The 119,401-nt window shown below is 44.3% G+C and overlaps 1 protein-coding gene across 2 annotated transcripts; it reads left to right on the top strand.

Annotated features, from left to right (window-relative positions):
• Window positions 1-32,604: 32,604 nt before the first annotated feature.
• On the top strand, window positions 32,605-105,510 carry LOC122946193 (cytochrome P450 2C16-like). Of its 2 annotated transcripts, none has more exons than XM_044305630.1 (9): window positions 32,605-32,816; window positions 80,106-80,271; window positions 80,921-81,070; window positions 94,076-94,236; window positions 94,329-94,505; window positions 94,861-95,002; window positions 97,230-97,417; window positions 98,021-98,162; window positions 105,129-105,510. In XM_044305630.1, exons 1-9 carry the CDS (start codon window positions 32,634-32,636, stop codon window positions 105,308-105,310), a joined length of 1,491 nt encoding a protein of 496 aa, XP_044161565.1. In that variant the 5' UTR covers window positions 32,605-32,633; the 3' UTR covers window positions 105,311-105,510. The 2 variants fall into 2 exon arrangements, with proteins under 2 accessions (XP_044161565.1, XP_044161564.1); XM_044305629.1 differs by lacking the exon at window positions 32,605-32,816 and adding an exon at window positions 36,627-36,824.
• Window positions 105,511-119,401: the final 13,891 nt, after the last annotated feature.

The raw sequence follows: 119,401 nt of genomic DNA, 5'->3' as shown, positions 1-119,401 counted from the left end.
AAACGGAACGGAAACGGAACCACAACAGAAGCAAAAAAACGGAACAACGGATCCGTGAAAAACGGACCGCAAAACACTGAAATGGACATACTGTAGTGTGAAAGAGGCCTTAGTCAGGGAGAGCTGCAGGAGAAGGGACAGATAGTGTAGGGACAGGAATTGTTTAGTGTTGAAAGGTTTTAGAGACCCAAATGTCCTTTTAAGGACTATTGTTTATCTGGCTGCAATATGTTTTATTAGCGCAACCTGGGCTAAATTGCGTGCAATTGTTTGGCCGCTGCTGACAGCAACTGACATTTCTTCGCCGCTGGTGAAAGCAACATTACCTGTGCTACATCTCCTATATAACATTTGTGCATCCTAAATATCTGACTTTCAGGCCTCTTTCACACTACCATTTTTTTTTTCCGTTTTGCGGTCCGTTTTTTGCGTTCCGTATACGGTCCGTATACGGAACCATTCATTTCAATGGTTCCGCAAAAAAAACGGAATGTGTTCCGTATGCATTCCGTTTCCGTATTTCCGTTTTTCCGTTCCGTTGAAAGATAGAACATGTCCTATTATTGCCCGCAAATCACGGTCCGTGGCTCCATTCAAGTCAATGGGTCCGCCAAAAAAACGGAACACATACGGAAATGCATCCGTATGTCTTCCGTATCCGTTCCGTTTTTTGCGGAACCATCTATTGAAAATGTTATGCCCAGCCCAATATTTTCAATGTAATTACTGTATACTGTATATGCCATACGGAAAAACGGAACGGAACAACGGAACGGAAACGGAACCACAACGGAAGCAAAAAAACGGAACGGATCCGTTAAAAACGGAACGCAAAATACTGAATTCAACATACTGTAGTGTGAAAGAGGCCTCAGTCAAATTTTTTTGCCCCTGGTGACAGCAACATTACCTGCACTACATCTCCTGTATAACAAATATCCAGCCAACCACCCACAGGCCATAACACTGAATGCGCACCTTTCCAAATTACTGGCCCTGGAAATGTTGTCATTCAGGCTTGAGAACACTGAGGCTTTCCGCCGCCTGATGGCGGCAGCTGTCCCTTGTTACTCAGTCCCCAGCAGCTATAATTTTTCTCGGTGTGCCGTCCAAGCCTTACACCAGCATGTGTCCCGTAACATCACCTGTGCCCTGACCAACGCAGTTATTGGGAAGATCCACTTAACAACTGACACATGGACAAGTGCTTTTGGCCAGGGACGCTACATTTCCCTGATGGATCCAAAAATAGTTATTATTTTACATTCCCCATATGTCTACTTCATGTTTGGATCATTTTGGGAATGTCTTTTTATTTTTTGGGGACATTATACGGCTTCGAAGTTTAGAAGCAAATCTTGAAATTTTTCCGAAAATTTCTAAAACCCACTTTTTCAGGACCAGTCTGAAGTCACTTTGTGATGCTTACATAATAGAAACTGTAACGGACTGTTTCAGCAGACAAGGGGTTAAACTCCGTTTAGGCGATATGCCCCTTTCTGAGATGCAGGCACAGCTACTGCAGAACACCAACCTCCCGAACTGGATGCAAAATAGCACTCCAAACTGGAACCTCGCAAATAGCTGTCAGTCAGACGAACAGGAAAAGCGTACAGTCAGCTTACACTCCTGGCAATCAGTCTCTAACAGCATACAGGGAATCCCCCCAATAACGAGACAAGGCTCCGTCTTGAGGGTCAGCAGTGGTCTCACGTGCTGGCACACTCAGCCTGGTTTTTATTACAGTTTTGCAAATACAGAACAGATACAACACATCCCCACAATGCATCATGGTTTCCTCCTCTCTGCCTGGGAGACAACCGAGGGCAATCCAATTATCTCTCAGGACAAAGGGAGATCACCAATACACATGTGGAGACAACAGGACAGACATCACCATTTAAACACACAATGGGACAATAGAAACACACCCACACAAAATCCTCCCCTCTGCCGATGATGATTATTTGAACACAAGGGCGAATATAATTATCAAAGGCAGAGAAATACAGTTTTATAAAACATATCACAGGAACCCCAAAACATGCAATAACCCCATAACCAATATATCCTCGGAACCGGGGGATCTGGGTGAACCACATATCCAAAATTCACCCACATCCGTTCAGTAGTTTGGAAGATACAGTTACACTGAAAATATACAAGTTATACCGAAAACAGTCACTAATAAATGTGTCCCCTGTTTGGTAGTTTCAAACTACTGAATGATGTCTCTGTGCACCAAATACAGGCAAGATAGCACCGTGTTGAAAAGTCAGAACAGTGTCTGTGAGTTAAAATGGCCGCTATCTATTGTTCTCACCATGTGCTTCATCCAAGCAAGTAAGGCAAAGGATGCAATCCAGGGACAGAGGGCTCCGTCCCAAGTGCCTTAAGACCCAATAACTTAAGGGACCATAAACCCAGGGCAGGAGGCTGGTAAACAGCCCCCTCCAAAACACCGTGGCGAGGTTGGTTTCGCCACAGAAACCACCCACAAATGACCCCATTTTACAAATTACACCCCTCAAGGTATTCAAAACTGATTTTTACTAACTTTGTTAACTCTTTAGGTGTTCCACAAGAATTAATGGAAAATAGAGATGAAATTTTAAAATTTAAAATTTTTGGCAGATTTTCCATTTGAATCCACTCGAACAAAACTCAATATTTATGGCCCTGATTGTGTAATTTACAGAAACACCCCATATGTGGTTGCAAACTGCTGTACGGGCACATGGCAGGGGCGCAGAAGGAAAGGTATACCATACGGTTTTTGGAAGGCAGATTTTTCTGGACTGTTTTTTTGACACCATGTCCCATTTGAAGCCCCCCTGATGCACCCCTACAGTAGAAACTCCCAAAAAGTGACCCCATTTTGGAAACTACACCCCTCAAGGTATTTATTAAGGGAAATATTAATTATTGAAATGTATGCAAATCTTAATAATTAATATTCATATATAGGTGTGAGTCGTCTAGTGATGACTCTGCCTATTTATGCCTAAATGATAAACTAACTCTATGTTAGCTAACTGATTAACTAGTTAACTATGTTAATAATGTTAAAGGGAATATTAATTATGGATATGTATGCAAATCTCAATAATTATTATTTATAAATAGGCGTGAGTCATCTAGTGATGACTCCGCTTATTTATGCCTAAATTATATATATAGCTATACTCTCTAGCTAACTAACTAGCTACCTCTGATTGCATATACATTACACTGAACTACACTACATGAGACTTACTATCACTATACTAGGGTGGCGACTACTAAAAACACTACACGCTGTATTATGAACAATAAAGTATTTATTACACAATACAACTATACAATTCCAATAATTTGCTATATCTATATATATTTATAGATCAATGGATATAAATATATATGCCTATAGACGCACACACCATAGCAAAGTAACAGTACTACAATAAACAATATTATTAAACACAATACAAACCTAACTACACTACACAATACACAATTCCCATTCCACCCCACACACACTATCTATACTTTACACTCACATTAGCAGCCCACCCAACCTGGCTCTAAGCTATCCCTATGGGAGAAACAAAGGGTTAACACACACTCAGCTGCTGCTGGGGTAGGCAGGGCAGCAGTGAAGGGGTAAAGGATTACAGGGCAGCTACAGGGGTAACTGGGGCTGCCTCAAGGGTCAATGGGCAGAGGCAGACAGGGCTGAGGTAATGCTGCAGGAGCTCAGCAGCAGGGGCAAATACTGACTGCAGGAGTTCAGCAGCCGGGGTTAGGGGATGGTTGGTGGAGCAGAGGTTAATGCAGGGGTTATGCAGCAGGAGTTATCGGTGGTATAGGGAAAAAGGGGTTAAATGCAGGAGTTAGGGTTAACCCAATGCAGGCCAGGGCAGAGGTATTAGGGGTACTGAAATTTTGGAGGGAAAGGGTTACTCAGCCATCTCCAGGGGCATGTGGGACTCTGCCTCTCTTCCTTCAGGGAGCTGTTCGGTCCATCTTTCTTCATGGAGCTGCTCCCATGTGTGTCTGTTTGAGGCCATCCCAAGAGAGAGAGCCTTTGTCCTGGCTTGGGCTAATATAATCCCAAAAGCAGCCCACCTCCCACCTCTTCAACAGGAGGGTGATGACATCAACGTGGGCGTGTGATGGAATTCTTGAACTGCCAGTTGGCCCCCTGTGGCAAGCTCAGGATCTATACAGAAAAAGGAATCAAAGGACTTTCCCTAGATGCCACATCTTGGCATCACACGCCCATGTCATAACAGAACTAGGCTGATATATATAATATATTAGACATATTTACAAATATATATATATATATATATATATATATATATATTCAAATATCACCCTTCCCTCTACAGTATTCAAAACTGATTTTACAAACTTTGTTAACCCTTTAGGTATTCCACAAGAATTAATGGAAAATGTAGATTACATTTTAGAATTTCACTTTTTTGGGGCAGATTTTCCATTGTAATAATTTTTTTCCAGTTACAAAGCAAGGGTTAACACCGAAACAAAACTCAAGATTTATGGCCATGATTCTGTAGTTCACAGAAACACCCCATATATGGTCATAAATTGCTGTACGGGCACACGTTATTGTGCAGAGGAAAAGGAACGCCATATGTTTTTTGGGAAAACATATTTCACTGGGATCATTTTAAGCTGCCATGTCCCATTTGAAGCCCCCATGATGCACCCCCAGAGTAGAAACTTCACAAATGTTATCCCATTTTTGAAAGTACACCCCTCAAGGTCTTCAAAAATAATTTAAAAAACTTTGGTAATCCTTTAGGTGTTCCACAAGAATTAATGGAAAATAGAGATGAAATTTCAGAATTTCACTTTTTTGGCAGATTTTCCATTTTAATCATTTTTTTCCAGTTACAAAGCAAGGGTTAACAGCCAAACAAAACTCAATATTTATGGCCCGGATTCTGTAGTTTACAGAAACACCCCATATGTGGTTGTAAACTGGTGTACGGACACACGGCATTGCGCAGAAGGAAAGGAATGCCATGTGTTTTTTTGGGAAAGCAGATTTCACTGCGATAATTTTAAGCTGCCATATCCCATTTGATGCCCCCCTGATGCACCCCTAGTGTAGAAACTCTAGAAAAGTGACCCCATTTTAAAAACTACACCCCTCAAAGTATTCAAAACTGATTTTACAAACTTTGTTAACCCTTTAGTTGTTCCACAAGAATTAATGGAATATAGAGATGAAATTTCAGAATTTCACTTTTTGGGCAGATTTTTCATTTAATTTTTTTCCAGTTACAAAGCAAGGGTTAACAGCCAAACAAAACTCTGTATTTATGGCCCTGATTCTGTAGTTTACAGAAACACCCCATATGTGGTTGTAAACTGCTGTACGGGCACACGGCAGGGCACAATAAGGAAGAAATGCCATACGATTTTTGGAAGGCAAATTTTGCCCCCCTGATGCACCCCTAGAGTAGAAACTCCAAAAAAGTGATCCCATTTTGGAAACTACAGGATAGGGTGTCAGTTTTGTTGGTACTTTTTTTAGGGTACATATGATTTTTCGTTGCGCTATATTACACTTTTTGTGAGGCAAGTTAACAAGAAATAGCTTTTTTGGAATCCTTTTTATTTTTTGTTATTTACAACATTCATCTGACAGGTTAGATCATGTGGTACTTTTATAGAGCAGGTTGTCACGGACGTGACAATACCAAATATGACTACTTTTTTTGGTTATTTGTTTCAGTTTTACATAACAAAGCATTTAAAAAAAGGATTCTTTAGTCTCTCCACATAGTTTTATTTATTTTTTGGGCGATGGTCTTGTGTAGTGGCTCAATTTTTTCGGGATGAGATGACGGTTTGATTGGCATTATTTTGGGGTGTGTATAACTTTTTGATCGCTATTACACTTTTTGTGATGTAAGGTGACAAAAATAGCTTTTTTTTCACTGTTTTTAATTTACAATTTTTTTACGGTATTCACCTGAGAGGTTAGGTCATATGATATTTTTATAAAGCAGGTTATTATGGATGCGGTTATACCTAATTATGTTTTAGCATCTCAATAGTCTGAGAGCCATAGTTTTTTCACTTTTTGGGTGATTATCTTAGGTAGAATATTATTTTCGCGGGATGAGATGATGGTTTGATTGGTACTATTTTGGGGGGCCTATGCTTTTTTGATCACTTGGTGTTGCACTTTTAGTGAAGTAAGGAAACAAAGAAATGCATTTTTTTTAAAACAGTTTTTATTTTAATTTTTTTGACGGTGTTCACCTGAGGGGTTAGGTAATGTGGTATTTTTATAGAGCCGGTCGTTACGGACGTGGCAATACCTAATATGTTAACTTTTTTTATTTATTTAAGTTTTACACAATAATATCATTTTTTAAACAAAAAAATAAATCAGGTCTTAGCGTCTCCATATTCTAAGAGCCATAGTTTTTTTCAGTTTTGGGGCGATTATCTTAGGTAGGGTCTCATTTCTTTGCAGGATGAGATTACGGTTTAATTGGCACTATTTTGGGGTGCATATGACTTTTTAATCGCTTGCTATTACACTTTTTGTGATGTAAGGTGACAAAAAATGGCTTTTTTACACCGTTTTTATTTAATTTTTTAATGGTGTTAACCTGAGGTGTTAGGTCATGTGATATTTTTATAGAGCAAGTTCTTACAGACGCGGCAATACCTAATATGTATACTTTTTTATTTATTTAAGTTCTACACAATACCAGCGTTTTTTAAACAAAAAAAATGATGTTTTAGTGTCTCCGTATTCTTAGCCATAGTTTTTTGGGGAAATTGTCTTAGGTAGGGGCTCATTTTTTGTGGGATGAGGTGACGGTTAGATTGGCACTACTTTGGGGGACATACACCTTTTTGATCACTTGGTGTTGCACTTTTTGCGATTTAAGGTGCCAAAAATGGCTTTTTTTACACCATTTTTTATTTTATTTTTTATGGTATTTATCGGACAGGGTGGATCATGTGATATATTTATAGAGCCGGTCATTACGGACGCGGCGATACCTAATATATGTGTTTTTTCTGTTTTTTTATTATAAAATAAGTGGCCTTTTTTTCTTTTTTTACTTTATTATATTTATTACTTTATTAATTTTATTAAAAACTTTTTTTTTCTTTACTTTATTTCTGATTTTAACTTTTGGGGTTCTGATCCCCTCTGCAATGCATTACAATACTTTGTAATGCATTGCCTATTCGTGTACTACAGTGAGTAGTACACAAACAGGTTGACGAGGAGACCCAGCCTGAGGCAAGGCATTGTGCAGCCACTGCACGGCATCGGGCTGCCTTCTGAGACATCGAGTCCCCGCCACAGCAGCGCGGGGATCCGATGCGCTTACCCTTCACAAGCAGTTCTCGATGCCGTGCAAAGCATTGTGCAGCCACTGCACGGCATCGGGCTGCCTTCTGAGACATCGAGTCCCCGCCACAGCAGCGCGGGGATCCGATGCGCTTACCCTTCACAAACCCCTTCTATGCCGCGGTCAGTGGCATAGAAGGGGTTAATCAGTAGCGATCGCCGATACGGGGGAGTCACAGGACCCCCCTTGGCATTGACCCAGGGTGGCACTGATCGGAAATACACATGACGTACCGGTTTGTCATGTGTCCCCAAGAGGTTAAGTACTCTATATTGGCAGGGAGTGTTCCACAGGATCGGTGCTTAGCAAATGTGGTGCCAATATACAACAAAGGGTCAAAAACAGAATCTGGAAACTATAGGCCGGTAAGTATAACATCTGTTATCCTTGTTTAAGAACACAGACCCAAAAGTGTATTTTCTATTCACTGCTATGGGACTTCCAAAAATAGCTGAGGGGGTGCACTCAGATATAAATTGAAATTCAATTTTGAACTTTGTATTATCTGATACTTTAAACCCTCTGTACATGGTTGTGATGATTATGATTATAATTATTTATTTTTTTACAATAAAAATGTCTACAAAGTTAATTGTTTTATTTTTGCAGCAAAGAGAAAAAAAGAGCCCAAGTTACCGTTGGTGGATCAGTAACTTCTATTATGTATCTCTAGAAGGTCACTTTTAAAGAACATTACTAAAGAACTCTGATCACCCTGCTCTCCAGTTTCCACTTGTGTAGGCTACTTTGCATATAATAAAAGTTAAAATTGCACAAAAACGGGGGCATACTTAAAGGGAACCTGTCACCGGGATTTTGTGTATAGAGCTGAGGACATGGGTTGCTAGATCACCGCTAGCACATCCGCAATACCCAGTGCCCATAGCTCTGTGAAAACTATTTGATACATATGCAAATTAACCTGAGATGAGTCCTGTATGTCAGATGAATCAGGGACAGGACTCATCTCAGGTTAATTTGCATATGTATCAAATAGTTTTTTTTTTACACAATAAAAGCACACAGGGCTATGGGGACTGGGTATTGCAGACGTGCTAGCGGCCATCTAGCAACCCATGTCCTCAGCTCTATACACAAAATCTCGGTGACAGGTTCCCTTTAAGTATGCCCCCGTTTTTGTGCAATTTTAACTTTTATTATATGCAAAGTAGCCTTTAGAACAAGGGGGGGCTTTGCACCTGCAGAGGCTCCGTTCGCCCACCTCATTTCCACGCCCTTTTGTCTTGATTGAAAGGGCCAGGCCAGTGTTGGTTTTCTTGCTGGCCCTGTCTGATGTGTAAATCTCGCGCCTGGGCCGTCCTGTTCAGTATTCGGCGCAGGTGCAGTGAGGAAGCCGGCAGTATACTGAATGGGACACCCACAAGTGCTCATTGTCAGAAGAAAGAGTGGCTGGTTCGAAACAAGACTGGAAAAATGATCCCTTTAATTGGACACAGCAGCAGTAAACATGGACTGGAAAAATTATCCCTTTAATTGGACACAGCAGCAGTAAACATGGAAACAGTGGGGTTGTAGTGGCGTGTGTCCGCAATAGTAGTGGCAGCAGTAGTAAAGCATGGAACAGACAAGGTGGTAAATATGTGTGTGGCTGTTTTGCCACACACAATACCGCAGGACCTTCATCTGCGGTATTATCTGCTCAGACGAATGTGGGTGAGTAGGGCATCCAGCGCCCCACTCACCCACATTCGTCTGAGCAGATAATACCGCAGATGAAGGTCCTGCGCGACCGAAACGTACAGTTTCTGCCAATATGTGTATAATCTGAAACAGATTGGGCCTATGGATGACAGCATTACATGCAAATGAATAAATGCCCTATTTGCAAATCGTGAAAACAGTGTGCCTCAATTTTGCTTTTAGCGAACAGACATCTGCCACCAGCGTGTCTGAAAGGGAGACCTGTCTTTGTCCCCCACAGAGTCACCCACCTCCCACCTTATCTGCTGCCACAAGCAGCAGAAGCCACAGCAGCCAGTTTTGTCCCCTCAATATGAAGGAACTGTTTTTTCATATGCCAGTCCAGGCGAAAGCAAATCAGCAACTGGAGACCTATGACCTCAACTCCCAGGTTCAGGACTATCTGGTTTCTGCCCTGTCTCTGGAGCATACTCTGTTCCCTGACCCCATGGATTTCTGGGCTGGAAGACTAGAACAGTGGCCGAAACTGGCCCAGTATGTTCTCTGTCTTCTTTCTTGCCTAGCCTTCTGTGTCACCTCAGAAAGAGTTTTCAGTGCGGTGAAGGGCATTGTGACACCCAAACAGAACAAGTTAACCTCCACCAGTGTCCAAAACATCACTATTGTCAAGCCTTTCACTCCCTGAAAGCTTTCCCTGATAAAATTCCCTAAAATCTATACAATTATATGTTCCTATTATTTCCCTGTACTTTTCCTATAGTGTACCTATCACACTAGTTGCTTGGGACTCTGTATAATCTGTAATTGTTTTTTGGCAGAAACTGTCACAAACATTCCTTCCAGGTCAGAAGCTTTACACACTATGGCACTTCTGCTAGTTTTGCATAGGCTTCTCCCTGCCTACTGCGCTCTTGATTGGCTGATCCAGGCTGTCTGTCAGCCTCTGAAGTAATCAGAACAAGCCCTTTCCCCCCAATTTCCTCCCAGTGTCATGTGATCATCCTTCTTCTTCCTCTCTCTTGGTTTTCCTTATGTCTACTTTATGTTGGCAACATTTTGGTAATGTTATTTTATTTTTTAGGACAGTAGAAATTTCCAAAATCAACTTTTTAAGGACCGATTCAGTTCTGCCTCACTTTGAGGAGCTTACATAAGAGAAAACAACAAAAAAATTACATTTTAGAAACTAAACCCCCCCAAACTATTCTAAATCGATTTTTAGAAATTTTATTAACCCTTTAAGTATTCCTCAGAAATTAAAGCAATATTAAGGAGAAATGTAAGAATTTCACTTTTTTGCAGATTTTCCATTTCAATCCATTTTTCCTGTAACACATCAAGTGTTAACAACAAAACAAAACCCAATATGCATTTCACTGATTCTACAGTTTACTGAAACATGTCCTATGTGGTTGTAAACTGGTTTATGGGCACACTGCAGTGCTCCGAAGGGAAGGAGCACCATTTGTTTTTTGGAGGGCAGATTTTGCTGGAATGTTCTTTGGGTGCTGTGTTGAATTTGAAGAGACCCTGAGGTAACCCTACAGTGAAAACCTTCTATTTTTTTTTACAGGTTAATACATTTATGGCGATACCAAATAAATATACTGTGTATATACACTCACTCACACACACTCACCTAAAGAATTATTAGGAACACCTGTTCTATTTCTCATTAATGCGATTATCTAGTCAACCAATCACATGGCAGTTGCTTCAATGCATGTAGGGTTGTGGTCCTGGTCAAGACAATCTCCTGAACTCCAAACTGAATGTCAGAATGGGAAGGAAAGGTGGGCTACAACAGCAGAAGACCCCACCGGGTACCACTCATCTCCACTACAAATGGGAAAAAGAGGCTACAATTTGCACGAGCTCACCAAAATTGGACTGGAAAAATGTTGCCTGGTCTGATGAGTCTCGATTTCTGTTGAGACATTCAAATGGTAGAGTCCGAATTTGGCGTAAACAGAATGAGAACATGTATCCATCGTGCCTTGTTACCACTGTGCAGGCTGGTGGCGGTGGTGTAATGGTGTGGGGGATGTTTTCTGGGCACACTTTAGGCCCCTTAGTGCCAATTGGCCATCGTTTAAACGCCACGGGCTACCTGAGCATTGTTTCTGACCATGTCCATACCTTCATGACCATCATGTACCCATCCTCTGATGGCTACTTCCAGCAGGATAATGCACCATGTCACAAAGCTCGAATCATTTCAAATTGGTTTCTTGAACATGACAATGAGTTCACTGTACTAAAATGGCCCCCACAGTCACCAGATCTCAACCCAATAGAGCATCTTTGGGATGTGGTGGAACGGGAGCTTTATGCCCTGGATGTGCATCCCTCAAATCTCCATCATCTGCAAGATGCTATCCTATCAATATGGGCCAACATTTCTAAAGAATGCTATCAGCACCTTGTTGAATCAATGCCACGTAGAATTAAGGCAGTTCTGAAGCCAAAAGTGGGTCCAACACCGTATTAGTATGGTGTTCCTAATAATTCTTTAGGTGAGTGTGTATATATATATATATATATATATATATATATATATAATATATATGTAATTTGTTCATGTTTTACTACTTTTGCATATTTTTCATTACCATTATAGGAAAGTGCAAGGGATGTTATTGATGGAAGATATGTGTCACCGAGGTTCCTGGCTTCGGTGAGGTAAAAGCCGGTAATTCTAAGTGTCAGCAGCAGCTAGTGCTGACTGACACTATTGGTTATTTAGTGTGGCTGGCTGTAAAGCCGATCCGGACCAGCTCTTACTGGGAGCAGCCAAAGTGCAGGGTGGGTGGCTGTTCCCCACGGTCCAGGCTGGGTTTTGGTTAGGGATATAAAACCCAGCCAGCAGTTTCAGCTGGGTGTGGATTATTCTTCATTTCACAGTGAATCTGTGGTTTGAGATCTGCATGTTGTGTGCCGTACTAAAGGGCTGAGAGCCGCATTGCTGGGAAGAAGGCCCTAAAGCCTGTTGGGAACTGCTATTGCTAAAACCGCTGACAAGGTGAATGCTTTTTGCTCTGTGGACTTGCCATGGTGTGAATGAACACCAAGACAATTAACTGTCATTTTTGTTTAAGTTAAAGACTTTGTTTTTGCCTCTGTACTGCGTCCGCTAATCTGCCTACCAGAGCGAATCCCCACACCATATACTGACATCTATGACATTTTTATTTTTCTGCCAATTTGGAAAGTCAGAATGTACTTTTATTGGTATATTTTTTGGGTACATAAGTCTTTTTAATACTTGATATTATGTTAATGGCCAGGTGACAAAAAAGTAATTTTATTTTTATTTTTTTACAGTACTTACATGATGCGGTAGATCATGTGATATTTTTATATAAATGATAGTTACCGATGTGGCGATACCAAATATGTCTATTTTTTTAAGGTTTACACAATAAGAGTATTTTTTGAGAGGTAAGGTGTAAGATCCTCACCTGTCTCGCACTCCGGTGTGACCAAAAAGGGTCCTTGTGGAGCTGCGGGAGAGGTTACGCGTGTCTCCATTAATACACCAGCTCCGACCCCTTAGCGAACTGATGCGAGGATGTGTTCGCATGTGCGCTGGAGGGGAAGAGCGCATGGCTTTCGTGGGACAGCTTGGCCGGGCTAGTGGCAGTACGCTGCGGCCGAGCTTGTTTCCGGTGCCTATTGCGGATTCCATTCCGGTGTCCATGTCGACACGCTCGTGCACTCTCGCACTCTCGTAGAGCCTGTCATGCATCCGCATTTACGTTCTAAAATGGGTTTGCAAGGGGATAAGCGGTCGCACGTACGCACTTTGCCGACCAGCGAAGGAAATAGCACCTGGCCGCAAGTTCAAAGCAAATTAGGGGGCCGGCATTGGTCTAATTGACTAATAACCGACCAAAGCCTTGTACACAGGTGTAGGGCAGGATCATGACCTGTGGGGAGTGGACACTTGGCGCCCTGGGATTTGTTAGCAGGCACATAAAAGGTGGCCTCCCAGGTCGGTCAGTGCCCACTGTTATCCCTCCTTATCCAGGTGCAGGTCAGTACTGCTAGCTACTGACTGAAGTTTGCTGGGACTCTCTCCGTTCCAGTGGACTTTCCATGACGCATCCGTTTACCTGGCAAGTTGCATAGAGACTTATGCACAGATCAGGACTACTCCTGGCTTTCCTTCATTTTTTGTCTGCCTGATGTTTGCCCAGTGAAGTTTACCTGGACTTTGTTTATTTTGTTAATAAACCCCTTTGACTTCATCCTCACTGGTCTGTTTCGTTGGTGCCTTGCATTACACAAGGTGACAAATAAAGCTATTTTTACAATGTTTACCTGATGAGGTAAATCATGTGATATATTTAAAGAGCTGGTCGTAACAGATGTGGTGATATCAAATACCGTATTGTTCGCCCTATAAGACGCATCGGCCCCTAAGAGGCACCTAGGTTTTAGAGGAGGACAATAAGAAAAAATATTTTTCCTTACACCTCAGGTCAGACCACCAATCAGACCAAGAATATTAATCAGACCTTAGCTCACAGTCCTCCATGCCTCATATCAGCTTCCAACCATATGTGATAAGCCCTCAGCCATATGTAATCTGCCCCCAGCCATATGTAACCAGCCCCCAGTCAAATAACCAGCCCCCAGTCATATATAATCAGCCCCCAGCCATTATTCAGCAGCCCTCAGCCACTAAACCACTTACATCTCCTGCTCCTGGACGCCGCAGCTCCTCTCCTCCAGCGTAATCCCCTTCCTGCTGCTGTCAGCTGTGCTGTGACCAGGTCACAGAGTGCCCTCACGCTGCATAGCCTGCATAGCCGACAGACAAGGACCAGGAAGCAATGAGTGCAGAGCCTTCACTACTTCCTGGTCCTCCGGTACTAATGCGCGCTTCCATAATGGAAGCGCTCATTAGTATTCATCGCATAAGATGCAGGGGCATTTTCCCCCCAGTTTGGTGCATCTTATGGGGCGAAAAATACGGTATTTTTTTTGTATTACACAATAAGAGCATTTTTGGAGAAAAAAAATCATAGTATTGTGTTGCCATTTTCTTAGAGCCATTATTTTTTTTCTTTGGGATGGTCTTGAGTGAAGGCTTATTTTTGCTCGGATAAGGAGACATTTTTTTTATTGGTACTATTTTGGGGTACATACAACTTTTTGATCGCTTGATATTATGGGATCATTTATCAAACAGAAATACTTTCTGATGCAGATTGCGGTAAAAAGTTCATTTGTGCCATAATTATTGCTTTTCCTCGCTCGGGCCAGGTCTAAAAGAGGGTGTGTGACATAGGCGAGGAAGGGAAGGAGCCCGCAGGCCATTGTCATTTACTATTTTCTACACCTTTTTTAGACATAGAAAATGGTCTAAATGTAAGACAGCTAAGAATAATTTTGGCATAATTGTGATATTTGTATTGAGCTGGTCTTTAAAGACACGGTGGTACCAAATATGTTTCTTTATTTTAATTTTTTTTTAACCACTTCCAGCCGGGCCATTTGCCCCCTTCCTGACCAGGCCTAATTTTGCAAATCTGACATGTGTCACTTTATGTGGCAATAACTTTGGAACGCTTTTACTTATCCAAGCCATTCAGATATTGTTTTCTCGTGACACAATGTACTTCATGTTAATGGTAAATTTGAGTCAATATGTTTTACCTTTATTTATAAAAAATATCCAAAAGTTAACAAAAATTTGAAAAAATTCACAGGTTTTTTTTAAGCCATTTGAAGCCCCTCCGATGCAACTCCCAAAAGTTTACCCCATTTGGGAAACTAGGGGATAAGGTGCCAGTTTTATTGGTACTATATTGGGGTACATATGACTTTTAATAGCTCTATATTACATTTTTGTGAGACAAGGTAACTAAAAAATGGCTTTTAGCACAGTTTTTTTTTTTTTTTTTACAACATTCATCTGACAGGGTAGATCATGTTCTATTTTTATAGAGCATTTTGTTACGGATGCAATAATATCAAATATGTCTACTTTCTTTGTTTGTTTGCTTCAGTTTTACATAATAAAGCATTTTTTTATTATGTTTTTGTGTTTTCACTTTCTGAACGCCATATATTTTTTTATTTTTCTGCCAATCGTCTTGTGCAGGGGCTTCTTTTTTGCAGGAAGAGTTTTTATTGGTACCATTTTTGGGTACATATGATTTTTTGATCACTCATCATTACACTTTATGGCGCAAGGTGACCAAAAAACTGGTTGTTTTAGCACAAATTTATTTATTTTTACAGCGTTCACCTGAGGGGTTAGGTCATGTGACATTTTTATAGAGCAGATTGTTTCGGATGTGGCAATACCTAATATACTTTTTCTTTGCCAATTTTCTGTTTATTCAGTCGAATAACAAAAGCTCACAGATACAATCACAGGCAAGTATAGCGAGTATAACAAATACACTGTAAACTTTACAATACAGGATCCTTTTTGATATACTTAGAAAACATCCAAGACTGTGCTTAGTACAGAGTATGATTGTTAGCTTTATTGCTGGATTTCAAACAAAATGACATACACACAAAGACATGGACAGACAAAGGAAGGCCCTGAATAACATGGCGTGTGTTCAAGGTCTAATAGGGGCAACATACAAAAAGAAGGTGGATGGAGGGGAAAGGGAAAAGGTTCCGATTGTAGAGCTGGAGAGTTAGAGTGGAAAGTTAGAGTGAAGGGGGGTCAAGCCAAGCTACGAAACAGTCTCCAAGGCTGTCATAGATCAAGAAATTTCTGTCGATTTCCCCCTTCCCAGGCTGCCAATTCCTCCAAGCGGTAGATTTGGTTAGTTTTTTCCCACCATTTTTTTAGTGAGGGAGGTCCATCTTGCTTCCATTTCAGGGGAACAAGTAGCCTGGCTGCTGCGAGCAACAGTATAGGTAGTTTTGTTTTTGCTGGAGAAAAAGTGTGGTTTGGACACCAGAGCATCAAAAGCTTAGGATCCAATACTATGGGACATCTTGAAGGGCATATCTAATTAATGGTGGACTCAACTTGACGCCAGAAGGGACGTATTTTAATACACCCCCACCAGATGTGGGACAAAGTTCCTGTTTCGGAGTTGCATCTCCAACAGACCTCAGGGGTAGCTGGGTTTACCCTATGAAGAAACTGAGGTGTTTTGTACTATCTGGTCATGAGTAGGGATGAGCGAACCCGAACTGTATAGTTCGGGTTCGTACCGAATTTTGGGGTGTCCGTGACACGGACCCGAACCCGAACATTTTCGTAAAAGTCCGGGTTCGGGTTCGGTGTTCGTCGCTTTCTTGGCGCTTTCTGAAAGGCTGCAAAGCAGCCAATCAACAAGCGTCATACTACTTGCCCCAAGAGGCCGTCACAGCCATGCCTACTATTGGCATGGCTGTGATTGGCCAGTGCAGCATGTGACCCAGCCTCTATTTAAGCTGGAGTCACGTAGCGCCGCACGTCACTCTGCTCTGATCAGTGTAGGGAGAGGTTGCAGCTGCGACGTTAGGGCGAGATTAGGCAGTGATCAACTCCTCCAAAATACTTAATTCAGTGATCGATCTACAGCTGTGGATCATTGAACTGCTGCTATTCAATTGCTCACTGTTTTTAGGCTGCCCAGAGCGTTTTTCAGTCACTTTTTTCTGGGGTGATAGGCGGCCATTTTGTGTCTTGTGGTGCGCCAGCACAAGCTGCCATCAAGAACATTTAACCATCAATAGTGTGGTTATTTTTTGGCTATGTCCTACATCAGGGGCAAGCTGTCACCAAGTGCATTTAACCATCATTAGTGTGGTTATTTTTTGGCTATATCCTACATCAGGGGCAAGCTGTCACCAAGTGCATTTAACCATCAATAGTGAGGTTATTTTTTGGCTATATCCTACATCAGGGACTTGGCTGTGCTTGCTATTTTATTGAGGGGTGAAATACAATTGCCAAAATAGCAGTACCCTAAATCTGGTGTTTCAGCTGTGGCCAGCCAATTGTAATACTGTCTGCTGTCTGGCAAAGGATATATTTTTGTTCAGGGTTGAAATACAATTCCCAACTTAGCAATTTCCTAAATTAGTGGTTTCTGCTGTATCAGGGCTACTTTAAATCTATTCATTAAAAGGGTATATTAGATTCAAGGTGCAGATAGGGTCATTCTCAATAACTTCACACACACGCTACTGTGCAATTCCAAGTCTAATTCTGTGTGTAAACGTATACCTGTCACCCAGCGCCTAAATAATAGGCCTCAAATTTATATTCATCTAAATCTGTGGTTATTGCTGTGGCTGGTCAAGTTATTTAGTGTCCGTCAAAGCACAGATTTTGTTCTGGGTTGAAATACAATTCCCAATTTAGCAATTCTCTAATTTAGTGGTTTCTGCTGTATAAGGCCTACTTTAAATTTATCCCTAAAAGGGTATATAAGATTCAAGGTGCACATAGGGTCATTCTCAATAACTTCACACACACGCTACTGTGCAATTCCAAGTCTAATTCTGTCTGTAAACGTATACCTGTCACCCAGCGCCTAAATAATAGGCCTCAAATTTATATTCAGCTAAATCTGTCGTTATTGCTGTGCCTTTATTAGTGTAATACGGTACCTAAATAGATAGCCAGATAGTGTTAGGTGTCTGTAAAAAAAGGCCTGAATTTGAATTCAATACATTGGGCCAAATAATATTTTTCTTATTGTGGTGAACGGTAACAGTGAGGAAAACATCTAGTAAGGGACGCGGACATGGTCGTGGTGGTGTTAGTGGACCCTCTGGTGCTGGGAGAGGACGTGGCCGTTCTGCCACAGCCACACGTCCTAGTGTACCAACTAACTCAGGTCCCAGTAGCCGCCAAAATTTACAGCGATATTTGGTGGGGCCCAATGCCGTTCTAAGGATGGTAAGGCCTGAGCAGGTACAGGCATTAGTCAATTGGGTGGCCGACAGTGGACCCAGCACGTTCACATTATCTCCCACCCAGTCTTCTGCAGAAAGCGCACAGATGGCACCTGAAAACCAAGCCCATCAGTCTGTCACATCACCCCCATGCATACCAGAGAAACTGTCTGAGCCTCAAGTTATGCAGCAGTCTCTTATGCTGTTTGAAGACTCCGCTGGCAGGGTTTCCCAAGGGCATCCACCTAGCCCTTCCCCAGCGGTGGAAGACATAGAATGCACTGACGCACAACCACTTATGTTTCCTGATGATGAGGACATGGGAATACCACCTCAGCACGTCTCTGATGATGACGAAACACAGGTGCCAACTGCTGCGTCTTTCTGCAGTGTGCAGACTGAACAGGAGGTCAGGGATCAAGACTGGGTGGAAGACGATGCAGGGGACGATGAGGTCCTAGACCCTACATGGAATGAAGGTCGTTCCACTGACTTTCACAGTTCGGAGGAAGAGGCAGTGGTGAGACCGAGCCAACAGCGTAGCAAAAGAGGGAGTAGTGGGCAAAAGCAGAACACCCGCCGCCAAGAGACTCCGTCTGCTACTGACCGCCGCCATCTGGGACCGAGCACCCCAAAGGCAGCTTCAAGGAGTTCCCTGGCATGGCACTTCTTCAAACAATGTGCTGACGACAAGACCCGAGTGGTTTGCACGCTGTGCCATCAGAGTCTGAAGCGAGGCATTAACGTTCTGAACCTGAGCACAACCTGCATGACCAGGCACATGCACGCAAAGCATGAACTGCAGTGGAGTAAACACCTTAATAACAAGGAAGCCACTCAGGCTCCCCCTGCTACCTCTCCTGCTGCTGCCGCCTCGGCCTCTTCTGCTGCTGCCGCCTCGGCCTCTTCCTCCGCCTCTGGAAGAACGTTGGCACCTGCCGCCCAGCAAACAGGGGATGTACCACCAACACCACCACCTCAGTCACCAAGCATCTCAACCATGTCACACGGCAGCGTTCAGCTCTTCATCTCACAAACATTTGAGAGAAATCGTAAATTCCCACCTAGCCACCCTCGATCCCTGGCCCTGAATGCCAGCATTTCTAAACTACTGGCCTATGAAATGCTGTCATTTAGGCTGGTGGACACAGACAGCTTCAAACAGCTCATGTCGCTTGCTGTCCCACCGTATGTTGTTCCCAGCCGGCACTACTTCTCCAAGAGAGCCGTGCCTTCCCTGCACAACCAAGTATCCGATAAAATCAAGTGTGCACTGCACAACGCCATCTGTGGCAAGGTCCACCTAACCACAGATACGTGGACCATTAAGCACGGCCAGGGACGCTATATCTCCCTAACGGCACACTGGGTAAATGTAGTGGCGGCTGGGCCCCAGGCGGAGAGCTGTTTGGCGGACGTCCTTCCGCCGCCAAGGATCGCAGGGCAACATTCTTTACCTCCTGTTGCCTCCTCCTCCTACTCAGCTTCCTCCTCCTCTTCTTCCACCTGCTCATCCAGTCAGCCACACACCTTCACCACCAACTTCAGCACAGCTCAGAGTAAACGTCAGCAGGCCATTCTGAAACTCATATGTTTGGGGGACAGGCCCCACACCGCACAGGAGTTGTGGCGGGGTATAGAACAACAGACCGACGAGTGGTTGCTGCCGGTGAGCCTCAAGCCCGGCCTGGTGGTGTGCGATAATGGGCGAAATCTCGTTGCAGCTCTGGGACTAGCCGGTTTGACGCACATCCCTTGCCTGGCGCATGTGCTGAATTTGGTGGTGCAGAAGTTCAGTCACAACTACCCCGACATGTCAGAGCTGCTGCATAAAGTGCGGGCCGTCTGTTCGCGCTTCCGGCGTTCACATCCTGCCGCTGCTTGCCTGTCTGCGCTACAGCGTAACTTCGGCCTTCCCACTCACCGCCTCATATGCGACGTATCCACCTGGTTGAACTCCATCTTGCACATGCTGGACAGACTGTGTGAGCAGCAGCAGGCCATAGTGGAGTTTCAGCTGCAGCACGCACGGGTCAGTCGCACTGCGAAACAGCACCACTTCACCACCAATGACTGGGACTCCATGCGAGACCTGTGTGCCCTGTTGCTTGTCCTTACCTCTGGGCAGCCTGGCACACATGAGCGACTACATGCTGCAGTGCCTGCGCAACGACAGCAGAGTTGCCCACATTTTAACATGTGCGGACTACTGGGTTGCCACCCTGCTGGATCCACGGTACAAAGACAATGTGCCCACCTTACTTCCTGCACTGGAGCGTGATTGGAAGATGCGCGAGTACAAGCGCACATTGGTAGACGCGCTACTGAGAGCATTCCCAAATGTCACAGGGGAACAAGTGGAAGCCCAAGACCAAGGCAGAGGAGGAGCAAGAGGTCGCCAACGCAGCTGTGTCACGGCCAGCTCCTCTGAGGGCAGGGTTAGCATGGCATAGATGTGGAAAAGTTTTGTCAACACGCCACAGCTAACTGCACCGCCACGTGATATGGAACGTGTTATCAGGAGGCAACATTTCACTAACATGGTGGAACAGTACGTGTGCACACCCCTCCACGTACAGACTGATGGTTCGGCCCCATTCAACTTCTGGGTCTCCAAATTGTCCAAGTGGCCAGAGCTAGCCTTTTATGCCTTGGAGGTGCTGGCCTGCCCGGCGGCCAGCGTTTTGTCTGAACGTGTATTCAGCACGGCAGGGGGCGTCATTACAGACAAACGCAGCCACCTGTCTACAGCCAATGTGGACAAGCTGACGTTCATAAAAATGAACCAGGCATGGATCCCACAGGACCTGTCCATCCCTTGTGCAGATTAGACATTTATAACTACCTCCCCTTAACCATATATCATTCAATCCTATTTTTATTTTCATTTTACCATTATATTGCTGGGCAACCCAAAGTTGAATGAACCTCTCCTCTGTCTGGGTGCCGGGGCCTAAAAATATCTGACAATGGCCTGTTCCAGTGGTGGGTGACATGAAGCCTGATTCTCTGCTATGACATGAAGCCTGATTCTCTGCTATGGGACCTCTCTCCTCTGTCTGGGTGCCGGGGCCTAAAAATATCTGACAATGGCCTGTTCCAGTGGTGGGTGACATGAAGCCTGATTCTCTGCTATGACATGAAGCCTGATTCTCTGCTATGGGACCTCTCTCCTCTGTCTGGGTGCCGGGGCCTAAAAATATCTGACAGTGGCCTGTTCCAGTGTTGGGTGACATAAAGCCTGATTCTCTGCTATGACATGAAGCCTGATTCTCTGCTATGACATTAAGCATGATTCTCTGCTATGACATGAAGCCTGATTCTCTGCTATGGGACCTCTCTCCTCTGTCTGGGTGCCGGGACCTAAAAATATCTGACAATGGCCTGTTCCAGTGGTGGGTGACATGAAGCCTGATTCTCTGCTATGACATGAAGCCTGATTCTCTGCTATGGGACCTCTCTCCTCTGTCTGGGTGCCGGTGTCTAAATATCTGACAGTGGCCTGTTCCAGTGGTGGGTGACATGAAGCCTGATTCTCTGCTATGAAACCTCTCTCCAATTGATATTGGTTAATTTTTATTTATTTTATTTTTATTCATTTCCCTATACACATTTGTTTGCAGGGGATTTAACTACATGTTGCTGCCTTTTTCAGCCCTCTAGCCCTTTCCTGGGTAGTTTTACAGCCTTTTTAGTGCCGAAAAGTTCGGGTCCCCATTGCCTTCAATGGGGTTCGGGCTCGGGGCGAAGTTCGGGTCGGGTTCGCATCCCGAACTCGAACATTTCCGGGAAGTTTGGCCGAACTTCTCGAACCCGAACATCCAGATGTTCGCTCAACTCTAAACCTGTCACCAAAAAAACGGATACTAAACTGTTAATAGTACCTTATAGTGCTGCAGAGTAGTTTCTAATGCACTCTTTGATTGTTTAGCCGCATCTAGCCTCCTGGAGAATTAGTTGTTTTATTCAGCCGCTGCCCCCTGCTTCAAGTCAGGTTTAAAGTCAAGGGGGCAGCCGCCTAGGCGTCTCGAATGCTGCTCTCCCCACCTGCCGCCGCCTTTATTGACACGCCGGATCTCAGTGCCGGGACCGCACTCCCAGACCGCATGCACAGTAAAGGGCTGCTGTAGCTCGATCCTGACTCTGGCTCGTACACTCAGCCGGCTTCAGTTTCTACTGCGCATGCGCCCGGCATGTTCTGTAACTGCGCTACTATGTAAAGCTGGCGGGCATATGCGCAGTAGAAACTGAAGCCGGCTGAGTGTACGAGCCGGAGCCGGGATCACGCTGCAGCAGCCCTTTACTGCGCATGCGGTCTGAGAGCGCGGTCCCGGCACTGATATCCGGCGAGTCAATAAAGGCGGCGGGAGGCGGGGAGAGCAGCATTCGAGACGCCTAGGTGGCTGCCCCCTTGACTTCAAACCTGACTTGAAGCAGGGGGCAGAGGCTGAATAAAACAACGATTTCTCCAGGAGGCTAGATGCGGCTAAACAATCAAAGAGTGCATTAGGAAACTACTCTGCAGCACTATAAGGTACTATTAACAGTTTAGTATCCGTTTTTTTGGTGACAGGTTCCCTTTAACCACCTCCGGACCGCCTAACGCACATGTGCGTTCCGGAGGTGGCAGCGCTGCGCACAGTCACGCATATACGCGTCATCTCGCGAGACGCGAGATGACGCGACTATGCGCGCGCGCATGCGCAGTTCGCGCCGGCATTTCGCACAGAAGTATTTAGTCAGCAACCTGCCAGCCAATGATCGTGGCTGGCAGGTTGCTGATTTTTAAAAAATCCAATCAAAGTGCCAGATAGCAGATCATATTAGTAAATATGATCTGTTATATGGCTGCCTGCTCCTCTGCTGGTTCTTTTCGTCGGTTGGATCCAGCAGAGGAGCAGGCTTCACAGTGAGTACACCAAACACTACACTATAGCCCCTGATCACCCCCCTGAACCCCAATTAACCCTTTGATCACCCCTTTGATCACCCCTGTCAATCACAAGTGAAAAGAAAAAAGTGATCAGTGCAAACTGTCACTTTTTTTTTTCACTGTTATTGACCGTTAGGTTTTAGGTATAGTTTAGGTCCCTTGGTTAGGTAGTTAGCGATCAGTTAGCACCCAGCCCACCGCACCGCAGTCCGTTATTCGCTGATTAGCGTATCGCTAATCAGCATTTGTACTTTTATAGTATCTGGAAGTGATCAAAACTGATCACGGTCAGATCTATAATTGTATTAGTGTCACTTTAGTTCGCCCTCCACCCAAAACGCAGTGTTTGCCCGATCAGGCCTGATCGGTCGCCCACACGTGCGTTCGCCCACACCCGCCCCACCGCAGTGACAAAAAAAAAATTTTTTTTGATCACTGCACATTCACTGTACACGCACTGCGGCGATAAAAAAAATCAGTTTTGATATTTTTTATCAACCGCAGCGGCCTCCGGTACTTCGATAGCCTCCCCTTTGTAAGACAGGCTTGCTTTTTTTTTCTTGGGTAGTCTCAGGGAATACCCCTAAATTTAGTTGCCCACATGTCTAACAGGGGGTATTCCTCTGAAGAGGCCTACAGGCTTCTGACCCAGTCGGATGAGGAGTGGGAACCCTCATCTGATGAATCCAGCGGGTCAGAATACGAACCTGTAGAAAGCAGTGGCTCTCTGACCCAAAGTTCGGACGAGGAGGCTGAGGTCCCTGATACCACCAGGCGTACCCGGCCCCGTGTCGCTAGACCGCAGGTTGCGCAGGATCCGCTTCAAGAGCAGCAGAGTGGGGCTGGTGCTGTCGGATTACGTGGTGAGGCATACACCAGCAGCCCAGCCCTCCCTGGACCTAGTAGCAGCACTGCCGTACAACCTGGTGAAGTAGCGAGCACCAGAAGGGCAGTTGAAGCTGGTACGGTGGCACGTGCAGTAGTGACCCCGTCGCAGCCACCGCAAAGACGTGCCCGTAGAGCCCCTAGAATCCCAGAGGTGCTGGCAAACCCTGATTGGCAGTCCCCAACTTCAGCCGCACCTGTAGTTTTCCCTTTCACTGCCCAGTCTGGAGTTCGGGTTGAGACGGCTCAGATCGGTTCGGCCCTGGGATTTTTTGAGCTGTTCTTGACTGCGGAGCTTTTAGACATAGTTGTGGCCGAAACAAACAGGTATGCCACACAATTTATCACCGCTAACCCGGGAAGCTTTTATGCCCAGCCTTTCCGGTGGAAACCAGTCCAAGTTTCCGAACTTAAAACTTTTCTGGGCCTCCTCCTCAACATGGGCCTGACAAAAAAGCATGAATTGCGGTCATATTGGTCCACGAACCCGATTCATCACATGCCCATGTTCTCTGCTGCCATGTCCAGGGCACGTTTTGAGGCCATCCTGCGGTTCCTGCACTTTAGTGACAACACCGCCTCCCGTCCCAGGGGCCACCCTGCTTTTGACCGGCTCCACAAAATTCGGCCCCTCATAGACCATTTCAACCAGAAATTTGCAGATATTTATACCCCAGAGCAAAACATCTGCATAGACGAGTCCCTGATACATTTTACCGGGCGCCTTGGCTTCAAACAATACATCCCAAGCAAGCGCGCCCGGTATGGGGTCAAATTGTATAAGCTCTGTGAAAGGGCCACAGGCTATACCCACAAATTTCGGGTCTATGAGGGAAAAGATCAGACCCTGGAGCCGGTCGGTTGCCCTGACTACCTGGGGAGCAGTGGGAAGACAGTTTGGGACTTGGTGTCACCCTTATTCGGCAAGGGGTACCATCTTTATGTGGACAATTTTTACACAAGTGTGGCCCTCTTTAGGCATTTGTTTCTAGAACGGATTGGCGCCTGTGGTACCGCGCGAACTAGTCGCGCGGGCTTCCCCCAACGGCTCGTTACCACCCGTCTTGCAAGGGGCCGCACTGTGTAACGAAGAACTGCTCGCGGTGAAATGGAGAGACAAGCGTGAACTTTACATGCTCTCCTCCAATCACGCAGACACGACAATACAAATTGAGCGAGCAACCCGTGTCATTGAAAAGCCCCTCTCAGTCCACGACTATAACCTCCACATGGGAGGGGTCGACTTCAATGACCAGATGTTGTCTCCGTATTTAGTTTCCCGACGCACCAGACGCTGGTATAAGAAGGTGTCTGTATATTTAATTCAATTGGCTCTGTACAATAGTTTTGTTCTCTACAGTAAGGCTGGGAGAACTGGATCCTTCCTCAAATTTCAGGAAGAGATCATCGAGAACCTCCTGTATCCAGGAGGTTCCGTGGCCCCAACCACCAGTGTAGTTAGCCGTCTACACGAGCGACATTTCCCCAATGTCGTTCCTGGTACCTCAACCCAACAGTCACCCCGAAAAAGATGTTGTGTCTGTAGCAGGAGTGGAATAAGGCGTGACACCCGCTATTTCTGTCCTGACTGTCCGGACCACCCTGCCCTATGCTTTGGAGAGTGTTTCCGGAAGTACCACTCACAGGTACACTATTAGCATAGGGATCATCTCACCAGGATAGGCACACAGGGCTATTAGGGCCCATTCACTCACTGCTGCTGCAAACGTCTCCTTTCACATGGGACAAAGTGCATAACGCACTTCGCCACATCTTTGGGCGATTTGCGCTTTGCACATTGACCCATGGGGAAGGAGAGGTTTGTTCTATAAAGGTAAAAAAAAACAAAAAACACACCAGTAAGCAAAAAGGTTAATGTTCAGTTAAAAAAGTTAAAGTTTATATGTTCTGTTGCAAAGTTAATAAAATTATTGCGTTGCGGCCTGGTTTTTTCTTTTCTTTTTTTTTTTCTTTTTTTACCTTCCAGGTGGACCAACCGATTGACTAGCTGCAGCACAGATGTGCATTCTGACAGAAGCATTGCGCTGCTGTCAGATTACACGCAAGTCGGTGTATGCGGTGCTGCAAGACGGGATTTTCTCCTCTGCAGTGACAGATACGTTTGCCAAGGCATACGAGCTGAGGAGGAGGCGGCGTTCCTATGCTTTGGCAAGCACTTTGTATATATATATTTAAAAAAAAAATTAAAAAAAATCCCAGCAATGATTTATTCATCCACATCGATTGATGTGAATGGAGAAATCTGGTTGGCCAGGGCATACGAGCTAAGTGGGTATGGATGTAGGGCGGAGCTCCTATGTCCTGGCAGATGCCTTTCCCCTCCATTTTTTTTTTTTGGCAGAGATTTTTTCATCCACATTGATCGATGCGAATGAAGAAATCTGTGCCGTTCATTTTTTTCTTTCAGCCCAGAGGCTGAACGGAAAAAAAAATCTCATTACCTGTATGCTCAATATAAGGAGAATAGCAGAAACTCCTAATGCTGGCCATACATGTAATGATTGCGGAGACCCTCAAATGCCAGGGCAGTACAAACACCCCACAACTGACCCCATATTGGAAAGAAGACACCCCAAGGTATTTGCTGAGGGGCATATTGAGTCCATGAAAGATTTAAATTTTTGTCCTAAGTTAGCGGAAAGTGAGACTTTGTGAGAAAAAAAAAAAAATCAATTTCCGCTAACTTATGCAAAAAAAAAAAAAATTCTATGAACTTGCCAGGCCCCTCATTGGATACCTTGGGGTGTCTTCTTTCCAAAGTGGGGTCACATGTGGGGTATTTATACTGCCCTGGCTTTTTAGGGGCCCTAAAGCATGAGAAGAAGTCTGGGATCCAAATGTCTAAAAATGCCCTCCTAAAAGGAATTTGGGCCCCTTTGCGCATCTAGGCTGCAAAAAAGTGTCACACATCTGGTATCGCCGTACTCAGGAGAAGTTGAGGAATGTGTTTCAGGGTGTCATTTTACATATACCCATGCTGGGTGAGAAAAATATCTTGGTCAAATGCCAACTTTGTATAAAAAAATGGGAAAAGTTGTCTTTTGCCAAGATATTTCTCTCACCCAGCATGGGTATATGTAAAATGACACCCCAATACACATTCCCCAACTTCTCCTGAGTACGGCGATACCAGATGTGTGACACTTTTTTGATGCCAAGGTGGGCAAAGGGGCACATATTCCAAAGTGCACCTTTCGGATTTCACCGGTCATTTTTTACAGATTTTGATTGCAAAGTACTTCTCACACATATGGGCCCCTAAATTGCCAGGGCAGTATAACTACGCCACATGTGCCCCCATTTTGGAAAGAAGACACCCCAAGGTATTCCGTGAGGGGCATGGCGAGTTCCTAGAATTTTTTATTTTTTGTCGCAAGTTAGTGGAATATGAGACTTTGTAAGGAAAAAAGAGAAAAAAAAAAATCATCATTTTCCGCTAACTTGTGACAAAAAATAAAAAATTAGAGGAACTCGCCATGCCCCTCACGAAATACCTTGGGGTGTCTTCTTTCCAAAATGGGGTCACTTGTGGCGTAGTTATACTGCCCTGGCAATTTAGGGGCCCAAATGTGTGAGAAGTACCTTGCAATCAAAATGTGTAAAAAATGGCCTGCAAAATCTGAAAGGTGCACTTTGGAATATGTGCCCCTTTGCCCACCTTGGCAGCAAAAAAGTGTGACACATCTGGTATCGCCGTACTCAGGAGAAGTTGGGGAATGTGTTTTGTGGTGTCATTTTACATATACCCATGCTGGGCGAGAAAAATATCTTGGTCAAATGCCAACTTTGTATAAAAAAATGGGAAAAGTTGTCTTTTGCCAAGATATTTCTCTCATCCAGCATGGGTATATGTAAAATGACACCCCAAAACACATTCCCCAACTTCTCCTGAGTACGGCGATACCAGATGTGTCACACTTTTTTGCTGCCAAGGTGGGCAAAGGGGCACATATTCCAAAGTGCACCTTTTGGATTTCACGGGTCATTTTTTACACATTTTGATTGCAAAGTTCTTCTCACACATTTGGGCCCCTAAATTGCCAGGGCAGTATAACTACCCCACAAGTGACCCCATTTTGGAAAGAAGACACCCCAAGGTATTCCGTGAGGGGCATGGCGAGTTCCTAGAATTTTTTATTTTTTGTCGCAAGTTAGTGGAATATGAGACTTTGTAAGAAAAAATAAAAAAAATAAAATCATCATCATTTTCCGCTAACTTGTGACAAAAAATAAAAAGTTCTATGAACTCACTATGCCCATCAGCGAATACCTTAGGGTGTCTACTTTCCGAAATGGGGTCATTTGTGGGGGTTTTCTACTGTTTGGGCATTGTAGAACCTCAGGAATCATGACAGGTGCTCAGAAAGTCAGAGCTGTTTCAAAAAGCGGAAATTCACATTTTTGTACCATAGTTTGTAAATGCTTTAACTTTTACCCAAACCATTTTTTTTTGCCCAAACATTTTTTTTTTATCAAAGACATGTAGAACAATAAATTTGGCGAAAAATTTATATATGGATGTCGTTTTTTTTGCAAAATTTTACAGCTGAAAGTGAAAAATGTCATTTTTTTGCAAAAAAATCATTACATTTTGATTAATAACAAAAAAAGTAAAAATGCCAGCAGCAATGAAATACCACCAAATGAAAGCTCTATTAGTGAGAAGAAAATTCATTTGTATGGTAAGTTGCATGACCGAGCGATAAACGGTGAAAGTAGTGTAGTGCCGAAGTGTAAAAAGTGCTCTGGTCATGAAGGGGGTTTCACCTAGGGGGGGTGAAGTGGTTAAGAGAAGAGAGGCTAGGCTGTATAGGTTCCAGAGTTCTCATGGATGAAGAATTTAAGAAAGAAGTCAGAAGGGTGAAGCCTTCCCCAATGATTCAGAGAGAGAGAGTAGACCTTGATTCATCACCAGGGAATCAGTTATGTACTGTATGATCCAGGCTCATATTGCTTTAACTACTTTGCACAGACAGGAGGCATTGCGAGCCAATTGGTCATTCAATTCACATATATCGATGGCTAACAGATTGATAACAATGTGCACAGTGGAGATTTTTAATGTGTGACAAATAGTGAAGATTAAAAAAAAGGTGGAACACCAATTTCCTTTGCTTTGCTCCTGTGTGTTAGAGTAGTCTAGTGTAGTATAAATAGTCTCTGCAGCTCATATGCAGAACTGCCTGTCTAAATGATAGCAGACAATAAACTAACCATTTATAGTGTGACACCACAAGTAATATTTTGCAATTTTTCTGTCTTTACTCTTGTTAATCTACCAATTTTAACCACCTCAGCTCTACTAGCTTAAACCCCCTTAATGACCAGACCACTTTTTACAATTCTGCACTACACTACTTTCACCGTTTATTGCTCGGTCATGCAACTTACCACTCAAATTAATTTTACCTCCTTTTCTTTTCACTAATAGAGCTTTCATTTGGTGGTATTTCATTGCTGCTGACATTTTTACTTTTTTTTGTTATTAATCGAATTTTACCAAAATTTTTGCAAAAAAATGAAATTTTTCACTTTCAGTTGTAATTTTTTTATTTTACGGCATCTATATATAAATTTTTCTCTAAATTTATTGTTCTACATGTCTTTGATAAAAAAAAATGTTTGGGTAAAAGTTATACCGTTTACAAACTACGGTACAAAAATGTGAATTTCCGCATTTTGAAGCAGCTCTGACTTTCTGAGCACCTGTCATGTTTCCTGAGGTTCTACAATGCCCAATCAGTAGAAACCCCCCACAAATGACCCCATTTTGGAAAGTAGACACCCTAAGGTATTCACTGATGGGCATAGTGAGTTCATGGAAATTTTTATTTTTTGTCACAAGTTAGCGGAAAATGATGATTTTTTATTTTTTTCCTTACAAAGTCTCATATTCCACTAACTTGTGACAAAATATAAAAACTTCCATGAACTCACTATGCCAATCACGAAATACCTTGGAGTGTCTTCTTTCCAAAATGGGGTCACTTGTGGGGTAGTTATACTGCCCTGGCATTTTAGGGGCCCTAATGCGTGAGAAGAAGTCTGGAATCCAAATGTGTAAAAAATGCCCTGTAAAATTCTAAAAGTACTCATTGGAATTTGGGCCCCTTTGCCCACCTAGGCTGCAAAAAAGTGTCACACATGTGGTATCGCCGTACTCAGGAGAAGTTGGGCAATGTGTTTTGGGGTGTATTTTTACATATACCCATGCTGGGTGAGAGAAATATCTCTCTAAAAGTCAACTTTTCCCATTTTTTTATACAAAGTTGTCATTATATTGCCCAACTTCTCCTGAGTACGGCGATACCACATGTGTGACACTTTTTTGCAGCCAAGGTGCGCAAAGGGGCCCAAATTCCAATGAGTATCTTTTAGGAGGGCATTTCGATTCCAGACTTCTTCTCACGCTTTGGTGCCCCTAAAATGCCAGGGCAGTATAAATACCCCACATGTGACCCCATTTTGGAAAGAAGACACCCCAAGGTATACCGTGAGGGGCATGGCAAGTTTATAGAAGTTGTTTTTTTTTTTGCCACAAGTCTCCCTTTCCGCTAACTTGTGACAAAATTTTTTATTTTACATGAACTCGCCATGCCCCTCACAAAATACCTTGGGGTGTTTTCTTTCCAAAATGGGGTCACATGTGGGGTATTTATACTGCCCTGGCATTTTAGGGGCCCTAAAGTGTGAGAAGAAGTCTGGAATATAAATGTCTAAAAAAGTTTACGCATTTGTATTCCGTGAGGGGTATGGTGAGTTCATGTGAGATTTTAATTTTTTTTTGTCACAAGTTAGTGGAATATAAGACTTTGTAAGAAAAAAATAAAATAAAAATCAATATCTGCTAACTTGTGCCAAAAAAATGTCTGAATGGAGCCTTAGAGGGGGGTGATCAATGACAGGGGGGTGATCAGGGAGTCTATATGGTGTGATCACCCCCCTGTCATTGATCACCCCCCTGTCATTGATCACCCCCCTGTAAGGCTCCATTCAGAGTTCCATATGTGTTTTGCGGATCCACAGATCCATGGATCGGATCCACAAAACACATACGGACGTCTGAATGGAGCCTTACAGGGGGGTGATCAATGGCAGAGGGGTGATCAGGGAGTCTATATGGGGTGATCACCCCCCTTTCATTGATCACCCCCCTGTAAGGATCCATTCAGATGTCCGTATGTGTTTTGCGGATCCGATCCATGGATCCGTGGATCCGCAAAACACATACGGACCTCTGAATGGAGCCAGCATTACAGGGGGGTGATCAATGACAGGGGGTGATCAGGGAGTCTATATGGGCTATATGTCATTGATCACCCCCCTGTAAGGCTCCATTCAGACGTCTGTATGTGTTTTGCGGATCCGATCCATAGATCCGTGCATCAGCAAAACACATATGGACGTCTGAATGGAGCCAGCCTTACAGTGGGGTGATCAATGACAGGGGGGTGATCAGGGAGTCTATATGGGGTGATCACCCCCCTGTAAGGCTCCATTCAGACTTCCGTATGTGTTTTGCGGATCCGATCCATGGATCCGTGCATCCGCAGAACACATACGGACCTCTGAATGGAGCCAGCTTTACAGGGGGGTGATCAATGACAGGGGGGTGATCAGGGAGTCTATATGGGCTATATGTCATTGATCACCCCCCTGTAAGGCTCCATTCAGACGTCCGTATGTGTTTTGCGGATCCGCGGATCCATGGATCGGATCCGCAAAACACATACGGATGTCTGAATGGAGCCTTACAGGGGGGTGATCAATGACAATGGGGTGATCAATGACAAGGGGGTGATCAGGGAATCTAATATGTGGTGATCAGGGGTTAATAAGGGGTTAATAAGTGACGGGGGGTGTAGTGTAGTGTAGTGGTGTTTGGTGCTACTTGTTACAGAGCTGCCTGTGTCCTCTGGTGGTCGATTCAAGCCAAAGGGACCTCCAGAGGACCAGGTAGCAGGTATATTAGACGCTGTTATCAAAACAGCGTCTAATATACCTTTTAGGGGTTAAAAAAATCACATCTACAGCCTGCCAGCGAACGATCACCACTGGCAGGCTGTAGATCAGCTAGTTTACCTCCGGTTCCTGTGAACGCGCGTGCCTGTGTGTGCGCGTTCACAGGAAATCTCGCGTCTCGCGAGATGACGCCCCGGCGCGTCCACTCGGAATAACAGGGCCGCCGCAAAGACGCAATCCTGCGTACAGCGGTCCTGTAGTGGTTAAGTTAGAAACATGAGGTACAGATTAATGAAGTCTGACTGCAAGATCAGATGATATAGAGTTTGTTTGTAGTCTGTTACCATGGAGATACGTACATACGCCTTTCGTAATTTTCATAAAAACAAACAAAAGAAAATATTTTAACAAGACTTTTGCAAAGTGGATTGATTTTTCATTTTATATACAATGCCAATAGAAGGTGTTCATAGCCTTTAAGCCTAATTATAAAATAAAAAATAAATAATACATCTACCTTACAAAAAGTTATTTAGCACACTTTGAATGTTTTACCACAGAAGCACAAATTATAATGATAACATCATTTGTGAGCTGATGAACAATACATTTATGTTTATTTCTCCTCTGCAAAGTCCTATGCTACATGCTTTCAGAAATGTATGGATTATTACATTTTTCTAAATCTTTGTACTTACAGTGCAATGATGAGTCATGCTCCTGCCTCACAGTCAGTGTGGTTGGATCCTACACAAAGAGTTGAGTTTACCTGCAGAAAAGTAAACATCCACAGTCGATGCCTATTAACTATCAGGTTTGCCAAACACAACCCTCTTTTTGGATCCTACATATAAATAGTCCTGTTTCACCTAGTGCTGCATTGAATTCAGAAGAGCACTGTAAAAATGGAGTTCATAGGAGCAACTACTTTGCTACTACTAGCATGCATAGTCTTCGTGTTTCTAAGCAAAAAGCAAGCCATAAAAGGGAAGAGCAAAGGCAAAATGCCACCGGGGCCAACACCATTGCCCATCTTGGGAAACATTCTTCAACTCAATAGCAAAGAAGTGTTTAAGTCACTCAAAAAGGTATGTTTCTTTAATTTTAGACTACTTCTTAAAAATGAACTTAGAGATAAAAAAAATTCAGGAATTTTGAAAATTTTGAAGTTAAACAATTATAGATATACTTATATGCTAAAGACACATGATATGAATGAATGATCTTCTGCAGAGTGCATCCAGGTTATAGCAGCAGATTTGTTTCTCTAAACTTTACAGAATAATACTAAGCTGGAAGAAATTTCATGACACAGATGTCAAAAAGCCAATCTTCCCCATGTTTGCTGATTTCTTGAAAATTGAATATGAGTAAAATAAGAGCTAATGAACCTCATTACTCGCTCCATCATTGTAATACAGCTTAGCCTGGAGAAGAGAAGCTGCATCAACAATAATTAGTAGAATATTACTATTATTATTATTATTATTATTATTTTATTTCACAATTTCAACTAGTGCAATCATAAAAAAAAAAAAAACACAACCTCAAAAAACAAATGGGACCAAGGCATCTGCGATGTAAAAACTGGGAGCGCAAGGATTGGGGGAGCTAGAGTGTGTGTACAGCAGCCCCTGCCCCCCTGAGTGACAGGAGGCTGCTGCACATTAGTTCCTATAGAGACCTTGCCGGTGTAATATTCTCATAGACTCCAATGCTAATGCATTGGAGTCTATGAGAGAAGCAATCTAATAATTGCTTGTTATAGTTTTTTAGGGGAACTATAAAAAAGTGTAAGAAAAAAGAAAAAAGTATTTTAAAAAATTAAAAAATATAAACATTCAAATCACCCCCTTTTCTTAAAATTAAAATAAAAGTACATAAAAAATTAAAAATGGATATTGCTGCAAGCAAAAACGCTTGTATTATTAAAATCTATTATTATCCTATACGGCAAACAGTAAAACAGAATAAAATGTCAAACTTGCCAACTTCACCTCTTAAAAAATGATCAAGAAGTCATACTCATCCCAAAATGATATAATTGTATTATTGAAAAATACAGATTGCACCGCAAAAAATAAGCCCTCACACAGCTCTCTACACATAAAAATAAAAATGTTATGGGTGTAAGAATATGGTGATGCAAATAAACAATTTGTTTTTCCAAAGTTTTTAATTTTTTCAGCAATAAAACACAAGAAAAACTATACATATGTGGCATTTTTTGTCACAAGTTAGCGGAAAATGATGATTTTTTTTTTTTCCTTACAAAGTCTCATATTCCACTAACTTGTGACAAAAAATAAAAACTTCCATGAACTCACTATGCCCATCCCGAAATACCTTGGAGTGTCTTCTTTCCAAAATCTGGTCACTTGTGGGGTAGTTATACTGCCCTGGCATTTTAGGGGCCCTAATGCGTAAGAAGAAGTCTGGAATCCAAATGTGTAAAAAATGCCCTGTAAAATCCTAAAAGTACTCATTGGAATTTGGGCCCCTTTGCCCACCTAGGCTGCAAAAAAGTGTCACACATGTGGTATCGCCGTACTCAGGAGAAGTTGGGCAATGTGTTTTGGGGTGTATTTTTACATATACCCATGCTGGGTGAGAGAAATATCTCTCTAAAAGTCAACTTTTCCCATTTTTTTTATACAAAGTTGTCATTATATTGCCCAACTTCTCCTGAGTACGGCGATACCACATGTGTGACACTTTTTTTGCAGCCTAGGTGCGCAAAGGGGCCCAAATTCCAATGAGTATCTTTTAGGAGGGCATTTGGATCCCAGACTTCTTCTCACGCTTTAGGGCCCCTAAAATGCCAGGGCAGTATAAATACCCCACATGTGACCCCATTTTGGAAAGAAGACACCCAAGGTATTCCGTGAGGGGCATGGCAAGTTCATAAGTTTTATTTTTGCCACAAGTTAGTGGAAATTGATTTTTTTTTTTGTTTTTTCTCACAAAGTCTCCCTTTCCGCTAACTTGTGACAAAAAATTAAATTTTACATGAACTCGCCATGCCCCTCACAAAATACCTTGGGGTGTTTTCTTTCCAAAATGGGGTCACATGTGGGGTATTTATACTGCCCTGGCATTTTAGGGGCCCTAAAGTGTGAGAAGAAGTCTGGAATATAAATGTCTAAAAAAGTTTACACATTTGTATTCCGTGAGGGGTATGGTGAGTTCATGTGAGATTTTATTTTTTTGTCACAAGTTAGTGGAATATAAGACTTTGTAAGAAGAAAATAAAATAAAAATCTATATCCGGTAACTTGTGCCCAAAAAATGTCTGAATGGAGCCTTACAGGGGGGTGATCAGAGAGTCTATATGGGGTGATCACCACTCTGTCATTGATCACCCCCTGTCATTGATCACCCCCCTGTAAGGCTCCATTCAGAGGTCCATATGTGTTTTGCGGATCCGATCCATAGATCCGTGTATCCGCAAAACACATACGGACGTCTGAATGGAGCCAGCCTTACAGGGGGGTGATCAATGACAGGGGGGTGATCAGGGAGTCTATATGGGGTGATCACTCCCCTGTAATGCTCCATTCAGACGTCCGTATGTGTTTTGCGGAACCGATCCATGGATCCGTGGATCCGAAAAACACAAACGGACCTCTGAATGGAGCCAGCCTTACAGGGGGGTGATCAATGACAGGGGGTGATCAGGGATTCTATATGGGCTATATGTCATTGATCACCCCTCTGTAAGGCTCCATTCAGACGTCCGTATGTGTTTTGCGGATCAGCGGATCCATGGATCGGATCCGCAAAAAAACACATACGGACGTCTGAATGGAGCCTTACAGGGGGGTGATCAATGACAGGGGGGGTGATCAGGGAATCTAATATGTGGTGATCAGGGGTTAATAAAGGGTTAATAAGTGACGGGGGGGGGGGTGTAGTGTAGTGGTGTTTGGTGCTACTTATTACAAAGCTACCTGTGTCCTTTGGTGGTCGATTCAAGCAAAAGGGACCTCCAGAGGACCAGGTAGCAGGTATATTAGACGCTGTTATCAAAACAGCGTCTAATATACCTTTAAGGGGTTAAAAAAATCACATCTACAGCCTGCCAGCGAACGATGACCACTGGCAGGCTGTAGATCAGCTAGTTTACCTCCGGTTCCTGTGAACGCGCGCGTGCCTGTGTGCGCGCGTTTACAGGAAATCTCGTGTCTCGCGAGATGACGCCCTGGCGCGTCCACTCGGAATAACAGGGCCGCCGCAAAGACGCAATCCTGCGTACAGCGGTCCTGTAGTGGTTAAGTTAGAAACATGAGGTACAGATTAATGAAGTCTGACTGCAAGATCAGATGATATAGAATTTGTTTGTAGTCTGTTACCATGGAGATACGTACATACGCCTTCGTAGTTTTCTTAAAAACAAACAAAAGAAAATATTTTAAAAAGACTTTTGCAAAGTGGATTGATTTTTCATTTTATATACAATGCCAATACAAGGTGTTCATAGCCTTTAAGCCTAATTATAAAATAAAAAATAAAATAATACATCTACCTTACAAAAAGTTATTTAGCACACTTCGAATGTTTTACCACAGAAGCACAAATTATAATGATAATATCATTTGTGAGCTGATGAACAATGCATGTATGTTTATTTCTCCTCTGCAAAGTCCTATGCTACATGCTTTCAGAAATGTATGGATTATTACATTTTTCTTAATCTTTGTACTTCAAGTGCAATGATGAGTCATGCTCCAGCCTCACAGTCAGTGTGGTTGGATCCTACACAAAGAGTTAAGTTTACCTGCAGAAAAGTAAACATCCACAGTCGATGCCTATTAACTATCAGGTTTGCCAAACACAACCCTCTTTTTGGATCCTACATATAAATAGTCCTGTTTCACCTAGTGCTGCATTGAATTCAGAAGAGCACAGTAAAAATGGAGTTCATAGGAACAACTACTTTGCTACTACTAGCATGCATAGTCTTCGTGTTTCTAAGCAAAAAGCAAGCCATAAAAGGGAAGAGCAAAGGTAAAATGCCACCGGGGCCAACACCATTGCCCATCTTGGGAAACATTCTTCAACTCAATAGCAAAGAAGTGTTTAAGTCACTCAAAAAGGTATGGTTCTTTAATTTTAGACTACTTCTTAAAAATGAACTTAGAGATAAAAAAAAATGTCAGGAATTTTGAAGTTAAACAATTATAGATATACTTATATGCTAAAGACACATGATATGAATGAATGATCTTCTGCAGAGTGCATCCAGGTTATAGCAGCAGATTTGTTTCTCTAAACTTTACAGAATAATACTAAGCTGGAAGAAATTTCATGACACAGATGTCAAAAAGCCAATCTTCCCTATGTTTGCTGATTTTTTGAAAATTGAATATGAGTAAAATAAGAGCTAATCAACCTCATTACTCGCTCCATCATTGTAATACAGCTTAGCCTGGAGAAGAGAAGCTGCATCAACAATAATTAGTAGAATATTAATATTATTATTATTTTATTTCACAATTTCAACTAGTGCAATCATAAAAAAAAAAAAACACAACCTCAAAAAACAAATGGGACCACGGCATCTGCGATGTAAAAACTGGGAGCGCAAGGATTGGGGGAGCTAGAGTGTGTGTGCAGCAGCCCCTGCCCCCCTGAGTGACAGGAGGCTGCTGCACATTAGTTCCTATAGAGACCTTGCGGGTGTAATATTCTCATAGACTCCAATGCTAATGCATTGGAGTCTATGAGAGAAGCAATCTAATAATTGCTTGTTATAGTTTCTTAGAGGAACTATAAAAAAGTGTAAGAAAAAAGAAAAAAGTATTTAAAAAAATTAAAAAATATGAACATTCAAATCACCCCCCTTTCCTTAAAATTAAAATAAAAGTACATAAAAAATTAAAAATGGATATTGCTGCAAGCAAAAACACCTGTATTATTAAAATCTATTATTATCCTATACGGCAAACGGTATACGATAAAACAGAATAAAATGTCAAACTTGCCAACTTCACCTCTTAAAAAATGATCAAGAAGTCATACACATCCCAAAATGATATAATTGTATGATTGAAAAATACAGATTGCGCCGCAAAAAATAAGCCCTCACACAGCTCTCTACACATAAAAATAAAAATGTTATGGGTGTAAGAATATGGTGATGCAAATAAACAATTTGTTTTTCCAAAGTTTTTAATTTTTCCAGCAATAAAACACAAGAAAAACTATACATATGTGGCATTGTTGTAATCATACTGACCCATAGAAAAAAACGGTGTCAAAATGTTGTAGTTTTATTATTCCACCACATTTTGTATTTTTTTTCCTGCTTCCCACTACATTGTATGCAACCGTAAATGGTGCCATTTAAAAGTACAACAAAAAACAAGCCCTCATACAGCTATGATTATGGAAAAAAAAAAAATAAAGGTTATGGTTTTGGGAAAGCTGGAGTTAAAAAACAAAAATGGAAAAATTGAAAATTTCCCAGTCATTAAAGAGTTAAAAAAAGCACAGGAATCCAATGCAGCCTATATTTAATAATAATAAAAAAAAAAAGCAATGTCACCCTGTCTGATATTCTTAAGGGATTAACACTCTCCATCGACAAAATTTTATACAATTCACAATTTCTTCTTCTATATCTGATTCCCAACCCCTTTTCTGTCTCCCTATATCTTTTACTCAGAACTAACATCAATCCACCATACACCCGTGGTAAAAAACTAAATAAAACTTTATCCCTATTATTGTTCAACAAACTTTCTAGTGATTCCTTCTGTGTATTTTTGTGGTTTACCTGTACTTTACTACATATAATAATATAATCAGAATAAATGTTTAACTGCAAATTTTAGTTTAGTGCACTCATTAAGAGAAACAAAAAAAAATAATACGTAAGAGTCTTGCAGGTCTGATGCCTTTTAATGGACGCAATGATGTCACATAGCAAGCTTCTGACAAAAAGAGCAGAGACATGGTGTAATTAAAAGACATTTGAAAAACAATAGAATATCAAAATTCTTGAGAATATGTTATCATTTGTCTTACAGATAAGTCGTGTGAAAGTTGCATGGTCTCTAAATTTATGTTATCTTTGAGACCTGCAGCCTCCACTATCTGTATAGAAGATTATTTAACTCTTGTAAAGTGCCATAAATCCCTTATACAAATTCAGTCCACAATTTTTTAAACCCTTAAAGACTGGGCCTATTTTTTATTTTGACGTTTTTGACTTTTCCTCCTGACGTACCAATAGGCACAACTTTTTTATTTTTCCATTCACATAGCCATGTGAGGGCTTACTTTTTGTGGGACAATACACATTTTTTATGTCACCAATTAATTTTCAAATTCTTGTATTGGAAAACAGGAAAAAAAAATATTTGTGAGGTAAATTAAAAAAAATATATATAATAATTCTGGTAAGTTTTGGGGGTTTTGAAATGGCATTCACCGTGCGCTAAAAATGACACAATGTCCTTATTTTGCTCGTCAATATCAATGCAGCGATAACAAACATATAGTTTTTATTCTGTTTAATTACTTTTTTTTAAATAAAAATCTTTGAAAAAGATCAAAATTTTCTTTGCATCGCTATATTCAGACAGCCATAACTTTTTATATTTCGGTCTACAGAGCTGTATGAGGGCTTGTTTGCATAACAAACTGCAGTTTTATTGGTGCAAATTTTTGATCACTGTTAATTTATTTTTTTAAGGGGGACAAGATGACTAAAAAAGGTGAATCACATGTTTTAATTTTTTTTTTCCATTACAGCATTCACCGCAAAGGAATTTTGATAGTTCAGACAATTGGTTTATTTTATATTGTTTATATATTTTTATATGTAAAATTGGGAAACGGGGATGATTTAAACTTTTAATATTTTGGTGTTTGTTGGGGATCCGGATCTTATCTGTTGTCATTATATGAGAACAGGTTTTAGATCTTTTTATTTTAAAGGGGATATATTCCTTTTTGAACTTCTAAACAGAATATTTATCAGATTTGGAGGTGGTCAGTAACATAGCAAGAAGGAAAGATCTTGGAAAATTGCTTTTACCTAGCCAAACTTTTGTAGGACATGATGTAATTTTTTGACAATTTTCCTCAGTACCTCTAATTGCAGGTTGTAGGTCACTACCAGAATTACATGCTTGTTCTGTTTCTTTTCCTTGTATTGGAGAAGATGACTTCTGGGTATCCTGGTGGATCTTGTGATCTTATCTTCAATTGAAGCAGGATGATGTAAAAATGTCCTTTTTAGATGTTGCAAATGCTCATCCCTGTATGATGGGCTGAAACAGATTTGATTATATCTGATAGTCTGACTGTAGATGATAGACTTTTTAATGTGTTTTGGGTGGAAGCTGTCCCATTTGAGGTATGTAGGCCGGGTAATAGGTTTATAATACAGGGATGTCTGTAATGAGCTGTTTTGCATTTTCATGGTGGTGTCCAGAAAGCTGTTTTTTGGTTTGGAATAGTGGAGGATCAGGATTTAAGTGGGATGAAATTTATTAAATCATTCAGGGAATTTTATCAGGCCATGTTCAGAGTCAGTCTATTATCAATGAAACTGACGTAGTCCAAGGGTTTGATGGGACAGGATAACAAAGACATTACTTTCCAGTTTTGCCATGAAAAGATTTGCATATTGTGGTGCAATTTTGATGCCAATAGCTGTTCCATTGCATTGCAAATATATCTCCTTGCCAAAAGAGAAATACTATATTTTTCGTTCCATAAGATACAGGGTTTTTCCCGACAAAGTGGGGTGAAAATATTAGTGCATCTTATGGGGCATATACTAATGATCGCTTCCATTATGGAAGCGAGTGCTCATTAGTACAGGAGGACCGGAAAGAGGAGAATGCAGCACTCTCCTGGCTCTGTACTCTCCACTTCCCGGTCTTCCTCAGCCTCTCGCTGTGTTGTGATGTCTGATCTGAGGTCTGAATGGGGGACTTATTGAGATCTGATCTGAAGTCTGATTGGGGGTACTCACATGGATGTCTGATCTGAGGTCTGATTGAGGGACTTATTAATTTGTAGGTCTGATCTGAGGTCTAATGGGGAACTTATTAATATGTAGGTCTCATGTGAGGTCTGATTGGGGGACTTATTAATATGGAGGTCTAATATGAGGTCTGACTGGGGAACTTATTAACATTGGGGGTCTGTTCTGAGGTCTAAATAGGGTTTAAAGCTGAGGTCTGATTAACATTGTTGAGCTGATTGGGGATCTGACCTAAGATCTAATGAAAAAAAAAAGTTTTTCTTATTTTGTTCTTCTAAAACCTACGTGCATCTTATGGGCAGGAAAATACGTTAATTGTGGGTGAGAATAAATTTGGAGAGTTGCAGAACAGTTGGCCATCAGTTACTCCATGATTGTGTGGGATATTTGAATATAAACATTCCACATCCACAGTGGCCAAGATGGTGTCTTTAGGGAGAGGACCTATGATTGAAAGATTGTTTAATAAGTCGGTAGTGTCCTGTAGATAACTTACTGTGTTCCTCACTAATGATTTGAGGATGCCCTCTATCCACCCTGAGATTTTTTTTCAGTGAGGGTTCCCACACCTGAAATGATTGGGCTCCCTGGATTACCAAGTTTATATATGCATTTTGGGAAGCATGTAGAATTCTGTGATCCTGAGATTCTCAGGTACCACGTCTAAAAGTTTTGTGGATCCTACAAGAAGACCTCAGATGACCTTTTTCAACTCTCTCAAATATTTTTGAGTTAGTTCTTTCTCCGTTGATTTAGTACTGTGTGTTTGTATATTGTCAGCATGCCTCTAAAATTTTCTATAAATGAGACCACTAAACTAGTTTTCTACTAGCTAAAACGGTACTGGACTTCTTTTTTCTTTTGACTGCAAATTTTAATACATTTATGTTGTTGAATGTTGTGTAAGAATCAGTATATCATATCTAGGACACTAAAAAGATGTAATGTGACTTTAACATTCTGGTAATATAAGTAAAAGTGCTTTATCATCTTTGGGCAACAGAGCCATATGCACCCTAGCCTTGACATGATGATGATAAAGCACTTTTACTTAGATTTCCTGGCTGCAGAGAGCCTGTAAAGTGGTGTAGAACAACAAGCCTTACATAAACAAGCATAGTGAGTCTGCTATGGTAGTGAAACAATACTGCGAGTCAGTATGAAATGCAGATGACAGGCGTCACTCTTAGGATGACTGCACACTTCATGGGGTCAAAACTGACCAAATAAGTTATTTAACTCAAGTTGGAACTCATCTTCACAGGTCAATGTTAGCGCCAGATATAAAGAATCGGGCAGAGGCCCAAGATCCTAATATAGCGTGAAAGAGCGCATTCCTTTTACACTGCCTTCAGCTGATTCCACATAGATTTCTACAGAACCTGTTCTATTCAACGCTTATACAAGTAGAGCCCCCCCCCCCCCCCCCGACAGAGTGGAGAGGATGTCAGCAGAAAGTTTGTGTTGACATCGCTGATTATTTTGCCCTTCCTCTCATCCATCAAAACAAACCCCCCCCAAAAAGGATCCTGTCTGTTGAGCATCCACCTTCACTCGGTCAGCATTTGGTCAATAATCCATCCGTATTGCTAAAGCCAAAACAGAGATGACACGTGAATGGAATATTTTTATGTCTTCTGTGTTTTGTACCCACTCCTGCTTTTGGCTGGGCCAGCACTTCCATATAGGAAAGGGGGCAATTGCCCCTGGGCCCCCAAGCCCCCACCCGATACCGGCGCCGGCCCACAACTAACGGCAGGTCACAGGCAGATGAAAGCTTCCATTGAAGAAGCGTTCATCTCCATATTAATCTGTACCGCTGTCCCCAGGACAGTGCTGTGGGACAGGAGAGGGAGAGGCGTTTCCCTTCCCTGTTCCACTGGTTTTTGGTTTACATTTTATTTTTATTTTTTTTCAATTAGGGTACACCCCAATAGAGTGGGAAATATTAAAAATACAACAATGAGCAATTGAGCTGTAGTATAACAAAGGCTGAGTAAGGCCGAGATACATGTCTATTCTGTACAAGGTACGGACAAGTCCTGTGGGATCCATGCCTGGTTTATTGTAATGAACGTGAGCTTGTCCACATTGGCTGTGGACAGTTGGCTGCGCTTGTCTGTGATAACACCCCCTGCCGTCCTAAACACATGTTAAGATAATCAGGTCAGGCCAGCACCTCCAAGGCATAAACGGCAAGCTCAGGCCATGTGCCCAATTTGGAGACCCAGAAGTTGAAGGGTGCAGACCCGTCATTCAGTACGTGTAGGCGTGTGCACACATACTGCTCCACCATGTTGCTGAAATGCTGACTCCTGCTAAGACATTCCATATCAGCTGGTGGTGCTGGTTGTTGTGGCGTGCTGAAAAAGCTTTTCCACATTTCGGCCATGCTAACCCTGCCTTCTGAGGTGCTGGTGTTTCCCCAGCTGCATTGGCGACCTCTTCCTCATCATCTGCCTTCGCCTTGTGCTTCCACTGTGTCCCCGCAGTCAGGTGGGAATGCCACCAGCAGCGCGTCTACCAGCGTGTGCTTGTACTCGCGCATCTTACAATCACGCTCCAGTGATGGAATTAAGGATGGTATGTTGTCCTTATAACGGGGATCCAGCAGCGTGGCCACCCACGGTCATTGTGGAGACACTGCAGCATGTAATTGCTCATGTGTGCCAGGCTGCCCAGAGGCAACGACAAGCTGTCCTCTGTGGGAGGTGTATCGTCTGTGTCCTCTGCATCCCCCCAGCTACGCACCAGTGATGGCCATGAGCTGGTTTGGGTGCCACCCTGCTGTGAACACAGTTCCTCCTCCTCCATCTCCTCCTCCTCATCCTCCACCTCGTCATCCTCCAAAACTATGCCCTGGCTGGACAATTGTGTACCTGGCCTTTGTGGGTGCAGGAACCCACCCTCGGAGCCACTTGTGAATGGCTGGCCGGAAACCCTATGAAATGATCCCTCTTCCTCCTTCTCCTCCTGTGCCACATCCTCTTCCATCATCACCAGAAGCGTTTTTTCAATGAGGCATAGAAGTAGAGTAGTAACGCTGAGAACGGCGTTATCGGCACTGGCCATGTTGGTGGAGCACTCAAAACAGCTCAACAAGGAACACAGGTCTCGCATGGAGGCCCAGTTATTATTGGTGAAATGGTGCTTTTCCGCAGAGCGACTCACCCGTGCATGCTGCAGCTGAAACTCTACTATCGCCTGCTGCTGCTTTCACAGTCTGGCCAGCATGTGCAAGGTGGAGTTCCACCTTGTGGACACATCGCATATGAGGCGGTGAGCGGGAAGGCTGAAGTTACGCTGCAGCGCTGACAGGCGAGCAGCAGCAGGGTGAGGATGTCGAAAGCGCGCACAGACAGCACGCACTTTCTGCAGCAGCTCTGACATATCGGGGGTAATTTTTAAGGAACCTCTGCACCACCAAATTCAGCAAATGCGCCAGGCAAGGGATGTGTATCAAACCTTCTAGTCCCAGAGCTGCTACGAGATTTTGCCCATTATCGCACACCACCAGGCCGGGCTTGAGGCTCAATGTTGTTCAAAGCCCGTCCACAGCTCCTGCGCGGTGTGGGGTTTGTCCCCCAAACAGATACGTTTTAAAACTGCCTACTGTCGTTTACCCCTGGCTGTGCTGAAGTTGGTGGTAAAGGTGTTACGCTGACCGGATGAGGAGTCGGTAGATTATGAGGAAGAGGAGTAGGAGGAGGAAGCAACAGGAGGCAAACTGAGGTGCCCTGCAATCCTCGGTGGTGGAAGGACATGCACCAAACTGCTATCCGCCTCAGGCCCAGCCGCCACTGCATTTACCCAGTGTGCTGTTAGGGAGATATAACGTCCCGTCTGTGCTTACTGGTCCACGTATCCGTAGTTAGGTGGACCTTACCACAGATGGCGCTGCGCAGTGCACACCTGATTTTGTCCCCCACTTGGTTGTGCAGGGAAGGGATGGCTCGCCTGGAAAAGTAGTGGCAGCTGGGCACGACGTACTGTGGGACAGTCACTGCCATAAGGCTTTTAAAACTCTCCGTCTTCACCAGACAGAATGACAGCATTTCAAAGTCCAGTAATTTGGAAATGCTGGCATTCAGGGCCAGGGATCCTGGGTGGGTAGAAGGGTACTTCCTCTTCTGCTCCAGTGTTTGGGAGATGGAGAGCTGAACGATTCTGTGGGACATTGTAGAGATGCTTGGTGACCCAGGTGATGGTATTGCTGGCAGATCCTCTGTTTGTGGGGTCGAAGGTGCAACTGTCACTCCAGAGGGGGATGAAGAGGCCAATACTGCAGCAGAAGAGGAAGCAGTAGGAGTCAGAGACCTTTCTTGGTTTTTGAGGTGCCTACTCCACTGCAGCTCGTGCTTTGCACTTAAATGCCTGGTCATGCAGGTTGTTATCAGGTTGAGAATGTTCATGATTCACTTCAGGCTCTGATTGCACAGCGTGCAAACCACTTGTGTCTTGTTGTCAGCACATTGTCTGAAGAACTGCCACGCCAGGGTACACCTTGGAGCTGGCTTTGGTGTGCTCAGTCCTTTGCTGCATTGGGCAATAGCAGGCGTACTGTCTAGGGGACGGCTGCTCCACTTTTGCACCCTGCTCCCTCTTCTGCCGTGCTGGTGGCTCTGTGCGACCACCGCCTCTTCCTTCGAACTACATAGGTCACTTGCATGACCTTGATTCCATGTGGGGTCGAGGACCTCATCGTCCTCCACATCATTTTCCTCTCAGTCTTCACACCTGCCCTCCTGCACACTGCAGAAAGCCACAGCAGTTGGCACTAGAGATGTCCCGAACTATTCGCCGGCGAATAGTTCCCGGCGAACATAGTTTGTTAGCGTTTGCCGCCTCCTATACGTCATTATTGAGCAAACTTTGACCCTGTACCTCACAGTCAGCAGACACATTCCAGCCAATCAGCATACCCTCCCTCCCAGACCCTCCCACCGCCTATCAAAAAGCAAGGACAGCATCCATCTTAGATTAATTCTGAAGCTGCAGTGTCACAAAGTTGTAATCGCAATGCGATTAATACAGGTTATATTAATCGCATTGCGATTACAACTTAGAGCTGGGTTCCTAATGGCTATATTGATAGAATATAACGAAGATTTAGAATATAGTGCTATATTCGTTGTCAATTCTAGCAATACAACCATTAGGAACTCAGATCTAAGTTGTAATCGCAATGTGAAAAATGCAGGTTATATTAATCACATTGCGAATGCAAGCTAAGTTCCTAATGGTTGTATTGCTAGAATTGACGAATATAACGAATATAGAACCATATTCTTAATCTTCGTTATATTCTAGCAATACAACCATTAGGAACCCAGCAGCTCTAAGATGAATTCGCAGTGTGATTAATATAACCTGCATTAATCGCATTGAGATTACAACTTTCTCAAATCCGACAGTACATTCTAGCATGGAGCCGTTCCCATGGTGATGGGGACGCTCCATGAGCACGGAAGTCGGCAGAAGCTCTAAGTTGAAATCGCAATGCGATTAATTCAAGTTCTATAAATCGCATTGCGATTTCAACAGAACTTCTGCTGACTTCCGTGCTCATGGAGCGTCCCTATCACCATGGGAACGACTCCATGCTAGAATGTACTGTCGGATTTGAGAAAGTTGAAATCGCAATGCGATTAATTCAAGTTCTATAAATCGCATTGCGATTTCAACTTACCACACTCTGCGTCAACCACGTAATTTTCCATGGGTGTTTTGCCATGGATCCCCCTCCGGCATGCCACAGTCCAGGTGTTAGTCCCCTTGAAACAACTTTTCCATCACTATTGTGGCCACAAAGAGTACCTGTGGGTTTTCAAATTCGCCTTCCTATTGATGTCTATTGCGGTTCGCCCGGTTCGCGAACATTTGCGGAAATTCACGTTCACCGTTCGCAAACGGAAAATTTTATGTTCGCGACATCACTAGTTGGCACCTGTGTTTCGTCATCATCCATGACGTGCTGCGGTGGTCCTCCCATGTACTCATCTTGAAACATAAGTGGTTGGGCATCGGTGCACTCAATCTCTTCCACTTCTGGGGCAGGGCTATGCGGATGGCCCTGGGAAACCCTGCTAGCAGAGTCATCAAAAATCAGAAGAGACTGCTGCATGACTTTGGGCTCAGACTGCTTGGCTGATTTGCAAGGGGTTGAGGTGAAAGACTGATGGACATCGGCTGAAGGTGCCAACTCTGATCTTTCAGCAGGAAACTGGGTGGGAGACAATGTGAAGGAACTAGAGGCACTGTCAGCAACCCAATCTACTATCGCCTGTACTTGTTCTGGCCTCACCATTCATAGAGCCGCATAAGGCCCGACCAAATAACGCTAAATAAAGGTTCTGTCGCCTACTCGTACCTGAGGAAGGTGTTTCACTTGTGCGTGTAGCTGGCACAGATCGACCACATCCTCTCCCTGCAACAGGAGCTCCATCAGCGGCACCACGACTGGGGTCACGTCCCTTATTTGACGCTCTTCTCTTTCTCCGCAAATGTAGGATCTTGCCCAAAATGGGTGTTTTTTTTTTATAACAGAATATAACAACAGTATCTAACGCATGTATTTCACACTGACAGATTCAGCAAAGGCTGCAAATTTAGTATTTTGCCAAAAATGGTTGTTTTTTTTCTAAATAACAGAAGATAACAGCAGTATCTAATGCAGCAGTTCTCAACCTAGGGGTCGCGACCCCTTTGGGGGTCGATCGGCCCTTTCCGGGGGGTCGCCTGAGGCTTCCTATTAGGGCTGCACGATTGTAGCGTTACATTACCCTACTTTGTGAGATTTCCCTACCTCCTGACTTCCCGTCACACTGCTAATGACGTGAGGAGGCGTTCCTGAGTTTTGACGATCTGCGCATGCGCAAACCGACAGTTTATGGAAAATCTCAGCGGAGTTCAGCTTCACACCGGGACACTGAGCATGCGCAGGCCAGAGTTAGCCGCGCTTGCGCACTGGGCCGTAATATTTCCCTACTAAGGCTCTCCTGCGCATGCGCAGTGTCCCGGTGTAAAGCTGAACTCCGCTGAGATTTTCCATAAACTGTCGGTTTGCGCATGCGCAGATCGTCAAAACTCAGGAACGCCTCCTCACGTCATTAGCAGTGCGACAGGAAGTCAGGAGGTAGGGAAATCTCACTAGGAGAGAGATTGTTTCACACAGGAGTAACATACTTTACACGCAAAGACAGTTATGTGCGCAGTTTAGGACACATGAGGGGACACATAGGGCCATGAGGGGGACCAGCATAAGATGCTATATGTCTTATGCTGGCCCCCCTCATGGCCCTATGTGTCATAGCACACATCCCCTATAACAGCGTACTCCACAGATCCACTCCATAACAGTGCCATCCACAGGTCCCCCATAAGTGTCCTCCACAGATCCCCCATAACACTGTCCTCCACAGATCCCCCATAACAGCGTCCTCCACAGATCCCCCATAACAGCGTCCTCCACAGATCCCCCATAGCAGCGTCCTCCACAGATCCCCCATAGCAGCGTCCTCCACAGATCCCCCATAGCAGAGTCCTCCACAGATCCCCCATAGCAGCGTCCTCCACAGATCCCCCATAACAGCGTCCTCCACAGATCCCCCATAACAGCATCCTCCACAGATCCCCCATAACAGCGTCCTCTACAGATCCCCCATATAACAGCGTCCTCCACAGATCCCCCATATAACAGCGTCCTCCACAGATCCCCCATATAACAGCGTCCTCCACAGATCCCCCACAACACAGCGCCCTCCACAGATCCCCCACAACACAGCACCCTCCACAGATCCCCCACAACACAGCGCCCTACACAGATCCCCCACAACACAGCGCCAATTACAGAACTACCTAACACCTTGTAATAGACGGGCATACATCCTGCATATCAGATATTTACATTACAATTCATAACAGTAGCAAAATTAGTTATGACGTAGCAAGGAAAAAAATGTAATGGTTGGGGGTCACCACAACATGAGGAACTGTATTAAGGGGTCACGGCTTTAGAAAGGTTGAGAACCACTGATCTAACGTGTATATTTCACACTGACAGATGCAGCAAAGGCTGCAAATTTTGTATTTTGCCCAAAAAGGGTGTTTTTCAACACCCAGAAAATTATTGCAGTATTTCAAGCTTAAATTTCACACTGACAAATGCTGCATAGGCCCCAGATGTAGGGTATTGCAAAAAAGGGGGTGCTTTTTTAAACCCAGAAAATTATTGCAGTATTTCAAGCTTGTATTTAACAATGACAGATGCAGCAAACGCCGCAAAATCAGGATTTTGGACAAAATAGGTGGTTTTTTTTAATAACAAAATAGGACAGCAGTATCTAACGCTTGTATTTCACACTGACAGATGCAGAAAGGGCTTTAGTATTTTGCCCAAAAGGATGTTTTTTAAAATCCATAAAATGATTGCAGTATTTCAAGCTTAAATTTCACACTGACAAATGCTGCATAGGCCCTAGATGGAGGGTATAGCCAAAATGGGTGATTTTTTTTTAAACCCAGAATATAATTGCAGTATTTTAAGCTTCTATTTAACTATCACAAATGCACATATGCTGTGCTGGTGCACTGAACTTGCATAAAATGGCCGCCGCCGCCTACCTAACTAACAGACCGATAAAAGTTATTTTTCTGTGTCACTGGGCTCAGGGCAGGGTAAAAAGACTGTGCACTGCACCCACAAAACTAAATCTAGCTAGATTGCTGTGTTAACAAGCACTTCAGATTAAAGATTCTTTCCTATTATCTCCCTCACAACAGCAGCATCCTATCCCTGTACTAATTAGAGCAGAGTGGCGTGCAGCGCTATGTGACTCCAGCTTATATAGAGGCTGGGTCATATGCTGAACTGGCCAATCACAGCCATGCCATTAGTAGGCATGGCTGTGATGGCTTCTAAAGGCACACAAATTAAACGCTTGTTAATTGGCTGCTCTGCAGCCTTTCAAAAAGCACCATTAACTCGCCGAACACTGAACCTGAACCCGAACTTTTACTGAAAGGTTCGGGTTCGGGCCCGGGGTTAAAAAATTCTAAAGTTCGGTACGAACCCAAACTTTACAGTTCGGGTTCGCTCAACCCTAGTCACTGGATGTAAGAGGTATGGGGCGCTGCATTTCTGTAGTTATGGGGGGGGCGTTAAAGTCAGCAAGAGTCATGTGGGTGGGCCCTATTTCACCTAGAACCGTCCCTGGCTTTTGGTTACCAAATCATAAGCCAATTCTGATGCCAAATAGGGACCATGTCATGCAGACCTTACAGCTGATACATAGATAGGATCCCTTGTGCGTCTCATTTTTCTTTCCTTCTGACAGATCAGAAGAAGGGTCAAATAAATGGTGATGCCATCCAGGCCAAAAAAGCAAAATAGTGGCCCAGTCATGGAGTGGGGAGGGTGGGAACAACATGAGAAGTCCAAAAAGTGGCCCAGTGAAAGAGTTGTGAGGTAGCAGCAGCATGAGGTGACCACAGAGTGTTGAGGTGGTAACAGCATGAGTAGACCACAGAGTGGCCCAGAGACATAGTAGTGAGCTGGCAGCAGCATGAGGAGACCACAGAGTGGCCTTGTGACATAGTGGTGTGCTGGGCGATGGCACACATACAGTAGGCAGAGGCCAACTGATTAGAAAGGAGGTCTCAATAGTAGTTCAGTTTGTCCTCCCTGGCTGCTCAGTAGTCCAGCAGATCTTCAATGTGGGGTCGCAGTGTAAGCTGTGTACCGGGGTGAGCTCTCCAGGATACAGAGAAGTCACAAACGAGGAAAGCAACACTGACACCATCTTATGCAAAACAGAACTTTCTTTACTGAAAGATTTAGCAATAAACACAATTCCAAATATGGAGACAAAGAAATTTAAGTTACATACACTCAGCCACTGCTGAGAACCCCTGTGCTGCACAGCAAGATGCCCCTGGTGGATACCGAGGAAATTTGCTATGATTTGCCTACTGGTGGGCACACAAAAACTACCCCACCATACCTGTTATTACCCTATTGACGACAAACGATTGAGTGCTTAGTACGGGGTTATCTGTGGTGCAGCACAGCAGCTTACAATCTTATCAACTCTAGAACACCTCCCCTCCCATAACTAGTCCAGGAACCTGTATCAGAGTATTGATCCTGAGCAATGCGCTGAACTGAATTGAAGTAGTGGGCCAGTTGTCAGCTCTCACTTGGGCAATGGCCCTTTTAGTTATGGAGTTCTTGGAGTAAACGTGGAAAACACTTTTGGCCTTATAAAACACAGAGTCCCTATCTAACTAACTAACAGGCCTAGTCACAGTCTCTTAGGCGCAAACCTGCAATTTGGTGCGTGCACGCTTTTAATGACCCGGGTCTTGTTCTGTATCTGATGATGTCTTTAAACTGAACTGCAACAAGTCTCTTCAGCAACCATGAGGTCCTGCAGGCTAGCTCTGTTCCAAAGCTCCTAAGAGCCTTCTTAGAAACAATCCTTTGATCAGTCCCTCTCTGCTGCGACTTTGGCCACTCCAGAACTTCATGACGCCTGCATGCGACCAGATTCTGTTCACACACACACACACACAGTCCTTCTCTGTTCCTCACAAGATGGAGACAGCAGCAACTTCCTGGACTGTGAATAAGTCTCCTCCTCCTATAAATATTCAAATACTTGCAATCTACTTAGCTGTGTGGAGAAACAGCGGCATCTAGTGGTCAAAAATGCAGAATAGGAAGAAAAAAGGGAAAAAAAGGGAAGTTTATTCAACCACTCAAGGATCTGGCAAAATCCCCAGAGTGTGTGAAAGTAGGCGCCGACAGTGGTTGTACAGGGTGGTACAGGGTGGTACAGTAGGTCCGAGTAGCGCAAGGAAGGCAGCTAAAGAAGTGTCCAATAAAGGCACTCTATGTAAAAATGAGATACACAAGGGGAGGAGGTCAATTGAACAGAGTTCAACTGACCAAGGGATAATGAGAAACGCACAAAAGTGCCAAACCAATCTGAGAGTGGGTGGAGAATGTAATGTCTCAGTGGTACAGTAGTACACAATATAAAAATACAAGGTAGATAAAAACAGACAGACAGACAAAGGTCACTTCCCGCAATGGTATCAGCAGGAGATTAAAAACAAGAGGTTAAAAACAAGAAATATGAGATAAAATGGATGAGAAACATCCAGTTAGGCACTTACTTCAAAGGGGGGGTCGTGAGCAGGATAAGCACATGACACCTCTGACGGTTCCCCCCTGGCCAGGATCATGTGTAGAATATCCCCTTCATCAGGAGCAAGAAGGATACAGTGGTACTATTGGCAGGTCAGGTCTATAAATACACAGATCAATTAAGGATTTGGCGCAAAAAAGAAGACCAAAACCGGAAGTGGTGGGGTGTCACTTCCAGTCGGTGGAACGCAAACTGCGTTCCAAAAAGCGGAAATAGAGTGATCAAATGATACAAGGGATAATAAAGAAATAATAAAGCGCAGTCAAATAAGTTGGTATAATTTAGTGGAGCGCTTAAAGTTGAAAGTGCGGGCTATGGGGACGTGGCACAGGACAAGTATTATTGCGGAGGGATGTAGCGATCCAATGCACTTCCTCCCCGTGGAACGCTTGGGGGGACGCACGTTCGGGGGGCGGGGTTTACTGGTGGTTCCTTGCGCATGTCTCTATTTGGCAGCACGCAGGGGACGGTGGGTGTGTAAGGCACTGTCTGTGTGATCATGTGATATTGATCACATGACCGGGATAGGTGCCGAGTGTACTTACGGGAAACTGGTGTGTGAATCATTTAGCATACTGTGGATGGTGGCAAGTAATAGATATACATAAAAATACATAGAAATGATCGGTATAATGAAACATCAGGGGTGGTAAGATACCTGATCTGAAACCCTTATATACAGATAGAATGGACAATAGAATGGACAAGAATCGAAAAATATATAGAGGGAATATGTAAATAATATATGCAATGAGGAATGATGAATAAATATAAAATATAAAATTAGAAGTAGAAATAAAAAAAAAAAATATATATATATATAATTAAAAATATAAATATATATGCATATATATATATATATATATATATATATATATATATATATACACTTGTGGTCGGGGTTAATGATGGCGAGAAGGAACTGACCCCATCTGTGGCCCCCTCAACTCTTAAGCGGCTAGAATTATGCCGTAACCGCGGCGATGTAGGGACGCCTGAATAGAGGGCATCCCCTTAAGAGTGCTAATATGAAAGGGAAGGTGGGAGGGGGAAACAAGACGAGACGTTCATTGAGGGAGGGGTGTATGCCGGATATAAAGGCAGCTACACCCCTCCCACAAATGAAGGCCAATAAATCGGCCTTTACACTTGTGGTCGGGGTTAATGATGGCGAGAAGGAACTGACCCCATCTGTGGCCCCCTCAACTCTTAAGCGGCTAGAATTATGCCGTAACCGCGGCGATGTAGGGACGCCTGAATAGAGGGCAAAAACAGCAAACTTAAAAGGCAGGATTTTCCTTTATTACAACACAAAATTACAGAACCAGATTCTGAAAAGCAAGCGACATTTCGACCTTAGGATGAGGAATATACCTGCTAAAACACGATGACCGCCAGCGACCTAACTTCTGGATGACGTGCGTCGGCACCTGATTTTTTGAAGCTGCGGATGCAGCCCCGATGCGGAATGAATGACCCGACACCGAAGCTGGATCCACACCTAAGCTGGCCAACAGAGGGCGTATATGGGACACAAATTGGTGGGTTGTGAGAGGCGATTGGCCAAAAGGCAATAATGGACTACTCGGCCCAAGGCCATCTAATGCTGCCAGTAATAGTGTTGATCACGAATATTCGAATTTCGAATTTTTATCGCGAATATAGCCACTTCGAAAATTCGCGAATATTTCGAATATAGTTATATATATTCGTAATTTCGAATATTCGTTTTTTCCGATTTTTTTTTTTTTTTTTTTATCAGTACACATGATCCCTTCCTGCTTCTAGCTTGTGGGCCAATAAGAAGGCTGCAATATACTTGACTTTAGGAGTAGTGATGAGCGGCAGGGGTCATATTCGAAAATGCACGATTTTTTTTTCTTGAAAAAATCGGCAAGGTAATTATTGTGTAATATGCGAGTTTTCGTAATTAGAATTTTCGGATTCGATTTTTTATTGCGAATTTTTCAACTTTAAGACAAAGAAGATTATAGCACTATGTTAGCTAAATTGCTCTATATTCGTTTTTTTCGAATATTCGCTATATTGCTATATATTCTTGTTTTAGAATATTACAAATATTCGAAAAAACGAAGTTATAGCAATATAGCGAAAAATTCGAAAAAAACTAATATAGAGCAATTTAGCTAATATAGTGCTATAATCTTCTTTGTCTAATAGTTGTAATTTTTTTCTCATCTGAAGTTCAGATTGGAAAAAAATTACAACTATAAAAAAAAAAGATTATAGCACTATATTAGCTAAATTGCTCTATATTCGTTTTTTTCGAATATTCGCTATATTGCTATATATTACGAATATTCGAAAAAACTGTTATAGCAATATAGCGAATATTCAAAAAATCGAAAATAGAGCAATTTAGCTAATATAGTGCTATAATCTTTTGTTTTTTTTTCTTGAAAAAATCGGCAAGGTAATGATTGTATAATATGCGAATTTTTGGATTCGAATTTTTATTGCGAATTTTTTAACTTACAACTATTAGACAAAGAAGATTATAGCACTATGTTAGCTAAATTGCTCTATATTCGTTTTTTTCGAATATTCGCTATATTGCTATATATTCTTGTTTTAGAATATTACAAATATTCGAAAAAACGAAGTTATAGCAATATAGCGAAAAATTCGAAAAAAACGAATATAGAGCAATTTAGCTAATATAGTGCTATAATCTTCTTTGTCTAATAGTTGTAATTTTTTTCTCATCTGAAGTTCAGATTGGAAAAAAATTACAACTATAAAAAAAAAGATTATAGCACTATATTAGCTAAATTGCTCTATATTCGTTTTTTTCGAATATTCGCTATATTGCTATATATTACGAATATTCGAAAAAACTGTTATAGCAATATAGCGAATATTCAAAAAATCGAAAATAGAGCAATTTAGCTAATATAGTGCTATAATCTTTTGTTTTTTTTTCTTGAAAAAATCGGCAAGGTAATGATTGTATAATATGCGAATTTTTGGATTCGAATTTTTATTGCGAATTTTTTAACTTACAACTATTAGACAAAGAAGATTATAGCACTATATTAGCTTAATTGCTCTATATTCGTTTTTTTCGAATTTTCGAAATATTGCTATAACTTTGTTTTTTCGAATATTCGTAATTATAGCAATATAGCGAATATTCGAAAAAAACGAATATAGAGCAATTTAGCTAATATAGTGCTATAATCTTCTTTTTATAGTTGTAATTTTTTTCCAATCTGAACTTCAGATGAGAAAAAAATTACAACTATTAGACAAAGAAGATTATAGCACTATATTAGCTAAATTGCTCTATATTCGTTTTTTCGAATTTTCGCTATATTGCTATAACTTTGTTTTTTCGAATATTTGTAATATTCTAAATCAAGAATATATAGCAATATAGCGAATATTCGAAAAAAACGAATATAGAGCAATTTAGCTAACATAGTGCTATAATCTTCTTTGTCTTAAAGTTGAAAAATTCGCAATAAAAATTCGAATCCGAAAATTCGAATTACGAAAATTCGAATTTTCGAATATTCGACGAATATTCTAAAAAAATATTCGCGAAATATCGCGAATTCGAATATGACCCCTGCCGCTCATCACTAGCCAGTAACTGATTGAGTACACGGACGGGGCACCAACGGTGTTCTGTGGGGAAGAATGACACCTGAGCCGGAGGACCCACCTGTGACGTTTCGACGCTGGCAACAGAAAAGAGACACTCAACACTCGGAACCAGTTGGCTAATCGCTACGAACTTACTGCTGTTGGAGGAGCTCGTGAACTCACCAGGTCTCAAAACACATAAAAAGCTAAATAAATAGCAGCTTTGAGCACTAGGCTAAGGAGGAAACCATAAGGACCCTTGTCTGAGACGTCAGAGAGATCACGGAAAACCTGACCTGAAATAGCTTGTCTACAGACCCGTCCTTTCACGCTACATTTACCCAGACCCCTCAAAGCGGCCTTAACAGCGTGGACAGAGAATAAGGAACCCCGATCCGGGTAGCTCACAGCCAGAAAGTGCTGAACCCCTGCTAGGTAGGACCTAACCGTATTATGGGATAACTTCAACTCGGAGTGACAAAACCCTATGAAAGCAAGAACATATTCTATAAAGCTGGACTGCCCCTGAGGGAACCGCTCCTGGAACCTACAATATGTGTTCCACCCTGTGTGGTAAGCTCTGGCCGTATTAGGTGAGAGAGATTTAGCAAGCGACATGTGCGCAGTAGCTAGGTGTTCAGTTAGACCAGGACTAGTGACTCGTGTGGAGGAATCATGGCACCTGTGATGTCCGCTTCTGGCATGATCTGAAAGAAAAGGGAGGTATTAGCTCGTGACAAGGCATCCGCTGCCATGTTTTGTGTACCAGGCAAGTGTGCACAACTGAAATGGAAATGATGCATTAATGAAAGTTGTACTAGACGCCTCAGGAGACTCATAATATGTAAGGACTTAGACAAACCGCTGGTTAAAATATCGATAACAGCTACGTTATCTGTTACAAACAAAACTGAGCAATTAGACCAATAGCTACTCCAAACACGGGCGGCCGCGACCATGGGATACAACTCAAATAGTGCTGAGGTCTGCAAGAAACCCGGGATTCGTCTGACTCCAACTGGCCACTCGCCTGCCAACCAATGGGTGCCAAAAATGGCTGCAAACCCTGAACTTGCAGCTGCGACAGAAAAAATTACAGGAGAACTACTACATATTGCGGGAATGAAAAGGGAAATTCCATTCCACTGGTGGAGAAAGTGATCCCACATGTGAAGATCCGCTAGAGCCAGACTGTCTAAGTGACCCAGGCTGTCCTGACAAGGTGCTGAGGGGAGGAGGGTCAGCAGACGAGAAATGGAGGACCTGCCTTGTGGGATTATACGCATGGCAAAGTTCAGCATGCCCAACAGTGATTGTAACTCGGCCTTAGTGGTCACAGTAGTAACCGTGGACCTGTGTATCACTTCCCTGATCCTGACCAGTTTATCTGTGGGTAACTTCACTAGCATGTTTTGCGAGTCTAAAACAATGCCCAGGAAAGTGATGACAGTGGACGGACCCTCAACCTTCTTAGGGGACACTGGGACGTCTAACCGAGAGAAACAATTCAGAAGCTTCTTGAGACCTACTGGGGCAACTCCTGGCCTCTCTATCAGCAAGAAGTCGTCTAAATAATGGATGACATGCTCACACTGTACCTTGTTCTCTAACACCCAGTGGAGGGCCTGTGCCAACTGATCGAATAGCCACGGGCTGCTTTTAGAGCCAAACGTGAGCTTCGAAGAGAAGTAATACTGGTCTCTCCACTTAATGCCATGCCACTGCCAGAGGGCCGGCATGATCGGGAGAAGCTTAAAGGCGTCGGATATATCCGCCTTAGACAACGCTGCTCCAGGACCTAAGTGCATGATGATAGCTATGGCTTGGTCAATGGAGGAATACTTCATGCTAACCTCCTCCGATGGGATGAGGGAGTCGAGACTAGCTACATGGGACCCATGCGGGGCTGACAAATCAATGATTTTTTTATTTTATTTTTTTCTTATATATTTTTTTTTTTTTCCTTTTTTTAAGAAAAACTCTGGCCATACTCGAGAAAAGGGAAGCACGGACCTAGAAAAGAAACATCAAATCATGAAACACCAGTGTACAAGCGTAAACAGGAATTAAAACGAAACAATAGTAATGCGGAAACCAAAAGTAACTACGGTAAACTGAGTGGAACAAACGCGCTGCATGTACGACTGAGCCTAGTGCAAAGAATCATACGGCGTAAGACCATGCTGTGTAGCAGTACTATAATATAGTACCAAACTGAGAATAAATCCTGATTAACCTACACAAACAGCCTCAGCCTCTTTTTTTTTTTTTTTTTTTTTTTTTTAATATGACACAATGTGCTGCAACTTAAAGAGAAGCCTGCTGAGAAACTACAAAAGGGTGGTTAACAATATTGCCTAAACCACATATGAACCCCCCCCCCCCTTATATATACTAAATATTTTATTTTAACTCCTTAGTGACCATTAATACGCCTTTTACTGACTTAAACAACGGAGGATTTAGCTAAAACAGCTTGCTTAATCAATCAGTACATGTACTTAAAATGGTGCATTCAAAACTATAACTTGTCCTGCAAAAAACAAGACCCCATACAAGTACATTGATGAAAAAACACTTGGTCACTAAGAGGTTAATCTTCACCAGCAAGCAGGGTTCTGACCTGTGCACTGAGCTGGAGCAGGCAGACCTGACTAATAGACCACCGAGCCTGCTGCAGCTCAGGCTCCCTACCTTCCTATCTAACTGCACGGCGGCCCGTGCAAGACTTTACGGCTGCGCCGAAGTTGGGAACACGCTGTCCCCTGAAACCCTACAATGAATGGCCGCGTGGGGAGCCGCACGTAGCTCCCTTGCCGATCGTTCCGGTGCGGTGGTGCTCCCCCTCACCTTGGGGAGCCGAAACACCGCCGGCCGGACTACGTGGACATGGCTGCTGGATGAGGCAGCATACTCACCTTTGACCGCAGACTCGTGAGCCCAGGAACGCTGCCGACACCTGCCTGCATGTGTGGTAGGTAGAAACAAGACGAGACGTTCATTGAGGGAGGGGTATATGCCGGATATAAAGGCAGCTACACCCCTCCCACAAATGCAGGCCAATAAATCGGCCTTTACACATATATGTATACGATGAATAGAAATATACAATAGACAATAATATTGGGAATTATATATATATATATATATATATATATATATTTGTGGTCAGGGCGACGGTCCCTGGATGCGGAAGCTAGTGCCAACCTCTGGCTGGTGAATGCCGGAAGCCTGTAACGAGGATAAGCCTAAAAGGGGGCCTATCCCAAGGGAAGAGCTAATAAAAGGGGAAGGGAGGGAGGGGTACCTGGCTGCACGTCCCGTCCCTCTGCACTCCTCCTCCTCAAATAGCCAGGAGGCGGGGCCTATGCCCCTCCCACAAATACAGGCTGCACGGCAGCCTTAACTACTTGTGGTCAGGGCGACGGTCCCTGGATGCGGAAGCTAGTGCCAACCTCTGGCTGGTGAATGCCGGAAGCCTGTAACGAGGATAAGCCTAAAAGGGGCCAAAAAGGAGACACAATCGAACCATGAAAAATTTATTATCTCATTACAAGGCAAGGGAACAGAAGGCATCACGGATTTCGGATTGGGGGTTCGGGACGTACCTGGCGAAACACGATGACCTCCAGCGCCCCATGCACCTTATGACATGAGGGGGTATCTGGTGCCTGGATGCCGCCGAGGCTGCCCCAATACGAAAAGAATGCCCCGAGATGCCCTTAGGGTCGTGACCTAAACCGGTCACCAAAGCACGTACATGTGACATGAATTGAGGTGTGGACAATGGCCCTCCATTGAAAGAGAGTAGGGGGCTGTCCGCTGCCGCCGCCTGCAGGGCCACAGATAACTGATGCAGTACCTTGACCGGGCACCAGGCGTTGTGCGAGGGGTAGAAAGACACCAGGGTTGGAGGCCCTGTCTGGGAGGTCTTGGTAGATGGAATGCTCAGCACAAACAGATCGCGGTGCCAGGACAAGTGCTGCTTCTGGAGATGACGGCCATTGCGGACAGAGGTGGTGAATTCCCCTGGACGAAGGAACCCGTAAAACCCTAGATAAAGGGCGGCCTTGATGATAGTGCTGATTAATGGCCCAAAAGGATCACCATCCAGAGCCAGGGACAATTGCCTAAATAAGGATCCAGACATGGGTTGTCGGACCACCGGCCTGCTTGCCCCAGTTTTCTCAATGCCCCGGAGCGTGGCCTTGATGGCTTGTGATGTGAAGAATGAAATCCGGCCCGGATTGTCCAATGTAAACTGGTGTTGCACTCCCGCCAGATACAGGCGGATGGTATTGTGAGCGAGTCCGAGGTTGGTATGGCAATGAGCGATGAAGGCCATGATGAATGATACGTCATCCACATCGCCCTGTGGGTGACTGTCGGCAAATTTCTTAAACAGATTACAGCCCGTACGGTAGTTCCTGATTGTATTGTCAGACAAGCTCCGGTGCAACAGATCCTTCGCCTTGCTGATCAGCGATGTCAGTCCCACACCAGGTCGCTGTATGCCGGAACCTCCGCCCCTGTTCCATCCGCGAGTGGCATGTTCTGAAAGAAGATATCGATGTTAAACCTGGATAGCGCATCAGCAGCCGTATTCTTGGAACCCTGAATGTGCGAGCACTCGAAGCAAAAGTTGTGTACCATGGACAACCACACCAGCCTACGCATAAGGGACATGATCTTTGGGGATTTGGCTCTGCCATTGCGGACAATGTCGACCAGGTCCTGACTATCGGTAATGAATAGAACCCTCGAATTTGCCCAAACGTGACCCCATACATGAGCTGCTGCCACTACTGGATACATCTCCAACAAGGGAGAAGACCGAAGGGCATGCACGTCCAGCATAATCTGGGACGGCCAGGCCCCGGCTAGCCAGTGATTACCAAATATGGCCGCAAAGCCCTTGGATGCAGCCGCGTCAGAATAAACCGTGGGCGAGGACGGGTCCAGGGGGGGAATAAATAACCTGATGCCGTTCCATGAGGACATGAACGTGCTCCACATGGACAGGTCTGCCATGGCTTGTTGGTCCAACCGGACAACACTGTCCTGTTCCGGGGCTGATGGTAGGAGCAACAAGAGCCGAGACACAAAGGTGCGCCCCTGGGGCATGACCCTCATGGCAAAGTTCAGCCGGCCCAGCAATGATTGGAGACTTGATTTGGTCAGGAAGCAGGATCTTGCCGCCTCCTGGATGGCCAACCGGATCTGTTGCAATTTTTCCTCAGGGAGCCTTGCTTCCAACTTCACTGAATCCAGAATGACCCCCAGGAAGGTGATTGTTGAGGAAGGACCGACAGTCTTCCCTGCGGCGACCGGAACCTGCAGCGCCAAAAACAACTCCAGCAGGGAGGATAACCCGGAGGGCTGACAGGAGGGGTATTCCACCAGCAGGAAATCATCCAAGTAGTGGATACACATAGGAGCCTGGCCATGCTCCACCAGGATCCAGTGCAGGGCCTGGGCCAGCCGGTCAAAAAGCCAAGGACTGCTTTTCGAGCCAAACGTAAGACGATTGGCAAAGTAGTATTTGCCTGCCCATTTGATGCCATAATATTGCCACAGTTGTGGGAGGATCGGGAGCAACTTGAAGGCATCAGCAATATCAGTTTTTGACAACCAGGCCCCCCTGCCGGCTTTGAGGATGAACTGAATGGCCTCATCGATAGAGGAGTATGTCATGCTGAACTCTTCTGAAGGTATGAGAGAGTTGATACTAGGGATATGCGAGGAATGAGGAGCCGAGAGATCGTAGATTAGCCTCTTTTTATTTGAGCCTTTCTTGGCCACCACTCCAATCGGGTTGACCCTCCATACTTCAAAAGGGATCGAGTCGAATGGGCCGATGATGAACCCTTTATCCAACTCCAGGGATAACGCCGCTTGCACCGCCTCAGGATTTTGTCTGGCAGAGAGAAGGTTCTCACATTCCCAATTTGCATGTGGCAGGGCCACCAATCCCGTGTGGAACCCTAGAGACAGTCCAGAGATCAAATGACGCACGAACTGCCGATCGTCATGACCTTCCAGGAGCACCTCCAGGAGCTCCACATTGACGTCGGTCAGTCATGCTTGCTTGGCAGTTTTCTTGGGACAGGTGGACCTGGGATGTGCCCGAAAGCAGATCGTGCATACGTGCAGGGCCCTGCACCCACTGAACATGCAATGACCGAAGTTGAAATTATTGCATATCTGGCTCTTGCCCAGATATACAATAGGCCTGCCAAATTTGTCCATGAGGGCCGGGCCCCTGGGAACACCCGATGTTCCCGGCAGGGCTCTGTCCGGACGCGCTGACGCCTCGTTGGGGCACCATTCTGTCGCATGAAAAATCGACTGACATGCGCCACAAGTGGGGGCTCGGAGACCAGCAAAATGCCTGCAGAAAAGCTCCATATCCAGCACAGCCCAATTGGTCATGAACTGGAACTGTGCTAGGGAGGCTGCGGCCTTTGCCGCGAAGGACCGGTGGTAGTCATAAAACGCCGAGCCCCCATACTTGTGACCCAAATCAGTGACTTGGTATAAATAGGCGTCGAGCTCCTCCCTCCTACTCGGCTGCGCCGAGCAGATGACGTCTCGGAACAAGCTGAATGCAAGAACAAATTCTGGTATGGATAATTTGCGGTTCAACCTGGCATCTTTGGACCTCATGACCACAGACACTTCCCCGCAATCAATTGTTCTGTGCTCGTTGGCATCGTGTGATGCTATGAGGATAGATGCCAGGTTCACCTCTTTGCCCGCCAGTATGTCTTTCCTAATGTTCTCGGCCACAAAGTGAGCTGGGACAATGGCCGGCGGGTTAGAGGACATACCTGAGGAACCCGCCACTGGCCCCGATACCGCAGTCACGGGTGCCACCGCCTGTGAAGTGGAGGCGGCCCTGGACTCCAGCTCCATGACCCTGTGCTGGATGTCCGCTACTGAGGTCGCCAGACTCCCCATCGTGGCATTTAACTGGGCCAGAGATGCCTGTATGGTAGGCACTGCCAGCTGCTCACTGGGTGAAACCGGGCTAGACACCAGTAGCCTGTAAAGTTCGGCTTTCCTGGCCGAAGCCGGGTGACTGATGCCCCTTCTATTTAGCTCTGCCACGAGCTTCGGAATGGTCCAGCTCCTTAGGGATCCATGACCTGCCAGACTGGAAACCACGGACCCGGAGATGGACGAGGCGTCATCGATGTCTGAAGCCTGGGACATGTTGACCGTGTTGTGATAAAGCCCTGGATATCACCTGAGGACAAAACCCTTGTTACTCGTGTGAATACCAGGCGTGCCTAGAACATCTCGGTGGTCCGCCCCTTTAATACCCCTACCAGTGCGACTGCCCCTGGACTAAGGCCGGCCTAACGGACCAGAATTGCTACTTACCTGGTTATGGAATTTGATGACAAAAAGGGGGTACCGAAACCGTACTGGAGGCTCGTACCACTGACCGAGGTGGAGGCCTTTTTTTTAAAGGAAGCCGAAGGCACTGAGACCCCAACGTGCTGCCGTAAAAATAAAGCAAATATGAAAACCAAATGTGCCGGTACATTACCAACCTGGTTGCGACCGGCTGTACCATCTACCTCTGAGGGAACACACAAAACAACAACATGGCCTTTTTTTTTTTTTTTTTTTTTTTTTTTTTTTTAAAGGCTGCAGACTGAAGTGCCGTCAACCAGTTAAGCAGGCCGCTAAGGGAGGATGCGAGCCCACCCTGGCGAAAAGACCCTGTGGATGTGCTAGACAGGACACCATGCCACCGAGGTGGCTGACGTGACATTGTCTGAACGCTTCAGACAGACGTGCAACGAGACGAGGCAGACAACCTGGACGTACCAGGCATGACCACGTGCCACCGGGGTAGCGGACGTACATTTGACCAACGTTTAAAAGCACCCGTGCCACAGGAGACAAATAAGACAACCTGGACGTTCCAGGCAGGACCACGAGCCACCGGTGTGGCAGACATACTTTGCCTGAACGTTTCAAGCAGACATGTAACAAGAGACGAGTATGGATCCTGGACGTTCCAGGCGGGCCCCCGCTGTCCCGGAGTGATCACCACAATAACACTTGAACGCTTCAAGCGGACGTACCACATAAGATGACAGACACCCTGGAGCTCCAGGCAGGACATGGAGTGGAGGACGTATTACTGCCCGACTGCCACCAGCAGACGTACCATGATAACCAAGTAACCAGCCTGGGCTCCAAGCAGGACCACATGCCACTGGAGTGGCGGACGCACCGATGCCTGAACGTTTCAAGCAGATGACCACGATTAACAAGGTGACAACGTGGGGTCCCAGGCAGGACCACATGCCACCGGCGTAGCGGACGCAACGATGCCTGAACGTTTCAAGCTGACGCACCACAATAAACAGGTGACCCACAATGAACGACGAGACACCCTGGAGGTTCAGGCATGACACGGATTAGAGGACGTACCATAGCCTGAACGCTTCAGGCAGACGTACCACAATAAACAGAGCGACAACCTGGGGTTCCAGGCTGGACCCCATGCCACCGGAGTGGCGGACGCAAGGATGCCTGAACGTTTCAAGCTGACGCACCACAATGAACATGCGACTTACAATGAACAAGTGACACCCTGGAGTTCCCTGCCACTAGTAGAAAAGCAACATTTCAAGCAGACGAGCAACAAGAGAGACGGGTATGACAACCTGGACATGCCAAGAGGGCCCAAATGTCACTGGTGCGGCGGACATCACATATGGGAGACGTGTGAACGTGCCTGCGGCCAAACCCCCGTGACATGTACCATACCCGTGTAGCAATCATGACGTACCACCTACTGCAAGTAAGGAATCCTTGGAATGGCGTGGAGCGTCAGATAACCGACCAGAATCAGATACTGGTTGTGACTGTGGAGCGTCGGATAACGAGCCGGGAGAACCCACTGCAACATGACGCATGACAACCAGTTAAATGCACAAAAATTTTTTTTTTTTTATTATTTTTTTTTTTTTTTACTGCAGGGCCTTCCCGCTGGAGCCATAGGCCCGCCAGAACGCAGGCAACTGCTGCTCCAGCCCGGAGAGCCCCCAGCGACACAGACCGGCTGCCTAACAGCCATCAATACATCAACATGCATGAATATATATATGAGCGTGGGATAACACAATGGAACACGCTGTAACTTCAGAACCCGGGGTGATGCATGGGGACCACCGCCACTTCTCAGGTGAACCAGTTGCGTGCCTGATGCTGTGCACGAAAACCAACAGCCTAACCATATTCAACAGTATACATTTTTACAATATTTGGGCTCATGCTTTATTGGCCCGGGAAACACGTTCCGTGTGTCTGCCAGATCTCCTGTGCAGACCGTATCTTCCCTGAACTGAACTGCCTGTATCACAGTGGTTTATGATGCAGTCAGTTCATATGTGATTGCGGATCTCTTGTACCGAACCGCGACCATCGTCGTGTGCATGAGCCCTTAATAACATCTTAACTTACACCTGCCATTTCCCAAACACCACTTGGGGGCATCCAAGTTTAGATTGCACAGTACAATGTGCAGCACAATCCCTTCTTACCTTACTCAGTAATACAGTAGCTATATTATAAATCATATTTTAAGATGGGAACCACATGATGAGCAGTAAACACATGATACATCTGTTTTCCAACCACAGAAAGACCCAGCTATGGCCCAGCACGCACGCCCGTAATTGATCACACGCCCCCGGCCGGCTCGTCACGAGGAAGGCCGCAGCGCCTCCGTCCCCCCCCCACCCCCAGCGTGCCCGCGTTATCCCTCGTGCAGCGAGGTCCCGATCAGACGTGCGCCGCCCCTGGCCCGAGGTAAGGACCCGGCCGGACCCGGGTACCTTGCTTACCTGAGCCACCGTACCGAGCCGAGGCAGGTCCCATACTCACCCAGACCGAGGCTTGCGGGAACGGGACGTGCAGGAGCCAGACGAAAACCGGAAGTACCAGGTACCTGGCTGCACGTCCCGTCCCTCTGCACTCCTCCTCCTCAAATAGCCAGGAGGCGGGGCCTATGCCCCTCCCACAAATACAGGCTGCACGGCAGCCTTAACTACATATATGCTCACCTAAAGAATTATTAGGAACACCTGTTCTTTTTCTCATTAATGCAATTATCTAGTCAACCAATCACATGGCAGTTGCTTCAATGCATGTAGGGTTGTGGTCATGGTCAAGACAATCTCCTGAACTCCAAACTGATGTCAGAATGGGAAAGAAAGGTGATTTAAGCAATTTTGAGTGTGGCATGGTTGTTGGTGCCGGTCTGAGTATTTCATAATCTGCTCAGTTACTGGGATTTTCACGCACAACCATTTCTAGGGTTTACAAAGAATGGTGTGAAAAGGGAAAAACATCCAGTATGCGGCAGTCCTGTGGGCGAAAATGCCTTGTTGATGCTAGAGGTCAGAGGAGAATGGGCCGACTGATTTAAGCTGATAGAAGAGCAACGTTGACTAAAATAACCACTCGTTACAACCGAGGTATGCAGCAAAGCATTTGTGGAGCCACAACACGCACAACCTTGAGGTGGATGGGCTACAACAGCAGAAGACCCCACCGGGTACCACTCATCTCCACTACAAATAGGAAAAAAAGAGGCTACAATTTGCACGAGCTCACCAAAATTGGATTGTTGAAGACTGGAAAAATGTTGCCTGGTCTGATGAGTCTCGATTTCTGTTGAGACATTCAAATGGTAGAGTCCAAATTTGGCGTAAACAGAATGAGAACATGTATCCATCATGCCTTGTTACCACTGTGCAGGCTGGTGGTGGTGGTGTAATGGTGTGGGGGATGTTTTCTGGGCACGCTTTAGGCCCCTTAGTGCCAAATGGCCATTGTTTAAATGCCACGGGCTACCTGAGCATTGTTTCTGACCATGTCCATCCCTTCATGACCACCATGTAACCATCCTCTGATGGCTACTTCCAGCAGGATAATGCACCATGTCACAAAGCTCGAATCATTTCAAATTGGTTTCTTGAACATGACAATGAGTTCACTGTACTAAAATGGCCCCACAGTCACCAGATCTCCACCCAATAGAGCATCTTTGGGATGTGGTGCAACGGGAGCTTCGTGCCCTGGATGTGCATCCCTCAAATCTCCATCAACTGCAAGATGCTATCCTATCAATATGGGCCAACATTTCTAAAGAATGCTATCAGCACCTTGTTGAATCAATGCCACGTAGAATTAAGGCAGTTCTGAAGGCAAAAGGGGGTCCAACACCGTATTAGTATGGTGTTCCTAATAATTCTTTAGGTGTCCCATAGAGGGACGATCATTAATTCATTGCTGCTGGGAATGGAATACTGTCCGGTTTGTAGTTCCTGTGTAATAGAGGAATAGTAAAAAAGGACTAGTAAAAGTATAGTAAAACTAGGGTGTGGGGTGGGTAGGTTAGTAATTGACATATTCTAGGTATTCATAGAGTCCGAACGGGGTTAGGGTGTTCAATTTGTAGATCCAGAACATCTCCTTGCGGCACAATGTCTGGTTAGAGTCAGGGACCCACTCCAAAGGGATAACACGTAGTGAGGTGGGGTCACCGTCATGACAATTGGAAAAGTGACGGGATACGCTATGAGTGACTATTCTACGAGAGATGTTGGATCGGTGGTCATTCATACGTTCTCGTAGTGATTGGGTAGTACGCCCTATGTAGTAGATGTTACAGGAAGAGTAGAGATGGTGCGGCCAATGATTGGGTCCTTGAGTAATATTGGCCAATGTTTTGTGAGCATTTTTCTAATAGTGGTATGTTGGATGTTGTAGCGGGTAATTAGATTTAGTGGGAAATTGGGTTTAATCCCCCATATTTGATGTCCCGTTCTGTTGTTAGAATTCTTTTATTTTTTTTGAATCTGTGACTAGTTTTTTTGGGATAGCCTTTTTCATAAAATCTCTTTCCTAAGAACTCTAGTTGTTCGATTAATGTTTCCTTGTCTGAGCAGTTTCTTTGTAGTCTGCATATTTGGCTGTAGGGGATGTTATTGTTCCAGCGGGAATGGTGACAGCTCTTATAGTCCAAATAACTATTTGTGTCTACTTGTTTAAAATGTAAAAAAATAACAATCAAAGGGAACCCGCGCTGCATTACTTAGCTAAAACAAAATGTAATATAGGATACACTGAATAACACTCCAAGGAGTGTGCCGCTGCAGGTCTATAATAGGGAATAAATTGCCTAAACCCTAAAGAGAGTGAGTCAAGTAAAAAAACTGTGTAATGAATAGACCGCACTGACTGTCCAGTGTTTAATCGTAATTAGTAATAAATATCACAATACGTGGCACAAAAGGTGGTATCCGCTGCTGTGTCCACCGTAACTAATTAAAGTAGTGTCCACAGTTACTGCCAGTAGGTTATCCCAATTTCAATTTCTATAGATAAAAAGGAGTACCAGTATATGTATATATACAGGGAGTGCAGAATTATTAGGCAAGTTGTATTTTTGAGGATTAATTTTATTATTGAACAACAACCATGTTCTCAATGAACCCAAAAAACTCATTAATATCAAAGCTGAATATTTTTGGAAGTAGTTTTTAGTTTTAGCTATTTTAGGGGGATATCTGTGTGTGCAGGTGACTATTACTGTGCATAATTATTAGGCAACTTAACAAAAAACTAATATATACCCATTTCAATTATTTATTTTTACCAGTGAAACCAATATAACATCTCAACATTCACAAATATACATTTCTGACATTCAAAAACAAAACAAAAACAAATCAGTGACCAATATAGCCACCTTTCTTTGCAAGGACACTCAAAAGCCTGCCATCCATGGATTCTGTCAGTGTTTTGATCTGTTCACCATCAACATTGCGTGCATCAGCAACCACAGCCTCCCAGACACTGTTCAGAGAGGTGTACTGTTTTCCCTCCTTGTAAATCTCACATTTGATGATGGACAACAGGTTCTCAATGGGGTTCAGATCAGGTGAACAAGGAGGCCATGTCATTAGACTTTCTACTTTTATACCCTTTCTTGCCAGCCACGCTGTGGAGTACTTGGACGCGTGTGATTGAGCATTGTCCTGCATGAAAATCATGTTTTTCTTGAAGGATGCAGACTTCTTCCTGTACCACTGCTTGAAGAAGGTGTCTTCCAGAAACTGGCAGTAGGACTGGGAGTTGAGCTTTACTCCATCCTCAACCCGAAAAGGCCCCACAAGCTCATCTTTGATGATACCAGCCCAAACCAGTACTCCACCTCCACCTTGCTGGCGTCTGAGTCGGACTGGAGCTCTCTGCCCTTTACCAATCCAGCCACGGGCCCAACCATCTGGCCCATCAAGACTCACTCTCATTTCATCAGTCCATAAAACCTTATAAAAATCAGTCTTGAGATATTTCTTGGCCCAGTCTTGACGTTTCAGCTTGTGTGTCTTGTTCAGTGGTGGTCGTCTTTCAGCCTTTCTTACCTTGGCCATGTCTCTGAGTATTGCACACCTTGTGCTTTTGGGCACTCCAGTGATGTTGCAGCTCTGAAATATGGCCAAACTGGTGGCAAGTGGCATCTTGGCAGCTGCACGCTTGACTTTTCTCAGTTCATGGGCAGTTATTTTGCGCCTTGGTTTTTCCACACGCTTCTTGCGACCCTGTTGACTATTTTGAATGAAACGCTTGATTGTTCGATGATCACGCTTCAGAAGCTTTGCAATTTTAAGAGTGCTGCATCCCTCTGCAAGATATCTCACTATTTTTGACTTTTCTGAGCCTGTCAAGTCCTTCTTTTGACCCATTTTGCCAAAGGAAAGGAAGTTGCCTAATAATTATGCACACCTGATATAGGGTGTTGATGTCATTAGACCACACCCCTTCTCATTACAGAGATGCACATCACCTAATATGCTTAATTGGTAGTAGGCTTTTGAGCCTATACAGCTTGGAGTAAGACAACATGCATAAAGAAGATGATGTGGTCAAAATACTCATTTGCCTAATAATTCTGCACTCCCTGTATAGTCACTTGCCTATATTGCGCTGGCTTTCAGACTCCTTCCTGATCTTCCTGGTGCTTGTGTTGGAGGGTGGTTGTATCTTCAGGTTTCCTCTTGCAAACGCGTGCGGTCCCGGCCGGTGACTCGTGCACGTGAGGGAAACCCAGGCTGATGATCCACGAGGATGCTGCTTTTGTGTGACGTCACACAAATGATGGATGCTCTCTCGGACCAAAACACTACCAACGCATTTCGAAATTACCAAATTTCTTCATCAGGGATGAGTACTGGTTGTTCTCTCAGCGAGTAAATAGGCGTCCCCACATCAGTGTACCAGCACATACCAAATCTTCCATTTTAACATTTCTACTATTAGAGTGGATTGGAGGCTTCAAAGAAACCAAGTCTCAGAGGGGATGTATTATAAAGCATAAGATAATATACTGTACTGTAAATAAAGATGCAATTTCAGATAAATATAGATTCTGTTACCCCTATAATTATCATAATAGATTATTATATATATTTTTCAATGATTTTATAATCGTAGATACTATGGGAAAGCGAACAATTCAATCTCTTGATTGAGTCCCACTGGTGCGAGGGTGTTCAAATTGAAAATCCACTTAGTTTCGTTTCTGGACATTGCTCTAATGTAGTCTCCACCTCGTTGATCAGGATTAGGCTACTTTCACACTAGCGTTCAGAGCGGATCCGCTCATATAATGCAGACGGTGGCTCTGTTCAGAACGGATCCGTCTGCATTATATTGTTAAAAAATGTCTAAGTGTGAAAGTAGCCTGAACGGATCCGTCCAGACTTTTACATTGAAAGTCAATGGGGGACGGATCCGTTTGAAGATTGAGCCATAGTGTGTCATCTTCAAACGGATCCGTCCCCATTGACTTACATTGTAAGTCTGGACGGATCCGCACGCCTCCGCACGGCCAGGCGGACACCCGAACGCTGCAAGCAGCGTTCAGGTGTCCGCCTGCTGAGCGGAGCCCAAACGCTGCCAGACTGATGCATTCTGAGCGGATCCGCGTCCACTCAGAATGCATTGGTGCTGGACGGATGCGTTCGGGGACACTTGTGAGCCCCTTCAAGCGGAGCTCACAAGCGGAGCCCCGAACGCAAGTGTGAAAGTAGCCTTAATGTGTTCCAACGCACCAAACGTGGCGGGTGAACATATGCGATGTTCGGTTCGCCCCCTATACATCATCATTGAGCAATCTTTGACCCTGTACCTCACAGTCAGCAGACACATTCCAGCCAATCAGCAGCAGACCCTCCCTCCCAGACACTCCCACCTCCTGGACAGCATGCATTTTAGATTCATTTGGAATCTGCATTCGTAGTGAGAGGAGGGACAGTGCTGCTGCTGCTAATTTAATAGGGAAATCAATAGCTAGGGCATTGTTCTGTGTCCACAGACTCATCTGCTGTAAGGACAGCATCCTGACAGCACCCCAAAAAGCCCATTTTAGGGCTGGTACATCAGTCTGCTTTTTATATATATATATCTATATATTGCAGTTGCCTGCCCGTGTGTGAGAGGCTGCACCCACAGACTGTACTGTGTGCACACCACTCATATAGGGTGTCACAGTACCTTGCAGATACATTTTTTTAATTATTATTATTTTTTTAACTATAATCGCAGTTGCCAGACAGTGAGAGGCTGCAGCTCACAGACTGTACTGTGTGCACACCATTCATACAGGGTGTCACAATACCTTGCAGATAAAACTAAAGTAAAAAAAAAAATTCTCTGTAATAAATATAATCGCAGTTGCAAGCCAGTGAGTGTCTGGCCCACAGACTGTACTGTGGCCACTGGCCAGGCCATCACTCATACCGTTACAGGGTGTCACAATGCCTTGCAGATAAAACTAAAGTAAATACATTTTTTCTCTGTAATAAATATAATCGCAGTTGCAAGCCAGTGAGTGTCTGGCCCACACAGACTGTACTGTGGCCACTGGCGGTTGTTTGCGGTGCATTAAAAGGGGAGTTTGGTCTGTCAATGTCTGTGAAGCGGGTGTAACCCTTACACTACCTGATCGATACCTGATCGTATACACACACTGGATGTTTTAAACCACGTTGTTCAAAAAAATGTAGGATTGTTAGGTGATTTATGCCCTTTATGGATTAAAACCCAACTCTGCCTCAACTATGTAATTTTCCATGGGCGTTTTGCCATGGATCCCCCTCCGGCATGCCACAGTCCAGGTGTTAGTCCTCTTGAAACAACTTTTCCATCACTACTGTGGCTAGAAAGAGTCCCTGTGGGTTTTAAAATTTGCCTGCCTATTGAAGTCTTTGGCGGTTCACCCGGTTCGCGCACATTTGCGGAAATCTGCGTTCGACGTTCGCGAACAGAAAATTTTATGTTCGCGACTTCTCTACTCTTCTTTGTTCTTGTTGGGGTGGAATCTTCACTGGGGTCCTTCGCGGCACCTTCACGTCTCCAATGGGCTGACGGGACATGTTGCTCTTTTGCAAACTACAACCCCTGACCATCAAGTTTAACGTCGGCTCAAACTCCGCCTGCTCTGGGCACTCTCTGGACACATGACCGTACTGCCGACAAGCCCAACAGCAAGGCCCTCTCTCCTGGGTCATCTGGGTGAAGAAGCTCGAGGTGTTGGGGATATTTCCGGAGACCGGAGTGGTGATCCTGCCTTCATCTGGGACACTTCCAACTGAAGTTCTTTCAATTCTGTCTGCAGGGCTTGGACTAGATGCTTTAAAGATTTGAATTCTTCAGACCCTGGCCGATCCCTTGTAGCGTTAGTGCTTCTCACTACTCTTTCCGCCACAGGTATGTGCTCTTCCTCCCTCTCAACGACAGCTTGGTAGACACTGTAGAATGTCATGTCGGCCGCCGTCCGGCTCATCTCTTGCAGCTTGTCCTGTAGGAACTTGTTGGAGAGCCCCACTATGAACTGGTCTCTTAGTAGCCAGTCCACCTCCCTGAAGGCTCCCATGGCCTCTGGGCCCTGCCGCTGTATCTCATTGAGCCTCTTCTGTAGGGCATTGGAGTACTGCATCAGGGTCTCACCCTCTTGCTGTCGTCGGTCGAAGAAGTGAGCCTGCAACTGCACTACTTTGGCATGCCCCTCTGCACTCTCTCTAGCAGGGAGAATATCTTCTCTAGAGTGTCTCTCTCTGGTTTGGGCCTCACCATCACAGTACATTTGACGTCACCCTCCAGAGCCCCCAATGCAACTCTGGCTCGCAGCTCGGGGGTCAAGTTACACATTTTAACCGCACTTCGCACCCTCTCAGTCCAGTCCTGTAACGTCATGTTTTTACTGTTAAATTTTGGCAGATGATGCAACAGCGCCCCGACGGGGACGTATCCAACTAGGGCGGGCATAGCGTTGAGGGCAAACTGGCCTTGTACTGGCGCACCCAGAACTGGGTCCTGATCCGGTGCCACTGGCACCAGGCAAAGGTTTAGCAATGAACACAATCCCAAATATGGAGGCAAAGAAAATGAAGTTACATACACTCTGCTGAGAACCCCTGTGCTGCACAGCAAGATGCCCCTGGTGGATACCGAGGAAATTTGCTATAATTTACATACTGGCGGGCACACAAAAACGACCGCACCATATCTATTATTACCCTATCGACGGCATAAACGATTGAGCAAGTGCTTAGTACGGGGTTATCTGTGGTGCAGCACAGCAGCTTACAATCTTATCAACTCTAGAACACCTTCCCTCGCATAACTAGTCCAGGAACCCGTATCAGAGTATTGTTCCTGAGCAATACGCTGAACTGAATTGAAGTAGTGGGCCAGTTGTCAGCTCTCACTTGCGCAATGGCCCTTTTAGTTATGGAGTTCTTGGAGTAAACGTGGAAAACACTTTTTTGGCCTTATATAACACAGAGTCCCTATGTAACTAACAGGCCTAGTCACAGTCATTTAGGCGCCAACCTGCAATTTTGTGCGTGCACGCTTTTAATGTCCCGGGTCTTGTTCTGTATCCGATGATGTCTTTAAACTGAACCGCTCTGTTCCAAAGCTCCTAACAGATTTCTTAGAAACAATCCTTTAATTCCGAACAGGATCTCTATACGGGACAGTGATCAGTCCCTCTCTGCTGCAACTTTGGCCACTCCAGAACACCATTACACCTGGATCCGATTCTGTTCACACACAGTCCTTCTCTGTTCCTCTCAAGATGGAGACAGCAGCAGCTTCCTGGTTCTCCTCCAGACTGTGTGAATCAGTTTCCTCCTCCTATGAATATTTAAATACTTGCAATCTACTTAGCTGTGTGGGAAAACAGCGGCCTCTAGTGGTCAAAAATTCAGAATGACAGTTCTAATGAATCAATATGCAAGTATACAGTATTCAGACAATGCTGACTGTTTCTCCCTCTTACAGCAGGATGCTGTCCAAGTATGCCACCACCTGCTGGTTCAGGTTCTGCTCCAGCTGTAGCTGCTGGTAAGTAGTTACTTCACTAGGCGGGTTAAGAAACCTGCTCATCATCGACTCTAGACTTAAGCTGCTGCTGATTGAGCTGGTACTGCTCTTACCTCCCCACCCTGCCACAGCAGCCATGGCAGTGGAACTAGAGCGCAGAGGGCCCCCCAGCCAGATCTGTGAGAGGATGGATGATGGCACAGATAGGCAGCAGCCAACTGACTACATAGGCTGTCTCTGTAGTAGTTCAGTTTGTCTTCCCTCTCAGCAGGTGTAAAAAAGCCCCCATTTTGGACCGGTAGCGAGGGTCTAACATGGTGGAGAGACAGTAGTCATCCCTCTGCTGAATGTTGACAATTCGGCTGTTACTATGCGAGCAACTAAGCATGCATCGGCCATTTGCGCAAGTGACTCGGAGGTACTCCCTGCCTCCATCTCCACTGCATACCGCCACAGTGTTTCTCATCGCCCTGTAGCTCCTCTGGCTGCTCCTGTTCATCCTCTCCTGTCACCTGTGTAGAAAAACCACCTATTTCTCTACGCATTGCCTGTGCTTGAATGTCCTCCCCCTCCTCTAGTTCAGCCCCCTCAGGGCTCATGTGGCCGTGAGATGTAGTCGCCACATCTTCTATCCCCTGGCCAGCCAAATTTAGCAGCAACTCTTCCAGGACATGAATCAGTGGAATGAATTTGTTCATCCCATAGTTCCGGCGACTGACAAATAAAGTGGCCTCCTCAAAGAGGCCGTGCAAACAGCAGGTGTCAAGCATGAGCTGCCACTGGCTAACATCAAAGTTACAAAGGGGAATACCTCTGTCTGTCTGTATCATCAAGAAATTGTTTATGGCCTTTCTCTATTCATATAACCATTTCAACATATGGAGGATGGTATTCCAACGGTTGGAAATGTTCCATATCTGCCGATGTTGGGGGACGCCGTTTTGCCTTTGCAGCTCAATAAGGGTGTGCTTTGTGGTGTATGAGTGGCTGAAGTGCATGAAAAGTTTCTTGGCGATTTTTAGGAACTCTTGCAGATGGGGTGAAAACTTTAGGAATAGCTTTACAACCAGATGGAACACATGCACCATGCAGGGCGCATGTCTCAGCCCTCCTTGACACAGCACTGACACCATGTTCTTCCTGTTGTCAGTCACCATGGTTCAGATTTTGAGTTGTCAAGGAGAAAGCCAGGATTCGATTTCTTGATGAAAGCCGTGGAGCAGTTCCTCCCCTGTGTGACGTTGTTCGCACATTAGGTATGGTGGAGCTCTGTGAATTGTCCCTGCAGTGGAGGCTGAGGACACGGTACACTTTAGCAGACACCGACAGGCTCAAGGATTGGCCCACCTTCTGCTCTACATATGTGTGCAGGGCTGGTACTGCCTTTTTTTCAAAGAAATGATGGCTTGGGACTCTCCACCTTGGCTCGGCACAAGCCATCAGTTCTCTGAAAGGTGCAGAGTCAACCACTTCGAAAGAGAGGGACTGCAGCACCAGCAACTTGGCCAGGAGCACGTTCAGCTTCTGTGCTGTTGGATGAGTGCACGCATACTGTTGTCTCTTGGCAATCGCTTTAGTGATTGATCGCTGACAAAATGACCTATGAGGAGAAAGAGTAAGAGGAGCAGGAGCAACAGGACCAGTAAATGATGGGAAGGACAGACAGCTCTTTTTGGCTGAGGTGGTGGAGCCTTGACTGCATGAAATTGCGTGCGTGCCACTGGGTGATGAAGTGGTTGCTGCAGCAGGCTGGACCACCAAATCGGAACAACGGTTCGCCCAGGCCACTTTATGGTGACGGTGCATGTGTTGATGCAGGGCCGTGGTGCCAACATTGGCATCCTGTCAATGCTTCGCCTTCTGACCACAAATTCGGCAAATGACCATGTTCACCTCCTCCGGCGGCTTAGCAAAAAACTGACAGACCGCCAAGTATGCCATTTTACCCCCAACACTCTGCACTGACTGCCTGCTACTGCTGTCTCCATGAACCTCTGCACTTCTGCTTTTCGGACAGGTAGGCTCCTACGAAGTGGATGGTCTACCCCAGGCACGTTTGGCTCCCGACCTCCCACTGCTGCCACCTTGCTGACTCAGAGCCACTCTACCAACTTCCTGGCTTAGCAGCTTCCTCATAAGCAAGCTGCCACCCTTTTCTCCTGATGATGATAAATCCCCTTCTTTACTCGGCTCCCAAGTGCGATCGGCTATATCATCATAATCCGCTATTGTCTGCACGTCACTGATGTCCCCCTCAATGGTCTCAGGTCCCGGAACCTGACAACTAGCAACACCAGCTCCCATGCGACTCTCATCATCTCTACTTGCGTCTACCAGAGGAAGCGGTGGATATCTCCTCTAGATCTTGGCTGGGCAGTAGCTGCTGACTGTCCTCTAGTAGCTCGTCCTCACTGAAAAGTGGACACGAGCCTATGGCATATAATAATTCTCCCGCTGAGGGAAGAGGCAGGTTCAGGACACAGGGCTTTCACCCGGGCCATGCAAACTAAGCGTCATGTCAGAGGAACCCACCGACTCTTGGCTGGGGGTATCTGATGTCACTTGCGATGAAGTTGCTGGTCAAGACACGACCGCAAGATGACACTGGAAGCTCAGGCTTTTTGCTGCGACTCCTGCTGCCACCCCTCTTCTTCTGTTGCTACTTCTGCCTGCGACGGAAACATTTTGGCCACTGCCCGCTCCCTTTGAAGGGCCTGTCACTTGTCTGTCTGACATACTGTATAATAAAATAATTAAATTAAAATAATACACCCCCAAAAAAGCTGTAGTACAATTTAACTTCACCGCAGAATGGCAATTAAGACGTATTTTTTTCCTATTAATACACCCCCCCAAAAAATGTATAACAATCTAAATTCACTGAAGAATAGCTAAAAGGACGTACGTTTATTTCCTCTTAATACACCCCATAAAGGGCTGTAGTACAATGCAACTTCAATGCAGAACGGCAATTAAGATGTATTTTTTTTCCCTATTAATACACCCAAAAAAATGTATAATAATCTAAATGCACGTCAGAATGGCTAATACGATGTATGTATATTTCCTTTTAATACACCCCGTAAATGGCTGTATCGCACAGCACTTGCATGCCAATAACAAGCAAGGTTTGCTGGAATTACTGAGCTATCATTTAGTGCAATTTGGATCCCATGTTAGTGCAGCAAGGTGTCATAGAATCGCTCCTATTACCCAGCCTGTACTCTCCCCTATTGGACCCTGTTCACCTTTTATAGTATAGATGATGCCTCCCTATCCTTTCCCTACACTATGAATAATCTTTCCCTGAACTTCAAAATCATTTTTTCAGCACAATAAAGTCTTTCCTACACTGTCCCTAGCACCTGTCACATCTCTCCCTGCACTAAATACAGTTGTGGCCAAAAGTTTTGATAATTACAAAAATATAGGAAATTGGAAAAGTTGCTGCTTAAGTTTTTATAATAGCAATTTGCATATACTCCAGAATGTTATGAAGAGTGATCAGATGAATTGCATAGTCCTTCTTTGACGTGAAAATTAACTTAATCCCCCAAAAACCTTTCCACTGCATTTCATTGCTGTCATTAAAGGACCTGCTGAGATCATTTCAGTAATCGTCTTGTTAACTCAGGTGAGAATGTTGACGAGCACAAGGCTGGAGATTATTATGTCAGGCTGATTGGGTTAAAATGGCAGACTTGACCTGTTAAAAGGAGGTTAATGCTTGAAATCATTGTTCTTCCATTGTTAACCATGGTGACCTGCAAAGAATCGCGTGCAGCTATCATTGCGTTGCATAAAAAAGGCTTCACAGGCAAGGATATTGTGGCTACTAAGATTGCACCTTAATTAACAATTTATAGGATCATCAAGAACTTCAAGGAAAGAGGTTCAATTCTTGTTAAGAAGGCTTCAGGGCGTCCAAGAAAGTCCAGCAAGCGCCAGGATCGTCTCCTAAAGAGGATTCAGCTGCGGGATCGAGTGCCACCAGTGCAGAGCTTGCTCAGGAATGGCAGCAGGCAGGTGTGAGTGCATCTGTGCGCACAGTGAGGCGAAGACTTTTGGAAGATGGCCTGGTGTCAAGAAGGGCAGCAAAGAAGCCACTTCTCTCCAAAAAGAACATCAGGGACAGATCGATCTTCTGCAGAAAATATGGCGAATGGACTACTGAGGAATGGGGCAAAGTCATATTCTCTGATGAAGCCTCTTTCCGATTGTTTGGGGCATCAGGAAAAAGGCTTGTCCAGAGAAGAAAAGGTGAGCGCTACCATCAGTCCTGTGTCATGCCAACAGTAAAGCATCCTGAGACCATTCATGTGTGGGGTTGCTTCTCATCCAAGGGAGTGGGCGCATTTACAATTTTGCCCCAAAACACAGCCATGAATAAAGAATAGTACCAAAACACCCTCCAACAGCAACTTCTTCCAACAATCCAACAACAGTTTGGTGAAGAACAATGCATTTTCCAGCACGATGGAGCACCGTGCCATAAGGCAAAAGTGATAACTAAGTGGCTCGGGGACTAAAACGTAGACATTTTGGGTCCATGGCCTGGAAAGTCCCCAGGACTTAATCCCATTGAGAACTTGTGGTCAATCCTCAAGAGGCGGGTGGACAAACAAAAACCCACTAATTCTGACAAACTCTAAGAAGTGATTATGAAAGAATGGGTTGCTATTAGTCAGGAATTGGCCCAGAAGTTGATTGAGAGCATGCCCAGTCGAATTGCAGAGGTCCTGAAAAAGAAGGGCCAACACTGCAAATACTGACTCTTTGCTTAAATGTCATGTAATTGTCGATAAAAGCCTTTGAAACGTATGAAGTGCGTGTAATTATATTTCACTACATCACAGAAACAACTGAAACAAAGATCTAAAAGCAGTTTAGCAGCAAACTTTGTGAAAACTAATATTTGTGTCATTTTTAAAACTTTTGGCCACGACTGTATGTAAAGGCGGTATCTCACAATAACACCTGCAGCAAAGGCTGCCAACTAATTTTTTTTTTTTGCCCAAACTGGTGTTTGACTGACTTCTTCATCCGTGGTGACCCGTCTTTTTTCTCTGCAGATTTTTATAATCTATCCCGGCTCAGTCAAAACTCTGTAGTGGATTTTAGTCCAGTAATGTCTGTTTTAACTCATTGTTTTTGGGACAAGTCATATTCAGATGATAGAGGAAATTGTCCAAGAATGAATGTGTTGCATCTCTTGGATGTGATCCCTCGTTCCCAGAATTATTTGCTCCATGTCCTAACATGTGCAGCAGCCATGTGATTCGTTACCACGAAGCGTAAGGAAATTCGGCTCAGTGAAAATTTCGTTTTGGTCATATCTAATCTACACCAGTAGTTGGTCCCGAGTAAAGTTTTTAAAATAAATTCGAAAAACTCTTTATCATGAACTGTTGTCTTTTTTTAAGGTTCTAGATTCTCTTCAGGCTGGCAGCCCAGGGGCATGTCTTTCGTACTGCAGCTCAGGGAGATGTCTTTTCTGCTACAGCTGAAGGAATGTGTCCTTTCTCAGGGAGCATGTATTTTCTGCTGTAAACCTCTCCCCATTACAGCTCATGAGATATATCATTTCTGCTGCATCTCTCTCTCTATCACAGCTCAGTGGTGTCTCCATTCTGCTGCAGCTCTCCCGCTATTACAGCTCAAGAAATGTGTCCTTTCTACAGCAACTCTTTCCCTATCACAGTTCAGAGGATATGTCCTTTCTGCTGCAGTCCCCTCCCTGTAACTGTTACAGCTTCTAACAGTAGATATGGCTGGTGACAATTTAAAGACGAAATTGGGAATGTGTGACCACCTTATTAGGTGGATGTGCATATAACTAAACAGATTAATCTAATGGAGAATATCTCACAACTGAAACTGATTTTAACGGAAAGTAAATGACAAAACTAACTCAGTTTTCATGCTAAATCATATTAATTAACATTTAATGGTAGCACAACCCGTTTTACAAAAGCTTTCTATTTTCTTCTGCTATTCCCATCACTTTAATCTTAGTTAATGTATACAGTATGACCATGATGCGTATGATATAAATGATCTATGTTGGACTGTTATTTCATAGTAGAATATAATAACATAATTGAGTCGACCTGTTTTGCTTACCTCCCTTCCAGCTTAGTGAAAAGTATGGACCGGTATACACTATCCACATAGGCATGGATCCTGTCGTGGTATTGTGCAGCTGTGATGCAGTGAAGGAAGCTCTCATTGAGAATTCGGAGGACTTTGGTGCCAGGGGACATATGCCACTTCTGGACAGGATAAGTTCTGGAGGCCATGGTAAGAACGAAGATTGTATTTTTACTATTATAATTTACTTAATAAACTATGGTGACTTGTTAACTCATCATACAGGAGAGTTGATTAAATATATATCAAATGTATTATTGCAAGCTGCCCTTATTCAAATTGGGGTGGCCATCTCCATCGCCACATAGCAGAAAAGGAAGAGAGAAAAATCAGTCCATCAGTACTCGAAGAAAAGCCCACAAGGCCCATTGGTGAAGTGCAGGACTTCATAGACAATAGTACTTCATAATAATTCTTTTTGAAGCAACTTTTTTCTATCCTCCACTTCAGGATTCAAGAGGAGTTTTTCCATCTTACATGATCATGCTATGTCCATTAAACATGCATAAATGAATGTCAGGTGGCAGTCCTACTGTACCTCCTACCTGAACCCCCAATTTTCACTATATCCAAGTACAGATTCAATGGAGTTCCATATAAATATATGGGAACTATGGAAAAATACAACCAAGCTAATCTCTACTGTTTAATTAGAGGCCAGAGATTGTAATAGAGAGATCAATATGACCACCTCTTCATTCATTCTCGGTATAGTAGAAATGTTTATACATGATGGAAATTTTTTGCTACCTTACAGCTTCCCCAATTGTCTTACCAGTCATTCTACATATTTTTTCAGGGGTAGTGGGCAGTAATGGAGAGCGCTGGAAACAGCTACGCCGCTTCTCTCTGATGACATTAAGAAACTTTGGGATGGGTAAAAGAAGCATTGAACAGAGAATTCAAGAAGAGGCCCAGTTCCTTACGGAAGAATTCAGAAAGAGCAATGGTAAGACCTAAAGAGAAAAAAACATTATTATTATTATTATTATAATATATTCTCAAAGGCTTCTTCTTATCTCGGTAGATGTTGTTGATGTTAATAATACAATAGTTGGGTATATAATAGCTGCAAACCAAGGGGATATGTGTTCTATACTCATACTGTAGGTGTTATTTTCACACTGGCTACTAAAGCAGGCACAGCTAACACTTGCTATCTTCTATATTTCACTTGTCAGCTTTGTGGCGTAGATAGAGACAGAATGAGCAAAGTCATCTCATTGTGCTGGTTTCACATCTGCGACACAGCTTTCTGGCAGGCTGTTCCGACAGAGAGCAGCCTGCCAGAGTTCTTCCGGACCTCGATGATAATATATTGATCCGTTGGAAATCTGACAGTTCTCCAGAAAATATGCCAGGATTCAGCTGGACAGAAATTGCTGCATGTATAATTTTTTTGTCCGGCTAATTCCCAGCACTTTCTGCTGGAACCGCCTGCTGGAGAGCCATCCTGCACATATAAAAAGTAGCCTTTAGGTACCTTAACACCAGGCAATTAAATTATTGTGAAATTGAGCAAAACTGACAGATTATCGACCAGTGTAAAAGCAATGAGTGACGTAAGAGCGACAACCGACAATCGGTACATTTCTCTTCGGTTCTATCTAGAAATTAGCGAATTTCTCAAAAACTCCATTCAGCCGGTATGGTTCGATCCAAATTTATTTACGGCGAATCACATTAAAAATGGCTATTTCCTGGCTGTAGAGAGCCTTTATAGTGGTGTAGAACACTGTGCCTTGAAGTAACACGCATAGGGAGTCTTCTGTGGTAGTGAAATAATACTGTGAGTCAGTATGACATGCAGATGACAGGCGTCGCTCTTAGAATCACTGCACATTTCACTATTTGGGCAGTTACAGGACCACAACTGACCAAATTACTCAAATGTGAACTCAGCCTTACAGGTCAATGTTAGTGTCAAGAAGAAGCGCACTCATTTTACACCTCCGGCAGCTGATTCCACATAGATGTCTAGAGAACCTGTTCTATTAAACGCTTATACAAGTAGAGCCCCCTGACAGAGTGGAGAGGGTGTCAGCAGTAAGTCTGTGTTGACTTCACTAATTATTTTGCCCTTCCTCTGATCCATCAGAACAATTAGCGGAACGGCACGGACAGCCTTTACATTTAACTGGCTATTCTTGTCCGCAAAGCGTGGACCAAAATAACGGCCTTGTGCATGAGGCCAAATAGAGATGACACGTGAATTTAATATTTGCATGTCTTCTGTGTTTTGTACCCACTCTTGCTTTTAGCTACCAAATCACAAGCCAATTCTGATGCAAAACTGGGACCATGTCATGCAGAGTTTACAGCTGATACATAGACAGGATCCGTTGTGCATTTCATTTTTCCTTCCTTCTGACAGATCATAAGAAGGATCAAATAAATGATGATGTCAGCCAGACCGAAAGGCAAAATAGTGGCCCAGTCATAGAGTGGGGAGGGTGGGAACAGCATGAGAAGTCCTCAGAGTGGCCCTATAACATAGTGGTGAGGTGCAAGCAGCATGAGCAAACCAAAGAGTGTCCCAATGACAGAGTTTGGGGGTAGCAGCAGCATCAGGAGGCGCCCACAGAATGGCACAATGACAGGGTGGAGGTGGCAGCATCATAAGGAGGCCACAGAGTGGAACAATGACAGGGTATGGAGGTGGCAGCAGCATCTAGAAGAGGCCACAGAGTGGCACAATGACAGTGTGGAGGTGACGGCAGCATCAGGAAGCCTCAGAGTGGCACAATGACAGAGTGTGGAGGTGGTGGCAGCAACAGCATCAGAAGGAGGCCACAGGTTGGCACAATGACAGTCTGGAGGTGGCAGCAGAATCAAGAGACCACAGAGTGGCAAGGTGACAGAGTGTGGAGGTGTCAGCAGCATCAGGAGACCACAGAGTGGCAAGGTGACATAGTGTGGAGGTGGCAGCAGCATCAGGAGACCACAGAGTGACCTGATGACAGAGTGGGGAGGATGGTGGCAATACCAGTACCAGATGAAGAAGGTGCGTGAAAAAAGGAGCACTTGACATCAAATGTGTGGCATTAAGTGGATGGCAGCATCATAATAGTAGCTGAGGCAGGTAGCCAAAAGAAACCGGTCTCTTTTGTCAAAGTGTTGGTGTGGCACCATGGATGATCTAGTCTGATGCATCAGGCATTAGTTGATGAAAATCCTGGCTGATCCACGCCTGATTCATCTTGACAAAGGTCAGTTTCTCCACATTTTAGAGGCTAGTTCTATGGCCCCCGCCGCACTAAACACCCGCTCTGATGCCACACTACTGGCTGAGCAGATCAGCTTTTCCAGGGCAAACTCTGCCAGTTGCAGCCACAAATCCAGTTTGGCTGTTCAGTAGTCCCGCGGCTCTTCAATGTAGGGTGGAAGGGTGCTGTTCAAGTATGCCACCACCTGCTGGTTCAGGTCCTGCTTCAGGTCTAGCTGCTGCTGCTGCTGGTGAGTAGATTCTTCACTAGGCATTTGTGGCCATTGGCACACCGCAATGGAAGGTCCCTGGAAGAAAATATTTCTCCCAGAAGGTCATCTCAGAGTTATATGGCAATGTCCAGCGGCAAGTAAATGTATCTCTGGCACACAATGGATGCCACACGTCCTGAACCTACGTCTTGCGGCAGGCCAGAAAAATCTCTGCCCATTTTTGAAGATCTTACACGGCCATGGCTCGCCTTGCTGAGTTTCAGCAGCGACACTACTTGCCTGTCAGACGTCTGATTTGTGACTGCCCGACACGCTGAAACTCCACCTTGTATATGCTTGATAGACTGCTCCAGCAGAAATGTGCCATTAACAACTACCTGTACAAACTCTGCAGCAGGACAGGTTCTGGGGAGCTTGTTTTTTTTTTTCACCGCGCCAGTGGCTGCTCATGCACGACGCATGCACACTTCTGCGACCATTTGATGAGATCATCAAACTGGTCAGTCGCAGCCAGGGCGCCATCAGTGACATTGTACCTTACTCCTTTTTTCTGGAGCGTGCATTGCATCGTGTCATTGATCCATCGAGGAGCAGGAGCAGGAAGACACAATGCTGAATGAATTCCCAGGGGGGGATACTCCATCTGAGACAAGTCAGCAGAAGTCTTAAGAGGAGTCAGAGGAGGATGGTGCCTGGGGGAGAAGGAGGAGGAGAAGCAAGAAGAGCAGGCTTTAAACTTTTCTAGGATCCCTGCTGTTGTCCGTGGCTGGGGGGAGGAGATTGAGGATGACATTCTCCTGGGCGATGAGCAGGAGCCAGGCCGCTATACCACTTCCAATTTAGTGCAAATGGGGGCCTTCATGCTCCAGTGTTTGAAGTGGGACCCCGTATAAAAAACATAAAAAGCATAAAGGGCAAGGACCAGTACTGGGTGGCAACGTACTTACACTCCTGGTACAAACACAAAATGGCGGACATGTTACTAGCATCGCAGAGGGCTGTCAGAATGTAGCATTTCCAGACCTTGCTTTGAGAGATGCTGCATTCTGCTGTTGCAGGCGCTGGCAGAGGTATTTCCACCCACAAAGAAACAGTTGCGGGTACCAATCCTACAGAGCATGCAGCGGCGTTGCTAGGGCATCCGTTAGCTCAGCAGACCCCCACTAGCAGTCAGAGTCTGGTCTCGGGAGGGACACTTCCAGATTATTTTCTGTCCACCGCCACAAAACAATGGTGCTTATAGAACAGACTACACAGTGTAGCGGTATACTGTATATTGAGTGGCACAGTGTAGAGGTATACTGTATATTATGTAGAACAGTGTAGGCTATATGTGTATAACATACAAACATATTTCACATGAAAACTTACAATTACTTGGCTTGGCCCTTGGGGATCTCGGACGCACTTCCACACTTGGTTGGGGGCTCGGTGGAGCTGATGTTGTGTTTTATCCTAATGAGAAAGATTTCATAATAAGGATTTGGAGAAGGGGCAGATGGATAGCAGAGCAGGGAGAGGCTGGTGCTGCTACTAGGGGGTCATACCATGGGGGAGTAATAAAGCCCACCATAATTCCCCCCCCCCCAGTAGAAATAAATCTCCTTATAATTTGACAGTGCAAAAAATACCCCCCTTGTAATGCCCCCAGTTGAGCTAATGTCCCCATAGTGCCCCCATAATGTCCCAGTATAAAATACCCCTATATAGTGCCCCCAGTAAATTCCCCCATTGTGCTCCTCTTCCCCCTTCCTGCTAGTGCCCCCCATAATGTACCAGTATAAAATGCCCCATATATAGTGCCCCAGTAGATGCCCTCATGTCCGGCCTCTGATAGGCTGCCGGCCTAGTGTCCCCCATAATGCCCCCCAATAATGTGCCAGTAAGTGTCCCCATAGATGCCCCCATCATGTGCCAGTATCAAGTGCCTCTCTCCTTCCCACCCCCCATGTGCCAGTATTATAGTGCCAAACCCCCCATGTCCCAGTATCATAGTGCCATCTCCTCCCCAAAAAATAAAAAGCCGGTATCAAGTGCCTCCCCCCCATGTGCCAGTATAATAGTGCCATCTCCCCCCAATGTGCCAGTATTAAGTCCCTCTCTCCTCCCCCCATGTGCCAGTATCATAGTGCCATCCCCCCCCCACAAAAGTGCCAGTATCAAGTGCCTCTCTCCTTCCCACCCCTCATGTGCCAGTATCATAGTGCCAACTCTCCCCCTCAAAAGTGCCAGTATCAAGTGCCTATCTTCTTCCCAAACCCCATGTGCCAGTATCATAGTGCCAAACCCCCCCATGTGCCAGTATCAAGTGCCAAACCCCCCATGTGCCAGTATCATAGTGCCAACTCCCCCCCAAAAGTGCCAGTATCGAGTGCCTCTCTCCTCCCCTCTCATGTGCCAGTATCAAGTGCCTCTCTCCTCCCCCCATGTGCTAGTATCATAGTGCCAACCCCCTTCCATCTGCCAGTATCAGGTGCCACCCCCTCCCCCCCATGTGCCAATATTAGGTGCCTCTCTCCTTCCCCCCATGTGCCAGTATTATAGTGCCAAACCCAAATAGTGCCTAGAACGACAGGTGTCCGACTACATCAAGTTAACGGCCGATGGGGACACTCTGGGAAGCGAGGAACTAATTCAATTTTATATATTTAGTTATTCTGACAGTGACCATTTCCATCAATTTCTGACCTACTGTCTGGAACTGTTGTCCATTTTTGTAAACTTCCCTTGCCATCCATCCCCAAAGGTTCTCAATTGGATTTAGATCAGGGGAACACGCAGGATGAGCCAAAAGAGTGATGCTATTCTCCTGGAAGAAGTTCCTTGTCCTGCGGGCATTGTGTACTGTAGCATTGTCCCGTTAAAAAACCTAGTCGTTACCACACAGACGAGGACCCTCAGTCATGAGGAATGCTCTCTGCAACATCTGGACATAGCCAGCGGCCGTTTGACGCCCCTGCACTTCCTGAAGCTCCATTGTTTCACTGAAGGAAAAACCACCCCAGACCATTATGGCGCCCCCTCCACTGTGGCGCGTAGAAAACATCTCAGGTGGGATCTGCTTGTCATGCCAGTAACGTTGGAAACCATCAGGACCATCAAGGTTACATTTTTTCTCATCAGAGAATAAAACTTTCTTCCACCTTTGAATGTCCCAATGTTTGGTGCTCTCTTGCAAATTCCAAACGAGCAGTTCTGTGGCGTTCAAGAAGACGAGGTCTTTGAAGACAATTTTTGTTTTTGAAGCCCTTCAGTCTCAGATGCCGTCTGATGGTTATGGGGCTGCAGTCAGCACCAGTAAGGGCCTTAATGTGAGTCGAGGATTGTCCAGTGTCTTCACAGACAGCCAATCAGATCCTCCGTCTCAGTGCTGGTGAAATTTCTTGGGGTCTTCCACTTGACTTTTTTGTTCCATAAGCCTCAGGATCATTTAAGAAATTCCAAATGACTGTCTTACTGCGTCCCACCTCAGCAGCGATGGCGCGCTGTGAGAGACCCTGCTTATGCAGTTCAACAACCCAACCACATTCAAAAAGGGAGATTTTTTTGGGTTTTGTCATCGCAACGTGTGACTACCTGACAGACAATGACAATGAATCCACATCTTTGCACAGATTTGGCCTTTTAAAAGCATGTGGTCCTAAAATTTGGATCAGCTGAAAAACAGCCTATTTCAGTTTATTCGTTATTTTCAATTAATTGAATGCTCAAAAAATGTTTTGTCTCACTCTCATTTCTTCTTGTTGCATGTTGAAGCTCTACTTGGAACCATGTTAAGATCCAACAATGTAAAATATGATTTTTTGCCATTTTTCAAGTGGTCTTAAACTTTTGATCAGGACTGTATAACTGCACCGCACAAGGGCAAATAAGACACTCAAATATTTTCTAGTAATAAACCCTGTTAATAGCTGTATCAAACAGCACTTGGAGCCCAATAACAAGATTGGTTTGCTGGAATTACAGAGCTGTATAATGGCAATTTGGATCCACTGTCAGTGCAGCAAGGTGTAATAGGATTGTTCCTATTATCCAGGCTGTAAACTCCCCTACTGAACCTTGTTCTGCTTCGATACTGTGGAATGATTCCTCCCTATCCTTTCCCTGAACGTCTATACAGCAAAATCAAGGTTTTAAATTCTTTTCTACTACTGTCCCTAGTGCCTGCTGACGTCTCTCCCTGCACTAAGTACACTGGAAAATGGCTGAACCCAAGATGGCTGAGGCTATTTATAGGGCTGTGACATCACAGGGCTGGCTTGCTGCTGATTTGCTGCATGCATTGCATTGTGGGTGATCCCTCATTCCCAGATTTCTTTGCTCCATGTCCTAACACGTGCAGCAGCCATTTTTGGAAAAAATGTCATTCGTTAGCACGAAGAGTGAGAAAATTCGGATTAAATTCTACTTCATCAACTTCGATTCGCTCATCTTTAGTTCTGTCGTTTGTGTGGTCACAAATATCATCTTTGGACATGAACGATTTTATAAGTGTGAACAGGAATTGTTCACTGCACCCACAATTACAGATGATTACACCATAGGTGTGTTTAAGAATGCTACTCAAGTTATCATTTCCGTAGGCGGAACTGCGTGCACTTATTAAACATTCAAATTGGCCCAGAACACTGTGCTCTCATAGTGCAGTCGTCAAACGCACAGCAAGGGGTCTCTTAACCACTTAAGGACCACAGGTTTATACCCCCCTAGTGACTAGGCCCTTTTTTACAAATCGGCACTCCACAACTTTAGCGGTTTATTGCTCGGTCATGCAACTTACCACCCAAATTAATTTTACCTCCTTTTCTTCTCACTAATAGAGCTTTCATTTGGTGGTATTTCATTGCTGCTGACATTTTTACTTTTTTTGTTATTAATCGAAATTTAACGATTTTTTTGCAAAAAAATGACATTTTTCACGTTCAGTTGTAAAATTTTGCAAAAAAAACGACATCCATATATAAATTTTTCGCTAAATTTATTGTTCTACATGTCTTTGATTAAAAAAAAATATTTGGGTAAAAAAAAAAAAAATGGTTTGGGTAAAAGTTATAGCGTTTACAAACTATGGTACAAAAATGTGAATTTCCGCTTTTTGAAGCAGCTCTGACTTTCTGAGCACCTGTCATGTTTCCTGAGGTTCTACAATGCCCAGACAGTAGAAACCCCCCACAAATGACCCCATTTTGGAAAGTAGACACCCTAAGGTATTCGCTGATGGGCATAGTGAGTTCATAGAACTTTTTATTTTTTGTCACAAGTTAGTGGAAAATGATGATTTATTTTTATTTTTATTTTCTTTCTTACAAAGTCTCAAATTCCACTAACTTGTGACAAAAAATAAAAACTTCCATGAACTCACTATGCCCATCACGAAATACCTTGGGGTGTCTTCTTTCCAAAATGGGGTCACTTGTGGGGAAGTTATACTGCCCTGGCATTCTAGGGCCCCTAATGTGTGGTTAGTAGTTTGAAATCAAAATGTGTAAAAAATGGCCTGTGAAATCCGAAAGGTGCTCTTTGGAATGTGTGCCCCTTTGCCCACCTAGGCGGCAAAAAAATGACACACATCTGGTATCACCGTACTCAGGAGAAGTTGGGAAATGTGTTTTGGGGTGTCATTTTACATATACCCATGCTGGGTGAGAGAAATATCTTGGCAAAAGACAACTTTTCCCATTTTTTTATACAAAGTTGGCATTTGACCAAGATATTTATCTCACCCAGCATGGGTATATGTAAAATGACACCCCAAAACACATTGCCCAACTTCTCCTGAGTACGGCGATACTAGATGTGTGACACTTTTTTGCAGCCTAGGTGGGCAAAGGGGCCCACATTCCAAAGAGCACCTTTAGGATTTCACCGGCCATTTTTTACAGATTTTGATTTCAAACTACTTCGCACACATTAGGGCCCCTAAATTGCCAGGGCAGTATAACTACCCCACAAGTGACCCCATTTTGGAAAGAAGACAACCCAAGGTATTCCGTGAGGGGCATGGCGAGTTCCTGGAATTTTTTATTTTTTGTCACAAGTTAGTGGAATATGAGACTTTGTAAGAAAAAAAAAAAAATCATCATTTTCCGCTAACTTGTGACAAAAAATAAAAAATTATAGGAACTCGCCATGCCCCTCACGGAATACCTTGGGGTGTCTTCTTTCCAAAATGGGGTCACTTGTGGGGTAGTTATACTGCCCTGGCATTCTAGGGGCCCTAATGTGTGGTAAGTAGTTTGAAATCAAAATGTGTAAAAAATTACCTGTGAAATCCGAAAGGTGCTCTTTGGAATGTGTGCCCCTTTGCCCACCTAGGCGGCAAAAAAATGACACACATCTGGTATCACCGTACTCAGGAGAAGTTGGGAAATGTGTTTTGGGGTGTCATTTTACATATACCCATGCTGGGTGAGAGAAATATCTTGGCAAAAGACAACTTTTCCCATTTTTTTATACAAAGTTGGCATTTGACCAAGATACTTTTCTCACCCAGCATGGGTATATGTAAAATGACACCCCAAAACACATTGCCCAACTTCTCCCGAGTACGGCGATACCAGATGTGTGACACTTTTTTGCAGCCTAGATGCGCAAAGGGGCCCAAATTCCTTTTAGGGGGGCATTTTTAGACATTTGGATCCCAGACTTCTTCTCACGGTTTCAGGCCCCTAAAATGCCAGGGCAGTATAAATACCCCACATGTGACCCCATTTTGGAAAGAAGACACCCCAAGATATTCAATGAGGGGCCTGGCGAGTTCATAGAACTTTTTTTTTTTTGCATAAGTTAGCGGAAATTGATTTTATTTTTTTTTCTCACAAAGTCTCACTTTCCGCTAACTTAGGACAAAAATTTCAATCTTTCATGGACTCAATATGCCCCTCACGGAATACCCAGGGGTGTCTTCTTTCCGAAATGGGGTCACATGCGGGGTATTTATACTGCCCTGGCTTTTTAGGGGCCCTAAAGCGTGAGAAGAAGTCTGGAATATAAATGTCTAAAAATGTTACGCATTTGGATTCCGTGAGGGGTATGGTGAGTTCATGTGAGATTTTATTTTTTGACACAAGTTAGTGGAACATGAGACTTTGTAAGAAAAAAAATAATAATAATATTTCCGCTAACTTGGGCCAAAAAAAATTCTGAATGGAGCCTTACAGGGGGGGGGGGGGGGGGGTCAATAACAGGGGGGTGATCAATGACAATGACAGGGGGGTGATCAGGGAGTGTATATGGGGTGATCACCCCCCTGTCACTGATCACCCCTCTGTCATTGATCACCCCTCTGAAAGGCTCCATTCAGACGTCCATATGTTTTTTACGGATCCACGGATACATAGATCGGAACCGCAAAACACATACGGACGTCTGAATGGAGCCTTACATGGTGGTAATCAATGACAGGGGGGTGATCAGGGAGTGTATATGGGGTGATCACCCCCCTGTCATTGATCCCCCCCCTGTAAGGCTCCATTCAGACGTCCGTATGCGTTTTGCGGATCCGATCCATGGATGCGTGGATCTGTAAAACACATGCAGACGTCTGAATGGAGCCTTACAGGGGGGTGATCAATGACAGGGGGGTGATCAATGACAGGGGGTGATCAGGGAGTGTATATGAGGTGATCACCCCCCTGTCACTGATCACCCCACTGTCATTGATCACCCCCCTGTAAGGCTCCATTCAGACGTCTGCATGTGTTTTACGGATTCACGCATCCATGGATCGGATCCGCAAAACGCATACGGACGTCTGAATGGAGCCTTACAGGGGGGTGATATGTGACAGGGGGGTGATCACCTCATATACACTCCCTGATCACCCCCTGTCATTGATCACCCCCCTGTCATTGATCACCCCCCTGTAAGGCTCCATTCAGACGTCCGTATGCGTTTTGCGGATCCGATCCATGGATGCGTGGATCCGTAAAACACATGCAGACGTCTGAATGGAGCCTTACAGGGGGGTGATCAATGACAGGGGGGTGATCAATGACAGGGGGTGATCAGGGAGTGTATATGAGGTGATCACCCCCCTGTCACTGATCACCCCCTGTAAGGCTCCATTCAGACACCCGTATGCGTTTTGCGGATCCGATCCATGGATGCGTGAATCCGTAAAACACATGCAGACGTCTGAATGGAGCCTTACAGGGGGGTGATCATCCCATATAGACTCCCTGATCACCCCCCTGTAAGGCTCCATTCAGACATCCGTATGCGTTTTACGGATCCGATCCATGGATGCGTGGATCCGTAAAACACATACGGGCGTCTGAATGGAGCCTTACAGGGGGGTGATCAATGACAGGGGGGTGATCAATGACAGGGGGGTGATCAGGAAGTCTATATGGGGTGATCACCCCCCTGTAAGGCTCCATTCAGACGTCCGTATGTGTTTTGCGGATCCGATCCATGTATCCGTGGATCCGTAAAAATCATACGGACGTCTGAATGGAGCCTTAAAGGGGGGTGATCAATGACGGAGGTGATCAGGGAGTCTATATGGGTGATCACTCCTCTGTCATTGATCACCCCCCTGTAAGGCTCCATTCAGACGTCCGCATGTGTTTTGCGGATCCGATCCATGTATCAGTGGATCCGTAAAAATCATACGGACCTCTGAATGGAGCCTTACAGGGGGCGTGATCAATGACAGGGGGGTGATCAGGGAGTCTATATGGGCTGATCAGTGGTTTATAAAGGGTTAATAAGTGACAGGGGGGGTGTAGTGTAGTGTAGTGGTGTTTGGTGCTACTTTACTGAGCTGCCTGTGTCCTCTGGTGGTCGATCCTAACAAAAGGGACCACCAGAGGACCAGGTAGCAGGTATATTAGACGCTGTTATCAAAACAGCGTCTAATATACCTGTTAGGGGTTAAAAAAATCATATCTCCAGCCTGCCAGCGAGCGATCGCCGCTGGCAGGCTGGAGATCCACTCGCTTACCTTCCGTTCCTGTGAGCGCGCGCGCCTGCGTGCGCGCGTTCACAGGAAATCTCGGCTCACGCGAGATGACACCTATTGGCGTTTGCGTAGCCTGGGAGAGCCGCAGAGATGACGCCTTTCGGCGTTAGCGTAGCGCTAAGTGGTTAAAGTACATGTTTGTCATGACACCAGCTGCAGTAAAGCAACAAGGCCACAGGGCCCCTTTTAGTGATACTGTGGATGGTACCCAGGTGTAGGAATGCCAGAGTGGTGTAGGGTAGGCTAAATGTCCCTTTAAGTGTACTCGTGCATGTGTCACAGTGCTCCTACCTGGATACGCTGGACCCCAGGCATTGCACTTCAAACAAATAACAGGGTGGTAAACAATTGAGGGATTTGAAGAAATAACGTGAGTCCAGAACTTGTATATCGTTGACCAGCAGCTTTACTTGAATAAACATTCGTCAGAAACAGTCTTCAAACTTTGTCTTGGTTCCAGCAGGCTTTGTCATTAACTGTGGCAGGCAAACTCCTCTCTGCTTCCTCTGTTGCTCTCTGGCTCTGTTGTGCTGACAGGATAGCTGTATGACTTAGTTTTCTCTGGGTGCTGCAACTTCTCTCTTGTAGTCTGACTCTGAATTCTGCTATACCAGGGAGTCTCTCTCTACTGGCTCCTGAGGCTCTTAAGCTTCTGCCTCCACATCCAGCTGAGCTAAAGGTTATCCAGCTGGCCTGGGCAAGGCTGCACAACCTCAGGGGGTAAAACTGGCAGGGGGTAAAACTAGACTCTTCCCCTAGCTGGGGATAACTGCCACAGACTCTAAACTAAACTCCTCCCTCCCTGCAGCAAGTGGGAAAACGCCCACCACAACATAAAGGGGGGTTTTAGAATGGAAGGGAAGGTTCTATTCTCTGTCCCTGTAGCTCTGCCATTTATGCTGCCACCTGATGGGGTACCAGGCATATTACAATTGAACATAACAGTTTCATGGAAAGAGATATGCACATTATACAGAATCTGGAAATAAATGCATAGAATGACATGAGGTTAACCATAGGAGACAGTAGCAGGATGCAGAAGTGGTAATGGACCTCTGGGGTGTTACAATAGTACATCAAGCAAAAAAAAGCTTTGCGTAAATGCAACTGTCTACTTTAAAAACGATGGAATATGAGATTGTAATTTTCTGAACGATAATTGGTGTATCTAAAGGGCTATTGTGGAAATGTTCACCACACCAACAAACGACTCATTCATTGCTCAATCATACCAATCATCTATTCATATAAAGATATCTTTATTATGCAAAGTTAATTTGGTAATTAGTGATATCTCATCTCTTATGTACTGTTGGAGTCCTAAATAAAGCAAGATGGCAGCATTTTACAATATATAGGTACAGCTCTGTAGGCACCTCCCCAGTTATCTGTGTTCTTGGGGAGAGGGTATACTTCACTTCTCGAAGACTGTACTAGTCAATTACCATTCTCTGGTGCAACTCCTGTGTATAGCACCATAAAGCACACTTATCCTGCTACACTAACTAGAAAATTCCTGATATACAGTACTTGCCTCCTCTCCCATGACAGGCCAGCCATTGGATCCAACATTTTATTTCGCCAAAGCCGTTTCAAATGTCATCTGTTCGGTGGTGTTTGGACATCGATTTGAGTATGAGGACAAAGAGTTTTTGAAGCTTCTGGGCTTTCTGAATGAAATATTTAAAGGATTTAGCTCTGTTTGGGGACAGGTAAGGCACAGTTTGTTTCTAGTACAGAAAGACAACAATGTCAAGTCTAAAATGCCTACATGCTACAAATTTACTAAACCCATCTCTTTCAGATGTACAATGTCTATCCTAAATTTATGGAAAAGATTCCTGGGCCTCATCAAAAAATATTTAATGCCATTGATAGTATTCAGGAATTTATAAAAAAACGAGTGAAAGTGCACAAGGAGACTCTGGACCCCAGTGATCCTCGGGATTTCATTGACTGTTTCCTCAATAAGATGGAACAGGTAGGTTGGTTCCATATATGTTGTACAGGGACCTAGCTAGGGGAATGCTGGCAGGACGCAATCCTGGTCACCAATGGTGCGGGGGGACCAAAAAGCCACTTTGCCTTGACCAAGAGCTGCAAGCAGAAATAAGGAGAGCCTAGCCTGACGGTATACTTTGGGCTTGCCTCCTGTTTTTGGCTGCATGAAATAGCATTGCAGACTGCACTATTCGTTACTGAGGCAGAGACTATGAGTGAGAAATACCATGTAGTATAATCTAAATTTATATGGCTTCCATTACAAAAATCCCATAAGGTAAATCTAAGATGTAGCTTTAAAAAGTGATTTCATGCGTCTAACACTGTTTCAACAGGAAAAAGACATACCTGAGACTGAGTTTCATATTGAAGCCATTGTCAATACCACATTTGATTTATTTGGTGCTGGGACAGAAACTGTTAGCACAACACTGCGTTATGGACTGATTATTCTTCTCAAGCATCCTGATGTTGAAGGTTGGTATAATTTATGAACTGTTAATAGGCTTAAATTTTTGAACAAAGCTTTACATTAGGCCTGGTTGTTGTATAGAATTTACATTGTCTAAAGGGCCTTTTGCTCGGGTCGAGCATCAGGTAATATGGTTATTTGTACAGTCACCTAAATCATCTTTTGACATCAGCAGATCGTGGTGTCTAAACAATGATTGAGTATGGGGATGAGCGATGGCATTAGTGATCACTCCTCCCCGCGGTCTCCTTCACTGAAGAGCAGGCACTTGTCCAGAAGGAACACTTACTTCCAGACTTGGAATGGCCCGTAGGGCTACATGTGAATATCCTGGTGGGACCCTGAGCAAGGTGGGCTCCTAGTCTTTCACCCCCTGCACAAGTGGCATATAACCCAGTAGACTTATTGCACTACATATAGATAGGCAATGTTCGCACCTCAACCAGCCTAAGTTCATGTTTAAGAAACTACCCAGTTTATTGTTATTGATGGGATCTGGGGCTGAAATGACCTCTTGTTAAAGATGCCGCGACCAGTATTTTCTCTTTACAAGAGACCCACCCTCTCAAAGTCACTGCAGAGAGCCCCAAAACGAATCATGTTTTAGCATCTTGCTGTTGGGCCCCCAAAATTAATTTTACTGGAGGGCCCTAGTCACCCCAGTCTGACACTGCTTCCTTTCCAACAATCGTCTGCTGAATCTATCAGTGTAAAGGAACCTTAAGTGTCTAGAGCTACAGATCTTGCATGCTGTACATGTATATCCAGCACAAAATTATCACATGGTTACACTAAACTTTTAGTTGAATACATTTTTAGAGTATAATCTCTTGACATTTGCTCCCCAGTTGATGGCCTCATTTATCATTCCCCTTACACCAATTATAAGAAAAAAAATATTGGATAAATTAAATTCAGGTTGAAGGGTCAGGTATTTTTAATTTCAAAAGGTGTTATAATTAGGTTAATGTATTTTGCAACAGTTGGGTGGGCAGGTCGCTGGTGGCAGACACAACGCTGTGGTTAACCTGATTCAAATGCAGTTTTTCTTTCGTTGATCAGATGCTCCATTCCTGAGTCATGGTACTTTTTCTTAGCATGCAAATTAGGCCTTTTGTACAATGAGGGTGTCACCATCTTGCTCTTATTTCACCCAAGCTCCACTCATTTCCATAAATTTCTCTGGTCAGCCCTTCCCAGGCTGTCAATGTTGCCGTCAATCAAAGCAGCCAGGGAGAGGCTGGCTACAGAAAGGATCGGAGCTTGTGTGCAACAAGAGCAATGGTGATGGCATCATTTCACCAAAGGACTCATTTGCATATCAAGAAGATATAGATAAGTATAGAACGGAGCGTCGGATCAACAAAATAAAAACAGCGTTTTAATCAGATCAGACACAGCTATATGTCTATGTAAACAGTATGACCAGGAGGTCACTGGTGACAGATTCCCTACTACATAAATCATGTAACATACAAAGCTCTACATAGTATTATCAAAAAGTAGAGAATCGGATGCATAACCCTTCACAGTCATTATTTTCCTCACCTAGTGCCAAAAAATACCAATCACTTAGGATCAAACACAATAAATAAATCCCATAGACCTCTCTTTATTCATGTGTTATAATTTGAACAACTTGGAAAGAAAGAAAATAAAATGTGTAACCCAAGTCCACCTTTAGAATATGTTTTATCAGCACTTAATCTAACTTTAGAATTGTGCCAAATCAAATCACCAGTGCAAAGTTTAAAGGGCATCTCTGTCTGGGCAAATTTGTACTTAGGAACCTGGTTGACCTGTTACATGTGCACTGTGTTGGTCCCACGTTCATATGTGCCCGCATTGCTGAGAAAAATGATGTTTTGATATATGCTAATTGTCTTCTAGGAGCAACAAGAACGTTGCAGTTACATCTAGAGGCTCAGCTCTCTCTGCAACTGCCGCATCCTTTCCCCCATGAGAACAGAGCTTCTAGATGTAATGAAGGCTCATTTGCTTATATTAAAACATCATTTTTTTTAACACTGATGCCTTTAGCTGCCAAGTGCACATGGAACAGGTCAGCCAGTTACACAGATATAAATCTGCTGACAGATGCCCATTAGGTGTCTTCAACCAAGAATTTTTCAGACTGTAGAATTATGAATTTCTGGTTTCTATTAATCTGGCATAGAATAAAAGTATGAATTAATTATATCATTATACCCCAACTGCCTTTTATCTCTACAGAACACATCCACCAAGAGATTGACCAAGTCATTGGAAGGAACAGGGCCCCAAGCATAGAAGATCGATCTCATATGCCCTATATGGATGCTGTAATCCATGAAATTCAACGATTTATTGACCTAGTACCGATGGGACTCCCACATGAAATGACGCGTGATCTGAAGTTTAGAGATTTTTTTATTCCAAAGGTAAAAACATGCTTTACTCTGTGCTCAGTGGTAGAGGCTAACTGATATGGATAATAACTAGATATGAATCCAACAAAGTGGAATTCAATCCAAGATTAAGGATAAATTCGATTTGCCGCGAAGCCAAATTTCCTCATGCTTTGCAGTAGCGAATCGAATTAACCTCAAGTAGTCTAAAAAAACAACAACAAAAAAAAAAAATCATACTTACCTCCTCTGTTTGCTCGCAACGGACCAGCGACTGCCACCTTGATTGAAGATCTCGGACGAAATTCGGTGTGCGGTGACGCCCGTCCCGAGCAAATGGAGGCGGTAAGTATGATTAAATTTTTTTAATGTTAATTTTACACTGTATTATTACTCTCAGATGCGGCAATCATGTATTAACGTGGCATCTGAGGGGTACAATGATGGGGAGAGGTGCTATCGCAGCTCCCTGTCTCTGCACCCGCTACTTACAAATTATGGGTGTTCGTAACAAAGTGAATGACTTCTCTAATCTCTAATAATAACATTAAAATACAACTCAATAGTATAATAGTTTCAAATGGACACGAATAAGTGGATATAAAAGCTACTCTTTACCTGGATTGTTATTCTTAGGGTACAACCATCTTCCCAGTGCTCAGTTCTGTTCAACAAGATCCGAGGCACTTTAAATACCCACATCAATTCCATCCAGGACATTTTTTGGATGATAATGGGAAGTTTATTCGGAATGATGGATTCATGCCGTTTTCTTCAGGTACGTGCTTGAATTTATAGTCTTAACCTCAACAAGTAAGGCTTTACAACCAGTTTTAGGCCTTGGTAATCATGGCTGAGGGGAGTATTGTTAATGGACTTAAGAATTTTGTTTGGTTGGCTATTAGTGTAATATGGATTTGTGCATGGTGTTTTGGGAAACCTAGAGGTTTTCTAGGTTATTTTGGGGTTGTCTCATTTAAAGAACTAATTTTTATCACTCTTTTAGGGGTTTTTAACTTAATAGGAGATTCTCTTTCATACACACTATTACTAGCTGCTACTATGTGGATGTTTGCTTATTAAGTTGGCCGGCCATTGGTACCATGAAATGTTTTATGCCCCCTGTGACAGTGGTGCAGGGGAATAAACATGTGTTTCCAGATTCCTACAGCTTATTAACCTTTTCTGTGAAAAGGATTCCCTGTGAAAAAAGCTTATTTTAGGGGTTCCCTGATACTTAGTGTAAGGGATTGTCTCTTTTCAGGGGGTCACACTCACAGATTTCTCACCAGACAACGGATTTTCATGTCCAAACTGTGCATTTATAGTCCAGTTATACATCACTGAGTGGGGTGAGGTTCCCATACCGCCAACACTTAAAACACAAATAAACTCCTGCCTGTCTAGGCGCTACCTAAACACAATACGTCCCTACCTCACTCATAGAGCCCAGTTTACACATGGACAACATATGCAGCTTTCCTCAGCCAACATCAATACTGCAGCCTCAAGGCTGTGGCAACTCCAGTATCTTTTGGGGGAGTGTGGCCAAGTAGTCTTCCAGACGCTGGGCGTGCAACCCTCGCTCTCTAGGTGTCACTAGGTCCTCCAAATCTCAGGCTACTCAAAGCCTTGTGGCCCCTCAGTCCTCCTGACTGAGACCACACACAGAGCCTCTGCTTCACAACAGTCTCGCTCTCCCTCCTCAGACTGACCTACTCTGAGGCGCTTTATGCCAGCCTGATTACAGCAGGCCTCACCTGCGACCACCTCAGGTAGAAAGGAAAACCTGTACTGGAAGGGTGTGGACTGGGAACTCCCTCTACCAAGCCTAACCACCAGTCCAAGTAAAATCCAGCCCAGAAAATGTATACAGAAATGTCTCAGCAAACCTTTTTTCTATGCTTTGCTGAGACTACTGCCACTCTCTGGATTTTATCTGTCTCATCCATCTGAGGTACCTGAATTGGGACAACACACCTTCCAGCACTGTTCACATTACCACATATCCCCCCCCCCCTCTCTTCTTCAGACCGGAGGTCTGGGGATTTTCTCACATCGTACCATGCCCTCTGGAAGATGTGGTTAGCGTCACATATTTCTCTCTATTCTGCCACCCCCAGGCTATCAGAGCTTAGTATTTCATAAACACTGACTTTCTACCTAGCAGACAGTGTCTAAGGGAGTCCTTCTTCTCCTCTTTGCTGGAGAACTTTTTCTTAGCTTTCTGGCTTGCTCCTTTTCCAGATTTCTTCTTAGGTCCACGACCTCTAACTACTGCAATCTTTACAGCCGTGTTTTCCACGGGGAGCTCCCGCCTCCTCCTTTTGTTGGAGATCCGGCTGGTCAGTTTTATACCACCCTTTAGCCACTCTGTTGTCATCTGGTGTTCACACTCGCTTTGTTTCTTTCTTCCATCAACAGATAACACTTCTCTTTTTTCTTTACTCCCCACAGGGTTTAGCTCAGGTTTGGATTCAGTTTCAGAGTCTTCTTCTTCTTCATCAGTGGCTCTTCCCACTTCGGCAGACCCCTCTTCAGCCTCATCCTTGGTCTCTGGAACATCTGAGGATTTCTCCCACTCCAACTCATTGGGCCTCAGCTTCTTCAGCCTTTGAGTCTCCTTTGGAGTCTTCCTTCACTCTGTTAGCTTTCTCATCCTCCTCGGACACGGCATCATATACTTTCATTCTTAACCCCTCCTCTTTCTTATCAAGGTTGGAGGTACTGGAGACACCGGGGTCCTCATCAGACTCTTCCTCTTCTCGCACTCCTTCCAGAGGGTCACCCAGAACATTGTTCTCCTCATATTTCTTCCCCAGCAGACTGCTGGCTTTCTGGAACGCATTGATGGCAGAGGGGACATCTTTCATGACCCGATCCTGGCTACTCTCTGCCATGGATGTCTTGACTTCTACCTCCACATCAGCTTCATCAACTTGTTCAGAAGAAACTTTTTCCATTTTCTCTGCCTCAGCCGGCAGTGCAGTGCCACCATCTTCAGGCCCATTCCTAACAGGCCCTGACTTCTTGGCATCTTTCAGAGGATGCTCCTCTTCAGGTTTGTCATTTTCCTTTGATTGAGCCAACCTGTCATCTCGAGAAGCTCTTGCCTCTAACTCGTCAACTTTAGTCTTCAACTCATAGACGTTCTTCCCGACGTCATCCTTTGAGCTCATGAGATTCTCCAGCTCTGCTCTGGGTTGCTTGTTCAGCCTCTCACATTCACTTCACTCCTCAAGCGCTTCTTCAAGGGCTCTAACCAAGAAGAGGGCCTTGGTCTCCTTCACCCGAGCATCAGCCTCAGCTCGGTCACGTTTTTAGGCATATCGGGCCGAGACGTCTTTCTCTATATGAGACATAATTTGCCTCTGGTGGTCCGGGTCCACCATCAGATCATCCAATTATCGCTGAAATTTGTTCTTGGTTTTGCGCACAAACGTGATGGAAGCGCACGGCTCTTTGGCCTCCTGTTCCAGCTGCTCCTCGCTTTGCTCTGCTGCAGCAGCAGATGTAGGAGTACCACCATTCTCTTTTGGACACCCTGTGGGAGTTCTACCCAGAGTCTCTTTAAGCACATTGTCCATGTCTACCACAGTTTTCTGTGCTTCTTTGGAGCCTTTACTCTTCACCTGGATATCAGGCAGTAGATCCTTCAGCTCACTCATCTCTTTCTGTTTGCAGCTGTACTGACATGTCTGGTCATCTACCACTGCCTGGGTATAGGTCTCAGTCACTAGGCTGACATCTCCCCACTTAACTCTCGTCACGTCAGGTATAACTGTTGTCTGGTCGCTACTAGCAACTACTTTAATTTCGCAAGACCTTGACCTGGTAACTTCTTTCTCTGAGTTGCTATCGGCCACGGCACATGTGTCGCTTATATTACTTGTGTTATCATTATCAGTTCTGACCTCTAGGGGCACCGATGCGCTAATCCCCACATTGGACACTTCCCCAGCAACTATAAAACCCAGTGGGTACTGCATATCCACCCCTGGTACGTGTGGTACACCCTCTGGGCTCACAACATTTACCAGCATTTTGGTATTTCTCTCCTGATCACATCCTGAAAGTGAAAAGGCATGTCAACATCATATACTTCACATGACCTCACATTTTCATTTTTCACTTCAACTACATCACTGTTTTCAATGGTCCTTTCCCTTACACATTCACTTAAAGGGACAGGTACAAGTTCTACAGGAGTTTTTGCACTCTCTGCAGAAGTGTCTCCATTACTCCACAACTCTCAAAACAAGGGGAAATCACGGCCCAAAACTACATCATGCGCAAGATTGTTTGCAACCCAAAACTTATAAGTCCTAGTTCCCACTGGAGTCTCACACTGAGAGCCACCAGATAGTCCTTACTATCCGCATGATTGTTCCGCACATAGTCCCCAGCTACCAAGCTGGCATGTACCAGGCTCATCTGGCACCTTGCGTCCAACAACGCCTGGACTGGACTGCCATTCACCACAATGTTGCACATTTTCGGTGCAGTCTCTAGTCCCAGTGTCTCAACACCTCCTGGCCCAGCATATAGCAACTGCCGCCGGCTCACACCACAGTTCACGGTCTCTGAGGTACCAGGGCCCTGGTCAGTCACATGCCCAACCTCCAGAGCCGTGCTCACTGTCACGTGGTCTGCTACACCAGCAATTACAGGAACGATCTTACCCATTGTCGCCTCGGGTTCGTCCCTCTCACGTGCGATACGTCCATCTCCACAGTAGACATCCTTTTCCAGGATGTTGGGAACCTCCCATCTTGGATTCCTGGTCATAGGACAACCATGTGCACACCTTCCCACTTGGCGACATCTACAGCAGCACTCTCTCTGTTGCCGGACAGCTGCATGCTGTGGAGGTTGGTTGCCCTTAGCAGCAGCATTACGGTATCTTCGCACATCCTCTCTAGGCCTCTGTACACCTTGGCAGAAAACACTTGAACTCTTGAGAGCCGCACTGCTCTCCATCTCACTCTCTTCCCGTCGGTTGCCCTTGGCAACGGCATACACCAACTCTGCATCCAACCGCATCCTGAGGACCTGCAGTTCTTGGCTCCTGGTCACGAGGTCACTGCCCAGTTCCTCCGCACAGCGGTTACCATGGGAAATGCCTTGGGTCAGGACGTCTCTTGGTTTGTCCAACCCGCACATGAGCTTTTCCTGCTCCTGTTGCCACATCATTTGCCTTTGGCTATCCTTCAGATTGGCCCGCATCAGCTGCTTGGTGAAATCCTCCATCCACTCCATAGCAACAGATAGTCCTCTCTAGCAACACAGCAATAGGGGGGGGGGGGAATATATATATTTTTCAAACAGGTCAGTCTCTTTTCTGGTCTTCTGGCCCTTTAAATCTCTGCACCACAGCAAAAATAATCCACAATAGCATGAGCAGCCCTTGCTCCACCGAATAAACAGGCTTCCAGCCCTTTAAACTCCAGCACAGCAGGATTCAGAAGCACCTGCTCTTTCTCTTGTTGTTGCCGCTAGCAACCGACCGTTGCCCTTCTCTCATGGACAACTTGCCCGCATCTGACACCATATGTAAGGGATCGTCTCTTTTCAGGGGGTCACACTCACAGATTTCTCACCAGACAACAGATTTTCATGTCCAAACTGCGCATTTATTTTGACAGTCTTCTTATAAAGGATAATCCAGTTATACATCACTGGGTGGGGTGAGGTTCCCGCACCGCCAACACTTAAAGCACAAATAAACTCCTGCCCGTCTAGGCGCTGCCTAAACATAATACGTCTCTACCTCACTCATAGAGCTCATTTCACACATGGACAACATATGCAACTCCAGTACCTTTTGAAGGAGTGTGGCCCAGTAGTCCTCCAGATGCTGGGCATGCAACCCTTGCTCTCTAGGTGTCGCTAGGTCCAAAGCTCAGGCTATTCAAAGCCTTGTGGCCCCTCAGTCCTCCTGACTGAGACCACACACAGAGCCTCTGCTTCACAACAGTCTTGCTCTCCCTCCTCAGACTGACCTACTCTGAGGCACTTTATGCCAGCCTGATTACAGCAGGCCTCACCTGTGACCACCTCAGGTAGAAAGGAAAACCCATACTGGAAGTGTGTGGACTGGGAACTCCCTCTTCCAAGCCTAGCCACCAGTCCAAGTAAAATCCAGCCCAGAAAATGTATACAGAAATGTCTAAGCAAAGTATGCTCTGCTGAGACTACTGCCACTCTCTGGATTTTATCTGTCTCACCCATCTTAGGTACCTGAAGTGGGACAACACACCTTCCGGCACTGTTCGCATTACCACATTAGATATTGATAAACTATCTCCAGGATAGGTAATCAATATCAGATTAGTGACGGGCCAACAGCCTGCACCTCCACCAATCAGCTGTTCAGGTAAGTCACTGCCACCGAAAATTATACAGTGGATGGAGCCCGAAGGTTTTTGACATCGGCATATTGCAGCTCACCTCCCATTCACTTGAATGGGAGCTAAACTGCAATACACCAGCACAGTCATTACACAGCGGATTGAGCTTTCTGCTTCAAGCTCCATCCACTATATAGTTTCCGGTGGCAGACAGCTGATTGGTGGGCATCGAACCACCACCAATCAGATATTGATGACCTATCCTGAAGATAGACCATCAATATCTAAATACCAGAAAACACCTTTAAAGTGGCCTTTTTAACAAAAAGGAATTTGAACCAAAAGGAAATGAACAACCTCTTTAAGGTTTTACAGTTGTATTTCTCTCATCTATTGTAACTAAATAACATATTTTTGGGGACATTTTCCTATTTCATAATTACTCCTTTGAAACCACAGATTTCATATCATGAGACAGAAAATTTGGGTGATGATCTCTAAAACAGAACTTTAGATAAATATAACTAGTTTTATTGGATAAAATAATCCCATGACAAGAATCCTATCCAATATTAAATTGTATTCTTCTTCTCCAGACCATTTAATCCATATTTAGTGAAGCATGACAAAGAAAGTTCACTTAACATTCTGACCCAAATTTATCATGCCTTCACTCCAGAATTCTGGCTTCAAAATATCACAAATTAGGATTTTTGCTACTTTTTGCCCTCATCTTAACCCAACATTTTGCCACTTTTTGAATTTTTACACCATTCACTCACATTTTTAAATAGTTCCACTTTATCATTGATACTTTTTGTCACAAATAAGTCACAATCTCACTCGAGTAGGAAAACTGGAGTAGCCTTTCTAGACAAAAGTGTTAGGTTTAAGGATGAGACAATTTATCAAACAACATGTAACATACACAGTCACATAGTGTGTAAGGCTGAAAGAAGACATCTGCCCATCCAGTTCAGCCTGTTATCCTGCAAGTTGAGCCAGAGGAAGGCAAAAAAAAACTGTGAGGTAGAAGCCAATTTCCCTCATTTGATAAATGTGGCATAAAGTATGCCAACAGAGACTCAAGGAAAACTGACTTCAAATATTACCCTAATGATAAAGTCCCCCCTAAGTCTGCGACAAATCAACACCAAAGCCATAATAAAGAACCTAAAAAGTATGTCTTTCCTTAGAAAGATTTTTTTCCAATCGGGCAAAGAGGTAACCATGGGGGCTGTATTGCAAAGCTTAGAAAAGCACGAGCAGGACATTCGTCAAACTTTGCAATTTTTTTATGAAGTTTCCTTGTGTATAAGAGTGAAAACATATATTCCCTAATATTTAGGAGTATAGACAACTATTTGTTGATTTGCTATTTCTTTATCCTGCAGGAAAACGGATCTGTCTCGGAGAAGGTCTTGCAAAAATGGAGCTCTTCCTGTTTCTCACCACAATTTTACAGAACTTCAGCCTCCGGTCACATGTGGGCATTGAAAAATTAGACTTAACTCCATTAATGAGTGGATTCGTAAATTATCCCCGTTATTACCAGATGGCCTTCATCCCTCGCTGATTCGTTATGAACGTTTTATAATTACATTTATTTCTACTTTTGACATTTACAAGAATGAAATATTGCAAGGTTGGGAGCTTAAGATCATTTGCCATCTTCTTCATTGGTGTCTCTTATAAATGATAAAAACTGTTAATATTTGGGAGAAAACAACAAGTGAAAGCACTTCAATGAAAATTAAAATAATAGTTATATTAGGATTAGTGTTGATCACGAATATTCTAACTGCAAATTTTAATTGAGAATATCGGCACTTCGAGAATTCGCGAATATTTCGAATATCGAAAAATATATGGCGAATATTCGATTTTTGGGAAAATACCAGTTCATGCGAATTTCTATGCGAAAATGTGTATGCAAATTTTATGCAAATTCGAATATTGCCCCTGCCGCTCATCACTATTTAGGATAATTTTCTTAAAGGAGTTGTGCACTCATTTCCAGACCATTCAGACTAGCGGGTCCCAGTTCATATTCCATCCCGGTCCCTCCATGTCAACTACGTACCTGTTTGACACTGTTGAAGCCATTGGCCACTGCTCCCCTTGCATTATGTCAAATGGTCACATGATGCAACGGGAGCAGATCAACTCTGTGGCCAGTGATTGGCTGCAGCGACATCAAACTGGATGTTAACATGGAGGGACCAGAAAGCATCAGAGGCTAGGGAGTGAACGATTTGAGACCCAGAGATGGAGATCTGGTAAGTATGATCACTAATGTAAGTTACTTCAGTATAAGAGGTCTGGAAATGAATGCACAACCCCTACTGGTTAAGGTGCGCCGCGTGTGTGCACATTTCCGCAAGTCATCGACAGCTTCAGCCAGTCTGTCAACGATGCAACAGCGCTTGAAATTGCCAGCTCACCGGCTGTTGTGCGACATGAGCACGTGCTGGAACTCCACGTTCCACATGTTGGCCAGGCTTTGTGAGCAGCAAAGGGCAGTAGTGGAATACCAGCTGTAACATGGTCGTCGCCTTTCCAGTCAGCTTCCGCTATTCACAAGCGAAGGGTGGGCATGGATTTCTGACCTCTGTGGCGATAAGGCTATTATCAGCATAACCATCCCACTTCTGAGTCTACTCAAACGCTTGCTGCTCACATTTAAGGACACTGCTTTGCTTGTGGAAGCGGTGGAAATGGGGGAAGACATTACGCAGGGTGATAGCCAGGCCACCCTCAGTTCGTCTTCTCAGTGCGAATTGGACGATAAAGAGGAGGAGGAGGAGGATCAGGATACGGATGCCTCAGCTACAGATGGTAGTACCCACGGAAGTTTAATTCTATCTGTTCTGCGTGGGTGGACAGAAGAGGAGGAAGAGGATGAGGAGATTGAGAGTGATCCTCCTGATGATGACGGCAAACCTGTTGGTACTCTGGCACACATGGCTGAATTAATGTTAGGCTGCCTTTCCCGCGACCCACACGTTATACTCATTTTAGACAACACTGATTACTAGTTGTTCACCCTACTCGACCCCTGCTACAAAGAGAACTTCTCATCTCTCATTCCTCTGGTGGAGAGGATGAGCAAAACGGTGCAATACCAGAAGATCCTTGTTGAAAAATTGCTCCAAAAATTTCCATCTGACAATGCTGGCGGCATAGGCTGTAGTTCCTTGGCCAACCGAGGAGGGGAGAAAAGGGGAACACACATCAGTTTCAACAGAGGCAGGGCAACACTCTCCAAAGCCTGGGACAGTTTCATGACACCCCGTCAGCACCCTGACCCCGATGCGGGGCCTAGTGTCACAAGGAGGAAAACATTTTGGAAGATTGTGAAGGAGTACATAGCCGACAGTGTTAGCGTCCTCAATGATCCCTTGGTGCCTTACAACTACTGGGTGTCCAAGCTGGACACGTAGCATGAACTGGCGCTCTACACCTTGGAGGTGCTGGCCTGCCCTGCCGCCAGCATTTTGTCTTAATGGGTATTTAGTGCTGCTGGTGTCATTTTAACAGATAAGCGTATCCGTCTATAAACTGAAAATGCTGACAGGTTGACTCTTATAAAAATGAACAAGGCCTGGATTGACCATGACTTCTCGACTCCACCAGAGGAAAGCTGATGAACATAAAGGCACTTTAAATGTATTGTTTGTAATGTACTAAGCAGGGTTGAGCGAACCCGAACTGTAAAGTTCGGGTTTGTACCAGACTTTAGGATTTTTGGACCCCGGACCCGAACCCAAACATTTCAGTAAAAGTTCAGGTTCGGTGTTCGGCGATTTCTCTGCGCTTTTTGCAAGGCTGCAGAGCAGCCAATCAACAAGCGTTTAACTCTGTGCCCTTAGAAGCCATGACAGCCATGCCTACTAATGGCATGACTGTGATTGGCCAGTGCAGCATGTGACCCAGCCTCTATATAAGCTTGAGTTACGTAGCACTGCACTTCACTATGCTGTTACTAGTGTAGGGAGATTTCAGGGAGAGAATAGGAGAGAATCTTTGGTTCAGAACGTGATTCTAACTCAGCGATCTACATACATTTAGTTGTGTGGGTGCAGGGCAAAATCTTTTTACCCTGCCCTGAGCCCAGTGACCGAAAAAAACTAACTTTTAAATGTCTGTTAGTTAGGTGGGCGGCTGCCGCGGCCATTTTATGCAAGCTCAGTGCACCAGCACTGCATCTGAGCTTTTGTGACATTGAAATCCAATCTTGGAAAACTGCACTAATAATCTGGTTGTAAAAAAAAATCACCCTTTTTTGGCAATATACAACATCTGGTGCCTTTGCAGGATTAGTCAGTGTGCAATTTTAGCTAGAAATACAGCCATAATATTCAGGTTTTTTTTTAATACCCTTTTTGTGCGAAATACACTATTTTACATCCCTAGCTGCATCTGGACGTGTGAAATTCAAGTTCAAAATATACAGCTTTCATATTCTGATAGTAAAAAAAACCCACTTTTTTGGCAATATACAACATCTGGATTAGTCAGTGTGCAATTTAAGGTAGAAATACAGCCAGAATTTTCTTGGGTTTTAAAAACACACATTTTTGCTGAAATACACTATTTTTCCGCCCTTGCAGCATCAAGACGTTTGAAATTCCAGGGTTATATACTGTTGTCATATTCAGTTATTAAACAAACACCCTTTTGGGCAAAAAAAAATTATTTGGCAGCCTTTGCTGCAGATGTCATCGTGAGATACACCCTTTATGTACAGGGGTTATATTCAGTGAATTGAAATACAGCCATTTTGTGCACAAATCTTTAATTGCGGCCTAGTGTGGGTCAGGGCATTTGAGAAACACCCTTTTTATACAGGGGTGATATTCTTCTATTAATAAAACACCCTTTTTTGGGCAAAATACACAATTGTTGTGCCCTTGCTGAATCAAAACATTTGAAATTCCAGGGTTATATACTGCTGTCATATTGAGTTATTAAAAAAAAAAAAACTGTTTGAGCAAAAAAAATAAAAATATTTGGCAGCCTTTTCTGCAGATGTCATTGTGAGATACACCCTTTATATACAGGGGTTATATTCTGTGAATTAAAATACAGCCATTTTGTGCACAAATCTTTAATTCTGGCCTAGTCTGGGTCAGGGTGTGTGAGATACACCCTTTAAATACAGGGGATATATTCAGTTTTTTAAAATACAGCCATTTTGGGCACAAATATTTAATTGCGGCCTAGTGTGGGTCAAGGAGTGTGATATACACCCTTTATATACAGGGGTTATATTTTTCTATTAATAAAACACCCTTTTTTGGGCAAAATACCAAATTTTTACGACCTTGCAGCAACAAGACGTTTGAAATTCCAGGGTTATATACTGCTGTCATATTCAGTTATTAAACAAACACCCGTTTGGGCAAAAAAATATATATTTGGCAGCCTTTGCTGCAGATGTCATTGTGAGATACACTCTTTACATACAGGGGTTATATTCTTCTATTAATAAAACACCCTTTTTTGGGCAAAATACACAATTTTTCTGCCCTTGCAGCATCAAGACGTTTGAAATTCCAGGTTTATATACTGCTGTCATATTCAGTTATTAAACAAACGCCCGTTTGGCCAAAAAAATGATTATTTGGCAGCCTTTGCTGCAGATGTCATTGTGAGATACACCCTTTATATACAGGGGTTTGATTCAGTTATATGAAATACAGCCTTTTTGGGCTCAAATCTTTTATAGCGGCCTAGTATGGGTCAGGGAGTGTGAGATACACGCTTTATATACAGGGGTTCTATTCAGGTATTTGATATACAGACATTTTGGGCAAACACATTTAATTGAGGCCTAGTCTGGTTCAGGGCGTGTGAGATACACCCTGTACATACTGTTGCTCTATTCTGCTATTAATTAAATACCCATTTAGGGCAAGATCCTAAATTCGAGAAATATGAGGAGAGCGTCAAATAAGGGACGATAGCGATAGCTATACAGTACAGTAAGCGCCGCCCAGCTCATCAATATTCACTTCGCTGGGCGGCGCTTACTGTCCCCGACTTCACAAGATCCAGCGCATGCGCCGGGCACTGTTAAGCGAAGCGCTTCAGAGCAGGGACCGCAGAAGCCACCCAGCAAACTGAATATTCATGAGCTGGGCAGCGCTTCAAATCGGCAGTTGGGGAGGCTGGCTGGGCGCAAGAGAAGTGAAACGCCGCCCCTTGGGCAGATTGCAGACCTTGGAGCAGGTTATAAAACTTAAAGTTTACTGTTTGTATAATGTGGACAGGGGGGATACTTATATGATTGTAATACCCATTATAAGACCTGTAGTCACATATATATAGCTCTATATGCTTATTGACCCTGTCAGTGTCCCTTTAACCACCAACTTCAGCACAGCCAGGTGTAAACGACAGCAGGCAGTTTTAAAACTTATCTGTTGTGCACCGCCCGCGCAGGAGCTGTGGACGGGCCTTGAACAACAGACCGATGAGTGGTTGGTGCCATTGAGCCTCAAGCCCGGCCTGGTGGTGTGCGATAATAGGTGAAATCTTGTAGCAGCTCTGGGACTAGCCGGTTTGACGCACACCCCTTGCCTGGCACATGTGGTGCAGAGGTTCCTTAAAAATTACCCGATATGTCAGAGCTGCTGCTGAAAGTGCGTGCCATATGTGCGCGCTTTTGGCATTCTCACCCTGCTGCTGCTCACCTGTCAGTGCTGTAGCGTAACTTCAGCATTCCCGCTCACCGCCTCATATGTGACGTGCCCACAAGGTGGAACTCCACCTTGCACATGCTGGCCAGACTGTGCGAGCAGCAGCAGGCGATAGTGGAGTTTCAGCTGCAGCACGCATGGGTGAATCGCTCGGCGAAATAGCACCACTTCACCACCAATGACTGGGCCTCCATGCAAGACCTGTGTTCCTTGCTGCGCTGTTTAGAGTACTCTACCAACATGGCCAGTGCCTATAACTCCGTTCTCAGCATTACTATCCCACTTCTATGCCTCCTTGAAAAAACGCTTCTGGTGAAGAGGATGTGGCACAGGAGGAGGAGGAGGAAAAGGGATCATTTCATAGGGTTTCTGTCCAGTCATTCACAAGTGGCTCCGAGGGTGGGTTCCTGCACCCACAAACGCCAGGTACACAATTGTCCAGCCAGGGCACAGTTCTGGAGGATGATGAGGTGGAGGAGGAGGATATGGAGGAGGAGGAACCGTGTACACAGCAGGTTGGCACCTAAACCAGCTCATGGCCATCACTGGTGTGTGGCTGGGGGGATACAGAGGACACAGATGATACACCTCCCTCTGAGGACAGCTTGTCGTTGCCTCTGGGCAGCCTGGCACACATGAGCAATTACATGCTGCAGTGTCTCTGCCCCGAGCGCCGAGTTTCCCACATTCTAACTTGTGCTGATTGCTGGGTGGCCACGCTGCTGGATCCCCATTACAAGGACAACAAACCGTCCTTCATTCCATCACTGGTGCGTGATCGTAAAAAGATGAGCAAGTACAAGCGCACATTGGTAGACGCGCTGCTGGTTGCATTCCCACCTGACAGCGGGGGCACAGTGGAAGCACAAAGCGAAGGCAGAGGAGTTGGGAGGAGTCGCCAATGCATCTGGGGCACCACCAGCACCTCAGAATTCAGGGTCATCATGGCCGAAATGTGGAAAAGCTTTGTCAGTGGAGCAGTATGTGTGCACACGCCTACACATACTAAATGACGGATCCGCCCCCTTCAACTTCTGGGTCTCCAAATTGGGCACATGGCGTGAGCTTGCCCTTTATGCCTTGGAGGTGCTGGCCTGCCCTGCAGCCAGTGTATTATCTGAACGTGTATTTAGCACGGCAGGGGGCCGTGGACAAGCTCATGTTCATTAAAATGAACTAATAATTGATCCCATAGGACTTGTCCGTACCTTGTGCAGAATAGACATGTATACAGGCCTTACCCAGCCATTGTTACACTACAGTGAAATTACTCATTGTTGTATTTTTGATATTTCCCACTCTTTTGGGGTGTTACCTAATTAAAAAATAATATCAGTGTTGACTACCTCATCCTCCTCCACTGCTTCTTCCACTTACACCTCTATGTCCACCGCCTCCTCAACCTCCTACTCCATATGGACCTCCACCTCATACATCAAGATTATTTTTTTTAATTTGTACGTATTTTATTTTATTTTATATCAGTTCACTAATTTGTCTGTTACATTTTTGGGTGAAATTCACCAATTTTCTGGTGTGATATACCCCATGCTCTACCTAGTAGACAGGTAAACAAATTTTACTAATTTGTCTGTTACATTTTCGGGTGACATTCACCAATATTTGGCTGTGATATATCCCTGCTCTACCTAGTAGACAGGTTAATAAAATTCACTACTTATTCTGTTAGATAGTTGGGTGACATTCACCATTTTTTGGCTGTGATATACCCCTGCTCTACCTAGTAGACAGGTTAATAAAATTCACTAATTTCTCTGTTACAATTGTCACGTGACATTCACTAGTTTTGGCTGTGATATACCCCTGCTCTACCTAATTGACAGGTTAATAAATTTCACTATTGTTTCTGTTACATAGAGATGTAGCAGGGTTAGCACTCAAACTCTCAACTCAAATTTCTTAAATCATTGTGTTATCTTGAAACAAAAGCCATTGAAAAGCAATTGAAGGTGTTTGCTTAGTTTAAATAACACATCTCAGAAATCTTAGAAAGCATGAGTGTTCACTCTACTACATCGGTAGTTGGGTGAAAGTCATCAATTTTTGGCTGTGATATTCCCCTGCTCTACCTAGTAGACAGGTTAATACATTTCACTAATTTTTCTGTTTCATTCTTGGGTGACATTTTACAATTTTTGCCGTGAATAAACCCCTGCTCTGCATAGGTGACATTGGTGGGTGACATTAACCCATGTCTAAAATTCATCTTTAATTGGCCCTTTCATTCGATCCTTCTGCTTTAATAACTTGTCCCACATTTCTGCTTGATCACATTGCAGCCATTGACCTCCCTTGGATGTGGTCTCCCTTTCTCACGCTCCCTCTCCGGCGTGGAATCCTGATTCGCCGCTAACCGTGATCAACATGGTAGGCACAGAAAAGAACATCTAAAGTTGATAGAGAAAATATCCAATTGGATTGTGGACGTCAGGGGGACGTGCGATCAGGCAGATGCTATCTAGAGTTAACAAAGCGGCAGCAGGGCCTCTCCTGTCTAACGTTTCCAAATCCAAAATACTCCAGTAACCTTCCCTATAATTTTTTAATAATCATTCCATTAACAGGGCATCTTAAGTCCTGTATTGTTATTTATCGTCAATATCTCCCCGAGTCGGGAGTGGGTAATTGCCGTGTGCCCCCTCCTTTACTTGGAAGCTTTGGCTTCAATAATTTGTGCCACATTTCAGCTTGATCACATTGCAGCCATTGACCTCCCTTGGGTGTGGTCTCCCTTTCTCACGCTCCCTCTCCAGCATTGAACCCTTATTCGCCGCTAACCGTGATCAACGTGGTAGGCGCAGAAAAGAACATCGAAAGTTAATAGAGCAGATATCCAGTTGGATCGTGGACATCATGGGGACATGTGACATGGGGGAGCAGTATGTGTGCATATGCCTACACGTACTGACTGATGGGTCGGCCCTCTTCAACTTCTGGGTCTACAAATTGGGCATATGGCCTGAGCTTACCCTTTATGCCTTGGAGGTGCTGGCCTGCCCTTCAGCCAGTGTATTGTCTAAATGTTTGTTTAGCACGGCTGGAGGGGGTTATAAAATAACATATTTCCTAATGTTTTGGGGTGTACCCGAATTTAAACAAAATAAATAAAAAATAAAACCAAAAAGCAGTGTAGGCTACCTCCTCATCCCCCACCGCCGCTTACACCTACACCGTCACATCCACCGCCTCCTCAACCTCCTACTCCATATGGACCTCGTCCTTCAAGATCAAGATTATTATTTTTTATTTTAAAATATTTTATGTTATTTTAAGTCATTTCCCTATCCACATTTGTTTGCAGAGCACTTGCTATGCTCTTAACCACATGTTGCTGCCATTTGCAGCCCCCTAGCCCGTTCCATGACTTTTTTATAGCCATTTTAATGCTCAAAAGTTCAGGTCCCCATTGACTTCAATGGGGTCAAGTTCAGGTCAAGTTCAAGTTCAGGTCAAGTTTGGGTCCCGAACTCAAACTTTTTTGTGAAGTTCGGCCAAATCCATCGAACCCGAACATCCAGGTGTCCGCTTAACTCTAGTAGTAACGTTAGAATGTGATGAGGATTGTTTTTTGTTTAGGGTCAGATTCCACTTTAGTCATTAGTTCATACTGTAGGTACTTCAAATCCAGTAGTTTAACATGGAACGTATATTTATTAGATATATGGACAAAGTTCTGGGATAAAGGTGAGTAATAGGGAAAGGGATAGGTTTCAATTGTGATCGCACCCCACAAGAAATTATATGGTATTTAAAATATTCACTCAAGGTGGTAAGATGGCATTTTATAGAGGCACAGTATTTGCTGTCAGCTTCATATCTGCTTTTAAAGAATACATATATATACATATATATATATAAAGCGAAAAAGTAGGACTGCACTCCAAAATGTAGTAAAATAGCAGTGATTTATTCACCCATGATATGGCAAGTCTTGCGACGTTTCGGCTCACAAGAGCCTTCCTCAAGCATAGTAACAGTGAAAATCAGAACATATAAAGGCATTTACAAAGTGTCCAACCCACAAAGGTGTGGTCACAATCAATTACAATTACATACATCTGGTTGAGATCAATAAAGTGCAAATATATAAAGTGACAAGTGCTAAATAATGTACAACTCTAGGGATGCCTTACCCTCAGCGAGAGCCAAAATGTGTACAATACTTTGTATAGGTAGATTCACAATTAAATAAGTGACTTATTGAATGGGGATCACAGAAACACGGCCTTCAGTGGCGATGGGGCCCACATATACCATCGCGTTCGTTGCGGATCTTCAACTCATCAATGCGCATGTTCGCACTGACCTCATGGTGTGCGTCATAGTGTAAAGTTCGCGCGCATGCGCATGAGCGCAAATTCGCGCGCACGCGTCTGCGCGCAAATTCGCGCGCACGCGTCCGCGCGCAAATTCGCACGCATGCGCATCATGCGATCGGCGCAAAGGCACCATTTTACTTAAGGGAATCCACCCTACAATTCTATTTGTATTATATGTGACTGTTATATAAGTAGGATCGTTATATAAACATGCGACCGCTGTAGGGATCTCCTACAGAAGCCAGCTTCTGGACCGGGATCCCGACCTTACGAGCGAGACACCTGACCAGGGGGCCGTGAATGCCAGGGGAGCGCATTTCCATGATCTCTGCCGGCAGTCTAGGCCCATTGCTGGTAATTAAAGCAGTCATGAAGAGATACTCACTCCCAAATAAACAGTCATATCATATAAATATAAAGGTACAGATGTATATCTGAAGTAACGCATGGATGTAAAGACGCAAAGACGCAGATGTCCACGCTGGGCCGCATCGTCCACAAAGGCAAAAAATTCCAGGATCCACATCCAATAGTGTGAAAATATATAAAACCTAAAAACAAAGAGAGAGGAATAAATATTTCCAAATATAATACAGATATATATTGATCTTTTCACGGTTATCTTACACCAATATACCGATATAAGGAGGACAGGAACACATATATGCGATTGGACTAAGAACGACCCGCAGATCCACAACACTGTCACCTGAACTCGATGTTGAGACCCTTAGGGTGCAAGCTGTCAAGATCATAAATCCAGCGTAATTCTCTTTTTTTCAAGAGAGTTAAGCGATCACCACCTCTTCTAGGGAGCCTAACCTGATCGATGATCCAACATCTTAGATCCCGCTCGCAGTGTCCTAGGGATCCAAAATGTCTGGATACTGGTAGATCAGTGCGTTTCTTCCTTATTGAGTTCCTATGGTTATTCAACCTAACTTTTAATTCTGTAGAAGTTTCCCCAACATATAATAAGTTACAGGGGCAGGCCAACACATATATCACATATGACGATGAACAGTTTAAATGGAACTTAATGGGGTATTCTTTATTTGTGAACGGATGTACAAAGGACTTAGCTTTGCAAATATGTCGACAATTGACGCAACCGAGACACGGAAAACATCCGAGGCCCGGCTGCGCCAATGTCCGCTGCACACTGATCTTCTTCGGACCTGTATCAGCCCTGACCAATTGATCTTTAAGGTTTTTATTTTTACGGTACGATAGAAGAGGAGGGAATTTAAATTCCGGAACATCTACAATGGACCTGCTTAAGATACTCCAATTATTTTTGAGGATACGACCTATCTCCAAAGAACACTCAGAGTAGGTAGACCTGAATGGTATTCTCTGAGTTTCCTTGGGGGTAGTTGATATTATTTCAGTATTCGTATCTAGAATTTTATTCTTGTGTGTATCTAATAATTTACGGGGATAGCCCCGGTCCCTGAATTTACAAGCCATCGTTTCCAATGTGTCTAACAGTTCAGTATGGTCAGAGACAATGCGTTTCGTACGTAAAAATTGTGAGTAAGGAAGGTGTTTCACTAAACTGCGTGGGTGATTACTTTCGTATCGCAAAATAGTGTTCCTATCGGTCGGCTTAACATACAATCCTGTACCAATTGTACCATCGACCAATTTCACATTGGTATCCAAGAATGATAATTGTGTCTTGGAGTATGATACAGTGTATTGAAGATCCGGGTCTATATTATTAAGGTATGCATGGAACTCACTCAATTGTGATTCCGTACCAGACCACAGGAGGAAGACGTCATCTATGTATCTCCACCACCTAATCACATGTTCAAAGTGGTGGGACACATAGATAAAGTCTTCCTCCATGTGTCGCATGTAGATATTTGCGTACGTTGGGGCCACATTGGACCCCATCGCCACGCCACGTTTCTGATTATAGAAAATGTCTTGAAACAAGAAGTAATTGTTTTCAAGAATTAGTCTCAGTAGAGTATTTATAAAACATTTCGCATTCTGTGTTACGGGCGAGTCATCCAGATATTTGTTGACCGCACTGATGCCCTTCTCATGCCCTATTGATGTGTATAAAGACACAACATCAAAGGATACGAGAATCACAGTCTGCATGTTACTGATGTCCACAGCCCTCAGTTGTTCTAGAAAATCGCCTGTATCCTTTATATAAGACTTTCCAGCCATTGAAAATTCTCTGAGTAACCTGTCTAGAAAAATGGATATCCTACTGAAGACAGAATCAGAGCCAGACACGATGGGGCGGCCGGGGGGGTCCACCAAGCTCTTATGGACCTTAGGTAATATATGACGGGAGTAATGGGAGTAGTGATCGTCAGATACTCCCTTAATCCCTCATCTATAATACCCCCGGCCACCGCATCGGATAGGCTCTTGTTGATAATGGCCATAATGCGAAATTTAGGGTCACCTTGCAATACACCATACACATTTATATCATTCAGTTGACGTTCGATTTCCTTAATATACTTTTGTGTATCAAGGACAACTACCCCACCGCCCTTATCGGCCGGTTTAATAGTTAACTGGGGGTTGTTCTTGAGTTGGGATAGGGCCTCTATTTCAGCAGTGGTCAGATTGGGGTTGCTTACTCTAGCTGTATCCCCATGTAGGGATTTTAGCATACTGACATCTCGTTGAACTGCCGAAATATAGGCCTCTATCGCAGGTTCGTCTATATTAGGAAAAAAGGCGCTTTTATTAAACAGGTTTAATCCCCTAAGTGAAAATTCGCTAGAGCATGTTTGTAAATTTACATTACGTCCCTTAAAGAATATTTTAAGTCTAAGGGAACGAAAAAAATCAGTTAAATCCATCTCTAAGTCAAACCAATTTACCTTTGTACTTGGGCAAAAGGTGAGACCCTTGGACAGGACACTCAGTTGGGCTTCAGTCAATTCAACTGAGGATAAATTAAAGACTATTGTCTCTTTCTCTGAGATGGCGCTTTGGTTGATTGCAGTCTGGTTCTGTTCTGTCGCTGTTTTCCCTTGTCTTCTATACCGGCGACCTCCCCTCCTGGTTCTTGTTCTTTTCCTTTCTTTATCTCTGGATCCACCCCTAAAAAAGGTTTATCTTCATCTGTGGGCAATGGAGTATACTTTTTCTTTCTCCTATTATCACGATTGGAGCTCATTGATGGCTGGTCAGTTTGCCAGGTGTATATATCACCTCGTTTGTAGTCGTCCACATCACGTGACCACTTGCTCCTTTTCCCTTCCTCCAATTCCATCTGAAACTTATCAAGTTGAATTTTAATTTCCTCTTTGTATAAAGTAAGATCGTCGGCAGGTAATTGTGTCTGCAATGTCCGTTCAACCTCTGTCAGTTCCTCCGAAAGTGAGGCCACTTCTATTTGCAAAAAATCGATGTTTAGCAAAATATAATCAAGTGAATACCTGTTTGATAACATCTCGAAGCGTTTACAAAATAATTCATTATTAGGAAAAAGATTCGGCCGCAGATTTGAACGCATTCCTCTCGGAATTTTCTTTTCTTTATAATACTGCCCCAGAGTGGCCATATGTAATCTCATTGCAATGAGGCGCCTGGATAAAGCGACATACTTGCGTTTGAGTTCCTTTACGGTTGGAGCTTGTAGAAATGAGGCATCACTCTCAATTCCCCGCATAATGCGATCCACCTCCTCAGCAGTATAGGTGCCGCCATAGGGTGTTTCCGTATTTGACATGGTAAATACTTCAGGTGTGCTCACCCACGGTGCCAGTAATAGTAGATGAAAAAAGTCCAGTGGGAGCACCACCAGAGTACGGGTGCAAAGTCCAACACAGGGCAGTGGCAAACCCCAAAATTGTATAAAGCGAAAAAGTAGGACTGCACTCCAAAATGTAGTAAAATAGCAGTGATTTATTCACCCATGATATGGCAAGTCTTGCGACGTTTCGGCTCACAAGAGCCTTCCTCAAGCATAGTAACAGTGAAAATCAGAACATATATTTACACATATATAGTATATCCTAATGATCCATCCAACTTGTTAGAGCAACCTTGAGATGCATTGTCTGTGTACCCAATAAAGCTTTTTTCATTTCATTTTGGAATTCTTTTTACCTGGAGTGGAAAAAAAGTCTGTCCTCCTTTCCCTGGTCTTCTTTGCGACAGCCAGCCCACATGCCCAAGCAGTACAGTGTCCTTATCATAATCAAGTGTTTTTCTCCTGCTCAGACTCCTCTTTCTTCTTGTCCTCTGCTCCATCATGAGACATCCATAATGGTTTGTGTGGCCATGAGAAAAGTAGTCTCAACTAGCATTTAGCTTATGTGCTAACTGAACTCCCACCTTGCTGCTGTACCAGTTAGTTATGGTAAATTTGCGCCTACAGTACTTCTTGTCAAGCCTGCAAGGGTTCCACTTCTGTATGGAAAATGTAACTCTCGTCAGTCCGGAAATGTGGCACACTCGTGCTCCTTCGCCTAAATCACATTTTTCTGAGCTATGGCCTGGGTGGTGTGGTGGAACTCTTGCCATGTGCACACCATATAGGCAGGTACTCTGCCACATTAAGGAATCATTTTTGGATGACTTTCCCTGACAAATCACTGTTTTATTTCCCATGTTTCATATTCCATAGCTTGGTGAAGA

Source organism: Bufo gargarizans, chromosome 9, assembly GCF_014858855.1.
Source record: "Bufo gargarizans isolate SCDJY-AF-19 chromosome 9, ASM1485885v1, whole genome shotgun sequence".
NCBI lineage: Eukaryota > Metazoa > Chordata > Amphibia > Anura > Bufonidae > Bufo > Bufo gargarizans.
This window is presented reverse-complemented; position numbering and strand designations above follow the sequence as displayed.

Coding starts and splice junctions, on each gene's coding strand:
- LOC122946193 (XM_044305630.1), top strand. CDS start 32,634: ATGGAGTTCATAGGAGCAACTACTTTGCTACTACTAGCATGCATAGTC. Junction 32,817..80,105: donor TGTTTAAGTCACTCAAAAAG/GTATGTTTCTTT, acceptor CCTCCCTTCCAG/CTTAGTGAAAAGTATGGACC. Junction 81,071..94,075: donor AGAATTCAGAAAGAGCAATG/GTAAGACCTAAA, acceptor CTCCCATGACAG/GCCAGCCATTGGATCCAACA.